The 124200-nt window shown below is 48.1% G+C and overlaps 8 protein-coding genes across 32 annotated transcripts; 4 read left to right on the top strand and 4 right to left on the bottom strand.

Moving 5' to 3' along the window:
- The first annotated feature begins 3551 nt into the window (after positions 1 to 3551).
- unc5a (unc-5 netrin receptor A) lies at positions 3552 to 33874 on the top strand. The gene is made up of 9 exons (XM_062476015.1): positions 3552 to 3741; positions 4705 to 5004; positions 7638 to 7725; positions 8134 to 8302; positions 10544 to 10777; positions 19738 to 19887; positions 22031 to 22195; positions 22311 to 22489; positions 32966 to 33874. The coding sequence occupies exons 1-9, from the start codon at positions 3591 to 3593 to the stop codon at positions 33129 to 33131; spliced, it is 1602 nt and encodes a 533-aa protein (XP_062331999.1). The 5' UTR covers positions 3552 to 3590; the 3' UTR covers positions 33132 to 33874.
- A 3042-nt stretch (positions 33875 to 36916) lies between these two features.
- Positions 36917 to 62148, bottom strand: pdlim7 (PDZ and LIM domain 7). Of its 7 annotated transcripts, none has more exons than XM_062476016.1 (12): positions 61988 to 62148; positions 59434 to 59532; positions 53599 to 53750; positions 49869 to 49896; positions 48671 to 48867; positions 43133 to 43185; positions 42717 to 42963; positions 42020 to 42200; positions 41800 to 41920; positions 40962 to 41071; positions 38154 to 38269; positions 36917 to 37821 (listed from the first exon to the last, which is right to left on the bottom strand). In XM_062476016.1, the coding sequence occupies exons 1-12, from the start codon at positions 62015 to 62017 to the stop codon at positions 37728 to 37730; spliced, it is 1428 nt and encodes a 475-aa protein (XP_062332000.1). In that variant the 5' UTR covers positions 62018 to 62148; the 3' UTR covers positions 36917 to 37727. The 7 variants fall into 7 exon arrangements, with proteins under 7 accessions (XP_062332000.1, XP_062332002.1, XP_062332003.1 ...); XM_062476018.1 differs by having other exon boundaries at positions 48671 to 48864; XM_062476019.1 differs by lacking the exon at positions 61988 to 62148 and adding an exon at positions 60571 to 60730.
- Positions 62149 to 62632: 484 nt separating this feature from the next.
- Positions 62633 to 67159, top strand: cltb (clathrin, light chain B). Of its 3 annotated transcripts, none has more exons than XM_062476031.1 (6): positions 62633 to 63113; positions 63809 to 63855; positions 64183 to 64300; positions 64538 to 64649; positions 65103 to 65123; positions 65996 to 67159. In XM_062476031.1, the coding sequence occupies exons 1-6, from the start codon at positions 62945 to 62947 to the stop codon at positions 66165 to 66167; spliced, it is 639 nt and encodes a 212-aa protein (XP_062332015.1). In that variant the 5' UTR covers positions 62633 to 62944; the 3' UTR covers positions 66168 to 67159. The 3 variants fall into 3 exon arrangements, with proteins under 3 accessions (XP_062332015.1, XP_062332014.1, XP_062332016.1); XM_062476030.1 differs by lacking the exon at positions 65103 to 65123 and adding an exon at positions 65584 to 65637 and having other exon boundaries at positions 62635 to 63113; XM_062476032.1 differs by lacking the exon at positions 65103 to 65123 and having other exon boundaries at positions 62639 to 63113.
- higd2a (HIG1 hypoxia inducible domain family, member 2A) lies at positions 66750 to 68800 on the bottom strand. Its single transcript, XM_062476033.1, has 2 exons — positions 68374 to 68800; positions 66750 to 67859 (listed from the first exon to the last, which is right to left on the bottom strand). Exons 1-2 carry the CDS (start codon positions 68549 to 68551, stop codon positions 67693 to 67695), a joined length of 345 nt encoding a protein of 114 aa, XP_062332017.1. The 5' UTR covers positions 68552 to 68800; the 3' UTR covers positions 66750 to 67692.
- A 248-nt stretch (positions 68801 to 69048) lies between these two features.
- Positions 69049 to 89851, bottom strand: LOC134032997 (ankyrin repeat and KH domain-containing protein 1-like). Of its 11 annotated transcripts, none has more exons than XM_062477094.1 (39): positions 89388 to 89851; positions 85702 to 85855; positions 83355 to 83511; positions 82747 to 82909; positions 82496 to 82643; positions 82156 to 82389; positions 81954 to 82048; positions 81425 to 81580; positions 81196 to 81277; positions 80883 to 81074; positions 80656 to 80765; positions 80401 to 80488; positions 80125 to 80252; positions 79817 to 79960; positions 79588 to 79690; positions 79142 to 79404; positions 78674 to 79024; positions 78190 to 78562; positions 77890 to 78029; positions 77665 to 77776; positions 77380 to 77525; positions 77022 to 77164; positions 76625 to 76838; positions 76280 to 76455; positions 75863 to 76025; positions 75608 to 75703; positions 75356 to 75472; positions 75021 to 75198; positions 74336 to 74532; positions 73761 to 74113; positions 73483 to 73635; positions 73162 to 73311; positions 71521 to 73048; positions 71244 to 71421; positions 70850 to 70975; positions 70483 to 70734; positions 70102 to 70286; positions 69844 to 70008; positions 69049 to 69685 (listed from the first exon to the last, which is right to left on the bottom strand). In XM_062477094.1, the coding sequence occupies exons 1-39, from the start codon at positions 89661 to 89663 to the stop codon at positions 69635 to 69637; spliced, it is 8040 nt and encodes a 2679-aa protein (XP_062333078.1). In that variant the 5' UTR covers positions 89664 to 89851; the 3' UTR covers positions 69049 to 69634. The 11 variants fall into 11 exon arrangements, with proteins under 11 accessions (XP_062333078.1, XP_062333076.1, XP_062333077.1 ...); XM_062477092.1 differs by having other exon boundaries at positions 81425 to 81588; positions 81956 to 82048; XM_062477093.1 differs by having other exon boundaries at positions 78190 to 78556; positions 81425 to 81588; positions 81956 to 82048.
- A 1258-nt stretch (positions 89852 to 91109) lies between these two features.
- On the top strand, positions 91110 to 96438 carry hnrnph1 (heterogeneous nuclear ribonucleoprotein H1). 6 transcript variants are annotated; one of them, XM_062476026.1, is made up of 11 exons: positions 91110 to 91321; positions 91771 to 91862; positions 91938 to 92093; positions 92210 to 92353; positions 93226 to 93364; positions 94190 to 94368; positions 94547 to 94659; positions 94891 to 95026; positions 95205 to 95327; positions 95425 to 95517; positions 95721 to 96438. In XM_062476026.1, exons 2-11 carry the CDS (start codon positions 91781 to 91783, stop codon positions 95822 to 95824), a joined length of 1269 nt encoding a protein of 422 aa, XP_062332010.1. In that variant the 5' UTR covers positions 91110 to 91321; positions 91771 to 91780; the 3' UTR covers positions 95825 to 96438. The 6 variants fall into 6 exon arrangements, with proteins under 6 accessions (XP_062332010.1, XP_062332012.1, XP_062332011.1 ...); XM_062476028.1 differs by having other exon boundaries at positions 91766 to 91862; positions 95717 to 96438; XM_062476027.1 differs by having other exon boundaries at positions 91111 to 91321; positions 91766 to 91862; positions 95205 to 95288.
- On the bottom strand, positions 95913 to 102117 carry rufy1 (RUN and FYVE domain containing 1). 2 transcript variants are annotated; one of them, XM_062476013.1, is made up of 17 exons: positions 101697 to 102117; positions 101050 to 101232; positions 100786 to 100903; positions 100328 to 100429; positions 99977 to 100100; positions 99815 to 99876; positions 99506 to 99641; positions 99304 to 99405; positions 99039 to 99155; positions 98743 to 98910; positions 98563 to 98660; positions 98322 to 98441; positions 98122 to 98251; positions 97912 to 98006; positions 97769 to 97817; positions 97590 to 97691; positions 95913 to 97364 (listed from the first exon to the last, which is right to left on the bottom strand). In XM_062476013.1, the coding sequence occupies exons 1-17, from the start codon at positions 102001 to 102003 to the stop codon at positions 97224 to 97226; spliced, it is 2154 nt and encodes a 717-aa protein (XP_062331997.1). In that variant the 5' UTR covers positions 102004 to 102117; the 3' UTR covers positions 95913 to 97223. The 2 variants fall into 2 exon arrangements, with proteins under 2 accessions (XP_062331997.1, XP_062331998.1); XM_062476014.1 differs by having other exon boundaries at positions 97590 to 97667.
- A 1258-nt stretch (positions 102118 to 103375) lies between these two features.
- On the top strand, positions 103376 to 106801 carry hbegfa (heparin-binding EGF-like growth factor a). The gene is made up of 6 exons (XM_062476599.1): positions 103376 to 103546; positions 104179 to 104421; positions 104592 to 104790; positions 104908 to 105063; positions 105355 to 105443; positions 105627 to 106801. The coding sequence occupies exons 1-5, from the start codon at positions 103504 to 103506 to the stop codon at positions 105425 to 105427; spliced, it is 714 nt and encodes a 237-aa protein (XP_062332583.1). The 5' UTR covers positions 103376 to 103503; the 3' UTR covers positions 105428 to 105443; positions 105627 to 106801.
- The last annotated feature ends 17399 nt before the right edge of the window (positions 106802 to 124200 follow it).

The raw sequence follows: 124200 nt of genomic DNA, 5'->3' as shown, positions 1-124200 counted from the left end.
GAGAGAGAGACGGGGAGAGAGACGGGGAGAGAGAGACGGGGAGAGAGAGACGGGGAGAGAGAGACGGGGAGAGAGAGACGGGGAGAGAGAGACGGGGAGAGAGAGACGGGGAGAGAGAGACGGGGAGAGAGAGACGGGGAGAGAGAGACAGGTTGAGAGAGACGGGGAGAGAGAGACGGGGTGAGAGAGACGGGGAGAGAGAGACGGGGTGAGAGAGACGGGGAGAGAGAGACGGGGAGAGAGAGACGGGGAGAGAGAGACGGGGAGAGAGAGACGGGGTGAGAGAGACGGGGTGAGAGAGACGGGGAGAGAGAGACAGGGATATAGTGGGGAGACGCAGGGAGAGAGATACAGTGGGAAAGACAATTATAGGTCAAGAGACACAGGGTGAGAGGCACAAAGAAAGATACCATGGTGACACAGGAAGAGAGGGAGAGAGACACAGAGAACTTACAGGGGGACAGAATGTGTTTTTTCTAATTATGTTGAGTGGAAGAGAAAGATAATTGAATGAGGCAGAGGGGCAGAAGCACATGGAGGTGGGGTAGAGATGGAGGGGGAGGGAGTAAAAGATGGATATAAAGATGTGGAGATAGAGAGAGGGAGGCAGGGAGGGAGAAAGCGTTGGAGGGGAAATAAAGGAGCCATCCAATTATAAAACTTGATTAGCTGTGTCAATTAAAGCGTGACGGACGTTCGTTCAATTGTTGGCCCTTCCGGTGTAGATCGATACGTGGGGCCCATGCGGGGCCCAGGCGATGTCTGCTCGTGGCTCAGGTTAGCATGGACGAGCACTCGTCTGACACACCTGCTGGGACTGATAAAACCAGAGGTAGCCATGCTCAGATGAGAGAGAGAGAGAGAGAGAGATGAGAGAGAGAGAGAGAGAGAGAGAGAGAGAGAGAGAGAGAGAGAGAGAGAGAGAGAGAGAGAGAGAGAGAGAGAGAGAGAGAGAGAACGCGAGAGAGAACGCGAGAGAGAACGCGAGAGAGAACGCGAGAGAGAACGCGAGAGAGAACGCGAGAGAGAACGCGAGAGAGAACGCGAGAGAGAGAGAGAGAGAACGCGAGAGAGAGAGAGAGAGAACGCGAGAGAGAGAGAGAGAGAACGCGAGAGAGAGAGAGAGAGAGAGAGAACGCGAGAGAGAGAGAGAGAGAGAGAGAACGCGAGAGAGAGAGAGAGAGAGAGAGAACGCGAGAGAGAGAGAGAGAGAGAGAGAACGCGAGAGAGAGAGAGAGAGAGAGAGAACGCGAGAGAGAGAGAGAGAGAGAGAGAGAACGCGAGAGAGAGAGAGAGAGAGAGAGAACGCGAGAGAGAGAGAGAGAGAGAGAGAACGCGAGAGAGAGAGAGAGAACGCGAGAGAGAGAGAGAGAACGCGAGAGAGAGAGAGAGAACGCGAGAGAACGCGAGAGAGAGAGAGAGAACGCGAGAGAACGCGAGAGAGAGAGAGAGAGAGAGAACGCGAGAGAGAGAGAACGCGAGAGAGAGAACGCGAGAGAGAGAACGCGAGAGAGAGACCTGCAGAGTAAGGAAGAGAGAGGGGAAGGGGGGGAGGAGACGGAGAGCGGTATTAGGTTTCTGCACTCTTAGGTCAGTGAGGTGCCTTTGGCATGCCCTTAGACGGCAAACAACATGAGACATCCAGGGCCATGTTTACCCTATCAGCAGTGTGTGTATGTGGAGGGGACACAATCTCCTTGCTATGGGTTGTTGTTGACTCTCTAGCTCACTTCACAGTAAGTCGCTGTTTTACGAGTGGACCTCTAAAACGTACACACAATACGAAGATACGCTTCATTAATCCCCTCTGGGGCGTTCTTTCAATTAGCTGAAGGGGACTAAATAGCCTCGACCACTTAGGGTACGTGCTCCAGATGAGTTTTTCCAAGCTTATACATTTGGGACTGTTCAATATCCAGTGGGGGGGGGGGGGGGGGGTGATATGGAGGGGGCCGTAAACCATACCATAAGCATGTCACTTATAAAAGGCTTTCATGACCTGATGTCAATACCGCGAGACACGTGTTTGTCTCTCCTAACTCGTTCTGAATCGACGTCTTGTCATTAAAACTCTGTGACGGTTGCTTCATGTTCCTGCTATTTAAGGTAGCACATTACTTAGATAAGACATAAGTGAGATATAGATGTTGGTGTTTCCTTTAACGGCCACTGAGAAGACTCCCATAAGATAAAAATGGCAAAGGAGGATGAGAAAAACAATGATGTGCCCTTGGAGAATGTCGTTTTTTTCCCTTTTTTCTTCAGACGTGTTGGTTTTTCTGCTAATTATATACCAACATTCTCAATCACAGATTCATCAACACCAATTAAAACTTGTCAAGCTGGTGCATTTCCAAGGTTATGAACACAGTTTCCACAGATAAAGTTAGGCTGTACACTGTAACAGAAACAAACAGCTAGTGACAGAGAGATTCATCCAAAATATGTCATGTCTAATCATGGCCACGTTTGAATTGGCCTCTAAACATTTTTACACGTGTTTCTCACTCCTGTCTCTCTCTCTCTCTCTCTCTCTCTCTCTCTCTCTCTCTCTCTCTTCTGCACTTCCTCACTCGCTTTTCTCTCTCGCACGCTCTCTTCCTCACTCTCTCCCTCTTTTTCTCACACACACACACACTGGTGCATCACTCAGAGTGATGGTGAATCTGTCCCAACATTGACTGTGAGCGTTCAATAGACAGAAATACGCCTCCGTGCTTGGCAGCGACAGTGGCGGTCCTCCAGGGCGCTGTGAGGAGAGTCTCCAGCAGCCCCTCCCTCAGCCCCGGCCCCGGAGACAGCCGTGGACAATCCCATTCCCCAGCCTCCAACTCCAGCCTCTTATTAGACGCCTAGGAATAAGTCTGCTGTTTGTGAGGGCTTAGCTTAGCACTCATCCCCACGCCGGGGCTCACAGAGAGAGAGAGGGGGGGGGAGAGATAGGGAGAGAAGGAGAGAGGGAAACAGAAAAAAGAGAGAGAGAACGAGAGCACGTCAATAAAAAAGTTTTGAAGTTCTTTGTAAGCAAATCCTGCTTTTGTCTCCTGTTCTCGTCTGGGGTGGAATGTGTAATTCTACAGTCCCACTGAGGAACTGAGCAGGAGTGCCAGGGGATGCTGGGAGTTGTCTTCAGGGCTTCTGGTGAAATGCACATGTCTGTGTGACTTACTAGGGACAGAACTGGAACACTCTTATCTATTGATGGGCCCTTGGGGGCCCCTCTACCTCGTCTGGTGTACAGTGTGACAACCAGGAAGAAACGTTCAATGGTCGAATGTCCATGTGACTGATGTAAACAATGAACGACCCAAAAACCGATATTGTTCCAGTTGTCTTCACTCGGAAATATGTGGTGGATGTCTGGAGTCTGAATTATGTAAATTGGTTATGATAAGATTTGACGCATCGAAAAGTCCTTCATCTTGCTATGACTGCTCTGCCCTCCCCCCACCCCCCAAAAAAAAAAAACGGAACGTTACCCAAATGTAACCCATCTCTCCTCTGTCTCTCCCCCTCCCGACTCCCTTACCCCCCCCAACCCCCCGCCCCCAGCAGCGAGCGGGGCCGAGGACGTGGCTCTGTACGTGGGCATGGTGGCGGTGGCCCTCTGCCTCACCCTGCTGCTCACCGTGGTGGTCCTGGTCTACCGGCGCAAGAAGGAGGGCCTGGATGCCGACGTGGCCGACTCGTCCATCCTCACCACTGGCTTCCAGCCCATGGGCATCAAGCCCAGCAAGCCAGGTGTGTGGGCGCCCCGGCCTCGCCACGGCAGGCCGCCGCCCCCCCCCTCGCAGCAGTAGGATACTGTTCTTTGTTCTACCGCTTGTTTCGTCGTCGGGTACCCTCCCTCTGTCCTCCTCGTCCGCCTCGCCCTCTGTGTGTGTGTGTGAGTGTTCTGAGGGTATGTTGTGTTGGTGTCGCGTTGTGTCGGTGTGGTGGTGTTTCGATCAGTCGGTGTGGTAGTGTTGAGTGTATCGCTGTGGTAGAGTAGGGTGTCGGAATAGGGGGTGTGTTGAGTCTGTTGGTGTGGTACAGTAATGTGTCGAGTGTGTCAGTGTGGTAGTGTGTTTTGGCATAGGGTAGGAATTGACTTTTGTGTTTTCCTCCACATTAGTGTCATTATGTTGTCAGTGTTCTGTGTGTGGGGCTTGATGCCCCTGTGAAAACTGTCTGCTTTTGTCCCCAAGTACTGTCACTACGAGCAGTGGAAAGTGGAGTCTGCAAATCACAATGAGAAAGCCTCTTTAAACTGCGACTGCTTAGCTTCCACTGACTTCTGTTTGGAATTGATTGTGGTTGCATGAGAGAGGCAAATAATTGACTGGCTTAGGATGAAATTACTGTCTGTCTGTCTTTGTCTGAGTGTATGTGTGTGTGTATGTCTGTGTGTATGTATGTATATGTGTGTGTGTGTGTGTGTGTGTATGTCTGTGTGTATGTGTGCATATGTGTGTGTGTATATATATATATGTGTTTGTGTGTGTGTGTGTGGGAGGGGGGTATATCTGTGTATGTGTGTCTGTGTTTGTGTGTGCTTCTTGGTATGTGTGTGTGTGTGTATGCATATTGCTGTGTATTTCTAATGACAGCTTCCAGTTGCTCTTCTACCCACAATGTTCTGAGTGTCTGGCCAGCGTAGGAACCACCACCACCACCATGGCTGGAGATCTTCACTTGTGCTCCTGTCTGTTTCTGTTCTAATAGAGAACTCCCATCTGCTTACCATCCAGCCTGACCTAACCACCACCACCACCAGTTACCAAGGTACCCTGCGCTCACGCCACGACAACACCGCCAAGTTCTCCATGACCAACGGGCCTCTCCTGGACCCCCTGCCCAACGGCTCCCACACGCTGCACAACGGCAAGCTGACCTCCGACCCTGCTGAGTTCATGAGCAGGCTGTCCACCCAGACCTACTTTAAAACGCTGCCGCGCGACGTCGCTAACGCCACCTACGGAACGTTCAACTTCCTGGGGGGGCGCCTGACCCTCCCCAACACAGGTGGGTGCTTCCCTGGTAGACAGGATACTGCAGAGAGCTTGTGTACTACTTCCATGCATAACAAATGGGCCTAACCGGAACATTATAATAGGATGAATCACAGGCTCTCAAGTATTACTGCCTAAAGCGTGTTGTTTTTTTACTCTCTAGGAAATGGTACCTAGATACAAGTAAAAAAAGATAAACAGTTACTAAATAAATAGCTATTTTTCCTGTAGTAATTACGAGATGGAAGAATTAAATTATGGAATTGCCTCAAAGCACGCAGTAAAATAAAGTCCTAGCCATGTTTTCATCCTCTCTGGGAAGATTTCCCTCTTAGCTCGGCCAGCCCTATGCTGGGCTGGGCCAGCGCTGTGCTGGGCCAGCGCTGTGCTGGGCCAGCGCTGTGCTGGGCCAGCGCTGTGCTGGGCCAGCGCTGTGCTGGCCAGCGCTGTGCTCTGCCAGCCCTGTGCTCTGCCAGCCCTGTGCTCTGCCAGCCCTGTGCTCTGCCAGCCCTGTGCTGGGCCAGCCCTGTGATGGGCCAGTGCTGTGCTAGGCCATCCCTGTGCTCTGCCAGCCCTGCGCTCTGCCAGCCCTGCGCTCGGCCAGCCCTGCGCTCGGCCAGCCCTGCACTCGGCCAGCCCTGCGCTCGACCAGCCCTGCGCTCGGCCAGCCCTGCGCTCTGCCAGCCCTGCGCTCTGCCAGCCCTGCGCTCGGCCAGCCCTGCGCTCGGCCAGCCCTGCGCTCGGCCAGCCCTGCGCTCGGCCAGCCCTGTGCTCGGCCCTGCTCTAGTGGTTTCACACTGATGATGGGTTCAGCTAAGACTGTTGCAACTCGATCCCGTCCCTGGGCCAAGGCAGGAGCTGATCACGCTAATTAAGTCTTTTCCTTAACTGCCTGCCTGACCGTGGGTTCATCATGATGTTGAGACTAGATCCTATCTCTGCCAGGGACACGGCGAGTGGTCCCAAAGGGCCAGAGAACAGGAGGTTGAAACGAGGGGAGAGAGAGAGAAGAGAGGGAGAGAGAAAGAGAGAGTGTGAGCGTGTATGTGAGGAAAAGAAGCTATGAAAGAGAGAGAGAGAGAACCAACGCACGTCCTATTACACCAAAGATGGACTACACAACCATTGTACCGTTTGATACATTTGAATATGATGAAATGTAAATATAAATCTGCTTGTGAATGGGCAAATGTTCCAGTACCCTAATCATCAAAATATGAGTGCACGTTAACTTCCATCACCCATTCTCTAGCAGTCCTATTATCTACTTTATACTGAACAGTGGATTATTGTAAGAAGCAGGGTACTTTTATACATGATTAGTGACATATGAACAAGAGCACTAATTGCCAGGAGAGAATCAGAGTGCTGGAGAACACAGGGTTAGGTTCCTAGAATAGACCACAGAACAAATTACCCCAATTAGACCACTTCTTTCTGTCATGGCTGGTCAGATTCATGGCCAACGCCAGGGGCATTAAGGACGAGCCTTGGTTGTCTGTTAAGAGCCCAGATTGAGCATAAGGACCTCTGCAGATAAAAGATAAATAGATAGTCTTCCGTGGTTGTCCCCGCTTTGGGGTCCTCCTCCTCCTCTTGGCTCTCTCTCTCTCTGTCTCTCTCTGTCTGTCTCTCTCTCTGTCTCTCTCTGTCTGTCTCTCTCTCTCTCTCTGTCTCTCTCTCTTTCTGTCTCTCTCTCTCTGTCTCTCTCTCTTTCTGTCTCTCTCTCTGTCTCTCTCTCTGTCTCTCTCTCTTTCTCTCTCTGTCTCTCTCTCTGTCTCTCTCTCTGTCTCTCTCTCTGTCTCTCTCTCTGTCTCTCTCTCTGTCTCTCTCTCTGTCTTACTCATCTGTCTTACTCCACATCTCTCTCTCATTTCTCATTTTCTCACCTTCTCATTTGGTGGTTATTGCATGCATGGATTACCTTAAGCCTGACTGCTCAGCTGGGCACTCATCTACTCACTTGGTCCCAGACACAGCTTGCGTATATCCAGTCACACACACACATTTTCCCAGGGTTCATTTAGACACTTAATGTCAACAGACACAGGCAGACATGTTTTATGAACACAATACATTGTTTTGAGAACACATACACTCGAAACAGCACTCCAGAGGATGTTTGCGTCACCAAACCGTGCAATGGCACTTCAGATAGTTCCCCCCCCCCCCCCCCGTCTTCCCTGTTTGATCTGAATCTTAAATGGAATTTAAAGTGGATAATTGTACGATGAGCATCCACACAAATGGCGACACTCAGCCTGCTTTTAGCCAGCTCTAGCTGCTCTCTAAGGTGTATTTCCCTTCTCTCTAGGGGGATGGCAATTTCCTCTGAGTGGTCTGTTCCTCTGTCTCAATTATCTGCTACAGTATGCGGCGGGCAGAGGACATTTAAAAGATGTCTCGATACGGCCTTTTGTTTCCACTAATTGTTAACTGTGGGGGAAGGGAGGGGGAGGGGGAGACACCGGCCTGTGTAGCTGGTGGAGGGGTTTCTCTGACCTTCAGGATGGACGTGCTGTTGTTTCCCCATCCACGCAGTTTAGGGCGTGTGGCTGGGTCCTCTTTGGCGGAATGATAAAAGCGCTGTTTCCCACAGAACAAAACGAGCCCCGCCGTCTCTCCCTCCTCTGTTATTTGCATTAGGAATCAGCCTGCTCATTCCTCCCGAGGCCATCCCCAGAGGGAAGATCTACGAGATCTACCTGACGGTCCAGAGGAAGGAGGATTTAAGGTGCGTCTCCCTGGCTCTCAGCCCCGCTGACGTGCCCTGTTCCCTGGCCCTGCGGCCGGCCGGCCCGGTGCTTCTGTTGCTGGAGCTCTGCCGTTTTCATGTTTACCTCCTCAGAGACTGTGGCCTTTTCAGAGGAAGGCATATGTAAAATGGTACTGAATAATGTCGTTTTACCGCAGCTAGGTTGAGTTATTGTTTTGAATTTACTTGATTGCTTTCTAGGGTGCATTCAGATGGTGGCAAAATTCCCTATCTCGCACTTTTATGCTCATGTTTTCTTCTTTTTGTTGCCTTCCATTTTTCTGTCTCGGCTCTCTTTTTCTCTCCTCTCATCCATCTCCCCCACCCTTCCCGTCCCGCCTACCGCCCCCTGACCTTCTGCCCTCCCGCCCCTCTGTCCACATCCAGGTTACCCTTGGCGGGCTGCCAGACCCTGCTGAGCCCCATCGTGAGCTGTGGGCCCCCAGGGGTGGTTCTGACCCGGCCCGTCATCATGACCATGGACCACTGCTCCGACGCCAGCCCTGACAACTGGGCCGTGCGCCTCAAGAAGCAGAACTATGAGGGCGTGTGGGAGGTGAGTGGGTCGGGGACTGCCCATGGAGAACACATTAACCCTGCTGCACAGCAGCTGGGGAATACACTGCAGAGAGAGAGATGGGACTGCCCTGCCCCAGCCTGGTACACAAGGGATGGACAGATGGACGGACAGATAGATGAGCGGATGGATGGACGGACGGAGGAGGAATGGGATGGGTGCATGGAAGGGTGATTAACTGAGAAAATCAAGATTTCCAAGGTGTCTCTTCTATTTAGAAGTTCTATTCATTATCACTTCTGATCCCATAGCAGCAGGCTTGCAAGTATTTGAGTTAGAATATCATTTAGCACCTACACCGCGGCACTTAGCTCCATCTGAATATCTGATAACCGTTTTTTCGTCTGAGAGCCTCGAAGCGGGGCCCCGTGTCAGTGAATCTGCCTATAATCTACACCATGGTTTATTGCTATGGCCCCTCTCCCTATCACTTAAGGGGGCTTTGTGGTTCGGGGGGGGGTCTTGGTTTGAAGTTAGGGTGGCAGATGGGGGAGGGGGCTTTCTCGTTACTGGGAAGGTGATGGAATAGCGGAACACCAAGGCAAGGTGATTGCGGTTGGTGAGGGTGGAAGGTGGGGGGGGGGGGGGGGTTGGGGGGTGTTAGAGGAGAGACAGGGGGTAGTAGGTCCTCTTTCATGTTCGATATTGTGCATAAATTATTCAGCCTCCTGCGTGGGGAGGTGGTGGGGTGTCTGTGGGATGGATTGGCCTGTCTGAGGCTGAGGTTAGACCAGCACTTTTAATCATCAGCTGGACCAAATATAGCCCGGCAGGCTGGCCCACCACCACTGGAGGGAGGTGGGGGCTTAGGGGGGGGCAGGTGGACCTGGGAACGAGAGAACAGACAGACAGAGAGAGAGGGAAAGGGAGGGGTCGGGGGAGAAGATAGAGAGAAAGAGAGAGGGACAGAAGAGACGAGAGCGAGATAGAAAATGCATGAGGGAGAGATAGAGATGGGAGGTGTATAGAGCTGGTAAAACAGGGTAGATCTCATCTCAGAAAGGAAGAAGAATTAAAGTGGTAGGTGTGGGGGGGGGGGGTAGAGGGGTGGAGAGCACTGAGTAAAGGACAGAGATAAACAGAGAAAGAGAGAGCGAGCGAGGGTGGGTGGGAGATGGGGAAATGAATTGCATGTGGATATTGAGCGGATAGGTAATTGAGCCAGTGGATCTCTCCTCACTCCAGTGCAGTCCGAGAAATATTAAGATGATGAAAAAGTCAGACTTCATTGTGGTTGCATAGGAAATGAACGGTGTCATTACTAATTCCATTGATGAGGACTAGTATTGGGTCAATCCTGCCAGAGGAAGTGATATCGTAGGAAGAGCGGGGGTGTTTAGCAGCTGCACTAGGCAGGAGGGACAGAACGACTCAGTTTACCTGGGAGGAGGACTTCTAGCGAATGTATCATCACCTTGGGCCCAATGCGTCTGTCAGGATAACAGTTACATCTTTTCTAACAGTGTCATCTTCGGACACTGTAGATCTACTGTTATTGCTCATAACTTGGTTTTTCACTTTGCCCTCAGTTTCTGTGGTAAATCAGAGAGCACATGCAGTGTAACTATGGATTGTCTGATTTGATATACAATACTTAGGATACTTTCAAGTATACGGTTATTTGAATTGTTGGTTTACATTGGTTTTACTTGTAATTCTGTGTCTTATCTTTGTATACCTCGTAAGGTTCTAGTTTTGATGACATAATCAGAAGCATGCTGTCTCACCAGTGTGCCTCTAGGTGTCCAGGGAATGGAAGGGTCGGCTATTCCTTCCTCTGCTAATTGTGTTATTTGGAGGATGAAGCAGTAAGTTCCTACCACATTTGTGAACAAATTCCTAAAGGCCGACGAAAATCCCCATAATCCAATATGTACTGTATTTTCTGTGTCTCTTTTCTTTCTTTTTTAGAGACATCTGTTCTTGCCAGGAAACTATCGGAGTCTCCTTTCATGTCAATTGAATACCTTGTTCATGAATTATTTAGTAAATTGACAGTGTTCTATAGGATCTGTAGTTCTGTGTGTGTGCGTGTGTGTGTAGGAAAGTGTGTGTGTGTGTGTAGGTGATGGTTTGGAGCTAAAAGGGATTCTGGTGTGCTCATCCATTTTGAGCACCCTAAAACGGACTCTAAATGAACACGCACAGCGGGGGGTGAACAGGAGCCTCTGACCCCCTGCTCCCCTGTGACCTGTGACCCCTACGTGTCCCCCATCCCAGGACGTGCTGCAGATGGGCGAGGAGCTGGCATCGGACCCCTACTACTGCCAGCTGGAGGCGGAGACCTGCCGGGTGTTCTCGGAGCAGCTGGGCCGCTTCGCCCTGGTGGGCGAGTCGCTCAACATGGCCGCCGCCAAGCGCCTTCGCCTGGTCCTCTTCTCCGATGCCTACTGCTCCACCCTGGAGTACAACATCAGGGTGTACTGCATGGACGACACGCAGGACGTCTTCAAGGTAAGGAGGAGAGGAGGGTCGGGGAGGAGTGGAGGTGTGGGGTGGGGTGGAAAGGAGAGGCGGGTGTGGGGAGGAGAGAGGAGAGGAGTGTGTGGGGTGGAAAGGAGAGGCGGGTGTGGGGAGGAGGGAGGAGAGGAGTGTGTGGGGAGGAGGGAGGAGAGGAGTGTGTGGGGAGGACGGACGAGAGGAGTGTGTGGGCCTAGTGATTGCTTGAGTGCTGGAAATTGTTCACGTTTTCTAGGACTCGCAGCATCTTTTGTCTATTTGTGGCATTCACCCTGGTGATGCTTGCTGGCCATTGTGTCCTACAGCACAGGCTATCTCTCAGCAGGGACAAAAGCACTCAAACACAAAGCAGCAAAACAAGCCTAGGGTAAATGCCATATATCATATGCAGTGTTCTAGTGTGTGATTGGTACAGTAGGAATGTACTGTAACAATGCATATGTCTCTCTCTCTCTCTCTCTCTCTCTCTCTCAGTTCAGTTCAGTTCAAAGGGCTTTATTGGCATGAAAACAACAATTGTTCATATTGCCAAAGCAACGGTAGAATTACAGAAATATTAATCAATGTAAATCATGGCCTTATATATACTTATATTTCACACACTCACATACAGAGACACACACGGCAGTTTAACATATACAGTGTATCTACACCACACAGGTGTACAACTTGTATCCATGTTATTATTTTTCAAGTTGGTATATTATTAATGTTGCCAAATAATCAGTATAAATAAATAAATAAGTAAATAGATACACACACACATATGTATATATACATATATATATGTATACGCATACACACATGTATACACACCCACACGTATATATACACACGCATATACCCATACATACACATACATGCGCACATACAGGTTATATAATGATAATAATAATAGTAAAAATCAAATACTAAATTTGAAATTCTGAAAAATTACAGTAAAATTTAAACAAAATATTAAAACAAAAATTAAAACATGTTATGTTTGCCATATTATAAATTGTCCTCATTGTGGTTTTCTCTAAAGCCATGACAGGCTGATACATACTTTGCTGCTCTCTCTGTCTCTCTCTCTCTCTCTGTCTCTCTCTCTGTCTCTCTCTCTCTCTCTCTCTCTCTCTCTCTCTCTCTCTCTCTCTCTCTCTCTCTCTCTCTCTCTCTCTCTCTCTCTCTCTCTCTCTCTCTCTCCTGTGTGGACAGAGTATAATCAAACACTAATGCCAGTCTACTTCCCCTGAGGCCTGCCTCTGAGCAGCCTGTTAAGATTTCATTTGCATGGTTAATTAGTAAATTAAAAGGAGAGCCTTTCGCCCAGCACCCCATGCTCCCCACCCGCCCACCCACCCTCCTCCATTTTAATACTTTTCTCTGTCCCCCCCGTCTGCCAGAAGTGGCGCCTCCCACTCCAATCCACTCCAGCCGACAGGAGTGTCTGACCCTCTCTCAGAGGGGTGGGGCAGTGCCAGGGTTTCTGGAGGGGCTGTCGAGTGGCGATTGGGGCTGCTGGGAGAGGAGGAGGAAGGGGGGTGGAAGGCAGAGGGTGGGCGCCTCAGTCTGAAATTAGGGCTCACACATTCCGAGAGCCGAGGACGAGATAAGAGCCCTGCAGAGGCTCCAGCGCGGGGTGTGAATGACTGGAACCAGCCTCCTCTCCTACACCCCTACACCTCCTCCCCTACACCCCTACACCTCCTCCCCTACACCCCTACACCTCCTCCCCTACACCCCCAGCCTCCCCCACGCTCCTCCAGTCCTCCGCCAGGCCCAGGCAGCAGCTGTGCTCTGGGAAGAGGCAGGTTGCTGAACTTCCCTTTATTCTTAAAGGAAGACGGTGACATGTTTTGGGAAATTTATTTGCCGGTGATTCAGAGCTGAGCTTTGAAGAACTATAACAACTTCAGAACTTAAACTAGCGAGGTCAACAAGCTTCTTTGCTGGTTATGAATACTGTATGATGTGATGAGGCTTGTGTAGTTGGAGGCAGCGTCTGACCCTGTGTGAGTAGGACCTCTGCTTTACCTTGAGCAGACAAAGCAGTTATATTGAACACTCATCAGCGAGGGAAGCCGACACCCACCAACAGTAAGCTTGTGGACTACATTCTCCATCTCCCCCTACCTACCACAGTACATCAGCTCCTTGTCTCTCAGTCAACCAGGTTCTGTGGTCAGCCACAGAATCTCCTGGGATTTGTAGTTTTTTTCCATGTGGTTGATTTAGGATGCAGCCCTGCTACTTAGTAATCTGGACTCCACTTTGCTCTTTCAGTGTCATTACGGAGGGAAGTAGTTCATTTAGTGGCTACATTAACCACTCAAAACACAGATTAAACTTCCCAGGAGAGGTCTGGCCTAATCACTAATCACCATCTTTAAAATGCGCTATTCATGATTAGACTGCCACTGCAGTAGCTATCATTAGCCTTAATTGTGGTGTAGCAGGGGTGTATTAGCGGATTGGTGGTAGTGGTACAGTAGTGTGGTGCTGAAGGTGTTTTACACCCCATCCTCAGGGATACTGTGTGTTCTAGCTCCAGCCCGTGTTAGTTCTGTTGCAGTTTCACATTCAGAGTGCTTCAGGGCATCCCCTATCAGACAGGATGTCAAATCAGCAATAGCCCACCCCTCCCAACTGGGATAGAGAATGAAAAAGCACCTCTCTGGGTTTTAAGGGGATGTTCTGTGTTCTCCTGCCTTGGCTGTGCTTTGGAGCCGTGTAGCGTGGTGGTGGTGCAACACTCGACACTGAACTCCTCAGCGCCATCCCTGGCTGTCAGTGTCCTCCGACGTACTCTCCTTCATCATCCAGCCCTCCAGCCAGCCCTCCAGCCAGCCATCCAGCCAGCCATCCAGCCAGCCATCCAGCCAGCCAGCCAGCCAGGCCGGCGGACACACGGCAAAGTGCAATCTCTCATCTCCCAATTAAAGCAGATTAGAACCAATGTTATTGTCTTTGATCCTAAGTGTGTGGGGACTCAGGGGAGACCGTGACATTTCCGTGTGATGCCCGCCGTATGGTCGCTGGCTCTGCCGGGACCAATTAAGTTAATATTTAATGTGTGTCCCACTTATGATTGGCCAGGCCAGGGCTGGCGCCACACAGCAGAGGCAAGTGTGGTGCCGTCCTCCCTGGGAGTGTGCGTGTGTGTGAGAGAGAGAGAGAGAGAGAGAGAGAGAGAGAGAGAGAGAGAGAGAGAGAGAGAGAAAGAGACAGAAAGAGAGAAATAAAGAGAAAGAGAGAGATTTAAGGAAGTGCTCCACTGTTGTTCAGTCTCTTTGAAAGGAGCGTAAACACCTGCAAACCCTCTTGGCAGCAGTGAGCACTGTGTTGGTCTCAGAGCCATGTCGTTAAGCCCTCTGGTATGCAGAACATACCAAGCCCCACTGGGGGAATTTGGGAAACGACTTTGGGAAACCGAATATGATATTAAGCTGTACCTGGTGACTTTATGAAGGGTACACAACATAAGTGTGGTATTCGAGTTATTGAAAGAAAGATTTTTGTTCCGATTTTCTCCAATGCACACTGAGGCTTCATCAGTTCTCATTCCACACGCAATAGTTGAACACTGAGACAGTATTAAACAAAGTTAATTAGATGACCAGAATAAGGACAGATTAAAGTAGCTCAGGTCAAAAATAGCTTGGTGACAAGTCCACCCACGTTTGTGTGCGCGCACGCGCGTGCGTGTGTGTGTGGACGTGTGTTTGCATTTGAAGAATAGGACACTGTACTGTACAGATTCTTGATCAAACCAGCCTCCCTCTGTCAGTCCTAGTTACAAAGTTTGGGGTAAAAGTCTGAAGAGCTCTTGAGGTTCCGCTGAACAGCAGAACTCCCAGGACTTGCCGAAGGGAGGGGAAAAAGCGGTGTCCGTTGAGTAATTCATCAGAAATATAAAAGTTTTTAATTCTAGTGAGTTTAAAGTGATGTTAAATGGCCATTAAATTCCCAAAGGCTCATTTGGACTGAATTGGAGGGAAAATGTTTCAATTAATTTCCTTTGTACTCTCTGCATTGTATTTCTGACTACAGAAGTCATGCTTTCATTAATATTCATGTAATGAGGGTAATTGTTTCAGCTCATTGTGGGACTCCCTGTCATAAAACATATATATCTACTATTACATGTGATTAATAGGCCGTCCTCTGTTGCCCTCTGTGTTAAACACTAAGCCCCTACACGCGCTGACACACCTCCACATCCCAAAATCCTCCTTTGTGAATTCATTTGACCAGAAAACCGCCATCATCTGAAAAAGGATATGAAAAAATGGATAGATACTGTGCCGGGGTAATATATCTAAATATGTGGGTGATTGTAGGCTAATAACTAATTACCGTGTTCTAGGAACCTTTAAGCAAGGTGCTGCTCGCAGCAGAAAATGTAAGGCCTTCTGCGGCTACGCTGCACAGCCATTGTTCCTACTGACCTTAAACTATGAATCATCCTGCATGAGAGAATAACACGGTGAGACTTCCCGTCCAATGAGGAGCTTATCTTTGCATACGGCTTTATGTGGTGTGTCGCTATTCACTGTGTTTTTTTTTCTCAAAAGAGCCACGATTTGAAGTGTTCTCTTCAATGCATCAAGGAAAGAAAACATCCCAGTTGATGGAGGGAGCGTGTAACCGCTAAAGGTGTCCCTCCATCAACAAGTGAAAGAGCAGAGGGCCCCCCAGGTGAGACAGATGCGTTGCAGCAGGTGCCACGGCACACGTCCTGGAATGGCTGCCACGGAAGTTCAACAAGGCATTTAGCTCCGTCAAAAAGCTCGGCTGAAGAAGAATTGTTTTCATAAGATGTTTCGCTTGCCCCTCAGCCCATCTTGCGTCCTCCTTCCCCCCTCCCCTCTCCTCGTCTCGTCGGTACGAGGATTTATCAAGCAGAATGTGCATCTTTCCCTCGCAAACAGTCAGCTCATTTGTATCCTGGCAGACAAGTGCCTGCTATTTGTAGTTATTAATCCGGGTTGAGTGTAGCGGGCATGGCCACTGGAGCTCAGACTGATGGAGACTGTGTGGTGTGTGTGTGTGTGTGGTGTGGGGGTGCTGTCACATCCTCCTTGACAAACACACTACCCACGACACTCTCTCCACCCACAACACTCTCTCTCTCTCTTTACATACTGGATGCATTCTTTTTCTTCAGCCCCAGAGCAACCGTGGAAACAGATGGGCGGATGTGAACGCGAGGTTAGTCTGGTGTGGACGTTTCGTAGGCAGGTGGGGCTGGGTGAGAGGGGAGTTTATGGGGTTATTAAAGTGCTGGGAAGTTGTGTTCCCATGTATCTTCTCAGCATCTTCCCCATGATTTATGTCTATTGCTAATTAGCTGATTATGCACTTAGTGGCCGTCATAGATCTCCTACAGCTACCGCAGAGGGCTTATTCATTGGAAACTCAACGCATACCGAGTATTGTGTGATGACGTTTATGACCTTCTAGTGACTCATGCAGCATAGTGCAGTGTTCAGTGTTTTGAACTGTATTGTCTATTTTTCTCAGTGCTTCTTTACAGCTAATGCCTTTAAATGGTTAGGGTGGGGTGCATGTCCCTGTCTACTGGCCTGCTGTGTGTTGTTGTATAAGAGTTTGGTGCAGTAGCTAACCTCGTTATGTCAGCCCCAGCCCAGAGAGATTAACTGTGGGACTGTTCCCTGGTTCCCCCAGCGGAGCCCAGACCTGGTCCGTCACACAGCCCCAGCTCCGAGCTGCTTCTGAGGGGCCCAGCCCGAGGACAGGAGGGGCTGGGGAGGATAGGAGGATGAGTGCAGAGCAAAGTGGGGGAGCAGTGGGAAACTGTGGCCATGGTCGCGGTAATCCTGTTATCTCTCCTTCTAAAGCTCAGCACTCTGGTGACCTGAAGAAGCAAATGTTAAAGCTGCACTCCCACCCCCCCCCCTCCCCCTCTCTCTCTCTCTCTCTCATTTTCTTGAGCAGTTCCCGCTCTCTCCCTTTTTTTAATCCCTCCCTCGCTTTCCCCGTCCTTATTGAACATCAGGGGGTGGTCTTGGCCTTGGCTGACGTGAAATTCACAGTCCTCACACACACCACAGGCTATCTTTAATTCTGTCAGAACAAAGGGGGTCTTCTCCAGCTCGACTCACACGTTTGGCCCATCTCATGCATCTTGACGATCTCCTGTTCGAGGGTCAGTCTCACCAAAAACATGCCGTCCTCGTTTTCAACGAAGGAACAATACAAAAAAAAAAGGCTAATGTGATTTCTCTCAGTTGTTGACTAATGCGTGATTTGATATTGTAATTCAAACATTGCATTGTTTTCACTGATAGAGTAAATAATAGAGGGATATTAAGCTTCTCATCTATTAGCGTCCCAACATTGTCATCTGTTAACTGGATAATGGGGCGTAAAGAGGGCCATTACTCTCTCAGCCCAGAACATATGCTGGAATCATCCCCATACACACACAGACACAAACTAACGGATACACACACACACATACACCCACACATTCACTAATGCACACATGTACAGACACACCGATACACACTTGTACACGCACTAAGCTGTTCACTACTATACTGCATTAAAGCCTTCTCAACGAGATTGTTACCACAGCACATCCCCTGATCTCTCCTGTCCCTGGTGTCTCCTGTCCCTGATCTCTCTTGTCCCTGGTGTCTCCTGTCCCTGGTGTCTCCTGCCCCTGGTGTCTCCTGCCCCTGATCTCTCTTGTCCCTGGTGTCTCCTGCCCCTGGTCTCTCCTGCCCCTGTTCTCTCCTGCCCCTGTTCTCTCCTGCCCCTAGTCTCTCCTGCCCCTGGTCTCTCCTGCCCCTGTTCTCTCCTGTTCCTGGTCCCTCCTGCCCCAGACACCTCCAGGCCTGTGGTTCTGTCATGGTCCTGGTCCCTCCTGCCCCAGACACCTCCAGGCCTGTGGTTCTGTCATGGTCCTGGTCCCTCCTGCCCCAGACACCTCCAGGCCTGTGGTTCTGTCATGGTCCTGGTCCCTCCTGCCCCAGACACCTCCAGGCCTGTGGTTCTGTCATGGTCCTGGTCCCTCCTGCCCCAGACACCTCCAGGCCTGTGGTTCTGTCATGGTCCTGGGTCTGGGGCCAGGAGTGTCATGTAGTACAGCTTGTTGTGCTCCCTGTCCTATCATGTTAAACCCCCCATCCCCCCCATGGATCAGTATTCACGCTAGTGGATGTTAATAATGGGATAATTGGCAGTGTGCTGCCTGTCTCTTATTACCAGGCTGACAGATCTGCTGATGGGTCAGAAACCCGATGAAAGTCCACCGCTGGCAATTTGCAACGTTTATCTGGGATACGTATAATTGTGCTTAAGAACAGTGTTAAACTAGCCCCCCAGTTAGCCTCCGTAAAGTAGCCTTTTGTCTCTGAATCAGACATAATAGACGGGGGGTGAATCCTGTGGAGGATGCTCTGCTCCTAGTCATTAACTCATTAGACCTCAGCACTTTGATGCTGCTCCCCTGTATGCCCCCCCCCCCCCCCCTCTCTCTCTCTCTCTGGGTAAGTGGGCCGGGGGCGGCCTCCTGGGCTCCTGCCTACTGTACATGCATCTACTATACAGTTAGGAGCTACTGGTACACCTGTGCTGTACATGCATGTACTGTACAGCAGTAGGAGTTACTGATACTCTGGATGTATGAGGGAGTTAGATGAACAGACGTGATAACAAGATGGAGTAATCGAAACGAACGTTATTAAAAAGTAGGTTGATTGAGAGGAAGTGAGTGGGCTTCTGTATGACCAGGGTGGAATGCACTAACCAAACATCCAGATTAGGTATTCATGGTGTCATAATGAACTATACTCTCCCTCACTGTGATAGAGATCTCTATACTACAGCAAGGCCCAGATTCCAAATGGATAATTACCAGCTTCCATTCCAGCGTAATTGGAATCAGTCTAGCCCAAACCGGGGAAAGAGTGCAGAAAATTGAATCTGTGGCGTGCAGATAGAAATCACCGTTGTTCCCGTCTTAATTAGAGTATTCGCTCACATCCCACCATGGGCGAACACGCCCGCGTACCACTGCATTCAACATATGGTCATTATCCATACACACATCCCCCCTCCTGGGATTGTTGTCATAGACTATACACACACACACACTCTCATTCTCACTGACAGATCTTCCTCACAGTAGCTGTTTTCCTTCTCCCGTTTGAGAGAGAAAAAAGGACAGTTTGGTGTGTCTTTCAAGGTCTCCTTAAAAACTAATTTTACCACATCTAGTATTCGGTTTAATGTTTGCCTGTGATGTACACACACACAGGGGCAGGGTTGGGGCGCCACCAGAGGTACTGATCTGAAGGGCCCCCTTGGCGCAAAGCGCCGGCATCAAAATAAATTGATCGATCAGAAGAGAATGCCGGGGATATTATCCGCCCATTCCAGATGGTCATTCGGACGGCAACAAATGGTCTGCTGAGCCAGTCCCACAGAGATTAAAATATTAAGCATGCATTTACAAATCTCTCCTGGCACGAAAACAGAAATGAAATTAAGGAGATTCGCCATGTGGGAACAATGAGCCGTTGACTAATGGCTTGTTCACTTACTTCATCACAGCACAGGTAGTAGCCCTGCTTGCCTGCCTGCCCACTGTATTTGCATGCTAATGCAATTCATGAGCGCTAGGCACGCACACACACACATATATATATATATATATATATATATATATATATATATATATATATATATATATATATATATATATATACAGAGCCAGAGAAGTAACCTTGCGGTGACATTAAAGCATTGTTGAGACAACATGGGACAACCTACTGGGGCGTCAAACTGTGGCCCTATCTCACCGTCCTAAGCGGTGCATGTACGTGTGTGTGTATGTGTGTTCAAGCATACACATATCTCTTCATGCTAAACCATGCCTATTCCCCCACCAGTGTGTGTGTGTCTGTGGGTGCTCTGATCCCTGCTGTGTGTCTCATCAGGAGGTGGTGCAGATGGAGAGCCAGCTGGGCGGGCGCCTGATTGACGAGCCTCACATCCTGCTCTTCAGAGACAGCTACCACAACCTGCGCCTGTCCATCCACGACATGCCCCTGGCCCACTGGAGGAGCAAGCTGCTGGCTGGCTACCAGGTGAGTTTGGGGGGGGGGGGGAGGGGGAGAGGGGAGGGGTGCTGTCTGGCCCTGGGGGGCTGGTGTTGGGCCTGGGGGGCTGGTGTTGGGCCTGGGGGGCTGGTGTCTGGCCCTGGGGGGCTGGTGTTGGGCCTGGGGGGCTGGTGTCTGGCCCTGGGGTGCTGGTGTCTGGCCCTGGGGGGCTGGTGTTGGGCCTGGGGGGCTGGGGTTGGGCCTGGGGGGCTGGTGTTGGGCCTGGGGTGCTGGTGTTGGGCCTGGGGTGCTGCCCCTGACGGTTGGGGGTGGGGGGGAAATGTGCTGTTACAGCATTTTATTTTCTGTAATAGAAATGCCAGATTAGATTTGTGGAGGCTGTTTATCTTTTGTTAGCAGAGTTTCCAGGTGTCGGTGCCTGTGGTAGTCTACCAGTGATGCCTCCCACATCACCGTCATGGCAGGTTTTAGGGGGAGATATCAAGGAATTATTGAAATGACATTGAGATGATGACACAAGCTGATGTCTAAGTAATGAGTGAACTATGGTCTCTTGACAGCCCAGACTGGATTTGAGCAGTTTTGATTTTTGAAGTTTAGCTTCAGTTGATCATTTTTATGATTCACTCAAATGAAGGATTTCTTTTATTTTTTTCTTCATCTGTCACTGCAGAAATGTCTGCTTAATAACCACAGAGGTCTTGGCACAATAGTCCTTGTGCGTGTGTGTGCGTGTGTGCAGCAGACCCCTGCTCCAGCCCCAGTCTGATTGATTATACTAGGAGGCCATCTTTCAAAGGGAGTTCAGATGAAATATAGAACAGTATGCTAATATGTGGAACTTCACAACCTGGCTTTGGAACCTCTCCACCTCCCCACCTTCCCTCCGTACTCCACACCAGCCTCGCCCACTGCAGCCCAGGGAGGGAGAGAGGGAGATGAAGAGAGGAGGAACAGAAAGAGAGATATAGTGTACAGTATATGTGTGTGTTGGGGAGGGGGGGGGTGTTTGTGCTGGCTGTAACTCTGAGCATTGAACACCAGGTCCCCAAAGAGAACACACACGGTCTGTGCTAGGCAGGAAGCCAGCGTGACAACAATGTGCCTAGAACAGAGGCTTATTCCTCTGGACTGTGCCTGTTCATTTGGAAGTGCTATTCCCATAGCAGCAGTGCGGTCAGAAATGGCCCTTCCTTCCCCTGAAGCTGCCTGGCTCTTCCTCACTCTCTACTGGCCTACCTGGGTCTGTGTGCCTGGGTAACAGTGCCCCCACCTGGCTACGAGGCGGCACTGCAGCTCTCTTTCTCTGCTGAAATCAAATGTTTTTTGGGGAACTTGAGGCAGAGTGAGCCGTTGTCACACCCTCGTTTTGTCAGAGTTACCTCTCGGCCTCTCATGGGATATGCAAATGAGACATGAATATGGAGCAACAGGGAGAGATGTGGAAATTGTTAACCATGAATACATTCTCAAACATTCCCTGGTAGGCGCCTTAGTCTTTTGTTAAAGAGGGAGTCTGTGCTGCGGTTTCCACTGTGATCTACTGCTCTTACATTCGCATACGGGCGGATTACATTGGAAATAAGGTGCATGGCAACTAACAGTATACATTGACTGCAGTTCATTACAGCGTCTTGCAAAAGGGAGTCAGATGGCTGAGCGGTGAGGGAGTCGGGCTTGTAATCTGAAGGTTGCCAGTTCGATTCCCAGCCGTGCCAAATGACGTTGTGACCTTAGGCAAGGCACTTCACCCTACTTGCCTCGGGGGGAATGTCCCTGTACTTACTGTAAGTCGCTCTGGATAAGAGCGTCTGCTAAATGTAATGTAAATGTAAATGATTCAAGAATGAACGCGTTTAATGCCGTGTGCTGGGAGTGCGTACAGAGGGAATAACGAGTTCCTGATTGGATGATACGTGTGACAGTAGTAGACAGAGTGCAGACATGCATCACTCACAGAGAGGCTAGGGGTCTGCATGCTCAGCTGTACAGACTCAAACACACTAACACACTGAGGATGTGTGCTTGGCTGGGGGTCATGTAATGTTGTGTTCCCGACAGGGTCTCACTGTGTGTGTGTGTATTTTCCTTTTATGTACGTGTGTGTGTATGCCTCTTTTATGTACGCGTGCGTATTTCATGTGTGTGTGTGTGTCGGCCCATTCTGCAGGAGATCCCGTTCTACCACATCTGGAACGGCTCCCAGCGGTACCTGCACTGCACGTTCTCTCTGGAGCGTCTGAGTCTGACCACCTGCCAGCTCACCTGCCAGCTGTGCGTGTGGCAGGTGGAGGGGGAGGGCCAGAGCTTCAGCCTCGACTTCAACATCGCCAAGGTAACGCCTCAGACACGCCCGCCGCTTGCGCAACCTTTCACCCCAGCTGCCAGTGGGTGTTCTGTGGAGAGTCTACCGTGTATGTGGGTGTGTAACCTCTAAACCGGCCCTGCAGGACAGCAGAGCTCTGGACTCGGAGTTCCTGATGCTGGACACCAACGCCACTGCTCTGGCAGGTCCTAGTGCCTTCCAGATCCCCTACCTCATTAGACAGAAGATCTGCAGCAGCCTGGACACGCCCTGCCCCAATGGAGCTGACTGGAGGATGCTGGCCCAGAGACTCAAACTGGACAGGTAGCCCGCTAGACACTAACTCTGCTTGGACAAAAATGTCAGGCTGTTTAAGATAACAAACTCTGGTTATGGCTTGAGAAGAATTAATTCCATCAAATTAAAATGTAGGCTGTTTAAGATAACAAACTCTGGTTATGGCTTGAGAAGAATTAATTCCATCAAATTAAAATGTAGAACTAGAGAGGGTACAATTTCTGGGGAAATTGTAGGGTGTGCTTGCTTGCGTCGGTTGCACAGGGGTCCGTTTTTGAATGACATTTTTAAAACTGATATTTCTGTATATTTTATATAAAAATGCATACTTATTATTTATAAAGATTACATAGATTTAAAAGCATTTTTTTTGCTGCTCATTTACAACTGAAAATACGAGTGAAGTGTAGAATGAAATAGATCTTCTAATTTCCCCTGCAAAAGGCATCCTCATCGTTGAATCAAAACGAATAAATTTGGCAGACCGGTGTAAAAATTGACCTAATCTCTATGACGTAAACGTCCTTTTAAGTTTTTCCCTTCTCGTGAAATGTTCATGCATTTAGCCTACTCATTGCATTCATTCATGAATAAAGAACCCCCTTTGAAGATTATTCTACGACGTTACCGGCAGTAGAAGATTGAATCGCGATTCAAACAGTACCATCTTCTAACTGAAAATATGCCGCCAAAAACGTAAATAAGCTTGACATTTATTTAGTGGAAAATCGCTTTCATGAAAAGCTCACTGGTAGCGATCATTAAGTAACAACTGTAACAACGCAAAGTGCGCTATCCCTGTGTGGAGAAGCTGCCCCGGTAAATTGTACTACTACGGTACAGTAGACTACTGCTGTGTTCGTCTTGGTAGCGATTGCGTTGGTTGAATTGGATTTAACGTTCCGTTGTACGGTTTAGGCTGAAATTAATTATTTTCATGAACAGATTGACAAAGTTTAGGCTGTGGCAATGAAGTTAAGGTTAGCAGTTAGATAGACTTTTGATTTAAGTAAGGGGAGTGCCGAACATGTTCTGTCGCCGTTTGACTTCCTACAGCGGTGTAGATGTTTTTAGTGTCTCGCGTAGGCTACAGCGTTGCAGTGAGCAACACTGGTTTGAAACCACAGGTAATGATAATTTCACCCACAAATCGTTTACTTGTAATGTAATGTCATAATAAATCCTACAACGAAAATGTATTTGTGAGGAATGTTTATTTTAAAGATTGAAAACAGATGCATCATAGACCACTGTAGTATGTGTTGCCCGGGCAACAGAGGCTAATGTCATGATGCTAATGCTTCAGTGAAATAGTAGACTACCGTTTCCAAAAGTAGATGTGGGCCTACTTCCTTAATAATATCAGCTAATATTGTACATTACATTTCATAATTGTGTTTCACATCACAAAGTAAAGTAAAATGAGTAAATAGTTATCACCCTGGCCTCTTTGCTTGTGGCGTTGCTGCAGCTGCCTTGCAGTAAAGCTATAGTTAGCCTAGCTATCCCCCAAGTTAACAGATGTGAAACGAATGTTCTGCTACAGGTTGTCACGCGTGTTTTCGTGACGTTAGTGACGTAGTGACGTTAGTAACGTCAGTGACTGTGGCTAGCAAATTAGCCACCGTTAGCTTCACTTTTCACCACAAAAACGCAATTTCTACTTAAACCATGCAACGGAACGTAAATAAAAATACAACCAACGCAATCGCTACCAAGACGAACCTTTTGACACCGCCGTTGTGTATGTAGTCCAAATATTGACTGATCCTTAGGGGGGCGAAAATAAATAATAACTAGAAACGGCTGTTCCTGCGAAACAGCAGTGAGAATGCTGAAAACCTGAATGGGGATAGCTGACCATGCTAAAAAAGCTGAAAATAGTGAAAATTTAGTAGAAAGTTATAAGCTGAAGCTTCAAAGCAACCGAAAGGTATTTTTGAAAGGGACTGGAGCAGCATTCCAACAATGATTTGAAAGGATTTACCATTACTTTTAAAGGGAGAATAATTTGCACAAAAAGCTTTATATTTTAAAAAGTATAAAAGTGAGAAATGAGAAAATACCCGCAAGCTGAAATGAATTTCAAAAATGTGTGAGTGACACAAAAGAGGCAGTGTGGAAGCTGAACTGCATCATCTGCATCATCTTAACAAAGCTAAGAGCTAAAATAGCCTACAATGTGGGAGAAGCTGAAAGCTGAACTGTTAAACAGAAGAAGTAGGCTAGCTAGTCGTAACAAGAATATTATCGTTTTAACAGATTAAATTATAGTTGGGATAGTATTAGCAGTAGCAGATGTAGCCTATGCGTTTACTCGGCTTTCTTAGTTGGATTCAATGTGTTGATGGAATGAAACATACAGCAGTAGGGCCGATACAGGAAGACACGGCGACACTTTGTTGCAGAAGGATGATGGTGCAAGTTTTGTCCGTGGAGCATACAACGATTAATAAAAAAGAATCATGTAGACGCGTTTATTGAGTAATCGCATAACTAATTACACATGTAAACGGAGTAATCGTATTATTGGCATAAACCGACAATTGCTAGTAATCGTGTTTCTCATGGTCAAGTAAACGTACCAATCACCTGTGTGAGAGACTGAGTGGTGCGTGTCTGTCGTAACAGTGCGTTCACACTGCAGCGTTTTTTAACGCTCTGCATCGCTTGCCTTCCCACAGTACACCACGCTCGGGGGCGTGTTAGACAAGTTAATACAGAGTTGTAGTTCTCTAAGGTCACTGTTGTAGTCATGGCCAAGCGTGCAGATTTGGGTTAATGTACTCACAATATCGATCAAAATACCACTTTTACACAACATTTATGTAAGTGCAAGATTTTACTAGTGCAAGATTACAGTAGAATACATGTTACGCCACCGGTCACTCAACCAGTCGTTTGTAGGCTGGGCTAGCGAGCTAGCAGTGGCACAGAACAGTCACGTAATGTGACGACTACATTTAAAAGTAGGCTATAAAAACACACTAGGAACAATGACGACATCGGCAACCATGCACCATGCATTATTAGTTGAATGTAATCTTTAAATTCAGGCTCGTCACATTAGTAACTTTGTTCTGAACAGAACTGGGTGTGCAGACACATACGAAAAGTTTCTCCTCCATCTTGAAATTGTCAAACCTAGAAATGTTTACCATGACGAACAGTTGCTACGTTACAAGAAACAAGAAACCAATCCGATTGGCCAACGCTAGCGTTTTCACGCTCCTCATTTACATAAAGTTGAGAAAATCCAACTTGCAACGCTCCGCTCCGCTCGCCTTCCCACAATGCCCTACGCGAGCGTCAACGCCTGGTTTCATTGAAAATGAATTGGAAGCCGACGCCGCGCGCCGCCCGCTCCGCTGCAGTGTGAACGCACTGTTACGGTGATGGTGCAGCTATGATTGCTAATGCGCTGAGGGCAGAGAATAAGAGAAATGTAGCTAGAATCCACACCTCAAACAAGATAACCTAGACGCAAAACTGTACGTCCAATCCAAAATATAAGGATATTTTCCGAGACCCAAGACTCTGCCGAAACCAGAGATGTCCTTTATATGTCTGTGCGGTCAGAAATACGACTCTATCGGCAGTTTCAAAATCTTGTTCCTTCTTGCTTTCTCTGACTGATTTTACTCACCTCTCCATTGAAGTTAGTGAGAGAATTTGAAAGGCTGCTCTCGCTTCAAGGCTCATAGCTGAAAATCTGTAAATGTGAGCTCTTTAGTAGTTACATTGGCTGAAAGAGGACAATTTTTCCTACATTTTAAGGTATAACTTGTTTCTGTAAGTTAAACTATATGAACGTTAGAGGAATTTGTTTGACAAATTAGTTGAATATCAGAAAAAGAGCAGCAAGCAGAGTGTGCCAATCTGCTTGCTGCTCATTCATAAAAATCAAGAAGGAGCAAACATTTTAATGTATTTCAAACTGTCATAATTCAAAATTGGCTGAACATTTGAAAAAGCTGAATCATTTGGGAATAGCTGAATGTCTTGTGAACATTTTAAAGGTTGAATGGTGTCTCTAGCTGAAAGTAAGCTGAAGTAGTTACGTTTGAAAGAGGAGGAAGCTTTTTAATGATTTGAAAGGATTTACCATTACTTTTAATGGGAGAATAATTTGCACAAAAACCTTAATGTCTTAAAAAGTATAAAAGTGAGAAATACCAAAAGTCATAGCCATCATCTCCTGAAGGAGCTGAACGTTTTGATACAAAAGTTGTAGGAATCGGTTAAAGTATGCAGAACGAGTTAAAGGCCAAAAAACGGCGGAAGAACTAAGAAGTTGAAAAACAATAGTGAGAATGCTGAACAGCATTCTCACAATAATAAAGAGAAACAGGAAAACAATAGTGAGAATGCTTAACAGCATTCTCACAATAAAGAGAAACAGGAAAACAATAGTGAGAATGCTTAACAGCATTCTCACAATAAAGAGAAACAGGAAAACAATAGTGAGAATGCTTAACAGCATTCTCACAACTAGAAACGGCTGTTCCTGCGAAACAGCAGTGAGAATGCTGAAAACCTGAATGGGGATAGCTGACCATGCTAAAAAAGCTGAAAATAGTGAAAATTTAGTAGAAAGTTATAAGCTGAAGCTTCAAAGCAACCGAAAGGTATTTTTGAAAGGGGCTGGAGCAGCATTCCAACAATGATTTGAAAGGATTTACCATTACTTTTAAAGGGAGAATAATTTGCACAAAAACCTTAATATTTTAAAAAGTATAAAAGTGAGAAATGAGAAAATACCCGCAAGCTGAAATGAATTTCAAAAATGTGTGAGTGACACAAAAGAGGCAGTGTGGAAGCTGAACTGCATCATCTGCATCATCTTAACAAAGCTAAGAGCTAAAATAGCCTACAATGCGGGAGAAGCTGAAAGCTGAACTGTTAAACAGAAGAAGTAGGCTAGCTAGTCGGAACAAGAATATTATCGTTTTAACAGCTGAAATTATAGTTGGGATAGTAATAGCAGTAGCAGATGTAGCCTACCATTGAGTGCGTTTACTCGGCTTAGTAGGATTCAATGTGTTGATGGAATGAAACATACAGCAGTAGAGCCGATACAGGAAGACACGGCGACACTTTGTTGCAGAAGGATGATGGTGCAAGTTTTGTCCGTGGAGCATACAACGATTAATAAAAAAGAATCATGTAGACGCGTTTATTGAGTAATCGCATAACTAATTACACATGTAAACGGAGTAATCGTATTATTGGCATAAACGGACAATTGCTAGTAATCGTGTTTCTCATGGTCAAGTAAACGTACCAATCACCTGTGTGAGAGACTGAGTGGTGCGTGTCTGTCGTTACGGTGATGGTGCAGCTATGATTGCTAACGCGCTGAGGGCAGAGAATAAGAGAAATGTAGCTAGAATCCACACCTCAAACAAGATAACCTAGACGCAAAACTGTACGTCCAATCCAAAATATAAGGATATTTTCCGAGACCCAAGACTCTGCCGAAACCAGAGATATTCTTTATATGTCTGTGCAGTCAGAAATACGACTCTACCTGCAGTTTCAAAAACGTGTTCCTTTTGCTTTCCTGGTGCTTGTTTGTTTGGTTGCCACGGTGATGGCGCAGCTGTGATAGCTAACGAGCTAGGCAGAGAGAAAAAACGAACATTTACCTAGCATCCACACCTCAAACAAGTTGACCTAGACGCAAAACTATACGTCCAATCCAAAATATAAGGATAATTTCCGAGACCCAAGACTCTGCCGAAACCAGAGATGTCCTTTATATGTCTGTGCGGTCAGAAATACGACTCTATCGGCAGTTTCAAAATCTTGTTCCTTCTTGCTTTCTCTGACTGATTTTACTCACCTCTCCATTGAAGTTAGTGAGAGAATTTGAAAGGCTGCTCGCGCTTCAAGGCTCATAGCTGAAAATCTGTAAATGTGAGCTCTTTAGTAGTTACATTGGCTGAAAGAGGACAATTTTTCCTACATTTTAAGGTATAACTTGTTTCTGTAAGTTAAACTATATGAACGTTAGAGGAATTTGTTTGACAAATTTGTTGAATATCAGAAAAAGAGCAGCCAGCAGAGTGTGCCACTCTGCTTGCTGCTCATTCATAAAAATCAAGAAGGAGCAAACATTTTAATGTATTTCAAAGTGTCATAATTCAAAATTGGCTGAACATTTGAAAGAGCTGAATCATTTGGGAATAGCTGAATGTCTTGTGAACATTTTAAAGGTTGAATGGTGTCTCTAGCTGAAAGTAAGCTGAAGTAGTTACGTTTGAAAGAGGAGGAAGCTTTTTAATGATTTGAAAGGATTTACCATTACTTTTAATGGGAGAATAATTTGCACAAAAACCTTAATGTCTTAAAAAGTATAAAAGTGAGAAATACCAAAAGTCATAGCCATCATCTCCTGAAGGAGCTGAACGTTTTGATACAAAAGTTGTAGGAATCGGTTAAAGTATGCAGAACGAGTTAAAGGCCAAAAAACGGCGGAAGAACTGAGAAGTTGAAAAGCAATAGTGAGAATGCTTAACAGCATTCTCACAATAATAAAGAGAAACAGGAAAACAATAATGATAATAATAAAATGAACAATAATAATAATAAAGAGAAACAGGAAAACAATAGTGAGAATGCTTAACAGCATTCTCACAACTAGAGAGGGTACAATTTCTGGGGAAATTGTAGGGTGTGCTTGCATGCGTCGGTTGCAGGTGGGTCCGTCCTCTAAGTTTTTCCCTTCTAGTGATATTTTCAAGCATTTAGCCTACTCATATTGCATATTTCATTAAGAACACCCTTTGAAACAGCTGCGAACCCCCTTGAAACAAGCTACTGTAACAACGTTGTCACTGGCAGTGTGGAATCGCAATTCAAACAGTACCGTCTGTTAACTGAAAATATGCCCCCCAAAACGTAAATAAGTTTGACATTAATGTAGGGGGAAATGGCTAATTCAAAATAAGTTTGCTAGAGGCAAGCTAGCTGCTGTTGCTCCACATTTCACTGATTGTTTGAAAGCACCGGACATGAGAAAGTTTCTTTTGACAAAGTTTAGCTGTGGCTTTGAAGACAGTACGACACACTGCCAGTGGGCGAGCAGAGTCTGACTGAGGCTAATGTCAAAACAAGCCGCGGTGTCACTCAAATTCCAAGTTTTACACAAATCACAAAAATATGCTGACCCGCTGGCTATCTTCACAATCGCCAAATCTTTAAAACACTGCCCTCCTTCTGATTTTTGATGTAGAATTGACCCTGGTACGAAATTAAGAAAATACTCATCAGAGATCGACAACAGCTGACGCAATCGTCAACGGAGGCTGACGGGGCTCTCACGTAGCAAACCAAAGTTTTTACAGCAACCTACATTAAAATGTCACCACCTGGCTGTCTCCACAATAGTCATATCGTTATGACTATTGTGTTATCGCATAACATTGCCCTCCTTCAGTTTTTTGGTGTAGAATTGACCGAACTATAAAATTACGAAAATACTAAACTACTATGACGCTTGCATGGCTGCCGCCTAGGCAGTCTCACGGGCGACGCGCACTCGCTCAAATTACAAAGACTTTCACGACCTAAATAAAAAATCAGAGATGGCAGTTCCACTCGAAATTGCTTTCTCAACAAAACCCAATGGTTGGTAATGTTGGTGGCTGGCATTTTTCACTCATAATTCAAGCTCCAATTTGCGTGCTAGAACGTCTCTATCACGTTGTATCCATGCGTTGTTGCTAACGTGTGCTGACAGTGACGTAGGCTAGCATTGGTACCCTTCGTTGACAGAAGACACTTTTTGCCACAAAACCGTTGTAACCTCCTAAACTGTGCAACAGAGTGTAAATAAAAATACAAGCAACTCAATCGCTACCAAGACGAAACTTTTGACACCTAGGTTGTCTATGTAGTCCAAATATTGACTGAGGCTTAGGGGGGCAAAAATAAATGATAATAAATATATATGTGAGAGAACAAAGGTTGTGCTCTCGCCGAAGGCTTGAGCACACCCAATAATAAATAAATAAATATATATGTGAGAGAACAAAGGTTGTGCTCTCGCTGAAGGCTTGAGCACACCCAATTATAGGTCATACTTTTTTCATACTTTCTTTTTGATTGATCATCTAACCTCGGACATGTTGTTCCTGAACTAAGTTCTCTATCAGTTCCTATGTAATACTATGTTGTAACAGCTTGATTAATTGTGGTTTTATCAGGACAATAGGCGATATGAAATCATAGAACAGTCTGTTACGCTACCGTTCTATAACAGACCATACATCCTTCTGTTCCATGTTCAGACTAGACAGCCCAACAGCCTCCCAGCAATGTGCTGAACACAAAAACCTGTCCGTCCTCCATCCTCCCTCGCTCAATGCAATGGCAGGAAGTGGACAGGTAGCTAACTGTCCATCAGGCTGACGTTAGAGGGGGCTATTTGGGTCTGTGCCCGTCTCCTTCACCAGCCTCTCTCCAAGGGTTCTCTTGCTTTATCATCCAGAGCAAACTGCCTTTACCAGGACAGAGCCAGAACATTGGGATCAATTATCCTCTAATTTAACTTCCCCCATGTAATGGAATCAAATAGGTATACTTCATTTGTCCAATAAGCTTTATTTACCCCAATTAATTACAGATTGAATTGGTGCAGTACAGGTTCAATTAGCAATGTTTTGCTCAACTTAAATCGATTTTCATTAAGTTCTTTTAAAGGAACAGCTTCAGTGGTGTTTTCAAACAACCTAACAGCAATTTATACTGTAAATGGAACAGGTCCCTTGACATTCAGACTCTGTGTGTGTGTGTGTGTGGTGGGGGGTGTGTGAGAGAGAGAATGAGAGGCAGAGTGTAAATGTAAGAACAAGTAGTCGAAGGTGAACGTGACTAATCAATATGGCTCAAAATACCACAGACCTTTACGCCAGATTTTCTCCCTCCGTGTTCACAGCACTGCTCACGCTTCCCTCAGTGACGTGAACGGCCGAGGCTGGTCTCAGCACCGTGCTGGTCTCAGCACCGTGCTGGTCTCAGCACCGTGCTGGTCTCAGCACCGTGCTGGTCTCAGCACCGTGCTGGTCTCAGCACCGTGCTGGTCTCAGCACCGTGCTGGTCTCAGCACCGTGCTGGTCTCAGCACCGTGCTGGTCTCAGCACCGTGCTGGTCTCAGCACCGTGCTGTTCATATGATAACACCGTTTACCAGAATATTCTTGCTAGAAAAAAACGGAATATTTCCGACCATCTCCTTCTTGGAAATTGGGAGGAGAGATGGATATGTGCTGTTTGTAAAGATCCCTTTTTTTCCCCTCAAATGTGATTGCATATTTAGGCTCTCCTCCCTTTTTTGGCAGTTGGACCCCTTTTTTCTAGCTAACACCTCTCTATGTTACAGTTGCTTCTGTGTTTTGGGATGAGTGTACCGAGTTAGCAATACAGCTGAGTTATCTGCTAGCAGTTCTCAAGGTGAAACTGAAGGACTGTGTGCCTTTTTGCCCTGTACGTGTCTGTCCCCCCCCCCACACACACACACACACACCTACACACCCCTCGCCAGCATGCTATAATCTTTCCCAGTGCTCTGTCACATGTGCTGTTCATAACAGCACTGAAAGCCCCAGACGTTAAGAGAACAGAAAAACGCCATTAGATCGAACAAGCCCCTTCAGGTACCTGTGGGATCGACTTGCGCTCCACATCAAATAAACAGCCTGCCAGGGCCTCTGCTTTGTTCTTATTGATTGGGTTTGATCCAAAAGGTTCAGGTCCAAAGCAGGGAGAAGGTCACTTCCTACTTAAGTGTGGGTCTTCATATGGGATTTATGTGGAATTAAGACCCTTTTTTTAACATCAATGAAAAGATTAGGGCACATGCCGCCTATTAGAAGATTGAAGTTTCAAAACTTGAATGAAAAATGGTTTGACATACCCAGTGGTATTTGATGTTGTTTTTTAGGGAATATATTGAGAAGCAGGGAGTGTTTTAGTACCTTGACGACCAATCGTTACTTTCATAGCACACTTCTTACCTAAGGGTTTAGAGGTGCTACAGCAGCAATGGACAGCAACTGCATCCTGTAAAACTAGAGGGGGGACAGTTCCTGGGGAAATTGAGATGTGTGCTTGCCACAGCTGGGGCAGTTTTATTGAACTATATCACCTCCAAACCTATTGTTTCAATTAACATCAGATGTCTTCAACGTGTGTGTGTGTGTGTGTGTGGGGGGGGGGGGGCTTATAAACTTACTTTTCCAATTAAGATGTCTCCTGGTTGTTGATCTAAGGTAGCAAAAGCAGCAAAACCATAATCAGTCTTCTCAAAAACCTCCTCTGTGTATTACAGCCAACAGCAAGCATAATGTACCATAGTAAACTTAGTCTGCATCCTCTATGTGCATAACTTAATAAACCCCACATTCTATCAATTCTGATTTGGTAGTACAACAAAAGATTATTTTGATTGCCAGTATGTGATTGTAATATATGAAGCCTCTCTCTGCTTCACCCTCTCCAGACACATGAGTTTTTTTGCGTCGAAAGCCAGCCCCACCTCTGTGATCCTGGACCTGTGGGAGACGCAGCATTTCCACAGCGGCAACCTCAACCAGCTGGCCACCATCATGGCCGACATCGGGAAACAGGAGGCCATGATATTCCTGGTGTCGGACGGGGAGTGCTAACCTCTGATTGGAACAAGGTAGTGTACCCCCCCCCCCCAACACCAGCACACGGAGAGAGCAGAGAGGAGGACATGCCCTGTCCTATCAGAGAGAGGAGAACAGGATGGAGGGACACTGCCCATCATGTTCCGTTCTCTCTCGCCTCAGTAGTGTCATGCCCAGGATAGGCTGTAATAGGCCAGGCCTCTTGAACATTGTCTAGGGTATTCCAAGTCATGCTTTTGTTGAAGAGAAACACACTATCAGTCTAGAAGTAACTGGCCTATTTAGGGGGGGTGGGGGGGGGGGTATTAAAATAATTCAAACTAAAAAACAAGATGCTCAAATGAATATGAAAAAGGTTGACATGTTTTAGCTCTTGTTCCACTCTCATGCCCTTGACAGTTGGGTGTGTGACAGTGTTTGCTGTGGTCAAATATCACACTCGATTATGCAACTGGCTGGGCCATTGTTAAGCATCCCTTGACCTAAAACACACTAATCCCCACGGTGTGGGAACTCTCACTATCCCCATTTTACCCAAAACCAATGGTGAAATATACATTAGGTGTCAAATCTGCTTGTGTCATTATATGTGCTTTTATCGAGAGAGATGAAGCAAATCATGGAACACGTTGGTTGGCAATAGATTTTATGTCTTCACTCTTGAACATCTCTTGTTTGTAACAGTCCTGTTTGAAGTGAAGCGGTTATTGCTACGCTGTGAGGTCTTTATTCTGTTAGACGCTCCAAAGCTTGAAAAATCTATATTTTCCTGTTTGGTTTGCTGAACTCTTGAAGAAAGTCAGTGAGCTCTCTAGAACCATTACCTTTCAGAAGCCATTTATTCTCAAAGGTAATACCGTTTTTCTTTTTGTATTATTTCTAATATATTACCAAATGTATCACAAGAGCACTCTGTTTTACTGAATTCCTCAGTTTATGAAGGGCCTAGGGAAAATTTCCTAGCTCATATTCAAGTGCATATGTCTCCAAAACTCATTTCTGCGACAGCATTACTGTCTGGTTGCGTTGTGGGGGCGAGGATGTTTCACATGAAGCAGCGCCCAAAGGGAGCCACTGTATAGACAAGACCCCTCTTCTCAAGTATGAATAATGCAGAGAAACTGCCTACAGAAAATATGACAACAACAAATTATCATCTGCAAATGACTGAGTGATACAGATGGTAAGGCAGGGCTTGTTTTCATAATTCATAAAGCGCTCTTGGTGCGAAGTCCTCACGGGGCGGGTGACACGGGTCACCCCTTTCTCACGCTCCATTAGGCCCACAGGCACAGACGCATATTCGCTTTGCGCGTCGTTGCGCACTCATCACTTAAAAGTCGATTCCAAAACAGCAACAACAACAGTCGGAGTCAGATCCATGACATAAGGCATTCTCTCTCCGTGACTTCTGACTGGTCTCCTGACCCTGCCCACTCTGCATAACCAGGAAGAATCAGGCCGCCAGTCTACGTAAACAGGAGACTGGGCCCCTGTGGTGTGGAAGCTTATGAGTAGGCCCCGTTTAGCCATAGTCCTCACTGCCTCAGGGTTGCATGGGGTGTTTTCACCCCCAGTTGTATAGAAAGCCCTGGATGCCATGCCCTCCAACAAACAGAAAGAAAGAATTCATGATTGTCAGATAGCTGGAATGTACACGTTTAAGATTTTGTAATAGACATTGACTTTATTTTTTTTCCCTCTCGTCTAGAACATCTCCCAAGGTCCCTCAGTGTAGGAGAACCACGGCACTCTTAGTTCTTAGTTACGGCACACCTAAGACTTAACCACAACATCAGTCAAGAGCAATTCTTTTTTAAATGTGGAATGAAAACAGGGATGTTGTCCTGTATTTCTTGTGTCGATGTTACAAGCTTTTTAACCAACATGAACACCACAGACTAAAGGCCTGCTTTTTCCATGTGAAAGTGATTCAGAATCAGATGTAATATGTAAATACTTTTCTACAGCAGCAGCGTGCTGTCACTTTACATACTGTATATCAGCAGAATTGCTAACCAAAGTTTTATGAATACCATACGAGGCCACTGCATCACACTTCATACAGTATAGTGCCCATTCACGTGTTATTTTAGCTGCTACTGTAGCTTGAGCTGCCATTTGTTTTCGCCCTCATGTCGCTTCTCTACTATCATTAAGACAGACATTATGTCTGAAACTCTCGCCATAGTCTTGTCTTCATAGACCTTGTTTTGGCAGTGATGCTAGTCGAGAGTTTATTGTATCACTTTGTAAAGAAATGTAAATTATATTTTAATATGGAGCCAAGAAAAAGAGAAAAAAAACAACTAAAAAAACTGGCGCTTTCATTTGTCAAGTCTAAAGCGTGATGTTTGCCTATAGCCATCTGTTTCACATTGATCTAGCAGTAAAGACTTTCTGTATAGTTAAAGGGTTTAGAAACTGTTTCAAGACGTTTTAATACAGTTTTTTGTTCTCACAAGTTTATGGCTATCTGATTATTTATATTCAAGCATTTAACAGACAAGGGGGAATAGTGACGAAAGCAAGCCTACTGAAACCCAGGACCTAGTGGAGTACATGTAACTATGACAGACAATCTCCTGGGTTCACATTTAGGAGGCCAACCACATCATGCCATGGGTCATCATGGCAGTTGTACAGTCAGGTGTGTTTGCGGTTGTTAAGTGTCTGTGTCAGCTAGGATAAGGAGTGTAAACATCGTCGGCTTACAAGCACTGTAAAACACCACCACCCCTCCGGAAATAAACTCACTGGTCTGCCAAATAATGACCGGCTGCAGAGACACTACAACTGATCCTATTGGCTCTAGAATGCTGCAAAGCACCAACCAGAAGGTTGCATTGCTAAATGGTGCCTGGTTTGTATTATCTAATGATCAATGATAGCTGGTCATTATTTGGCATGTCTCCACTGAAGATACCGTTGAACTCGTCGGTCTAATCTTCACAATCCGTCTTCATGGTCCAGGAACACTACTCACACTTCAGCTCCCTCTCTGGAAGCAGCAACGATCTATATCATAAGACCTTGGGTTTATTAGAGTGGTTGTGTAACTTCACCACAAGCAATTGCAAACATTTTCTTGTGCGTGTACATTTTCTTATAGGGACATTCATTGCTATTCGGTGTCTAGAATGTTTGCGCGTGTGTGAGTAAGCGTGTTTGTGTGTTTGTATCTACTTGTCACTGACTGAATTCAATTTTCCTTTGGAACTCGGAATAACAGACTACTGTACCTGTGAATGATTTTCTATTTAGTTCCTTGATTCAATGTTCCTTGCCTTTCTGCAAGTCAAAAATGCTGTATTTACTACATGCCACAGCGCTTATGCAATTGTACAATTCAGTTTAGTTTTTTTCTTTCTGTTTTCTAACCTTTTATGTTTCTTATTGTCAGCGTAAATTGTTGTCAAATCTTTTGTGGAGATGGAAAACTTCTCCGGAAGGAGATTTTCTGTAATTTTTGGACAATGATATGGATTTGTGGGTAGAATTTTGGAAATTCGTTTCTAAGTGCTTTCAAGTATTTACTTGGCCTTATGTATATATCTATCTATGAAATTTCAGAAAGGTATGTATAGTAATTCAACCTGAAATCGTTGTAAATAAATTATATATTGTTAAAACAAGGACTGAATCTTTTCCTTTGTCTGCCATGTCTTGTCATTCTCCTGATTAAATATTGAAAGATGCAGAATGTTAAATCTCGACCTTGTCTGACCTTATTAGTACATGGTCTGCTTGACAAGTTACGCTGTCAGAAACCCAGTATCAAAGTGGATAAGAGGTATGAATCTGGTTAAGAAGACCACAGAGGGTTTATTGATTAGCTACATAGTTTAAACAGTACAGCTCCTCTCTGAAAACGTATGACTTCTTTCATCTACCTCGAGCAGGTACTTGCAGGCACAGCAGGGTTGTTTTGCATTTACTGTATTGATTTTAAAGCTAAAAAAGGTGTAAAGCTTCAAAAGACACTTATTAATACACACGTTCATACAAAAGAGTAACCAAAATACGAGAAGAAACATGGTTACATTCTACTATAATCCTGTTATCGTAAGAGCAGGTTTTGACAGATCAATTACGTCAACAGCAAACAAGGAACATCTCCAGGAGGCATGCTCTTAATGCTGTGCTCAAATCTCTCAAATAGATGATTTGGTTTCAAACACGGCTTTCCCATGCCGTCAAACAAGTAGTCATGGGCGCCTCCCCCAAAAAATTAAGCGATACACTATCTATAAATATATGGACCCTTAACACAGGGAGACAATCATGCAGACTGAGGCAGTACACAGACAGAAGAGCTACCACACAGAGCATGGCTCCTCTTCAACATGGTGTCCCAGCACTGCAGCGACACAAGGCTTGGTGTGGAACAGTACACACAACTTGACACACGTGACACAGTACACAACACAGAACAGACCCCCCCCCCCCCTCCTCAGATAGGAGACAGCAGAGGGATCCAGGACAGCGTGGGTGTCAGACGCATACTTGGTTTTGGAGGCGTGCTTGTCGGGGGACTTGGGTTGGCGGGTCAGGCTTGGAGGGACAGTGGGGTCTGAGAGCCGTTCGTTTCTCTTTGTCGTCTTTCTTTCGTTACTTTTCACACGGGAGCGAAAGCATGGCCTTTACATAGAGGCTTGTCCTTCTTGGAGTAGAACGTCTTCCCCTCCAGGTTGATCTGGCAGAGCTAGAGGGATGAGAGAGAGAGAGAGAATGAATGAGGGAGCTCATCATCGCCTGTGTGACTGCAGACAAAGCTGCCTTCACTTTGGCATCTGGCTCTCATCATTTACCCAGCCTTTTATTTACCACCTGACAGAGGGAGTGGTGGGGAGAGTCCAGAGAGAGAACGAGAGTGAAAGGTAGACAGCGTCAGCAGAGAGGGGGAGAGATGGAGAGAGAGGGGGAGGAGCCACTGTCATGCGGCAGAGCTGAGGTTTAGAAAGGGACTGTGGGCTCCAGAGGGGACTATGGAATTGGGCTGGACCCCCGGAGCAAGGGCCAATCAGAATGACTCACAGCACAAACAAAGCAGGTGTCATGCCAGCTGTAGCCCAGAGCCTCCAGGAAACGGTCCCCTGCATCAATCTTGAAGTCACATCCGTGGCACTTAGTGCCAAACATCTTCTCATAGTCTGGGGAGAGAAAGAGGGAGAGAGGAACAGAGAGAGAGGAGGGGATATAGGGGGATGGAAGGGGAGGAAGAGAGAGGGGGGGGTGAGTTAACCATAAGCCTCGGTAAAACCACTTTCCAGCTTCTGTGAAGTTTGGTTTGGGAGCAGGACAATCATCAGTGAAAAGGAGAGAAAGAGGAATTCCATTAGACTGTTCCCCGCATGTAGGGGATGGATTAGGACGGGGGGAAATTGCTCCTGATACTTAACTGGATTGTCCCCGTTTTTTCATTACGGAGGGGAAAGTGGCGTGCTCTAATACTGCTACTCACAGGGAGCTACGGCACCCCTGAAAGATGCTGAGCTGGCAGAATGCTCATCATCGCTTAGGGCCTTATTGTGAAGATGAGAGCAGGGCTGAAGTTTAACTCTGATTTAAAAAGAAATCCTGTCATGAGCAGATGGAGGGATAGTGAGAGTAGACAGAGAGAGAGAGATACAGAGTGAAGAGAGAGAGAGACAGAGTCAGAGAGAGAGAGAGAGAGACAGAGACAGAGGACCTGTTAAATCATTAGGAGCACAAAGGCAGGCCCGTGCTCCATTCAGAGCACAGCAGATAAGTCAGGAGGTGGTAAGTGGATTAGGCCAGATGAAGCCATCAGCCATGTTGACTGAACTGTGTGTGGAAGAGAATCCTCTACCGCAACAGAAACAGAGTCGATTGAAAAATGGGGTCCGTCAGTCAAAAACATTTCGGTAATGGATGGTGTGTCTCAGAGTCTCTTATCACGAAGCACATTTGCCAGAGGACGTTATCTGACTGCCTCAAACCATAAGCAGGGACTACAGTCTTTTTTCAGAGGACTCAAATCAAATGTATTTGTATAGCCCTTTTTACACGCAAGCATGTCACAGAGGGCTTCACATATGCCCATAGAACTGCCCCTCAACCAACCTAAACCCTCAAGGAAGACAAGGAAAAACTCCCAAAAAAAATGGAAGAAACCTTGGGAGGAGCAATTCAGAGAGGGATCCCCTCCTCCAGAGACGGTTGGTGAGAGAGATGAGCAGAACACAGGCTAAACATAGTCATACAGTGTCGATGGGTTTTTAAAACACTAAAATCCATTGTTCAACTTTATAGATGTAGGACAGGACCGGGAGACTCGCGACCAGGTCCAGCGTTGGCTGACCGACGACCAGGCAGGTGCTGACAACTCAAACCCCCCACACCACAAGGGATGTGTGTGTGGGGGGGGACAGAGAGAGGAGAGCAGGGAATAGAGAATGCCAGGAGCAGCTAACTGTTACAGTCATAATAGAATGAGATCCCCACCGGTCAAGTGTGGACTGGTGCAGCAATTTAACAGAGCAAAAAAGGGGAATTTGATGCAACCCCACACACCAAGACAGTGACAGCCCCCCTCATTTGGAACATGAAATCTGTTCCAGGGGAAGAGAACTCTAAAATAAGTTATACTTATAGAATAAGGATGGAAACAACCCGTCCCCCATTGCCTCCAACTAGTAACATACTTACCTTTAACAGTCGTAGAATTGACTAAACAATAACGTTTTTAACCTAATTTTAAATGTTGAAACAGTATCAGACTCCTTAATTAAGACGGGTAATTTGTTCCAGAGAAAAGGTGCTCTATATGAGAACGCCCTACCTCCAGCTGTTTTTTTTCTTAATTTTGGGAACCACCAGATAGCCGGCATCTTGAGATCCAAGTGTCCTTGCGGGGCAATAGGGTGCAAGGAGACCGGAGAGGTACAGTGGTGCCAATCCATGCAGAGATTTGTAGGTTAGTAGTAGAACTTTGAAGTCAGCTCTGGCTTGGATAGGGAGCCAGTGTAGAGAGACAAGAGTAGATGTTATGTGATCAAACCTTCTTGTTCTGGTCAATAGTCTAGCAGCAGCATTTTGCACCCGCTGTAAATTTTTTAGGTGGGTAATTGGGAGGCCAGAGAACAACACATTGCAATAGTCCAATCGGGACGTAACAAATGCATGTATTAGTTTTTCGGCATCATCCTTTGAGAGAAATTTTCGTATTTTGGAAATATTACGTAGATGGAAAAATGCAGTTCTGGTAATTTGATTAATATGGTACTCAAACGAAAGGTCTGGGTCCATTGTGACTCCTAAATTTTTTACTAGCTGGCTTTGAGAGACTTTGACGCCATCTAGGTCTAAGGTCAGATTGGAAAAATTATTTCTATATTTTTTAGGACCGAAAATTTGAACCTCGGTTTTATCCGAATTTAGAAGAAGGAAATTTGCAGTCATCCAAGCTCTCAACCTAGAAACACATTTTTCCATAGCATGTGGAAATTCTCCAGACTTTATAGACATATATAGCTGAGTATCATCTGCATAACAGTGAAAATTTACCCCAGAGCTTCTAATTATGTTTCCTAAAGGCAGCATATAGAGAGAAAATAACAGAGGGCCTAGAACTGAACCCTGTGGTACTCCGTATTTTACAGTGGAGCTCCTGGATGAGCAGCCATCATAGTGGACATATTGTGATCTATCAGATAGATACGATCTAAACCACTGAAGTGACGTACTAGAAATCCCAACATAGTTCTCCATACGTTCCAAGAGAATCTCATGATCCACCGTGTCAAAAGCTGCACTTAGGTCTAGAAGAACCAGGACAGAGATAGAACCCACGTCAGAGGCTAACAGTAGATCATTGACTACCTTGGCTAATGCAGTTTCAGTGCTGTGGTGGAGACGAAATCCAGACTGGAGAGGTTCATAAAGATGATTTGAGGAGAGGTGCTCAGTGAGCTGTTGTGCCACAGCCTTCTCTAAAATTTTGGAAAGAAATGGCAAATTTGAAATTGGCCTGTAGTTGCTAAGACAACCTGGATCCAGGTTTGTTTTTTTTAAGAAGGGGTTTAATAATAGCTTGTTTGAAATCGTTGGGGACTTGGCCAATTACAATAGATTCATTAATAATACTAAGCATGGGTGGTCCAATAATAGGGAGAAGTTCCTTACAGAGTTTAGCAGGGAGGGGATCGAGAAGGCAGCTAGTAGGTTTCGAGGAGTCTATCAGCTCGATGAACGCTTCCATAGAAATAGGGTTAAAGTGAGTGAGAGCCTCAACATGCAGCATGCAGCATGCTTGGTATAGGGGAAAGTTCAGTGTTGATGGCCACTCCTCCAGGACTAGTCTGTAGTTTGTCCCTTATTGCATAGATTTTTTGGTCAAAGAAATCTAAGAAATCATTGGGAGAGAAATCTGAACTAACACAGAGTGTACTTTTCTTAGTGAGATTTGCAACAGTATCAAATAGGAACTTAGTGTTGTGTTTGTTCTTACTAATCAACCTAGAGAAATAATCTGATCTGGACCTGATGAGGACACAGGAATTCTGGGCTGAGGCTAAGTTACACATGAATGGAGATTCTCCATAGGGAGGACCTCTTAGGCTGTATAAGATACCTATATCTATCTGGCTTGATTACTGAAGCATAAGCCATCATTTCATGGAGGGCGGAGGTTGGGTGGTGACGGGGGTCCCGTCCTCACCTCTCTCGCAGTAGGGCTCCCCCTCCTCCATGTAGAAGGCCTGGTTCCTGATGGGGGTCTTACAGGCGGCGCACATGAAGCACTGAATGTGGTAGGTCATCTTCAGGGCATGCATGATCTCCTGTAGAGAGACATATAGGGTGTGAATGTTTCACCTCACACACACTCAGTCAATATTCCTCTTTGGGGGTGTTGTTGGTGGCATGAGGGCAGCACTTACCCCTGTGATCTTCTTTTTGCATTTGGCACAGTTGGGAGCGTAGCGGTTGTCATAGCACTTAGTACAGAACACAGAGCCCTTCTCCTCAAAGAAGCCTCCCTCGTCCAGAACCACCTTACACTGGGAGCATGTGAATTCTTCTGGGTGCCAGGAACGCCCCAGCGCTACCAGGTACCGACCCCTGGAACACACACACACGCAGGTTAAAGCACGTGGCACAGCAACAACAGGGTTTTCTCATTTAGTGCCTCGACAAACAAAGCTGTAATGGACATATGAGATTCCACGAAGACGTACACCATCAGCTCTGTCATTGATTTAACCTCCATGAACCTGCATGATGTGACACTACATAGATTGTATATCTAACAGAAATTCTCAAAAATTGTGTGTGAAAATATATTGTATTGCAACCTGGTTAAGTTTTTTGTGCTCAGACACACCAAAAAATAATTTTGGAATGTGTTCCGGAGGACGATTGTCCGACTTTTCATACCACACAAAAAACGTGTGAAAAACATTTACCCATGTTTCCTCTCTGCTAACACAAAAAGGCGTGATCCCTACATATATATATATATATATATATATATATATATATATATATATATATATATATATATATATATATATATATATATATGTATATATTGGGAGTACTACCGGAGTAAGAAGATAGGGGGCGGCGTGGTCCTACCTAATGACTTTGTTGCAGGCGCCACACAGAGGCGTCTTCCCGCTGTCTGCGGGGCTTTGCTGCGCCGCCTGCAGGATGGTGCTGCGGCTCTGCATGGGCGTGGGCTGGGCCGGCTGCCTGTGCTGGGTCAGGACCGTGCTGGTCTTGTCTGGGTGGTATCGGTCCGCAAAGTTCACGTCGGTCACCCATGGGGGTCGACAGGCGGGGCCTGAAGGAGGGGGGGGCTCCGCCACAGGGGTCTTGGAGGCTGGGGGCCAGAGAGAGAGAGAGGGTGCAGACAGATAGAATGGTTGAGAAAACAAAGAGTCGGGCTTCAAGGTGGTGTGAATAGACAGAAGACCTGAGTGGCAGCCCCTGAAGTGACCCTGCCCTGGGCCCTGGGCGGGCCAGCACCAGTGGGAGATGAAGAGACTTACCGTCGGGTTTGGCTGCTAGTTGGCTCTTGGCTGGCGAGGGGGTTGGATCGTGACTGGGGGGGAAAGAACATGAACACTCCTAAGAACAACAGTACCCTCCTTGTAACCATGGTGATAACTAGGAAACGTCACACGGTAGGTACTCTTAATTAGTAACTCTTGGCTGGGAGCAGGGAGCTCCGTGATGGTGTTTTTATTCATATGAATGACATGTAGATTTACTGTAGATTTTTCCCCACATCTCTGCGGCTATCCTGCAGCTAGTCCTTACAGGCAGACATGATGATGAGGAGCTGACATCTTTAATAGATGAACACACCTTTGCAATGACTGCAGATACAGTATCAAATATAAAGGCTTTGGAGAAGGAAAAAACAAGTCTTTCTGAATATTCAATTCCCATTCGCTCAGCTTCACCGTCATTCCTCAGGGCAGTGGAAGTGTGAAATCCAATCCTTAAGCAGTATCATCATCAAGGTTCCATCAAACCCTAACCCTGGGGCGGTTTAGTGTTTACATCATCTGGTGTATTCCCACCCTCCTCCCACCCATCACCACCGCCCCCCATCCACCCCAGACCAACACAGGCTTATGAAAGTAGACTCCTTTGTAGGGAAACAATTGTGAAATGCAACAGCCACTCCAGACATTCATAACCACATCCTTCACAGACATTACTTCACTAAGAATCATGAATCGCATCAATTTGGATGGTCAACCGTACACACAACATGGTGGATTTCTGGGTGTGACGTTGCACATGTATGGATCTACCAAGTCTAGAACATCAGAACAGAGAGCGGTAAAGAAGCATGTATGGATCTACCAAGTCTAGAACATCAGAACAGAGAGCGGTAAAGAAGCATGTATGGATCTACCAAGTCTAGAACATCAGAACAGAGAGCGGTAAAGAAGCATGTATGGATCTACCAAGTCTAGAACATCAGAACAGAGAAGCAGTAAAGAAGCAGAGAAAAGGACAGAGGCAGGGGGTCGTGTTTTTTCCAGACTTTTTATGTATTTGGAGAAAAAAAAGAAAAGAAAAGGTACAGATTTATCCTCCATTGTGTCTTATTGGAGGGAGAAACCTAGGAGATGAGCTCAGAAATCAAAACAGAAACATGTGCAGAGAGAGAAAGAAGATCAAAGGAGGGCCTGGACTATACACGCAGTAGGACTATACACGCAGTAGAATAAAGAACAAAACAGAACTGGAACACCCTCCCCCCCTCCCTCCTTCGACCCCCCCCACCCCCTCCAGCTTCTCCTCAGGTTTAGACAACTTCCGGTCTCAGTGTAATGGGCAACAGCACTACAGACACTTGGTGTTCAACAGGTGTAGACAAACCCCTCAACTCCATTTCTGAGGGAATCCTGACAGTTAGGCTCAGTATGCAAGGCTCCTTTAAAGGGCTTGGTAATCTAGGCAGCATGTCATACATTTTTTTCTTCTACCCCTTTTCTTTTTTTTGCAGATATTTTTTTTTTTGTTATCGTCCACCTCCCCCCCCCCCCCCCCCCACTAACTATCTGGCAGGTGAGTTTATTAACTGCCTTGGGACAGTGGGCTTTCGTCGTCGTTTTGTCATCGTCGTGTGGCGCTAGAGGGCTCTGTCCGCCCGTGCCTTTCCCCTGGCGACGTTCAGGACTTGATATTGAGCGAGCGTGCAGACCTCTCGTGGTGCCAGTCCCTCAGACGGGCGTAGCGGGGACTCTGAATCTCTGTGAGGAACTTCTCCCTAACCACATAGAAACGCACGAGGACAGGGAAGGAAGGGGAGAGATAAAAGGAAAAGAGAGAGAAAGGAAAAGAGAGGGAGCAGAAATGAGCAAGAGAGTGGGGGAGAAAGGGAAAGGAGAAGAAATTGAAAGTAGGAAAGCCGGGAGAAACGGATAAGGGAGAGAGAAAGATGAAAACAGCACGGGCAGGAAACGTCAGATGACAGCTTTCAAAAGGCAGGCCCGCATTTGGACGCACGTACACACGTCTCAAAATGTGCCATGCAATAGGAAACGGTCTAACTTTAAATAGACGAAGAACAATTAAATAAATAACACCACACGCTTAACTTAAAAACCGGCTCAACTCCAACAGGATTCAAAAGTTACTGACTAACAGCTTCAGCTATCGTGCACAGGCACATGAGCACCCCTGTTGGAGCAGAACACAAGAGGCCCTCTGGGGGGATGGGAGCACACACGCTTTACCTGGCCCTCTTCATGTTCTCATCATCTGGATCCTGCACTGGGAGATCCAGGAGAAAGACAAATCAGAGCGTTTCACGAACAAACACACACACACCCACCCACAATGTGTGTCAACAGCAACCTGAACAACCACTTCATTCTCCCTCTTTTCGCTTATCAGGTCTCTGCCACCACAACCCAGTCCCTCCCCCTCCTCCACCCCCCCTCTCTCCCCCTGGCCCACGCCTTCCTCTCCCTCCCTGACTTACTGAAGTCGGTGCCTGTGAGCTGGGCCAGGATGCGGAAGGAGCGGGACTGGGTGGTGCCCGTGCGGGGCTGCCAGTCCTGGGTGTCCTCGATCAGTCTCTTCTTGCTGCGGTCGTTGGGGATGAAGCAGGGCATGCCGTCCATCCTCAGGCCGTGCCTGCACACACACCGCCCGTTAACCCCGCCCGGCAGCTACACGCTACAGACACGCCACTCGGTAATCACACACACACACTATTGACTAGGCGATCCGCTCATGGGATCCCATCGTGAGCAGCGTGACACACACACACACTCAGACGGAAGCCAACATTTGCAGACAAACACACTCACACCAGTCATTACTCTCGGGCCCACTTGACATCACAGGAACAATCCTAGATTATAGTGACGCTACTGCTGTGATGATATCACAAGCATGCTATTAAAAAAATTCAATGCATAGAGCATGTAAAGCAAGCTTGAGAGGGAAAGGGGAGGGAGGGAGGTGAGTCGGGAAACATATGAGAAGATGGAGCACTGTGTGGCCATGCTAGAGAAGATGGAGGTCAAGATAACCGAACTCTCACACCTAACTCTGTTCTATCTAGCATGGCTAGCGGCCAGAGTGACCAGCAAAAGAGACCAGCCGCCATGCACCTGTCCCTTACTTGGCCACGGGGTATGACATCTCGTCATAGTACGCTTCACCCCTGCAGAGCACACCGGAGATACACCAATACAGGAGAGAAAGAGAGAGAACACACACACACACGACGAATGGAGATCAAACAAGAGTAGTGAGAGATTACGTTTTTAGACGGAAGAGTTACAAGAGACGAAAGGATACGGTCAGGTTACAAGTCAGATGCTGAGTAAGTCATGAAAAAGTAGTCAGAACCCTTTTAGTTGTACCTGGGCCTGCAGCCCTAGTCATTTTACATTACACCGCAGGAAAGCTAACGGGCCGTAAAGGCCCTTATGAAACTAATCGCTGAGCTGGAGAGGCAGAGGTATACTAATGTAGGTTAAATGGGAGTAGATAGGCATTTGACAGGCAAGCAGGCACATCATACTGAGGGGAGAAGTAAGGTGGAAAACTGTTTTACTGACTTGTCGAGAGCTTCCATCTGCAGAGAGAGGGAAAAAAGAGCGAGAGAAGAGAGCAGAGAGAAAAGCCAAAGGTCAGTTGGGGAGAACAAAAGAAGTAGAATGTGTCAGAAGGAAACAAGACATGCAGACAATAGTCAGGAGGCTCGATGGGTTTTCAAAAGCATGCAGGAGGTGACAGAGACAGGCTGTTATTGTTGACAGGCTCACACACACACACACGAGAAAAAGGGAGATACAGGGAAGTAAATATATTATTTTCTCTCTGTCAGTCTGACCCCAAAATGACTCAGCTGCTTCCCCCCCGTCTATCTCCTCCTCTCCAAACAAAACACGCCAAAACCTCATCACATTCCTGTCAGTATGTCACAGGGATTTGCAGAGGAAGTTCTATTTCAGGGCTGCACCAGAACCGCAAACATTTCCATTTGTATAGACTAATACCTTGTTAATAATGTTGAATGTCCCTCACATGGTAGGCCCGTCACATGGTTACTGGAGCAATTCAAATACACGCAAAACTGCTGTAAAGCAACAAGTCCAGACATGGGTCACATTCCCCAGAGATAAACTACTACACCCACAGAGTGCAGCTCAGCCTGCCCACCAGGTAGGTACCTAGTAGGGGTGGGGGGAAAAATACGCATATTGCATATGAATCGCGATTCAGTCTTCTAGCGAGTCACAAACTTCAAAAAAATCTATTTGCAATTTCTTTGTTTTGTTTTTTTTCTAAATGTCATAAGGGCACTTACACCGTCTTGTAGAAAGTAACTTTGCAGGAACTCTGTGGCTCAGTGGGTAAGCATGTGTACCATTGAGTCTACTGCCAAACACGATACCCTTGGTTTTCTCAAAATCAATAACTAATATAAATCAATAACTAACTAATATAAATCAATAACTAATATATATTTTATTTTTTATTTTTTTATGTAAGCATATATTGAATCGAAATTTGATGAATCGTGAATCGATTTTTAATCAAATCGTGACCCCCAAGAATCGATTCGAATCGTGAGGTACCAAAAGATTCCCACTGGTACCTAGGACACGTTTCACGTACAAAATGGCCACCAGACTGAGTGAGAATGGAGACGAACAGGGTGGCTGGTGGTGCAGGTCCATGTGTGGCCTCTCTGAGTGAGGCTGGAGGGTAATCCTGCACCCACGCAGTAAAAACACTTTGAGACCTCAGCAGATTTTATGGAAAGGGTCCTGAGCACAGCTAAATACAGCAGCAGACGACATCACGACCATGCCATAAGTCAGCCTGACACCCCCTCCCCCAAAGGCAGCTCAACAAGACCAGTCCCCCACCCTCCTCCTTCCAGACCACCAGACACATTGAACTAATACTTGTATACTTGTTTTTTGTTGGGTTAGCGTATGGGTAGATGTGCTTGTTTGTTTTAGAGTGTGTGTGTGTGTGGGGGGGGGGGGTTAGGTCTCACTGCATGAGAGTACAGTGCATGTCTGTGAAACAGGAACGGCAGCACAAAAACAAGCAGCCTTTAAAACCAACCGCCCTTCTGACGAGTCAACATGGAAAACTGCAGTTTGAAAAAAGAATCTTCAACCTTTCAAAGATAACAGACATAAGACACCTTTCAGGGGGGGGGGGGGGGGTTCTCATTTGTCAATAAAACAATGTTTTCAAGCATTTGGTCACTAGTACGCTTTGGACAACTACCCTTCTGTAATCACATCAATGATTTCATTCCGTATACAGAGTCTAAAAGCAGAATCATATATCCAAAATGTCAACTCCCAGAACTCTTCACAAGCATCCATTTCTAGTCCGTACATAAGAGTATGTGACAGACAACTCAAGAATTGAACATTCTAAAAAGAAAAGTGTGAACCTCAACCCAACCTACCGATACTAAACGAGTCATTTGGATTTCAAGTGAACTTCAACACAAGTCCCTCTCGTGTTTAGTGTCCAACAGTATGTGTGATATCATTCATGTGTTTATTGGTGCCTTTACCTACCCGTTGTGTGGATGTTGCATGCTGGTGGGGGCCAGTGACCGTGGTGTGTTAATCTTAGGGGCGTACGCCACCGGTTTAATGACAGGACCTGAGTTGGCACTGCCCCCGGCTGGTGTAAACGGCCGTGCCATCTTGTTAATGGCCGTGCTGGGGGCAAAGGAGTACTTAGGCTGCACAGAGGCAGCGGAACAGTCCTGCTGGGGAGGGACAGTGAGAGAGAGGGCACCACCGCAAATCAACATGCAATTAGACAAATATCACACACACACACACACACTGCAAAAGCTGATGTACAAACGCACACATGGAAAAAATATCTGCATTTTATCTGCACTTGCACAATCCCATAGGTTGAAGATGTTATCGTTTGTGGTTAACACTTATGGTTAGTGGTGCAAGACCTGGTCTCGTCAAGGCCAGATGACTCCTCTGTGCAGGCTGGGTGGTAGTCAAGCAAGGAGCATGAACACGCCCAAGAGTCTGACTCATTTATCTTGGATGACAGCCAAGAGCCATCCAATGGCACTTCAGCTACCGCTGATGGTGTCAACCTGTGAAAGTCACTTTCCTTCCTTCAATTGGGATTTCTCATTGTGTGAGAAAGACCATGCTGACAGTGTGTACTACACGGGTGATCTCTCTTACCATGAAGTACCACAGGGTACAATTCAATATTCCCAGGGCAGCCAATTAATGAGTTAATTTAGTACATTAAAGTCTGTACGAATTTGGTTATGCCTACACACTTGGAACTCTGCCCTTAATATACTCCGGAACCTGGGATTGTGCAAGACATTATTCTCCGTTGGGACTCGCAGGCAACACATTCCCATTATCGTTTCACTCAACAAACAAACCAATAGCGGGGCGACGGACTGATGCTTCCGTGATATGTGCTACGGGGCCCCAGAGAGCGCCGGCGTGATTGAATCAGAATGTCTTTAACTGGCGGATAACATTCACGGAGGAGACCAGTGGGAGAAACGCAAGATCAAGCGGGGCTTAGATTGCTACATCCATCACCACAGCGCAGTCTGGGCCCCCTGGGGACAGCTAAACACTCTCTGTACTGGAGTGTGCGAGGGCCAGGAGATGGAGGAATTCAGTTATGGACTAGCGAAACAAGGGGATGTGTTGAGTTGCATTACCTAAGCATCAGTGTGGCCCCGAGGTGTTAATCAAACGAACACGGTCTTACCTTCTGGTCTCCCCCCGCATGGAAAGCTCTGGAGAAGACACAGCAAACAGGAAGAGTTAGAAAAGGAACATTACTCAGAAAAGGTTATATCAAAGCTATAAACTTCGTAAAAACGCATTAATAAAAATGGAGAGTTGTGTTCTTTCTTCCTCATAAAACAGCTCTTCCTTGTTGAATAACAGACTGGAGCAGCAATCTGTTTCTGAGATTAAATGTTGGCTTTTGGGGACAACACAGCAAGGGAAGGAAAATGTAGTTTTAGTCTCAATTTAATTTTGCTCACATCATGTCTGCCACTTGGCTTGTTTTCAATTACAACTTGGTTTTGTACTGTTTGCTTTATTACACAAACCAAATCATTGAAATCAATCTTGTTCTACCATTTCCCAAAACACACTCCACCAGCAAAACACAAAACAAACCCCTTACTCGTGGTAAACCACAGTCCGACAACACTTGTTAGATCTTTGGATTTAATTAGACATTTTGAGATGTCCTCTTCTAGAACAAGGCAGTGGATCTACACTGGCATTTCCTCTGGCATGAACACACTTTAGGCAATACACACAGGTAATACACAGCAGCCCAGCTATCCTGGAGTCAGAGACCTCCACAAATCTCTCCCTCTGTCCGTCCTCAGAGAGCCACAGAAAGCCAGGGGGTTAATCCTGGATGAGCCAGGCCTCTGTTCACACTGTCTATTACAGCTAACGGTAAACAGAGGGGATGTGACAATGGCTGCCTGCCTGCGACAGAGCATAGCTAGCTAATACCCACTCTTCTTATCTGCTGCATGGCAGCTGATATGCATGCTCTACAGGATGACAAAGTACAACAGGGCGCTATCAGATAGGGAGAGAGGCGAAGCGAGGGAGAGAGGAGAGGGAGGGAGGACACTGATATGGTGGTGTGTGTGAGGGAGCTTGAGAAGCAGATGACAGGTTAAGCTGGTTTAACAGACAGTGAGCCTCAACAGTACTCGTGTCTCAGTATAAAGTTAGGAGACTTTTCAACAGGAAAGACCCACGTCCCTGTGGGGGACGTGGGCTACACCCTATGTAGTTAGGAAAGTGAACGTTAGAGCAGGTATAATATTTCTCTTGGCAAAACCACCAGAGCTGAAAGAGTTGGGAGGAACAGGAGAAGGAAGAGGCCAAGTAAATGCCCTTAGGAATTAATTAGCTGGCAGGATGGTCCGAGTTTGACCTGAAATTTGATACACCCCCTGTATGTGATCATTTCTTCCCACATTTCAAGAGTCAATTATTCTGGCCAATCCACACTTTGCTATCAAACTATGGTCCAGAGTCTCTGAGATCTCACAAGAATGGCTTGATTCCAGAACATTCTTCTCAAGGCTGTCCTCGGCTCATAATCACCAGGTCCAGCCCACATCCTCCAACCAGGTCACTGGTGACAGGCCACTGATGGGCCTTGTGTGTAAACAGATCCTCAAGGCCGGATTTCAGAAGTTGAGATCGTCCCCTCATCTCTCTACCCCTCGCTCTCTCCCTCCCCCCTTCTTTTAGTTCCTACACTTCCTCGAAAAAGGAGCGCGGATAAAACCCAACCCCAAAGAATAGAAAGGATACCATCTATCATATGACTTGAATGAAACTAGGCTGGATACCAAACAATGCACCATAAATCAAAACCACAAAGCTGTCCTCTGGTTGCAAAACGAAACTGTACACTTCAGCCGAGCCCTAGGAAACCAAGATCACAATAGCTGTGCTAATGCCAGCGCTAAATATTTAAGGAAAACACAACTCAACAGAAGTTGTGTCAGCCACTGAGACATGCTCTGACATGGAGAAAGAGAGGGATGAGGAAAGAAGGTTGAGGCTGCCATGGGGAGAGGAGGAGGAATGCGCTGTTTACATTAGCTCTTCACCAGAAGGAGCAGAAAGATGGGAGAGGAGCTCAGTGGGAGAGAAGTATGTCTGGTGTTAAGTAAACACGCTGACACAAAGATGTACAGTATCTCTCACACACACACCATATGAAGTGTCTAAGCCTTTATTACATGCAACACCACGTGTTTGGTGTTGCTAGGGAAACCAGTCCTGCAGGATCACCTGATAAACCAGCACACGGGAAATCAGGACACCAAGGCTGTTTGATAGGCTACGGAAACACACACGCAACCCAGCCTGCGCTCATGACTTGCTGGTTTGAACATGCACTACTAGCCCCAGAATTCAATGTTCTGCCAGGCACATCCCTTTGTAGCCAACATTCCTTAAATGGTTGTGTAAAAGGCTAGAAATAGGTCAGTCTGTTCGCTAACAGTGGGTGGCTCCAGCCAAATTAAAGACCATTTGCTTGTCTGGACTGAACCCTGTCACCCTGAATTCACTGTCTACTCCAAGCCCACTTGGGCCCACGTCCGCCCAGTGATGTCATCAACCACACTGTCTGGTGTCAGGCCAGTGATGTCATCAACCACACTGTCTGGTGTCAGGCCAGGAACAGACAGGTCCTTCCACAACAGCTCTGGAGGGAAGGAGAGAACTACACGAACACATCTTGGACTGAGACCTTAATTAACCGACCAGCCATCCATCTTTCTGAAGAGACCAGAACATGGCTCCCCACATGACTCATCTATGACTTCAACCCTACACACCCAGGCTCTGGTTCCTGCCTCCTTCCCATCCATCGCTCATCCCTGGTTTGGAAGGTGCTCTCCCTACACTCCTTATTTGGTTAGTCCAGGCCATCATCGTGTGACCTCTTTCTGTGGACAGAAAACCGTCAAGTCAGCGAGCCAGCTTGTTTGAGTCAGGCGCAAAGTGTTAGGCTGGTCCAGCGCCTGCTCCCTCTGTGGGGCTGCCAGTTTAATAAGCAGCTACTCCCATAGCATCTCCTGTCTAGACAAAGACATCGATTGTGTTTGCGTGGAGACAGCGAGGCACGGTAGAGATGGAGGGGTAGAGATGGAGAGAAACAGAGAAAGAGAAAGCTTGCTTTCCCTCCGCGGTCTTACACTTAAGTCAGCTCTTCCATAGCAGGAATCCTGTAACACAAACTAGGGTTCTACACATTAGAACTGGGCAGACAGTATTCAGTCACCATTGTTACAGAAGCCACAGTTGAAACAATTAATGACAGGGAAAGGAGTAAGCCGATCTGTCTGGTCCTACACCAGTTGGACCTGAGCCTGCCTCACCTGAGCCTGCCTCACCTGAGCCTGCCTCACCTGAGCCTGCCTCACCTGAGCCTGCCTCACCTGAGCCTGCCTCACCTGAGCCTGCCTCACCTGAGCCTGCCTCACCTGAGCCTGCCTCACCTGAGCCTGCCTCACCTGAGCCTGCCTCACCTGAGCCTGCCTCACCTGAGCCTGCCTCACCTGAGCCTGCCTCACCTGAGCCTGCCTCACCTGAGCCTGCCTCACTGCTGATGTAGTGTGTGTGTGCTGTAACAGAGCTGCTGAGGCCACACCTTGGCTTGGCCTCCAGATCATAAGACACCTCATCAACATGAGGGATGGTGGGAGGGAGGGGGGGGGGCAAGCCAGGTATGTAAACTGGGTAATGATAGCTGACCTAGTTTAGAATAGCAAAATAACATCTGCTGAGCTTCATTTAAACAGTAAAAATGTGTAAATTACATCTGATGTAAATTTCAAACCACAGCTTGACCCCCCCGATTTCTCCTAAAACATGTTTTCAAAACAGAAGAGGTTATGTGTTGGGAGTCTGGTACGGTGCCGACCCTGGACACTTACTTGCTGAGGGTGAGGGTGAGCGAGTCTGTTGCTGCTCTGATCTTGTTCTGTGCCTCCACGTGGGTCATGTCCTCTGCGTTGGTCTCGCCGATGGACACCACCCAGTCTCCCACCCCAACCCCGGCCTGGGCGGCCTTGCCCCCTGGGGTCAGCTGGAGAGAGAGGGGGGGGAAGAGAGGGGTGAGACAGGGGATAGCACTGCACACTCACATTCAACCAAAGCAACAATGTACCTATACATACAGGGAGAAGAGGCCCGATAATGCACAGAGCGTTTCTACAAACCGGCCTTAAAAACATACATTAAACGTAGCCACTTAATGTTAGTAACGCACACTTGAAAAATACGAGCATTCGTAACTGCCCATGAAATCCAACTGAAGTCCTCCGTTTCAGCTCCTCACCCTGCGGTGCAGCTGCATAAATACATAGGAAATATAATAATCCCCTGATATTTTCATAGATCGTGAGTCTGAATACTTGCTGGGATTATATGGAAAGAACATCAAATCCCCAAATAGCAGTGGTGCATATTTACATATGGTCCCATTGAAACAGTAAGTGACTGAAAACCATTATGCTCCTCATAGTAGTCAGTATACAAAATGGATACAAATGGAGACCAATTCATGAGAGAAATGAATTGAGTGAGAAAGGGAAGGAACACTGAAAATGTGCAAACAAATCAATTCAAAGTCAACAAAGATTAGCCTTATCTTTTGGTGTACTTATCACTAACTAGTTGACCCGATGCAGTATTTTCACAGCTAGGCCGGCAAAGTCTACTCAAACAAAGTCATGGTCGTTTTGGATAGTGTGTGCCAGCAATTTCAGTGATTCAATGGTTCTCAAAATGTGAGGTAAAAGGCCAACAGTTTGATCATTTACATAATTAGCAATCACATGAGTTAAATGGGTTATGGGTTAAAATGGGGCCAGGCCTGAAATGTGCTCCATTTTGAAGGGGCCTTGTGAAACACTCCAGTCTTGAGAGTGTCTCCTGATATGAAGTTGCCAATTCTCCAACCACAATGAAGACCAGGAATTAGTCGTTATCTGCCCATGACATCATCCTTTAAGATTCACTTCAGATGTGGACTAGAGCTTTGAAGCTAACTCACACCAGAGAGAGAGAGAAACCAGGTGACCAGATGTTCCTCATTTCAGCAGTCTTCCCAAGCTGTCTACAGCTCCTCCCTCTTCCCAGCCAGACAGGTAAGTCATTAGCCCGTTTGACTGACACATGAATGATGTCATTTGGATGCCTAGCTTGTGTAGATGACAGATATGACCTCAAACGTCTGGGCGGAACGACTGCAGACACCACTACCTGACAAGCTCACACGCAGGACGGCTCCTTCACTGACTTGGTTGCTGCGTCCTTCAAAACAGCGGTGACATACACACAGAGAAGATGCCAAAACATGTTTAGTAAGGGCTTAGTCAGCTTGTCCCTAAGGCTTAACGAAACTCAAGACTTGTGTCAAAGTCTCAGATAACTGGAGTACAAAGTGTTCAACATCAGATAAGTGAATGCACGCCAGAGTCGCTGGACATAGCCCAGCCCAGCCCAGCCCCCCCCCCCCCCCCCCCATCCTGAAGCTTCCCTCCCCAGAGGCGCTGCCTCATCACTGGCCTCAGTGCATCCCAGGCTGAATCAATGGGTTTCTGCCATGTTTAGCTAAGCTATCAGATTCATCCCCTTTGATTCGGCAGACTACTACACACACACACACACACACACTGTCACGTGAGCTGCAAGGTAATGTACACTTAAAACAGAGCATTTTGCAGGCTTACTACTATCAAACAGAACACTATGGCAGAGCTACAATGGAGGCCTTGTTTTCCAACAACACTCAATTACGACAATACATGAGGAGAAAACGTCAAAAGTTAAGCTGAAAATAATAGGTTCACTATGGAAGTATATAAAAAAGTGAATTTTACAGTCAAGTTCTAACATCAGTTTGATTTGCAAGTCAGAAACAACTAGCAACTTGAGGAAAAAAAGAAAAGAAACTATGCTGCTTAAATTAAATAGTGCTGCTAAAAGCTTTTCAAAAGGTCCGACCATGAAGGTTCCTTGAAAAGAACAACAACATGCGTTCTGAGAAGAGGCCGAGGTGGGCGCTGTGACAGGGGAGGAGGGGGAGGAGGGGCACTCTGCAGGGGGCATCTTCAACATCACATGAGAGACACACTTGCAAGACTAACCCACACACACACACACTACACAGAACCCACAGGAAATCAATAATGCTAAGAGCAAAGGAGGGCAAAACACAAAGGCAAAGTGACCTGTAAAGAAGGAGCAACAGTTAGACTTAACAAGAATAAATGAGTTTGAGCTCCGGTGTGTGTGTGTGTGTGTGTGTGTGTGTGTGTTGCAGCCCTGATGGACACAGACACCTGTGTTCCTGGCTCAGGTTCAGAGCACAGCTGCTCCCTCACTTGAGAAGGCGGCAGTGAAGTTGCTGTGCTCAGGCCTTTGGGTGGCAGGGTAAAGAAGGGGGGGGGGGGGGGGGGCAGAAACAGGACACCCCTTATGCAGTTTGTCAATACTGAGAAGCACAGTGGAAAACATGCCCCAGTACACAGCACCTTACAGCCAGGACTGGGCCTTGCCTGCGTGCCCTACACCCAGCAGAGTCAGAAAGATGGAACATGGCACACTACCCCTGCCGACATACACACCACCCAGCAACATTCCTGTAGAGCCATGGAAAAGATTCAGTCCTAATAATAATAATAATTATAGTGCAGCGTGTCATTCCACATCAGTGCACATTTTTCTTAAAAAAAGAAAAAAAGGCACTACGCAATCCTATGCAACGACTATCCTCCTAACCACAGGTTGTTGAAATAAGGGTTACGAAAATAAACATTAAAACATGACACATTATTGCTCCGGCCTTTCCACGGAGCAGTACATAAAGCTGAAGTCCTGTCCTCATCAGACCAGGCTCTTTGGACTCCGGCTGGCTCCAGGCCCCCTGAGCAGGAGGCTTCCCCTGGGACAGACCCTGTACCCTAGCTCCCCGACACCTTTCACTTTCTCTTTCCACCGCCATTTCAGGGCCCGGACACACATGGTCCCTCTTGCGTCACCCCTCAACATAGCTGATGCTAGGCCACAAATAACCCTGTAGGGGGTGGGGGGAAGGTAGGGAGGTTGAGAGCTCGCTCCAGCAGGAAGGACTTCTCTAGCTAACACTGACAAAACGGCGCTGGAATCCATCACGTCATAAGAGGTTTACCCAGGCGTGCTACACTACCAACCTGCGGTGATGGATCAGTTGGACCTGCATTATTGACACAGCCCCTGCCTGGCGACACAGAGTTTGCGTGTGCGTGTCTCGCTCAGAGCTGAGTGATCGGCAGGCGGTCGAACTCAAACACGCCCCCGGGTGAACGTCAGACCTGGAACAGGAAGTCGAATCGTGATAGGTCCAGCTGTGCATCCGACACTCACTCACCATTACCCAGCCATCGCCTGCTCGTGTGACATCTGTAATTTCCTCATCACGCAGACATCTCACTCCAAGGCTGGCTGTGGAAAACAGATGGTCTTTTTAGGGGCTCAAAGCTGAGCAACTCTTAACGTTTATGGGTTCCCAAAACCAGGATATTTAGTGCTGATTGAGGCTTTTCTGATGGCAGGGCTGGGGTGGGGCCGGGGGAGGGGGGGCTGGCAGTCAAGACGGTTCCACTTCCCATGATTTCACTGGAAAAGTATTCCTTTGAGACAGGAGCGGAGCCTCACAGGAGGTGTGGACAGGCTGGACACAGAGGGACACAAAGAGGGCGTGTGTTGCCAGGGCCGGGATGGATGTGTGAAATATCTGAAGAATGCCGAGAACATAGAGCAGGGAGAGAGGGGAGGAAGGAAGCAGAGCATTCTTAAGCCTGCATCCCACCACACACACACACACACGCAAATCAATAGCAGATGAACTAAATCCCGGTTTATAACATCTCCAGGATAAATGACCAAGAACCAAGTTATTAATTACCACTAGAACAACTACGACGTGACCAAACTCCCAAAACGAACCCGACACTCATAAACTTCCCTATTTATGGGGGGGGGGGGTTCAGCATTCTGATGTCTTATCTCTGTCCCATCTCCACTACCTCACAGGCTTCCTCAGAGGCTTAAGGCCTGTCAGCCAAACATGTTCTTTATTGTGCCGTCAACTCCCTTTACATACTCTCAGGGCTGAGTGGCTGCCTGGAGGGGCTCAGGACCGACAGACCACCCACACGCCCCCCCCCCACCGTGAGCCCCAGCCAGGGCCCGAGGTGGGAGGCCAGCCCGTCTTCCCGTCAGTCGCGTATAGTGTGCATCGGCATGGAAACAAGCCACTCAGGGGGCGTAAACCTTCCCATGTCTCCCTGTGATTCACGACCTGGTCATTTATGACAAACAGACGAAGACACAGTGAACCTATAGTTCAGCCTGAGTGATTATGTCAACACCCCCACCAGGCTGACAGATCATGACATCATTGTTTTGGGGGGGACAAACTGACTCTACAAAGCTGCCTATTAGTAAGTTTGAAGCATAACATTGTCCTACTGAGTGTGCTGTCTGGGAGGCGTTATAGGAAGACATGAGTCAGAGTCAATGCCAGGAAGGAAAGGCCAAGACTATAAAACATATGAAGGTGGATTGTTGGGGAACCGGTAACCTAGACTGGCAGAATATTACTCAACAGATTAAGTTTCGACACAGGATTCAGGTCATGTTAACACAGATATGAACCCACCATCTACTAAAGCTACAGCTTTGGTGTCAATACAGTCTTACCTGCCTGTCTGCACGACTGCCTCGTTCTAACCTGGTTTACACCAAACATCTCTCCCTCGATCGCTGGTTTGTTTGTCATTCCTCAGACAAAGTTTCGCAATCCGTTAGGTCTTGTTTGAGAAGAGCAAAACAAAATCTTTGTCTTGTCATGCCAAAGGAAACTCAGTTTGACTGAGAACATGCTCCGACAGGCTTCTGTACCTGCTGCCTGCAACACACCCACACACTTCCTCAACAAGTCAACATGGAGCGGGACCTTGATACCAGCAGGCAGAGTGTGTGTGTGTGTAACACTCCCAACAGACACGGATGACGTGTCATGAGGATGAGCTACATGTTGCACACTGCACGACTAAGGTCAGGAACGGAACGTTAGCCGACCTCATGCAGCTTTGTGTCGGCTTTAGGCTGTAGAATGACTTCCAGAATGTTTATTAGCATGTCAGGTCTGGCCGATCTTTGACAGCAACAGGATGGATGAATGGGTGTGAGTGCGTGCAAGTATGTCAGCGTGCGTGCGCTCGTAAGCAATACTGCACATATAAGGGTTGGAAACCGGCAATTACGCCCCTTCGATCGAGTCGTTTATGGAATATTGGAGAGAATCCATGTAGCTGTGACCCAAGAGAGAAGATGGTGTTCCAGCAGAAGGCTAAACACTCTGAAGATGTCCTTGTGAGGAGTGAGGGAGCCAGGCAGCGAAGCCACTGCGTGATAGCAGACCTCCAAGTTGCCTTGACACACCTCAGAAGAATGCGAGCGCTGAGCGAAAAGCCCAAGTTTGAGAAATACGGGTTCGATTACAATTTTGCACATTCCATACCCCCTCCTAGCCTCCCTGTCAGATCTGTTCCCTCTCCAACATGCACGAAGAGGGTGACGTTATCAACAGCAGGAGGAGGTCAGCCTGGGGTGACCGGGTTGGACTACAGTTGGAGACAAGTGCAGACAGACAAACACACACACAGTCCGCCCCCCCACACACACACACACAATCTCCCAGTGACCCGGGGCCCTCTTACCCTGGAGACGGTGAGGGGCATGCTGAAGTCCTTTCCTCCCTGCAGTCTGAAGCCCCAGGGCGCTGGGCCGTTCAGGGTTATACAGTATACATTCATGGCCTGCGAAGGAGACACACAGACGAGGATATATGAGCTGGTTGGGTTGATAGCAATTGCCTGGATATGATGTTGTTGCCTTAAAAGCAAATTCACTAAAAAAATAAAAATAAAAGAAACTCAAAACTCTTGGAAAACATTTGCTGTTATCTGTGGTTCAGGGTTTCGTGTTGCTGTAAGCCCAAGAATAAACATCCCAGTTCCTTGACATCCACAATGTCTTAACACACAATGCCTCTGCTAATAGTGTGTGAACCACAGAGTGAATAAGATGCATTTTGCATTCATAAATATTACATAATACAAAAAAGGCACATAATGCGTACATATACATGATGCGCACAGCACCTTAAAATGCAAAAGCACCCACTAAAAATGTGAAAACTTAAGCATGCCACATAATTAACCACTAAAGGTCTATCCCTAATCAGGAGCCTTTCCTAGTCAGAAGAGACCTGCAGGGGCCTGTCTGCCTGCAGCAGAACACCACCAACCTCAATACAAGGCTCAAATTCACAGTACATCTAAAGATACTCATGGGTAGACAGAAAGAATGTTTGACCTCTGGAGATCTAAGGAACAGTATACAGTACACCATACCCCGACATGAATCTAGGACCAGAATGTGAAATGGCAGAATTGAAGCCCTGCACATGCATTAAAAGAAAGTCTCTGCATATCTCCAAACCAGACCTACTGTCAACCCAAAAGCTAGTCATATGAGTAAATGTGTGGGATATGTGGGCAGCTACTGTCAAGAGCAAACTAAACAGCTTTCCAACCGAACAAATATAAAGGAGAAATGCTGCATAAATAATGCCATTCTCTGCACCAACTCATTCTGTTGGCTTTTGAGCAGAACGACAAAAAAAAAAAAACGTCATGTCATTTTAAGAACCAAGGACAACTTGAGACCTTAGCCCGTGACACTGACCTATCAGTGCAGCGCCTCCTTACTATCCCTGTCCCCTACCACCCCCTCTCACTCTCCAACGCTCTTCATGACATTCAGATACCTGTGACTCTACCATGCAAACCTACCTTGTCCGTAGGGGCTATCTGGTAACCCTAGCCTAGGGAAAGCTAGAGGAGAGCTGGTGAGCTAAGGCAGGCTGTCTCCCTCTCTGTTGGCAAACCCTACCCCCCTACTTGTGACACAGGCAAGCACTAGCCTCTCCACACTCCTCGGAGGCTATATAAGGAATGTAAAACTACACCAAACTATTTCAGCCCTACACCCACATGAGTCACAGAGAGGAGGGGGGGGGGGGAGAGAGAGGAAAAGGGAGAGAGGGAACATCAACTACCCATATATCCTGGCATTGGCTTTGCACATAAAAGAAAATAGCATTTAGAATAAGATAGGAATCACTGAGTAGCAGAGGGCCAAGAGTTTTAAAGTGAAACTTTGAAATCAAACATAGGCCTACCTCATGGAGAGCCTGATGAAGTAGGTTTTAACACAGTACAAACGAACCAAACCGGCAATTAGGCTATACCGACAAAGCTCTTAAAGAGACAGGGGTATAGGTTTGGAGGGAATTTGAACAAACAAAACTGGGACATAATAGGCTACTCTGTACTCTTTTTAGCATCCCTGTTAAGTAGGATAGAGGAGCCAAGTAAAAAACTCAAATGCTGTAGCAGGCTTCATTTCCAACACAAACCCCCCCCCCATTACCATTATCACCGAGGAAACCCGTACATTTAACCTACCCATTCCCAAGATCTATTTCGTATCAGAAAAATGTTCTCCGTTTGATTTTCAAACTTACGTATGAAAAATAAAAAAAATACCTAGGCCATACTTGACACGGATTGCCATATGTTTAACAAGTATGGAAATAAGGTTGGAGGAATACGACTGAACAAACTGCAAAACCAGCTACACGTGCATGCAATTATTGCTTAATTTCCAGGCCTGCACATGTAAATATAGCTTTCAAGTATACACACACATATGTGGGTAATGACGATGGGCTGAAGTAGGCTATAGCATATGTAAATAAATTATGAATAAGTCTTACGATTACAAAAACCAAATGGGTTTAAAATGTTTCCCTGTAAACCTTAATGACAGTGACCTTAAAAACTTCGTCTGGGGGCTTAAACATAAAATGACTACAAGAGTTCATGAACATCCAGTTGTTGTGAGATCATCCCTTGCACAGTCAACTAGAGAAGCCGGGCCACAGCATTCGGACTCCCCTTGCGATCTCAATTCATCTGCTCCGTTGCCGGTTCAAAAACAACCAAATACGCGTTTGTCTATTCAAAACGAAGAGAGAGTAGACAAGCCCCATTGTTAGTCTACGCCCGTATCATACGAGTGATTAATGCTTGGACTAAAGGCCTTCAAGCAAGTTTTAGGGACTTGGCAACATCAAGTTTCATGTTTTTTATAGATAGAAATAGTGCAGTTAAAGCAGTTTTTGACTGTATTCGTAAAAACAATTACCTCTTGTCCCTCCTTCTGTTCGCCAGACATCGCTAGTAAGTCTACTTATGTCTTAAAATGAAATAAAGTAAATCAATAAGTAAATCAGCCGAAACTTCGGACTTCCTCGACTTAGACGTCAGAGCCGCTAGTGGATCCCTTCGTGAACAGCAGTATTCATTCCCCTGTATTGCTCTTTAGTAGGACTCTACTGTAACGTCAGCACGTCACATGGGTGGGATAAGGAAAACTTTAACACTGGTCCTGGATCCGTTTAGTAGACAATTCAACGGTGCGAGAATTATTTGGAACGGACAAAGCAGGTCCTAAATATGTTTTGAACTCTACAGTCGTGTCGGAAATGTAGCTACTTTAAAGGACATAGATCAATGAAATCTGTCAGCCTTTTTTGATATAGTAATATAATATCAATAAACAAATATCAGTAAACATTATAAGGGCTTATTTGAGCTTAAAAGCCCTGTGTACATCAAATTTTAGGAAAGGTGAAAAGTCTGATTTGCAGATGTTTTTGACACTACTGTACCTAATTGTATGATAGAATTGGTCAGACTTAAATGTAGTATGAAAGGACAGCTGTGGTCGCAGAACGTCATTTTCTGTTTGACCACTAGATGGTGACATGTTCTAACAAAGTTGGCAATGGTACCATGTAGCAAGTTGAGGCAGAGAATCAAATCATGAATCAGCTCCTTCTGCCATGTACAGCTGCCTATTGTTAGCTAGCAACATTGCTACAACATTTAGTTGAGTTATTAGCTACAGTAATTCAGTTAACTACATTGATCTTCTTGACTCTCGCCGAACGGAGCTACATTGAGCTTGTGTGTTTTCTTGCTAAGGATAGACCAGTGTATTCAACTGAACTGAACTGTGCTAGCCTGCAAGCTAATTTTCTCTAAACATCGCACAGCAGCTAGAGCTAGCTAGGTCTACTACGCCGGATACTTGTAAAAGATGGCTGACAATGGAGTGCACCCTGTGGAAGAGGATCCAGCCGCAGCCTTTTTGGCCCAACAAGAGAGCGAAATTGCGGTGATTGAAAATGACGACGAAGGATTTGGAGTCCTCGAAGATACCGAGCAGCCCACCCAAGACCTGGTACAGCCTACAACTGTAGAATATGGTGAGTCTGTAGTACGATCGTCATTGTTTGTTTATTAGACTAATATTTGATTGTACTAGCTTCCTAGCTAGCTAGCTTGGTAGCTAACTGAATTTGGTATCTGGACAGCTGATTTAAGGTTGAAATAATACTGTACTTGTCTAAGTCTAGCTGGTTACTTACTCCAGCGAGTTTCGCGTGTGACGGCAGTTGGCAACCATCTGAACAAGCTAGCTGGCCTACGTCGTTAGCTGGCTGAAGTTGTTAAAATAAGTTACCTTTTTGAAACCTAGCAAGCTTGCATTTGGCTAACTGACAGGTGTCATGGCTAGACTAATTAGAGCTAGCTAACTGCCTAGCTGGCGCAGCGGTCACCACACACTGGCTTGACATTCTTCCAGGTATCTAGCTAGTTAGCAATAAAATATGTCGGTACATAGTACTCGTGTGTGACAGAGACCAAAACAACTACTAGGCATTGTAGCCACCTACACAGTGTCCACACTGTAGAGACTTTGCTAGATATTTGACAGGTCACGCAAGCACTACAAGAAACTGTGGCCAAACAGGTGTTTCAGCATTTGTGTCACCACTTGTGTAGTTACCTTGCTACATTTCTGTACAAGTTCCGTATGAAGACAAGAGTCGGATATATAAAATCCTGTCAACCAAATTGAAAAACTGTTGTTGAGTTTTTATGTTTTTGTTTCTGCTAGACGGTTTTGAAGAAGAACCTGCCACAGTCAACGGGGACATGTTTCCGGTAATACTCCAGTGATTAATATCTCATGCCTTTTCTATTGCTGCTTCAATGGTTGGTTGATAAATTGACTGAATACTGTTAAGCATAATTACGTTATTTCAGTTGTATCCTAACAGTGCCCAGGAATTAATCTAGTTGCCTCTATAAACTATTTGACTGGCCTCAAATTATAAACCTAATGTTAAGTCTGCACACAAAACAACCTTGAACTTATACTGTACTTAAGTACCGTAACTGCTCCTTAACATTGGAAACAAATATTTTTTCTTGTAAAAGGAATGGTAAAATGATCATTAGGCTAACTTTATTAATGCCTGTTCTCTTAAGGAATCCAACGGTTCTCCTGACAGCTATGCAGCCATTGCCCAGGTGGACCAGCTGAGGCAGGAGCCGGAAAGCTTGAGAAAATGGAGGGAGGAGCAGAAGACTCGCCTGGAGGAGCTAGGTGAGCAAACTCCTCTACGTCTCAGCGGGGTAGTGGCTTGGTGGAAGTCAGCTACAGTATGAGTACTTAAGGACTCTCCTACTTTTAGCTCCCAGACTCTACACTCTAACCACACCTGCTGACTGCTGTCGTGCCTCTTATCTTACAGGCTACCTCTTTGTATACAATATACTGTATGTACACAGGAATAACTGTAAAAGCATGGCTCCCTTAACCCTGTTTATGGTGCTTTGTCAGACTCGGCATCCAAGGCTGCCGAGGCTGAGTGGAAAGAGAAGGCCAAGAAGGAGCTGGAGGACTGGCATGTGCACCAGAACGAGCAGATGGAGAAGAACAAGGCCAACAACAGGTCTGTGATGCTAACTAGGAGTGAACGAAAACAGTAAACAGGACGTAGCATTGATGATTTAAAGGCTGCAGAAACGTAGCGTTTCAACAAATATCCGGTGTTCAAACTGGTAGGGGAAATTATTCCACTCACATAATTAACTGAATGTAAACTTGGAGCATTGACAGCTGACCTTTATGCCTGTAGGGCCTAAATGTTGGTTTGGCCTAAATTGTGTAACAGATGGATAAAGCTAATTATTCAGGATGATCATAAAAAACGTAAAGAATCATGCGTTGTTAGATTTCAGTGTTTCTTTGCTATTAGTACTGTGATTAAGTTGAATATCAACAACATTAGACCTATGTTATCATAGTTAAACAACTTTCTGTCATTCTTCAATCTCTTTTTATTTTATTTTTTCCCTGTTTCTTTGCTGGACTAACGTTAACCTTCTTTCATGCTTCTCAACAGACTCTGTCCAAGTTTGACACGGTATCAGTTATGCAAATGTTCTTTATTTTCTGCTTAAACCCTGAGATGACCTGGATGAGAGATTAGCCCTGTTTCCAGGCCAACCTGGCCCACACATGAGAACCAGAACAGGACTGCTACACAACTAATGATACTCTGTCCTCGAACTCTAGATAGTCTACAATCCATCTGTTGGGCAGCTATTAAGCATATCAAATCAGACTTTGTTTATTGTTAAATAAAACCAGTTTATGGAACTCAGTATTTTCCTAGCTGTTTCCCCTGTAGGTTTTGTTAGGGTAACAGTTAATTTCATAGGCTTCCAACTCCCATCCCCTTCATCTCACTAAACCGTCACCTCTCACAGGCTTATGGCGTCCTCTCGTCCTATTGACTTTTAACTTCTCTTTGCTTGTGTGACACTGACACTGTCTTCTTCTGTCTCCTTCCTGCTCTCTCGGCCTATTTGCCTGCATACTAGGATCGCTGACAAGGCTTTCTACAAGCAGCCCAACTCTGATGTGATAGGCTTGGTGTAGGTTTTAGAACTTATGTTCTTTTGTGTGTTGTATGTATGGTATGAGTAAACCGCTAGTTCCCTGTACCAGAGTGCGCATGCTCCAGCTGTTCAATGTGCGTGTAGGTAGCTAGCCTGTGCTACCAGATGGAAAAATGGTTTGTATTTCATAACATTCATACTGATACGAGTTGTGAATAGAATGCAGAGCTCACTGGTCGTATAGCAATTCACGAATGCATGAACATGGAATACTTTGTGACCAAAATAGTGATTGAGGTCTGTGTTGACTCTAAAAACTCACCATTTGAAAAGCCATGGCTTATGAACACCTTCTAGTGTGTGAGAGTGTGTCTCATCATCCATGTTCCCCCAGGGCATCTGAAGAGGCCTTCCTGGCTGAGACGGATGGAGACAGTCCAGGGACGGAGTGGGAGAGAGTGGCCCGTCTGTGCGACTTCAACCCCAAAACCAACAAGCAGGCCAAGGACGTGTCTCGAATGCGTTCAGTTCTTATTTCGCTAAAACAGACTCCTCTGGTACGTTAAGGCCCAGTATATTGTTTATATTACTGTTTAAAACGCCTTCTTTTTCTCTTGTTTTTAAACACAGTTAGCATACTTAAGGCCCACTTTGCAAAACCTTTTTATTTTAGAACCTGTACTTATTCTGTTTGTTTCCAACCTTTGAAGAATATTTGGCCTTCCCTGCTTTTCCTTACAAAGTAACTGATGGTTACTTTATTTTATCATAAAATATGACCTCTTAAAGATGAAGGACTGCTCTTTGTTTTAGGCTCAATGTAACCACTCCATTACTGAGGTAAATATTGTTAATAGTTGAACTTTCGTACTACCTCTTGAACTGCGAGGTCATTAGGTCAACACACTGCATGCCTTTGCAAATTATTTTGATGTGATGCACTTGAAATTTGTTTTAACATGAACGAAAGTCACTAACCACACTTAAACTGAACTTTTGTGGTTTGTCTCAACATGTACAGTCCAGCACTACCTAGGAATAGATTGTAACCACCTATGCCTGTTTAAAGTTAAGTTCACAGATATTTCTTTATTACGAAGTTTCTTTATTATTTAAAGGTAGCTTAAAATCTGTCCTTTTTTTTAAAATGCTATCAGGTTGTGGCCTTTGGCATATTACAACTACTGTTACTTAATGATTTTGGCAATTTAAATTAATTTCTTTCCTATCTTAACTTCTCTGTTACAAAAAGAAAGTGTCTTAATGACCAAAGAATTAATCGTATTCATTCAGAGGTTTAATTTCAGAAGAACTGGCCTTCACCATCAGGTGCTAAGTGCCATTGTTGGAAGTCATTGCATAGCCATATTTGACAACACCAATTTGTGAAAAAAGCCAACATCATTAACATACAATGGTTGTATGGGGGTTCAGATGCAGGTTTGTTCACACGTTGCCTATTGGGACATAATAAATCCTCATTAAATTTGAGAATGTTACATAGGAACTGTATAACTGTCTATTAATAATAAAATAAAAAAACAATCATGGATAGGCACTGGTTGTTGTTTTGTTATGTGTCATGCAAAGAAACTTATGTCCTTGGCACTCCACTCAATTTCTTCCAACATTTTATAAAAGGGATCTCGCTTTGAAAATGTGTCAAATAATACATTCCATGGAGTTCCTTAGACAATGATATAGTGTGGATAGTCTTAGAAAGAAAGCACATGGTGCACAAATGTGGTTTCAGTGTTCATTCAGGGAATGGGCCTCTGTATCATCCAGTAAGAGGTAGGGAAAGGCCAAAGATGGATACATGTAACCTCTAGTAAAGAATATATTAACGCACAGCACATTGTAAGTACATTAGAACTCAAGCCTGGGCATTGCTTGCTTGACACCTGGAAATGTCTCATTTTATTGATCCAAGCCAAAGCAATTTTAGGAAGTCTAGAGGGGCCTTTTAAATATCTAGGCTATTTAGCATTTGAAACAACACATTGTGTCCACCAAAGTGCCTTCCAAAAAGTTGGCTCCACATTTTACACAGCTGGTGCAAGCTGGACATATTCAGCATCTTCTTCATCCTCACGGTTTGGGTTTCAGAGCTGTTGTGAAGACACCAAATATGATGGCGACCACGGTGAAGCCTTGTGCAAAGATACGGCCCCTCATCAGCATCTGGGACTGGCGTGTCTTGCCTTGTTTGAAGGCTCTCAGGCCATACATTAGAGCTCCTGCAGTTCCCAAACAACCTGAGAAAAGAATCAAATAAGATACTGTCAGTCAGCAGTGAGTATATCGCTCATGCGTGAGGGCCATCCTGTAGCTTCAGTGACCAGAGAACAGAAAGGCCCTCCTGCCATTGAACATGGCAAACATTTGCCTTTCAGAGGATGAAGGTTAGTAAACAAAAACCTATGGACAAAACACAACCTCCATTTTTTTTTTTTACAATACAACGCTGCAACTAGAGAATATTTGCATGTAGAATATATGACAAATTACTGTACAACCATTCATGAACATAGGGTTCAGTGCAGTAGCAGAGGCATTGACCAATCACTACTTACCTACCCTACTACATTCCTCCATAAACTGGCATGCAACTCAACTAGAACATAATGTTCTCGTCTAGTCAGATTTGAAATCTCCAGCCCCTTTAAATATTCTAAGATAAAAGATGGGCATGGCTGGTCGGGTTGCTCTTATGTGCCATCACTGTGTTCACTTGTGTAACTGTCATCAGAGACAACTTATGCAACTCACCTATAGGGACGAAGGGGTTATCCTTAGTTTTTCTGATAAACTTCTCTTTGAACGTTTCGTCCTTAGGTCGCGACAAAGGTGTAAAACCGTCGATGACTGGAGGCTGAGAAAAGTCTAAGGCAAATGGGGGACTAGATTCTGGTACCAGTTTTGGTACCGATGTAGGAGCAGCAGCCATGTCTGCTTGTACTAACAGTAGCAAGGTAGCTAGGCTAGTACTGTAGACAAGTCAACCAGTTTTGGAAGCCGAGGCTCGCCTTATGAATTTGCGAGGGTGGAGTTATTAATAGGCTGGGGCGAAATATCTCGCGTCGCTAACTAATCATTCGAGTGGAAAAAGAAAGAAAAAAAAGAAAACTATATCCTGAACAAGGTCGAATGGTCTGTCCACTCCATTTGATAGTTATGCGACCAACATGAACAATACTTCCTGTCTGCTGTGACATATTTCCGGCTGGAATCTGTGTAAGGGAATGCGCGATTGTAACTCGTTGAAACCTGGTTCGGAGCACCGGGTCTTCTTTACATACAGAGATCGGGTTGAGTAGAGCCCTAGCTTCCAAAACGTTTCAAATGTTGTGTGTTGATTATTGCCTTTGAGATACTTTTATTTCTCAGAATAGGTCTTTATGAAATGAGTACACACAGCCTCAACCCAAATTCAATCTCAAAGACAACTTTTCAATCTTTTTATTGAATATTAGGTAAATATTTCACATTAATACAGGCTACATAAAGTAGAGCCACTATACGACATGAAATTTACTCTCATTTTAACCCTTTTTAGTATGTAAACAATTATACATGTATTTACCACTCTAAAAGGTTCTGATTTCTTTCTCTTTAGGTAATCATCATCATGTAGTTCTTGGCTGAGTTTAAATAGCTACGGCCCGTAAGCTTCCTGCAGCCTCAGAACGGTGTATGTGGGTTTAAGTCAAAATCGCTAAACTACACAGAGAATGGATCCTGTTGAACAGGGAATCCCACTTTGTTCGCAGACATTGGGACATTGATAACAGCCCTCGCCAAATTTAGTATTTCTTGTTTGATATAGGCACATCAAAGAATGGTATCAGGATGTCATATTCCCTCCAATTCTTCAACCTCAGCTCTGCACTCTCTGGTTCTCTACTAGGTTAACATGTTGCAATTTTCATTATTATTTTTTTTCGTCTTGTCTCGTTTTGTTTTCCTTCATCGGAATTCCGTGTCAGCGCTGTGGTTCGTGCGGTGTGCGTTTGATTGCTGTCGACGCCTTCTAGTTGACGTGGTTCAGGTGCACGTGAGGGGCCCAGGTACCCGGCCACACCTGCAGAGTACCCAGGAGACAGAGGAGTCAGGGGGGGAGCAGGGAACAGGTTCTCATTCCAATATTTTTTGGAAACAACTTCAGATTATGGGACATATCCCTTTAGGGTTATTTGGATGGTCTAGCGTGCGTGTGTGTGTTGCTTGGGGAGGGCCTACCTGCTGTGGGTCTGAACTGTCTGTGTTGTTAGGGACCACCTTGATGATGGGGCTCCAGGCAGGGTCTGGGGTGTGCAGGCCGTTGTACATGGCAGCCCCCGGCCCCTCCGCCATGGGAGGGTGGGGGGGCAGCATGGTTCCTCCATACATAGACATGGGCATACCCTAGACACACACACACACACACACGGCTGATTAGCTGCTGTTCTACGCATTACATGACTCCATTCAAGCGTGACTGAGTGAATTTGAGGCTACCTTGGGGAAGTCCATGTAGCTGTTGGGCATGTGCTGGTGTTGGTGGTAGCTGTTGGCTGGGTTGGAGATGCCCGTGTCGTCCTGCTCCATGGGCTGGTGCTGGGAGAAGGCCGTCTGCTCCGCCTGCAGCTGCGGGTGCATCATGTGACTGCTCATCAGCGGCTGGGACCAGCCGGACATGGCCTCTGTCACAGCAAGCACAGGAGGCAGGGTTACGTATCGCTCTGGGTACTTCATGCTCACAGCTCGGTGTGTGTGCGTGTGTGTCTGTGTGTGTGTGTGTGTGAGTCTGTGCTAATAGAATTGCACAATCATGACCACCTTTTTCCTCTCGGTCTCTCCCTTTCCATCATACTGTCTGTCTCTCTCTCTCTGACTCACCAGAGGCACTGCCCACACCGAAGGACCAGATGCCCCCCTGTCCCACAGGTGCCGTGTAGCTGGTGGTGAGGAGGGGGGGGTTGACAGAGCCCGTCTGCCTGATCCGGGCCAGGCGCTCCGTGCCGATGGGGGGGGGCACCTTGCGGTCCTGCTGGCTGGAGTTGCCAGGCTTGGGCTGCTGAGGAGGGGGCCCAGACGAGGAGGACAGGGACGAGGACGACACCGTGGAGGGAGGGGCCACCTGAGACTCACCTGGGAGGGAGGAACCAGAGAACATTTGGTCAGACCAGGAAGTAGTTCATCAGTACAGTGTGTGTGTGTGTGTGTGTGTGTGTGTCATTATAGGTGTGTGTGTGTGTGTGTGTACCGGAAGACGCGGCGCTCCAGGGGTGAGGGGAGAAGTGCTGTCTGCTGAAGGAGGGCGTGCCCACGGCGGCAGGGCCGTGGAGGTAGACTGGGCTGCCGGAGATACTGGTGGCATAGCTGGTGAGAGCTACAGAGAGGGCCACACACACACACTGTTACTGCAGGGTACATACACAAGCTCTCAGAATACCCCACTTCTAAATTAATACATGTCAATATAGTACATAAACGAGGACCCACTTTCCTTCGAAAATGATTGTGTGTGTGTGTGTGTGTGTAGGGAACCTTGTTTAATTCAATTAAGTCAATCAAATTGGCTGACCTTCAAACCACTATGGAAATCTTTTCTTTGGGTATGCCAGTTCCACCCGTGTCTCCCCCAGCTAGTGTCTTACCTATGGGGTTGTTGACCATCCTCTGGGAGGTGGAGCGGTAGCCTGGAGCCTTGGAGCTGTCTGGAGGCATCAGGCCCTCCATCTGGCTCATGCTCATGTAGGGCGGGGGGGCCGAGTAAGGCTGCTCAGGGGGGGAGCGGGTGGGCAGGTGGCATGCACCCCACACCTGGTTGTTTCCCTGGTAGAGGAGGAAGCATTCACACAGAGGTTATGGTCAGAGGCCAGGGCGGAGGTAGCGAAAGCTGGTTTCTAGTCAGGGAGGTGAACAGACACTCACCTGGTTGTTGTTGTCGAAGATGCTGCTGAAATGGTTGAAGAGCGCCGCGGGGCCAAAGTTGGGGGACATCTGCTGGGTCTTGCCTCCCCCGTGGACGTGCTGCATCTGGGATCCGTTCATCATGCCCAGGCTGGAGGGCACCTGGTGGGGGGGGCCCTGGGCCTGGGGAGGCAGGCTGGGTTGCTGGGGTAGGTGGGACACCTGAGCCTGGCTCTGGGGCTGCTTGGGGGGCTCCTGCTGGGCGCTGAGGGGCACAAACACCTGCTGCTGCTGCTGCTCTGACAGCGGGTAGTACGGTCCCGACGGCTGCATCCGGTGAGAGACGCGGGGGGCGGGGGCTGAGAAGTGGGGCACCGTGTTGTTGGGGTGCATGGAGCTGTGTGAGGGGGCGGGACCAGGGGGGAGGTGGGAGCTGGGCTGGGGGGCGAGCAGGGGCGGGGGGGCTTCTGTAGAGGAGGAGGAGGAGGAGGTGATGGTGGCGGCGGAGGAGGAGGGGGGAGGGGGGGGTAACTGCTGCCGGGGCTCAGGCTTGGGGGGCAAGGCCATGGCTGGCGTGGCGAAGCCTGCTGAGCTGTGGCTCTCGCTGGAAGAGGAGGTCTGGCTCTCCAGAGAGGCAGGGGGCTTCTCCTTGCCTGGGGAGGCCGAGGCGCTGGGCTCCACCTTGAGGGGCTGGAGGAGGGGCGGCGGGGCGCAGCCCGCCGGGGCCTGGGCGGAGCTGGAGGCGGAGGTAGCCGTCATGCCCGTGTGATGGTGGGCGGGAGACCCCGTGCCTCGCACTGCGTTACTGCCGCTGCTCACCGCAGCTGTGGGCGCCATGGACAAGGAGGTGACCCCGGAGGGTTTGGGGTCGGAGGTGAACAGCTGTTTCCTGACGCAGGAGGGCGTGGGGGCGCTGGGCTGGGGGTGGGAGGGCGTGGGCGGGTTGGGGGTGTGAGGAGAGGCTGCGGCCGGGGCCGTTCCGGAGGGGCTGGAGACGGACGCCGCCGGACTGACGGCGCTGCTGTGCTCGCTGTGGGGCGCGGCGCCGGGCCGGCCCGTGGCTCCTCCGTTGTGTTTCGGGGAGCTGTTGGCGCTCCCGGGGCTCACCGGCCGCACGGGGAAGGGGCCCCAGGTGCTGGCAGCAGGGGAGAACGTACCCCCGAACTGGGCCATGGGCAGACGCGGGTGTCTGATCTGGTGCATGGTCTGGGCGGCCAGGAGAGCCAGCTGGGGGTGGGCGTAGGCCAGGGGCAGGGACACCGGGAAGGGCTGCCTCACCCCGGACGACAGCCCCTTCCCCACTTTCCCCCCCACCTGGGAGGAGGAGGAGGACTGGAAGGAGACTCCCGAGGACGTGACCAGGGAGCTGAAGGCCTTGGCCCCGGCGGAGGAGCCGCTGGAGGCCCCGCTGGCGAAGGGGGCCGAGCTGGCCTTGGAGCCCGGGGCGCGGATGTGGTTCCTGGGGATCAGGTCCTCCAGCTCCTTGGCCGGGTCCTGGATCAGGGCGTTGATGAGCTGCACGGCGTGCCTTGTAGACTCCGTGCCACCTCTGGAAACAAAACACAGGGGATCAGGACAGGCTGTCCGGCCGACCGCACTCGTGCTGAACATGTCCGGGGCATGGTACCCCTGGATGTCCACCAGGGGGCCTCTCCCTCCTACCTGATGGTGATCATCCTCTCTCCGTTCTTGTCCTTCTGCTTGTCCACGTCGATGTGGGCTCCCGTCACGTCCTGGATGGCCGTGATGTTGCAGCCGCCGCGGCCCATGATGCGAGACACCACGGAGGCCGGGACAGACAGCTTCTTAGACCTGACGGACACAGCAGGGCTGTTAGCCCGGTCAGAGGTTCCATTCACACGCGTGAAGGAGGTGTTTGTTTGGTTTGTGAAGAGACTATATTAACTCAAATATAATGTGTGCATGATTTCACGTGTGTGTGTGTGTGTGTGTAGGGTTCCTCTGGTCGGTGTGGACACCCACCTCCGGACCACCTCCTTCCAGCCCTCCTCTCTCTTCTGCCCTCTCTTGGGGGAGGTGAGGCTCAGCTTGCTGTTGGGGGAGGAGATGGGCAGGGACATGGTCTTGAAGGGGGAGGGCAGGGAGCTGGGGACCAGCTCACTCATGTCAGGAACCCTGGGGAAGGAGAGGGGGGGGGGGGGGGGGAGGAGAGAAGATTAAGGGTTAAAAAGATGATCAAGGGACGGAGGGATCTTCAGTTCAATCGGATGCGCGTGTGACTGACAGACTGGTCGACTCACTTCTGCGATGGTTTGGAGATGGAGACCGTGACCTTGTTGTCCAGCTTGCTGTCGCTGTGCAGCTGAGGGCAGTGTCTCTTCTCCGGGCCGGGCAGGAGGGCGTGGGAGGGGTGCGCCCCCAGCGGGGGAGCCGAGGAGGAGGATGAGGAGGAGGAGTAGGAGGAGGCGCAGGAGGGCAGGTCGGGCAGGTAGTTGAGTTCCTGGCTCTTGCCCCCGCTGCTGCTGCCCTCGCTGGCACAGTCGGTGCTGTCCAGGGGGTCCGAGTCACTGTTGCCCCCCGCCAGGCCCCCGCCTCCGCCCCGGGGCTCGCCCTGGATCTTGTTTTTGTCAGCCTTGTGCTGCGCCAGCGCCACCTGGTGGAGAGAGGGGGGAAACAGCTGCTCATCTGGGCCGCCATAGCAATAACTCAGCCACTAGGTCAGAACCAGTTCAGCCTTTAGAGAGAGTGCTCTGTGGTTCCAGGTGCTTTACAACCATCCAAGTTCAGGTTACCCAGTACAGGAGCGACAACGACCAGGACAAAAGGAGGCTGTTGTGAGCTGGTTGTGTGGCCTGAGTCGTGCGCCCGTGCGTACCTGCGAGTCCTGCAGGATGATGGTGTCATCGGGCGAGTCCTTGGTCTTGTTCTTCTTGCTCTTGCGGTTGGTGCTGGGGGTGGTGGCCACGCCGGCGCGCTTCTTCCCAAAGGTGCAGGTGAAGGTGGTGGAGGTAGCGGAGATGCCGATGGTGGTGGTGGTGGTGGCGCTGGGGGGGTCGATGGGAACCTCCTCTTCTGTTGGGGGGGGGGGGGGGGGGGGCACAAAAACAATCGGTATGTGAAGACCCTGGGGTCCCCAAACAACGGCCCGTGGGCCAAATATGGCCCGCCCACACATTAGGACCGGCCCTCTGAACAATGCCAGACATATTTAGAACATTTAATTTTAAACAGGCCTATATGTTTTAATCATATCATATCTGTATTTGATAATGAAGGTTGGCTTTCAAACTGAAATTTCCCTTAGTTATTAAATATAATTATTAACGTAAACAAATTATTTGTTAGATTCACCCACCAACAGAATATTCAGATATTCAATATAACGTTCCATCATTCAATAATAAACTAATCTAGCATAATAAATACATTTAAAATCATAATAAAATCTCCACAATAATACTGGTAGTCACTCCGGCCCATGTAATTTTCTGTTACAGACCGACCCGGCCCCACATTATTAAAGAAAGGCCTGTTTCTAAGAGCCGGCTGTGTGCCTCTACCTTCAGCGGAGTCCTCCTTCTCCTCCTGCATGTCGCAGAACTCCTCCTTGGTCTTCTCCTCCTCCTCCTCCTCCTCCTCCTCCTGCTTCCTCTTCTGCTCCTCCTTCTTCTTCTTGCGTTTCTCCTTGCGCTTCTCCCTCTTGGCGGCCAAGGCTTGCTTCTTGCTCTCCTCTCTGGACTGGAGAGGCACACACACACACACACAGACTAAGTACCTGTCCGTCACTCAAACGACAACTGAACTCCACCCCTCTCTTGCGTTCCATATGACAGTGGCACATCCTATACTGGTAGTATGACAAGGTCTCGAGCTGTGCACTGGAGAGTGAGGGCACCTTCTCCAGGTCCAGCTCCTTCAGCAGGATGCTGGCGTTCTTGTTGGCCTCGGCTGCCTGCTGGTCCTTAGCCTTGACGATGGTCTCCATGCACTGGTGGCACTTCTTCAGCAGCTCCTGGGACAAGACAGACAGACAAGGCTGGAGTCAAGGACTGCCCCCCTCTCCCCACCCAGAGGCCCTGTCCCAGGCAGGGACCCAGGAGTGGCGTGTGTACGGCTGAGGGGTCCCGGCTGGGAGAGGGTTTCTCACCTTGTCCGCGATGGTGGCGATGTATCTCATGCACTCGATGTCGGAGGGGAACTGGTTGACCTCCTTCACCAGGTACTGCACCACCTTCACGTGACCCTGGGAACACGCGGACGCAAACGCGCACGGTCAGCATTCAGCAGCACGTCGCCAGAGGCTCCAGGAGGAGGCCAGGGGACGCTGGACTAGGGCTTACGTCTCGTCTCACTCCCTCGTGCAAGGCAGCTGTGACATTGTCTGGCGCGCGTGTGTGTGTACCTTGCGGAAGGCGGCCATGAGCGGGGTGATCTTGCGGTTGTCTGCGGCGTCCACGTCAGCGCTGGCGTGCACCAGCAGCTGCACCACGTCAAAGTGGCCGCCGTTGGCCGCCAGCCACAGCGGCGTGTTCCCCTTCTTGTTGCGCACGTCGATGTGAGCGCCCCTGGAGCGACGGAGGGAGGGAGAGGGTGGAGAGGGAGAGGGTGGAGAGGGAGAGGGTGGAGAGGGAGAGGGTGGAGAGGGAGAGGGTGGAGAGGGAGAGGGTGGAGAGGGAGAGGGTGGAGAGGGAGAGGGTGGAGAGGGAGAGGGTGGAGAGGGAGAGGGTGGAGAGGGTGAGGACCAGCAGAGCACACGGCACACACACAGAGACAGGATGCTGGGAGGGAGATCCCACCAGCAGAGGGAAAAGGGACCCACCTGTTGATGAGGAGCTCGCAGAACTTGTAGTGGCCCTTGTCGGCAGCGATGGTGAGGGCCGTGTCTCTGGACGAGGGGACCGGAGGGGCGTTGACGTCGGCGCCCTTATCCAGCAGCACCCGGCCCACCTCGGCATAGCCCCCCGACGCTGCCTCCATCAGGGGGGTCAGACCAGTCTGGGGGAGGGAGAGAGAGAGAGAGAGAGAGAGAGAGAGAGAGGTGAGAGAGAGAGCGTACTGTAAAAGCTACCGGGCATCTTAGCACTGCTAGAATTGACTCCATAAGCATAACCTCTGCATATGAGTGTCGACCCCAACCGGTGTGGTTGCGGTTGCGGTCTCTCACCTTGGCCCTGTGCTCCACGTTGGCCTTGCGGTCAAGCAGCAGGCTGACCACCTCGGCGCGGCCCTGGAAGCAGGCCAGGGTCAGCGCCGTGTTGCGGTTGGTCTCGATCTGGGCGTTGATGTCGGAGCCCATGTCCAGCAGCAGCTTGACGGCGGGGACGTGGCCGTTCATGGCCGCCAGCATGAGGGGGGAGATGCCCAGCTTACTGCCCGTCCTGGAGGGCACGGGGAGGGAGGGAGGAGAGGAGGGGAAGGGAGAGAAGTGATTTGTCATTCCTTGTGCGATTAAGTTGACGTTCAAACAGATAAGAACTTGGGAGGCTTCAGAGGACAGGAAGGAGACACGCAGAGTCAGAACAGGAAACTCCAGCCCTCCCCCCCCCCCCCCCCCCCCTCACCTGGAGTTGATCTCGGCGCCGGCGTTGAGGAGGATCTTGATGATGTTGACGTAGCCCCCGGAGGCGGCCAGGCTGAGGGGCGTGTAGTCGGACACGTTACGGTGCTCCTTATTGGCTCCCCGCAGCAGCAGCAGCTCCACCACCTGACCGATAGGAGACACTCTGTTAAACCCAGAACATTTCCACTGGCTCTGGCAGGGACATTTCATTCCTATATTCCCCATAAAAAATGTTTTTATGTTTTTTGAAAATATATTTCAATCATTAGAACAGTTTATGATATCATGTTATTCGTTATGGAAGAGGATGGAACATTCTGGAAAGAACAGTGGTCGGCAGATCAGAAGGGGGCATGTACCTCCTGGCGTCCCCCAGAGCAGGCCAGGGAGAGGGGCGTGTCTTTGGTTCTCTCTGACTGGGCCTCGATGTCGCCCCCTTTGTCCAGGAGGACCTCCACCACCCCCACATGGCCAGCGGTGGCAGCCAGGATGAGAGGGGTGAAACCTGGGGAGAGCAGAGAGACGGGAGGGAGGTCAGACTGGAGAACCAGACCGGACATCCTACTGCTGACAAACCTTTTGTCTGTATTGATCGGAAATCAATAAGAGATCCCTGTGTGTGTGTGTGTGTGTGTGTCTCCTACCCTTCTTATCGCGGTGCTCGATGTTGGCCCCTCGTGCGATGAGGACTGACACCAGCTCCTCGTGTCCTCCTGCACACGCCAGCGTCAGCGCTGTGTCGTGGTTACTCTCCGTCTGCACACACACACACAGCCTCAGTACCTGCTCCACCAGGACCAGCACTTACTGCTACAAGTGTGTGTGTGCGTGTGTGCGCGCGCGTGTGTGCGTGAGAGAGAAGCGCTTACGTGTGCGTCAATGTCCACGGAGGGGTAGAGGGGCAGAACGGAAGGGGGTGAGGCCATGTTGGCCGGGCTCTGAGAAGGGGGCTGGGATAGGGGCGTGGGCGAGGTCGTAGTGCTTAGCATGGGCACCCTGCTACTCACAGCTGGAACACAGAACAGAGGGAGGGAGAGAGACGCAGAGAGAGAGAGAGGAGAAGAGTCGGTCATTACCCTGAACAACTACCCCGGGCCGTGTAAACATGGGCCCGCCTCCCCCGGAGTGGACCGGACGCGTGAGCACAGACTCCCCCCCCCCACACACACCTGCCATGATGTCATCCAGCGTGTCTGTGAGCGTCTGCGCGGGCGTGGCCACCATGAGTCCGTCTGGGGCCTGCTGGCCCAGCATCCCCGCCCCCAGGGCCTGCTGCTGCCCCAGCAGCACCCTCTGCAGCTCCGGGGGGGTTCCGCCGGGGTAGTCGGCGGGGCTGTAGTCGGACAGGGGCTGGATGGGCACGAAGGGGGCCTGGAGGGGCGGAGCGGGGGGCTGGGCCTGGGGCGAGGGGGGGAGGTGGGGCGGCTGGCCGTCTCTGTACAGGATGGTGTCCACCTGGGGCAGCTTGGGGTAGGCCTCCACCACCTCGCCCTCCACGTCCTCGTCCGAGCCGTCCTCCTCCTCCTCGTCGTCCTCGTCGTCGTCCTGCCGTGACATTGTGCCCATTAGGAATCTGTATCAAGGACTATTCACCGAGGGAGCGTTGTCATTGGAGGCCGGTATCGGGAGCGTTAGGGTTACAGAGCGGTTTAGCCTCACCTCCTCGTCCTCCTCGTCCTCCCCGGCCTGCTCCTCCTCCTGCTCCCCCTCTCGGAGCCCCTCCTCGTCCGTGTCGGAGCCGTCCTGGGCGAGGTCCCCGGAGCAGGCGGTGAGGGCCCCGGGCGTGGAGGTGGTGGCGGTGGGCGGGGCCTCCCCCCCGGGGCCGGGCCCCGGGCCCTGGCTCTGGCCCGCCTCCTGCTCCTCCTTCAGCCCCTTGGCCTCCAGGTACTCTTTGGTGAACTGCTGCTGGGTCTTGAGCTGCAGCTGGCGCTCCACCTTCTGCAGCTCCTTGAGGATCTTCTTCTTCTTCTGCACCTGAGGGGCCACACGCAGACGCAGGCTCAACTGCAAAGCAGGGCATCGTTTTTGTCCCGTGCGACGACAACAACAACAACAACAAAAACAACCTTCAGGTTCTCGCTTGGCAGAAATGACAATCCTGCGTGCAGGAGGGTTATTCACCTGTTCCTCCCGGCTCTTCTTCAGCTCCTCGATCTTGTCTTTGGTGAGCGGCTCCCCCTGGATCAGCTCCAGGGACTGCAGCTGGGCCTTCTCGATGGCGCTGATCCTCTGGCCCAGCTCGTTCAGCTTGCCCTCCGTCTCCTCCACGATGCACTCCAGGGGCTGGCACAGGTGGAAGGGGGGCAGGGGCTCCGTCTCCGGGCCGCGGGGAGCCCCGTTGGAGGCCCCGGGCTGGAGGGCGGCCTGCCTCTGCTTGGACACGGCTGCGGGAGAACGGGACGACGGAGGGATGTGAGCGGGGGGGCAAGGAGGGAAAGGGAATCGCGTGAGCGTGCGATTGTATGTCCGTGGGGGAGGAAGTGAGGTGACTGCCTCTGCATAAAGGCCATTTTGGAGGGAACTTGATGTAGTGTGCTGAGAGAGACCGGAAGGAGACCGGGTCTCACCTTTGCTGGAGACGGGTGGGGGCGTGGCGATGTTGGAGGGGGCTCTGTCAGGCTCCTGGGGGGGCACCACCATGGCCAGGGCCTGGAAGGGGACACGTGGAACCTGTAGAAGGGGGGTAGGGGGGTCAGTACCGCCTGTAAACATCTATATCTGGAGGTACACCTAAATGGGGCATCTCTGGAGGGTAGGGGAGGTGTGTGGGAGAGAGAGAGGGTGGGGGGGGCTCACCTGAGAGGCGTCTTGCGAGGGGGGGGTGAGCTGTGCCAGGTCGGGGGCGGGGACTGACAGGATGTTGTTGGGGTAGTCCAGCAGGTAGGACACCACGTTGGTGTGGCCCCCCTTGGCTGCTTCTATCAACATGGTGGAGCCGTCCTGGAGGAACACACACACACACACACGACTGGAGAGTTAGGAGGAGGGGGGACAACCTGCTGTCACACTGACTTGCGTCTGTCTGTTTTCTATGCATGTGTGTGTGTGTGTGTAAGCATGCGTCTGTGAGCTTGTGTTTGACCTTGAGTATGAGTGTGTCTGACCTTCAGTCTGTGCGTGGGGTCGGCCCCGTGGGCCAGCAGCAGCTCCACCACAGCCAGGTGTCCCCCAGCACAGGCCAGGGACACCACCGTGTGGTCGTTGTTGGCCGTGGCCCGATTCACATTGGCACCTGCAGAGAGACAGACCGGGAGAGAGACAGAGAGAGAGACCGAGAGAGAGAGAGACGAGGGGTCAGGGCCTATTGCCGTCACACTTAGTAAACGTGGCCCGTCTCCGAACCCTGGTGTGAGGATGAGGGAACGAGAGGCAGGACTCACCCTTGCTGATGAGGAACTGCACTGTACACAGGTGTCCTGCTCTGGCTGCCTTCATCAGGGGGGTCCGCCCCCCCTCAGACTCATGCTCCTGGGGGGGGGGGGGCATGGAGAATGCACGGTAAGACATACATAGAGACAAGGCATATTCAAATGCATGGTGGAAGGTTTCCAGACATGTAGCAGGAGGCAAAGCGTGTGGTGTGTGTGTGTGTGTGTGTGTGTGTGTGTGTGTGTGTGTGTGGTGTGTGTGCGTACCAGGTTGGCGCCGGCCTGCAGCAGCACATCAGCCACATCTGTGTGTCCATTCTCACAGGCGTAGGTCAGCGCTGTGTCTCCCGTCGCCGTGGTAGCGTGGACATTCGCCCCTAGGGATCAGAGAGAGGTAGAACCCAGAAGATGAGGACTGGACCCCTTCTCCCTCCAGCTCTCCCTCCCTTCCCTCCCCATCTCCCCTCCCCCCTCCCTTCCCTCCCCCTCCTCACCTGCAGCCAGTAGGTACTTGACCAGCTCCAGGTGGCCCTCCTGTGCCGCCTCCATCAGCGGCGTGGAGCAGCCCAGCTCGATGTCGGCCCCGGCCTTGATCAGGAAGTCGGCCACCTCCAGGAAGCCCCCGCAGCAGGCCAGCGTCAGAGCCGTCTCCTGCGTCTCCTCCGTCTGGGCGTTGATGTTCGCTCCTGGGGACGGGGGGGACGGACGGCTTACAGACACACCCACACTCTGGTCCTTCACATGGGAGGCTTGGCTGCCATATTGGGTGTCCTGTGCAGTAATGTCAGGGGGTGGGGGGCAACTTACCCTGAGCCAGCAGCAGGGCCACCATCTCCTCGTGGCCCTCCCTGGCCGCCTCCATGAGGGGCGTGTAGCCTTCATCGTTCACCTGGACACACCAACAGCCAGCACCGTGTTACACTCTCTAGGATCCTCTCTCACCTGCCTCTCAGATTTACTGCAGGGGTTTCAGTGTGTGTGTGTGTGTGTGTGTGTGTGTGTGTGTGTGTGTGTGTGTGTGTGTGTGTGCATTCACCTCCTCCAGGTTGGCTCCCCTCTCTATGAGCAGTGCGGCCAGCTCCACGTGTCCCCCGCACGCCGCCAGGGTTAGCGGCGACTCGAAGGAGTCGGCCGGCATGTTGACCTGCGCCCCGCTGTCCAGGAGCAGCCGCGCCACCTCCACGTGCCCGTCCTGGGACAGAGGAGAGAGAGACACACGGGGGGGAGATAAGCACCTGAGTGGGGGGGGGGGGGGGGGGCTGACCCTTTGACTTATGACCTCTGACCCGTCCTGTATTAACGGGGACACCTACAAGGTCAGGGGGAGCATTACGAGCATTACGGCTGAGGAGCGAAAACGATCCACGGACGAACAGGCAGAGGAGGAGGAAGGGTTGAGGAAAAGCGCTTGGGTTAACAAGACAGACGGGAGGGAGGAGATGGGAGGGAGGGAGGGTGGGTTGAGATGGGAGGGTTGAGATGGGAGGGAGGGTTGAGATGGGAGGGAGGGAGGGTGGGAGGGTGGGAGCAGGATGTTAGGGGGATGTGCTGGGTCAGATGCTCACCATGCAGGCCTCCATCAGCGCTGTGTGCATCTCGTCTGTCTTGTGTTCCTGGTCGGCCCCGGCCTCTAGCAGGAACCTCACCATGTCCAGGTGACCTGGAGGGGGGGAGGGAGGGCTGGGTGTTAGAGGAGCTGGGTGGGAGAGGAAGAGGGTCTGAACGCCACCAGCACGGGGACCTGGGGGGGGGGGGGGGGGGCGTTACCTTTGTAGCAGGCCAGCGTGAGGGCGCTCTCCTTGAACTCGTTGGAGTGTGTGTTGATGCCGGCGCCGTACTCCAGCAGGACGCGGGCCACCTCCACGTGGCCGGCGCTGGCCGCCTCCATCAGGGGGGTGTGGCCGTTCTCGTTGTGGTCCTCGATGTTGGCGCCCTCCTTGAGGAGCACCTTCACCACGTCCACGAAGCCCCCCGCGCACGCGTACGTCAGAGCTGTGTTTCCTGCCGGGGCCAGGGGAGGGGAGGGGTGAGCTACTACACACACCGTGGAAGGGCCACGTAGTAGGGGTGTGTGTCCCATGTCAGTCTGAGAGCGTGTGTGTGTTACCCGTGGAGGACTGGGCGTTGACGTCGGCTCCGTGCACCAGCAGCAGCTTGACGATGTCTACGTAGCCTCCGCTGGCGGCCGCCATCAGGGGCGTGATGTCACCCTTGATGCCCCGGTCCTCCACGTTGGCGTGCATGGCCAGCAGCACCTGGGGACGGGGGGGCACGGGATCAGTACACACATACACACACTAACGCAGGGAAAGGTCTGGTTCTTGACCTCAGATGAGGCACTGATCCACACACACACACCTGTGCGAGTTCGTAGTAGCCGGCGGAGCAGGCCAGGCACAGCAGGCTCTCGCCCTCCTCCGTGTGCTCGTTGACGCTCCGCCCCTCGTCCAGCAGCTTCCTGACGGCGTTCACGTCTCCGTCCGAACACGCCTCCGCTAGACTACGGCTGAAAATAACCAGACTGCTACAATTATTGCCACTGTGACAGGAAATCACACACACACACATATATGGATACTACTGTACGGAAACGGACTTATTTAACATTCACTGTCACCGAGTAAAAAACACAGCTGGACAGAAGAACTCAAATGTGTTCATTGACAAGAAAGTAAATTACTGGACTGACTGACTTATTGATCGACGCATTAAATACTGGGAAAACAGACTGCCCGATTGAATAATTGATATTGACTATACGAAATTGCCTCTGGAACCACACCAGAGGACCTCCATTACATGTCCAGTCCCGTTCGACATGAATACCGATGACGTGGCCTTTAGACCAGGTCCCATGTGTGCTGCTAGGCTGCGTCGAACAGACAAGCCCTCCAACAGCAGGGGCAGGCTGGGTAACCCAGGCCAGGGGGAGCGGGAGGTGCAGGTGTGCTGGCGGAGATACGTACTTGTCGGCCTGGCCGGCGTTGAGGGTGTTCTCTGCCCTCATGCGGGTCAGCGCGGCCGCCGCCTCGTCCAGGGCGCAGCTCACCGACGACGTCAGCCTCCGCAGCACCTCGGGATCTGCAAACGCTTTACCATCGGCAGTGGACAGTTTACCGATGCCTGCGGGCCACCGTGGAGGGGGAGGGGGGGCACACCAAGCCAGGCAGAGCCAATCCAAATCATGGTTAGTAGTGGTACCCACAAGCCAACACACACACATACAAAATACACACACACACACAGGTGGTTAATAAAGTCCAAACCAGGCATTGTTTGCTTTTCCTGTTCATGTAAATATAGTACGTTGACATTTTGCCCACTTCACAGCAGTCAGTCTGGCTGGTGGTGTTTGGTCTTGGTCAGTGAGCAGGGAAACACATGGTACATGAGAGATGACTTCCCTGTGTGTGAACTCTGAGAGACACGGGGAGGGACCCACACCGATGGGAGACAAGCAAGAAGAAGGATGTACAAGACAATGAGTGTGTGTGTGTGTGTGTGTGTACACGTGTGTGTGTGTGTACACGCGTGTGTGTTGTGTGTACATGTGTGTGTGCACACGTGTGTATATGACAGCACAAGGGAGAAGAGAGACTCAGTGAGAGGGAAGAACAAGCAGGAGAGGGGGGGGTGGGGGGGGGGGGGGAGACTGCTTGTTCTGCTGACCTACATTGAAAGGCCTCTTTCACAAGTCCAGGGCAAGGACGGTTTCCCAGCCAGAGAGAGCGCTCAAGCAAAACAAGAGTGTGTGTGTGTACGGAAACAGTGATAAGGGATGGGGGCGCAGAAGAGGGAGGAACGGCGAAAGTAAAAACACACCACGTTCCCTCCCAGTACGGTGGTCTCTGAGCACCCCGTGCTCCCTCAGAACAGAGAGGGGCTCCGGTGGGCCCGCCCGGCCCCCGTGCTCTCAGCAGCCGGCCTGGGAGACGCTCTAAACTTAGCCCGGCTGTCAGAGCGCTGTCGCAACGCTCCCTCAGGACGCAGAGGGCCGGGAGGTCGATCATTAATGCAGAGTGTTTATCTCGCAGAGGAGAGGAAATCAGAGGGAGTACACCGTACACGCACACACACACAACCGCCTGACACACCGTCAAGACACTGTGCTCTCTTTGAAGCCAGCTATGTTCAGTTGGTCTGGGTCCAGAGGGATTCCTATGCACTGGGTCACCCTGACTCTTAAGACTGACGGCTGTGGAGGTTGGAACTGATTTGAATATCTGTAAGGCAGATACAGGCCCACTGTGGAGACAGTGGATACCCTAAAGCAGTTTTAAGAGAACTGCCACTGTCAATTGGCTCACCACAAACAGTCAGGCCTGACTGTGAAACCCAGCACACTGTGCTTGCTACACAAACAATGACCCGCCTCCCTTCCTCCCTCTCTCTAACTTAGCCAACTTCCAAAACACACAACAGCCACGTCTCTAGTATCAAACACCTGACTCTGTACACACACACACCTGGCCCCTATTAAAGCACTGCGTTCCAACACCCCCTCCCCCCCCAGACTAGAGAGGAGGTGGCGGCATGTTCGGGATTGGGGCTTAGGTGGGAAAACCTTGAGCACCTCCTATTCCGTGTGGCGGATGGAGGGGGCAGGCGCAGAGCGGGCGTTAATCTGCCCGGTCATGTTCATAAACCCAGGGCAGGTCAGGATACACAGACCTGCCTGCTGGATTAATCTGCACACTTCCCCTCTCCTTCACCCAGGGACGCCCTCGGGCTGAGACCCTGCCTAACTGGATTTCTAGGTCTCATCTCTCACACGCACACGGGTGGATGGATACGGGAGCAAACCGATATCCCCACTCTGTTTTGGGCTTTCAGAGGCAGGCCGTGAGGCGAACGAAGGTCTCCTCGGTATAGGAAACGGCTGATCTTTTATGCAGAAAACCACACATTACAACAGCGCACCAACTGCACGCCAACACAGGTGTGCAGGCGGGGAGCGTGCGAGCGGGAAGCGGGGCGAGTCGGGCCCCGAGAGGCGGCAGGAGGAGGGATCAGTTGTGGTGAGGTCGGGACTCTGAAAACCTCTTCAGGAGGATGCAGATCTATCTGAAAACACCTGGCCCATTCGGATCAAATCCCTAAGACAAAGCATCCCCTTCAGCCTGTCCTTAACGAGCAGCTGTCAGGCAGCACATGCTGTCATTGCCACTCCAAAAAAAGGGAAAGGTGGTTGGGTTTCGAGAGAATGAAAGCCGGGCCAGGGTGTAGCGAGGCTGGGGTGCAGGTCTGGGGTGCAGGTCTGGGGTGCAGGTCTGGGTCAGGTCAGGTCGTGGTGGTTGAGGTCGGGGCTCCTACCTGCAGCCTCCAGCAGAGCCTCCAGACGGGCCTGTGTCTCCGGGTCGACGGTCCGGAGGTCCACCCCGTCTGTAGCGCTGGACAGCAGCAGCTCCGACGCCGTCTTCATGATGGGGTTGTCCAGGTCCTCCTGGTCCAGTATAAACGACTCCACCTGAGAGGGGGAGAGGGGAGAGAGAGAGAGAGAGAGAGAGAGAGAGAGAGAGAGAGAGAGAGAGAGAGAGAGAGAGAGAGAGAGAGAGAGAGGGAAAGGTGACGAACAGGGGAGCAGTCGGGAGAAAAAGAAAGAGGAGGTTGTATGGAAGGGAGGGAGGGAGAAAAGGACAAAACCAGAATTAACCAAGTTCATAAACATTTTACTGAAGACAAACCTGTGGATTTACAAGTAGGAGGGCAGACTGACAGGGTGGAAGGCCAGGTGAAATATAGAACATGTTAGTGTATCCGAATATCTCCAAGCTGGGCATGTTCCTGATGTGTGTGATAAGGAAGTGTATGGAGAGGTCAGCGCTGGGAATACGTGGGCAAGACAGACAACACCCTGTTATTAGGGAGTTCACCATACGCATTGGTTTTTCCATACTCACATACACACACTAACACAGGTGTCAGGTCAGATCAGGTCAGAGTCCACTCAGGTTTCTAACCGGATAGGAAAGACCAAGTGTATGCAATTCTCACACTCCATTATTTTCCTCAGAACAATGTTTCGAGTTTAAAAGGGTGATACAGGTTTACTGGATAAGCAGACTTATGAGGAACCTGGCTGGAAAAACTAGACAAATTCCAACGAGCTGGCGCCTTGAACGATATCCTGACAAGGAAACCAAATGATCTTGCTGTGGAATGTCATCTTACAAAAGTGAAATATACAGTAATTCTACTCATATAGGTGTATACCGTGATCTTGATCTAGAGCCTAACCCCAACCAGAAGGTCTTTGGAGAAGGCTCCCACATGAAGGCCTGATGCAGACACAGATCTACAGCAACTCATCCCATTGGAAATCCAGCCCTCCCAGTGCCTGATAGGGATGGGAACATTGCAGACTGGTTTTTCCAGTCTGAAACCGTTGTTTGGTGACAGTCTCAGCACAGTGAGACACTCTAGGGGGTCTGTGCATCTACAAAAGACAAATCCCCAGAATGCACCACAAAGACCCAGAAAGTCAGAGCCCCAGGACAACATAGTGAAGCTTAATACCCTGGCCACTGCAATAGATAACAATCAAACACGATTCAAAGCCATTTCAAAAGAAAAGCATAAACACATTCGAGGCATAAACATGTGAACGGGAGTAGAGCCAGGGAACTTTGGACTGTAACCAAGAAGTGAGAAGTTACTGAACAGTATTTCTGAACAGTCCTGTGCTGTCCATCAGTCCCCCTACAGACAGGTGATTGCGGGGGGTATAGCACTCTGGGGCACATTGAGGGACTAAGGTATTGGCGCCTGTGTCTGTTGACCCACCTCTAACCCTTTGACACACAGGAAAACAGCTTGCGGCAACATTCATGGCATACATGATCGGAGGCCCCCTCATGCAGCTCTGTGCTGGAGACCGGCAGCCAGCACAAGGTCAAGGCCAAACAGTAGTGTCTTGTCCTGATTCAATACAACTGCACAGCATGTCTGGTACATGGGCTATAACATGGCCGACTTAATAAAACAAAAACACTTTGATTACAGGTTAGTTGACTATGAAACAAACCAGTAATGGCCAAAACAATATAAATAGAATGTAATAAAAAACTGTTAAAACTGTTACCCAACATAACTGTTAAATCAAGTGATTTGTCTGCTCTCAGCCATGGGCCTGTGGTAGGACCAGTGAGCCAATGCTACAGGGAGTCAGCACTCGGCAATGTGGAGGAATGTTGCTATATGGTTGGAATGCAGAGCACAGTGACCCATGGGGAATGTAGTTCTGAGAAGCCTTTTACAAACAATGGACATTAACCCTCCCAATTAATGAACTACAGTTCCCAGACACGGTGCATCCACAGAGCTGGAAAGGCCTCGAAAGGCATCTGCTTAATCCTGGAGCTCAGATTTTAGCTACTGCCCAGAGCAGTGAGCTCTCCAATGGGCTAATCTCCCACAACAAGCCCTCCCTTTTAAACACATCTTGCAGCCCCATTCAGTCGGTCAAAAAAACATGAAATTTAAGTCATACAAATGCAATCAACTTCAATCTAATTTCCAGCAACCCTTTTCCAACATATAGAATACCTACGATATTGCACTTCTGCAAAAATGACAAACTTCAACACTACTCCAACAACACAAAGATATAGTAATCTCATCCTTCTACATGTAATCTCATTGTTCACGTGTAAAAATGTGATGCTATAGTGCTTGTGCAAAACAAGACTTCACAGACAAACAGTATTCAATAACTACAGTGCATCTAAAAACACAGCTAGTTCAACAGGTAGCCTGACAAGTGCCAATCGGCATCCATCAATCTTAGATAAGTGACTTGCTTCAGCAAGTGCACCTTACCATGTACACAAGTCAGGTATGACTGCCTTATGACTTGAAACTTCAGTAAATGCAGTGTTTTTTGTTTTTTTTCCTCTCCCTCCTGTGGATACTCTACCTGGACTAATCGGAATTTACATATAATTTTAAAACTGTAAAGGTTAGATTACATGGTGCCTAACTAACCTATTCACATGACAATAACTACAGTGTGAAAGTGGTGAGTTAACATAACCAGATATATAAGAGTAAGGAATATGACATACAATGCTCCCCCAGTGTCATGGACATATGAAAGCTGTCTCTTAGGTGCAAGAATGCCTACATAAAACATCCTAAAAGATTACAGGCAATTAAGACTGGGATAACCACACTGGGTCAAGAACAACTTGGGATGTCATGTCATTAATACAGACAGCAGAATTTTGATCCACGGTTTATGTCTGCGCTCTATGAAGAACTTTGCTTATGGATGCCATCCTAAGACCTGCACGTTGTGCCAACACATTGAAAGTTGGCCACTTCTGATCTGAAAAAACGCTATCACTTGTGACAACGAAAGACAAGTTGACATGTTGCCATTCAGCTATGCCTTGTGAGGTTTAACATCTCGTTTAAAACCGTTCAAAGTTGCAAATGGTCAACTGATTTGTTGCAACACAATGATATCTATAAGTTGAAGGACAGTCAAAATAAATTTACATAATTGTGAAAGGTGACGTAATTGCACCATTATGATTGAGTGGCAGGTAGAAAAGACAGCTAGCCGACATGGCAAACTTGCCAGTCAGTGCATGCTCGCGCAGTGGGAATATTCCTTTCGATGTAGCAAGTCAACATGGGCTGCAAAGTTGTGAATGCGTGCTGTCTGCGGTCTCGCAACACTGCTAGCACTGACGATACCAAAGCTGTCCACCCGAACTAGGCCGTGGTCGCAGCCTACGCCGCATAAATAAAACATTTTTTCGGGTTATCATACAAATGTGTCCGTGTCTTGCGAAATGTGGCTCGTGTCTGACCATCCGTAAGAAACTGAAGTTGCAAGAGACATTTCTCAAATACATTAGTGGTTGTTTTTACGTAATTTCGTCAGCTTAGGAGGGGTTGGCTGCCAACAACTAGCCCGCTAGTTAGCTAGCTAGGCTAGCTAAGCAGGGAGAGGAATGTTGGCCAGCTCTGGTTAGCTTGCTTAGCTTAGCTACCTCTGAGACCTCGTCTTCGTCGCTGCCAGATCCTGGACCCGAGGATAGGACTGCTGCTGCCGCTAGTTTGAAGTCCAGTCTTTCTGTAGGAGGCCCACCGGGCTCACCGAACAAGCGTACTTTCTTTCCACCCACACCAATCCCTATGCCCCCAAGTCCGACTCCTGGTGTTGCTCCTACCCCCATCCCTACCGCTGGGGAGCGAGGAGTCACCGAGTCAATCTCGTCCTCGAAGCCGTCCGTCAGCATTGCCGTCCCGGCTACTGCATCCTGCATACTTATCTTGACAATACGTATATTAGTGAGTTTATGGTTGACCTAATCTTCCGTCCGGGTTCTTTCTTTTGAAAATTTGGCGTGTTTTTACTTCAGGGAATCATGAAACACTCCCGAAGCGAGGGTTGATGAGGATCTCTTTCCCCCAGCCATTAACTTTCTAACAACCTAACTCACTACGCACTGCTTGTCAGAAACTCCGCCTCTGAAGAAAATCCTCACATTTCTATTGGCTGTTCATGCAGAATTTCAAGTATCAATTGGTCTCTGTGGATGCTGGTCAAATGAAGGACTGCGACGTCATGTTAGGTTTACCGATATCACGAGGCTCTCAGAACGAACGTCAAGCCATGGTAGGCCAACTAGCTAAACTGATACATAAGCTACTCTACTGTATTTGAAGTGAATTAATGATGATGCTGAGAGAGTGGCGGGCAATCATAGTTGACAAACTGTGAAATCAGAAATATTTGAAATAGTGGTTTAACTTAAGTGTATAATAATAACAATTAGCATTGTGATGGACTCACAAAACAAATTGTAATGTATAGACAACAAAACGCACAGGCCTACAAATACATTTTACCAACAATATACAGAGTGGCATATGGCTGTCAACTCATCTCTCCATTGATGTTAATCACATTCATGACAATACATGTCATCATGTTTTTATTTCCTTGAACAGTGTTGGAATTTACCACTGTAATACATAAAATATAATTAGAATAGTAAGGCCAATGCCATCTTAAAGTGTCCTGGTCACTCAGAATGTGAGTTTTCTGAAATAATGGGCTTCATAACGCCAAGAGATCATTGGGCTTGCTGCCTGCAGCAACAATAATGCTGAGTTTGAGTAAGACTTGAAATATAAATATCCTCTGATGTTGTCATACAACATTGTCTGCAGACAATGCAACGGTTGTCTCTATTGCATTTGGTTGTCTATTGACCTAATAGAGACCTATTGACAGTTCTGATAAAAGTTTCTGTTAGGTAAATGCTGCGATGTGTGTTTTTTCATGTTGTTGTTCTAATTACTCTATGCTGGACCAATCTACATTTTAATTCATTACATTTAATTATATTAATCATTAGTCTAAAGGGATAAGCTGTGATCCGTAAGAGTGTAACAAGCTCCTTAAATTTAAAAGCACGCATTGCATATAAAGCAATGAAATAATATCCAAATACACAATTTTTTGACCAGACATGATGTAAGACATGATGAAGAGAAGAAGAAATAATTGCCTACATATTATCAGCGTTCACTCTACGAAGGACATTTAAATATAATTCCTAATGTACATTACATTACTGGATAAATTAGTAGAGTAGGCTATTAGCTAGCAGATCAGTGTATACGTGATGGTGTAGATGTGATTAAATGTCTGTCTATTTTCAACGTAACGTCATATATTTAGGGCGTGGATTTAGCGTTCACGCGAGGTGGCCAGTTCTAGAGCGCTAGGCTAGGTTAGCCAACTGGAAGTGTGGCACTATCTTTGGTTAGTCAAGAAGCTGTCGATTCGAAGCAGACTAGATAGCTAGGTTGTAGAGCAGGGTCTTTTTAAGCAAGCGATTAATTAAAGAAAACAATCCAGCGATTCACGTAAAAAAATACCCGTCCGGTATAATAACGTTAGGCTACTTAATAGGTAAGTTGCAAGCGATTTGTCTCTGTTTAGGAAAGATCCGTATAGGAAGGATCCCGGAAATCTATATAATGATCTAGGCTAGTCATTTTATTGCTAGGTATGTAGATTTATTTATTTTTATGTTAATTTGTACAAACTGGGGGGAACTGGAGCATTTCCCACACCGCTAGTATAGATATTAACCCCACTACTAGTCTCGTGGTGTGCCACTGTCGAGAACAATCAAACACTAGCTAACTAGTTAGCTAGAGCTAACTAGCTTTCTAGCAATACATTTGGATGGGCAACGTTAGCTTGCTAGCTAAAAATAAATGTGTAATCTGCACAAATGCTTATATTGGTATTCGCTTATTTTGCCTTATATTGTTTGTTAGTTTAGCTCGTGCTGTTGTGGGTAGTTTTGTCTGGGTGCGGCAATGTAAAATAAATGTTTTGCCCCTCTAGTGTAGATTACACACCATGGCTGACGAAGGATATGTGGTGCGTATCAGAGGTCTGCCTTGGTCCTGCTCGGTGGATGAGGTACAGCGGTTTTTCTCAGGTAAGAAAGTGCAACGTAGTGAAAGAACACAGTTGTACCCCCATATTCTATTAATGCTGAATATTTGTTTAACAGATTGCAAAATTGCGAACAATGGCACAAGTATTAATTTCACCTACACACGCGAGGGACGCCCCAGCGGAGAGGCCTTTGTGGAAATGGACTCAGAGGAGGATTTGAAGATTGCTGTTAAGAAGGACAGAGAAACCTTGGGTCACAGATATGTTGAAGGTGTGTGCAAAACTCACTGTCCATTACCGAATGGCTACATTCTTCTTATGCTCCAGTATTGTACCTAGTAGGCCTAATAGTAACTGAGATTGTCTTATGTTTGTCTGATCTTGAAGTTTTCAAGTCGAACAGTGTCGAGATGGACTGGGTGATGAAGCACACCGGTCCAAATTGCCCTGAGACTGCTGGGGATGGGCTGGTTCGTCTTAGAGGACTTCCCTTCGGCTGCAGCAAGGAGGAGATAGTCCAGTTCTTCTCAGGTACGAGTAGGCAGCTCTCACTGGTCCACCAGAGTGTCCTGTATGCTGGTACTGGAGTAGTGGCAAAGGGCTCGTGGCTAATCCGTCATGGCCTCTGATGGCAGTGGATGCAGCCACTCCTATCTTCCCCCTAAAGCACTGTGGCTATTGAAAATGACACAACATGTAGGCTATTCAAACCGCTGATTCATGAATTTACAGTGGGCTTCGAGTGACCATGGAGGAAAGGACACAGGGAGAGGAAGCCAGTTAAAATATTGGAGGCAAATGCACCAAGTGGAGTAGCCCTTAGAATATATTTTTGGTCAGACATGTTTCTGAACATCTTGACTCCTGGGTTTCATCCCCATCATTGTTCAACTTCCCCATCACCCCTCTGGCCCCACCCAGACAATTAAAATGATGTCACAAGTCAAGAACAGCGATAGATATACAATGGTTTCCATCATTCTCATGTTAATCTAGCAGTTATTTACCTGGAACCTCTTTACATTGCTTAGTGAAATCTCAGCCCACCCAGTAGGCAAACATGTTACTTCTTGGGGCCAATGTAGAATGGTTGGTGATCAAGGTAACACGTCCCATTCAGTACAATCTCTTCTCCTGGCCAGATACCCCACCCAGATGTCTCCTTCTCACCACATATTTTATTCTTTCTATTCCTCCATCCCTCCCCCCCCCCTCCCCCAATGCAAGGTCACTCAATGATGCACTCAACTAGCATGTGATGATGCATAGCTTCTATTTGTTCATGAACTATCTCTCTTCTTTTTATCTGTCAGAAAACAGCTTTTTAGAGAAAGTGATCTCTCTGTGATTGGGCATGTGATTTAATGTGTCCCCCGCTGGGGTTATCTGTCCTTGGGTTGAAGGGTTGGAAATCGTGCCAAATGGGATAACATTGCCGGTGGACATCCAGGGGAGGAGTACGGGGGAGGCCTTCGTGCAGTTTGCTTCACAGGATATAGCTGAAAAGGCTCTAAAGAAACACAAGGAAAGAATAGGGCACAGGTGGGGATGGTTGGTTGGTTGGAAAAGTTGCTTTTCTTATGGTGTATACCTACTACATCCAACCAAGAACACGCACACACAACTTGCACTCAACACTGATGATGCTTAATACAACACATACTATAATACGGACCGCTATAGAAAAATGCCAGAGCGTCAATGCAGCGCTAAATTGGAACAATAGACCTCCATTCTCTCACGGCATTCCATGGGAAGATTAGTGCTGAGGGCACCAAATTGGTTCTTGTTTTTTTTTTCATGTTTGATTGAGAGTGCAGCAGCTTCACAATGACATGCAAGGGTCCCTCAGCACTAAGTACAGGTTGACAAACTGGCAGGGTTGTACCAGGTTGGAAACCAATGAACAAGGGCACCTGAGCATGAGGAGCTGGAGCTCACTGTTCCAGGTAATGCTACGAGTGGGTTCCCCACCAGGGACTGGTTCAGGAGCCTTCACTGGCCCGCATCAGAACAGTGTTATGTCACACAGATCGTGCTATTCACAGTACACTTAAATCATGCTACAGTCCCTGTAGGTCATCCTGAGGTAACCATAAGAAAAGTGTCTGCTGTATCATTCAAGACCTTATGAATATGCCAAGTTCCTTTTCTTCCCTCGACACTAAACTGTGTTCCGTTACCCATTCAGTGAAGCATCAGCGTTTTTCGGTCCAGATTACACCCTATGGACCACACTAATGACAGCACATCAAATAGGCCCATTTCCATCATTATCTTCCAATAAAGAGCAAATATACATTCAGTCCATGCTGCTCTGGCTCTTTGTCCTGCCTGGTCCTCACAGAGACGTCTGTATGCTCCCAGGTACGTTGAGATCTTCAAGAGCAGCCCCGCGGAGGTGCGGACCAACTACGAGCCCCAGAGGAAGCCCATGGGGATGCAGCGCCCGGGGCCCTACGACCGGCCCTCGGGGGGCCGTGGAGGCTACAACGGGATGGGCCGGGGGGGGTCCTTCGACAGGATGCGGCGTGGCGGCTACGGAGGTAGGTGGGGGTTCGGGGGGGGAGGGGGAGGAGGAGGAGGTGTCCTCATCTGGCTTTGAGGAGAAGCAGTGCTTATGATGCCTTTTCATCTGTCTCAAGGCCTTGTATGCTCCACAGACATCTTTTAAAGTGTCTTCACGAGTTTGCCGTTGTTGAGCATACTCTGAACTGTGTGCAGGTGGATCGGATGGTCGCTATGGTGACGGCGGCTCCTCCTTCCAGAGTACAACGGGCCACTGTGTTCACATGCGGGGCCTCCCTTACAGGGCCACAGAGACGGACATCTACAACGTGAGTCAACGTCCACTGGACTGATGTCTTTCTCTCTCTTTACCTCCTTCATCTCCTCTGGTGTGAAGATCTGGATCAGTGAAGGCCTCCACAATGTTTATCCAACTGTCTGTGCTGTGTATGTGTTTTGTAGTATGTGTATAATGTCCTGATAATCTTTTTTCCCCCTGTTGGTCAGTACATTTAATCTCTCCTGCTCTTTGTCTATCTGTCCGTCTGTGTTTTCTGCAGTTCTTTTCCCCCCTGAACCCAGTGAGGGTTCACATTGAGATCGGGCCGGACGGCAGGGTGACCGGCGAGGCAGACGTCGAGTTCGCCACGCACGAGGACGCCGTGGCCGGCATGTCCAAGGACAAGGCCAACATGCGTGAGTCATCTGGCTGGCTTCTCTTGGATCCCAGTTAATTCAAATTCTGAATATTTCTAGAAAATTGGCACTTGACCTATTTAGTTCCCTTGCATCCCAGTTCTAAATAGCACTGTTAGTGTGAGTGAGGGGATGCCTTGTGGCAGGTGTTAACCCTCTTTGTCTGTGTGGCCTTCAGAGCACCGCTACGTGGAGCTGTTCCTCAACTCCACAGCAGGGGGCAGTAATGATGCCTATGGCAGTCCGATGATGGGCGGCATGGGTGAGTCAGCTGCAGACAGCATGGTTTCTCCTCAGCAAGGTAAACTTGAACGTGTAACATTTGAAATCGTTCTACCCAAGCGCTGATGGCTGTGGATGTTGGTTGGTGAGAGTGGTCTCTCTCTCTCCCCTCTCAGGTAACCAGTCGTCGTACGGCAGTGGTCAGCTGGGAGCAGGATACTCAGGGGGCTACAGCAGCCAGGGCAATATGGGAGGCTACAATGATTATAGTGAGTATCAGCTCCGTTACACACACACCAGACGGGGATGTTGGAACAGTTTAGCTGGTCTGGATCAACTGGATTAATAGATTTCTCACACTTGATCAATATCCTGGAAATGTCAGAGGGATTGGGACAGGGATTGTTTTTGCGTGTAACCCCCAAGCAAACTCTGCGGTCCTATAGTGTGTTTTGTCTCTCTCTCCTGTTAGGTAAGCAGGACGGAATGAGCAGCAGTTACTATGGCGGTGGAGGAGGAGGGAGTCGGAGTTCCATGAACGGCCTGAGCAGCGTGGGGACTGGATGGGGGATGTAGTTCTGTTTTAAAACTGGCAGTTTGGAAATGTAGTTCTTGCCTAGTCTTCTGAAAAGTTGGGGGTTTGAGCCATTTTGGAAATGAAGGGTAAGGGATGTATTTTTCACAATTTTATTACGTAAGGTTTAGGATAAAGGTTGGTCACTGTTTTTTCTTACCATCCTTGCATTTGAGCGTATAGACCTACACACATCTATGTTAGTTGGTTGGAATACCCACATGTATTTTCATTATCAGACAGTGTGCCGTTTCTATGTTGCCCCATACTGAAGAGATGTCGCTTATCAGTTTGTGTAGCTCCCCTTGTGTTGACTCTCTTTCACTTCAGACCCACCAACGCTCAGAAATACATTCTGTATATATCTAGATGTTTCTCCTTACATTGATTCTGCATAAATTGAAGTGCTTTCTCGAAGTATGAAATATGTGAATGTGACATTCGACATAGTTAAAACTGCATGGTTAAAGGTTTAGTTTTATAATGGTTGGGAGGGGGGTTAAGCTTGCTGATTTATACCTGGGGGAGAACTGGGGTCTGAGTTTGTGAACATTTCTACTGTTTCTTTCTTTGTATTCAATGTGCACAGAGTGAGTAAAGATGTCTCAATGATCAACTTGGTGGCTCATGTTTGTGGTGTGCAGACTACAGTCTAAGTAAAAACAAAGTATTTTTTGTTAAATTTAGTACTCTTTATCAAATATCTAGATAGAAAACATGTTGGTCAAAACATGCCCAAATTAAGAAAATCGCTTAATACTGGGTCAAAGTTGTATATACATTCTAAAATAGACATCTTAAATTCTTGATGTGTTAACATTCTGTAGTCATTTACAATTCAGATCTACATTTAATTAGATATGCCTCAAATTTAAAAAGGGAACATTACATCTTGCACCTCCCTTCTCTACAAAAGTCTTTGAACCGTACTGGAATACTTCTTATGCAAATGACAACAGTTATCATGATTTTTTCACTATTGTTAAGATGTAGGACAAAAACTGTAACAAAGTTACATTTGTTTAAACACAATAGAAACTCGTGTGAAAATCATTGATCTGGTTACTTGATTCTAAATTCCCTGTCCCTCCACAACAAAATATTTCTGTTAGTTTAATGTAGTTTGACGGTTCACACTCAGACCCAGTCATGCAGAAGGACCTTTGATAACATTCCATAGACAGTCCTAATTTCCAGGCAGATGTAGAAACCGATCTTGGAAACACATCAAATGATGTTTCCTGTTCATTTTTAATGCTAAGGATTTTATATAAAAAAGATTTTTTTTTAGGAAACATGAATGTAGAACATGAGTCTTTTGTCTAGATGACTTCAGTAACAACTGGAAAGTTAGACATGAGAGAGAATGTGTGTGAGACAGTGTGTGTGTGTGTGGTTCTGTCAGGAGACGGAGGAGCCTCTCTGCAGCAGCAGTGAGTGGCAGATGTCACACACCCGGACAGGCCGAGGGTAGGAAGGCAGGGCCAGCTCGTTCGCAGAGCAGCTGTTGCAGTAGATATCCCCACAGTTCCTACAATGGTGCTGCACATGGGCACAACATGCGCCAGAGAGGGGAGAGAGAACGAAAGAGAGACAGACAAGAGAGAGACAGACAGACAAGAGAGGGAGAGAAAGAGAGAGGGGTCAGTTGCTACTTTTCAAAGCCGAAGCAGACGTCTGTACTGAAGCGGCCCTGTAGGTCGTCACGGCAACAGAGGGGAAGGGAGGAGGTGTGGGCCGTGGGGCCCGGGCCGCTCTGCCTCTCACCTTCCTGCGAGCGATGGAGAACTCCTTCTGGCACTGCTTACACTGGGTAGCCTCGTCATCCTTGAGCCAGGCATGGCCCTGACGGGGAACAACAACACCAGGCTGAAACCTCCCCAGCTGTCAGGTGATCCGATTAGATTGTCGTTCTACGAGGTTTCTGTCCCTTTGGATAATCTTACCTTCAAGGCCTTGTTGACCTCCTTGAAGTCCTCCATTTTGAGCTTCGACCTGCCGAGAGAGAGAAAAGGCGATGATGGAGAGAGCGGCTCGGAGAAGAACGTGAGGGGTGGAGGAGGGGGAGGGGGAGAGGAACAGTACTCACTGACTCAGGTGCTGGCCCATCTCCTGTAGAGCCTGCTCCTGCTCCTCGCAGATCTGCTGGAGCTGTTTCTTCTCCTCCTTCAGGTCCTGGAGCTCCTACACACACACACAAACACACACACCAAGACACACACACACACATCAAGATGGTGAATTTGAGCACGTTTGCTGTTTAAGCTCTGTGTGTGTGTGTGTGTGTGCCGCTCCAGACCGTGTGCAGCCCCTGCAGCTGTTGCAGCTGCGTGCGCAGCTCTGTGCTGTTGTCCTGCTCCCTCTGGAGAGCTCTCTGCAGGCTCTGCCTCTCCTCCTTCTCGCTGCGCAGGTCACTCTCCAAACCCAGCCTGATCAGGGGACGGGGGGCGTCAATATGGGCACGTGGATGAGCGTGTGTGTGTGTGTGTGTGTCCGTACCTCAGTGTGTCCAGGTCACCCAGCTGTTTCTGCAGCGCATCCACCTTGCCCTCCAGCTCCGACCTCATGTCTCTGTCCGATTGGTCGCTCTGCCTCCTCTCGCGCTCCGAGTTCTGCAGCCTTAAAACACAGCGGGGGGAATTTGAGTGAGGAATTCTAGTTGAGAGAAATATCGTGTTCCGGCCCATGTAGTAACACGCACGCCTTTTATGATGACAAAATAGACATTAAAAACCCCCACCTCTGCTCCATCTCCTGCATGGCGGTCTCCATGTGCATCATCTTGTCCTCCAGCTGAGCCGCGGCCTCCTGCTTGCTCTCGGTGTCTCTCTCCGCATCCTGCAAAGGAACACGTTCTTAACAGCCTGAACCGGAATGCGCGCGCGTGTGCGTTTGCGTGCGCGTTTGCGCGCGTGCGTACCTGAGCTTTGTGGAACATCTGCAGGTTGAGGGTTTTCACCTGGTCCAGCTGGATCCGGAGGGCTGCCAGGGCGTCCTGCTTCTCGTGCGTGTCCTTCTCCAGCAGCCTCATGGCCACCTCCATCTCCTGCTTCAGGCCCACCTGCAGCTCCAACTCCCGCTCCAACTCCTGCGCGGGAAAACACGCGCGCGAGAGACGCGCGAGGTCAAACGCGGGTCTGTTTGTTAGGCTGCTCTGGAAGGCTGGGGGGGTGTGAAGGAGAGGAGGGGGGGGGGTTAGCGGTGGGTTGTTCGGACCTGCCGGATGCGTTTCTCCTCGTGGTACTGTGTCCACACCACGTTGTACATCTCATCCAGACCCTGGCGAGTCTGTCTGTACGTCTCCAATTCCACCTGACTGTCCTGCAGCGTCGCCTACACACACACAGGGTTATAGAGCAAGAGCCTGTGTGTGTGAGAGTGTGTGTGTCTGTGTGTGTGTGTGTGTGTGTGTGTGTGTGTGTGTGTGTGTGTGTGTGTGTGTGTGTGTGTGTGTGTGTGTGTGTGTGTGAGACGTCCTCACCTCCTCCTTCTTCAGGCTGCTCTGGAGGATCGACTCGTTCTCCTTCCTCAACGTCTCCTGTTCTTCGCGTAGAGAGTTAATCCTGTCTGTCGCTGCCGTGAGCTGGAGGACAAACAAACACACAATGCAGTTACGCCTCAAGGGCTGGGGGTCACAGATAGGCAACCCTGTTATCAAACACACACAGAGAGCAGAGACTGACCTCCTCAATGAGCTTGCTGTTGGTCTTCTCCAGGGAGTCCATCTTGGCCTGCAGGTCGGTGACTGTGCCGCTGAGGTTGCGGTTCAGCTCCTCAATGTAGTGCTTCTGATCCAAAATGGCCGTCATTTTGGTGTCACTGGGGGAGAGGTGGTGAAGGGGGGAAGCGACAGTGAGGACAGTGCAGTATTTAAAGACGATGTGGAGACTATCTTGGCTTGACAGAGAGAGACACGAACAAACGAGACGACAGTAAAGATAAGAGAATGAGTGGTTAGAGGACAGTGATATCAGAGTCACAGTGATACTTACTCCTTAGAGGTCTCAGTGCTTGAAGTATCTTTCAGGTACAAGGAGAAGTCGATGACCCCCACCTTAACAAGACAGAGGAGCATTAGGACAGACGAACACTTCATCAAATGAGTCTCTGCCTGCCAGTTAGGAAGTGGCAGCCAGCGATGCATCTGAGCTCACCTGAGAGTCCAGATCTTCCCCTTTGATGCAGAGGTTGGCGTCGATGACGTTCAGTCCAACCAACATGCCCCCAATCACTATCCCTTCCTCCTCCATCATTAACGCCCCAGGCTCATAGAACTCACTGAAGGGAGACAAGGAGAGTGGAGGGTAGGGGAATAGAGGGATAGGGGGGAGGTGTAGAGAGGATAAAGATAGAAGGGATGGTGGTTGACGACAGAGAAAGATAAAAGTTACTGAGGGAAGATGAGAGAGAGAGAGAGACAGAGAGCGAGAGAGAAACAAACTTTATTGGTACTTTTGAAGGACTAAAATGTTTCATAATTACAGTTGAACTTGGTCTGTACCGACCTTAACAGGTCCTTGCGGTCCAGCAAGGCTTTTATGTAGTCAGCTACTTTCTTCTGCATGAGAGCCAGGTGAAGCCAAGCCCTAGCACGGCCCAATCCAGTCCTGAGAGAGAGAGAGAGAGAGAGAGAGAGAGAGAGAGAGAGAGAGAGAGAGAGAGAGAGAGAGAGAGAGAGAGAGAGAGAGAGAGAGAGAGAGAGAGAGAGAGAGAGAGAGAGAGAGAGAGAGAGAGAGAGAGAGAGAGAGAGAGAGAGAGAGAGAGAGAGAGAGAGAGAGAGAGAGAGAGAGAGAGAGAGAGAGAGAGAGAGAGAGAGAGAGAGAGAGAGAGAGAGAGAGAGAGAGAGAGAGAGAGAGAGAGAGAGAGAGAGACTCATGTAGACACATTAATGCAAGAAGCGTGAGACAGCCTGTGACTGTAACACCTCCTCAGCCAGTGTAGATCTGACAGCGTGGATGCTCACTTTAAACCTGGCAGGTCTCTGGCGCTGGTGGCAATATCTGCCGACTCAGGACACAGCTTCTCAACCAGCTCCAGAGGACCCCAGATAGACTTGTTCTGACTGATAAAAGACTTCTTAGCTGCAGAGGGAGATGCAGAGAACTTAAAGTATGTAGGGGGAAAAACACGGCCTCTGGTTGAACAGTTTCCTGTACTCAATCTCTTTAACACACTTGTCATAGTCTTCATACCGGACAATTACACAACAGTAGTTAAACCACCTCACCTTTCAGTCCATGCTTGAGACAGTGTTCTAGAACCACAAAGAACTGCTGAAGTGGAGGGTAGTCAGAGTCTAGAGTTCTCCCCAGACTTAGAGAAGACTGAATCAACACCTTGATGCTTAACTTCATCATACTAAGAAGGTTGGATCTCTCAATAGCCATAGGATCTTTCATTGCTGGTACATCTGGGGGTTGGTGAGAGAAGGAGAGGAGAGAAGTTAAAAGAAATAGAGGATGAACATAAATACATTCTTTGTATTCTTTGGAAATGTGTTGTCACAGTCTGACACACATAGTAGAACTAACACATAACTCATGACGGGGACAGTTTGACATCCATGTAACCATGAAGAACTGGATATTCGTATCTTTCACTTGCCTAAAAGTGTAACAGAAAGTGGAAACCTGAACACGAAAATAAACCCAAGTTATAATAAGGCATTGCGAATCATCAACAGAGGTTGTTGTATGCTGCCAATAGCATGTTACACCCAATTATCCCCATAAATCATCTGTTGACAACCAAGATAATGTTAGCAGGCGATGGGGAAGTTGAACTGAGAAATAATTCTTAAAACGTTAGCTGGCAACACTAAATTAGTCGCATAATGAACTGAAAAATGTCAGTATAGTAGCAACTTTCACTTACCTGGGAACTTTGTGTTCGTACTTGTCTCGTTTTCAAAGTTTTCCTTGACAGGAGAGCTGACAGTGGATCCCGCTGTGACATTTCTCAAAGCTGCACCGTAGCTGACCCCGCTAATCGTCTCCGACGCCTTTCGTGCCAGCGACAGGATGGGTGCAGACCAATTGCTCTCTGCCACAGGCTTGGCTTTCTGGTCCTCTGTATCGCTGTTAACTCCATTGTCTGCAGGAACTTCTAAAACGTCGGCTTCAGGCTGTGTAGAGTCGCTCTCTTCGACAGCTGTGTTTGTTTCTTCTACCTCGTCAGCCATTTTTTTCTAGTGACGATAGTGCACATGACGTTCAGACCACATCAATCGCTCACCGTAACTGTGAGCTCGGACTGAGCAGGACGAATTACCGAATACAATACATGGATGTATTGGAAGTTCCGATGGATTGCTGTAAGAATGGTCATTATAAATCATATCTGGTTTTGTACATTTGTATTATATTATTTTGTCTCTTTAACAGTTTACAACATGTACCGTCCTATTTTGTGTTATCGCAAGGTCCCAAGCCCCCACCTGCTCCTCGGCTTGAAGCAAATTCCTGATGGATGTTGGTTGTATTGTATTTCCGTTTTGGCACCCGCTTGTTCCGGTGATTTTATTCTATTACTATTGTCTATTATTCTATTACAGTAACTCAAGTGTATCCAAAAGTGTGTGTGTGTGTTATAACTGTGTGTGTGTTATTAGTTTGTGTGTTCTAAGTGTGTTTGTGTGTGTTCTAAGCGTGTGTGTGTTCTACGTGCGTGTTATACATGTGTTATTATTAGTGTGTGTGTTCTAAGTGTGTGTGTTCTAAGTGTGTGTGTGTGTGTGTTATAGGTGGGTGTGTTCTAAGTGTGTTCTAAGTGTGTTCTAAGTGTGTGTGTCATCACTCATCAGTGTGTGTTGTCTGGTTCACCTTTAGGCGATAGAGAGGCTTGTCTTGCAGGGCCAGCTGGGCCAGTTTGGAGCGTGGGCGCAGCGTCCGGAGCTGGCAGGACCTGTCCCCTCCTGCCCGCTGGCTGTCCCCCTCTACTGGGCCTCCAGCACGGGCGTGTCCCCCAGCCCAGTATCACAGCTTTTCGTGATATAGTCACGTAAAATAATCAAATCAATCGTGCTGATGACACGAAATGTTAACCAATGTATTTCAATCTAGATTTATTTCAATATGTTTTACTGGTGCGTGTTCATATCACGTTGTTTTGTGAAGATCTGTCACATCCAACTGTCTTTTTCAATGGCTCTGGACATACCCATATTTACCACTTGACGGCGCTCGCATGATAGTCCCAAGGCTGTGCGTGCCTTAATTTTCAGGTGAGTTGCTCATAACCCATTTATTATTTTGGAATAATAAAATAAACCTATATTATTTCAGTCACTGTAACATTAAAATAGATGCCAATAATGTAAAATGTTTTGAGAAATCATTGATAGGCCTACATTGATTCAATATATATCATTAAATATCTCAAATTTGTTTGTATTCTGAAGTTTTTGTTCATTGTGTATATTATGCAGTTATATCGATGTATTTGAAGGTCTAATTCTATAAACATGTTGCAAGATATAAGCTTCAGAGTTTGTAGGCGTGGCAGGCTGTCTATATAAATGCTGGGCTCCGTTTACTGGCGTTCTTCGACTCTCCCCCAGGTGGAAGACTGTAGTTTATATCGACGTAGAGAAGGAACTGTCTATGGTTGAAACAGAAAAGGAACTACAACGCTTTCATTTTAATACTTTTAATACAAATCTTTTTAATTGAAGTTTGAAACCATGAGGATTTTAAGAGTGGCGTTTCTGCTCGTTCACGCCTTCGGTGAGTATCCTTCTGGTGGACTGTTTTGTAAATTATATCTACTTGTCTTCATTTTACCGAGTTTTCATTCAGTAGAGAGGGCATGGGGGTAAAGGAGAACGTAGACTATTTATTGAACTTCACATGGCATTCATGACCTTTTGAACGTCTTGTGAAATTCATGAAAGGCAACCTTTCTCTTAAGGTGTTGGGTATTCAAAAACGAACGGGGTCATCATTCTATTTAAAAACATGCTTTATGTAACTGGATATATCCTACGTTGTATTTTTAACTCATATTCTTGCATTGGTCCCATTAGCTAACTGTCTGTCTATGCACAGCCAGACTTGTTGCCCACCGTTGCAGGAATAGATTTATCTAAAGAACACTTTTCAATCAAGAACCGTATTTGCATGAGGCTGAGGCCAGCTACCTGTGGCTAGCTGCACGCCGGTTGCTGCCCCTTACGCAACATGTTTCAACTTGCCCAGCTCTACTAGGTTCTCTAGAACTTGGGATCTTGTTTTTCTCCGTTGCAATTTCGAATATGGGTTTCAGTTCGTATGGATGATAATTTATTTACGTCGTTAATAGAAAAACCTCTGTTGTTTATTAAATGTTTTGTTATAAGCAATTTCTTTCAACTTTTTAGTGCTGTCGAGATTGGTGAACGGCGCTGCGGTTGACCGGTATGACGAGAGCGCGAGGCCTCAACAACATACGTCTGTAATAAACCTGTTGGATGTGAGTAACGACAACCGGATAGAAGAGGACAACGCTGTTGTAAACAGGCCATCAGTGACCCTGGAGTACGATGAAGAAGATGATGAGGAATACTATGAAGATGAGGAGGAAGATTATTTGTCTGGGGATTATGAAAACGGATTACCCCGAGGTAGGCAAACACGGACGATTTAGATCATTATAATTTAAGTGACTTACAAAACCGAGTCATTAGCACTAATATATTATTGCATGTTATGAAAGAGTTATAATACTTGTAGTGGCACATTGTCATGTTGTGTGGAAAAATGTAATTAATCCATATCTCTCTTTCCATTGTAGTTGCATTTTCAAGCAAACCCCAAAACCCATCCACCATTCTGAATGCAGAGAGGCCTGAGGGGAAGATAAGGAGAGGAAAGGGACAGAAGAGGGGGAAAGGCAAGGGAAAGAAGAGGAATCCCTGCCTGAAGAAGTATAAGGATTACTGTATCCATGGCACCTGCCAGTACCTGAGGGATATTCGTGAACCATCTTGCATGTGAGTAACTGACTCAATCTATTGCTGATTGATTAAGGTCAGTCTGAAAGTTTATCAATTTAGTTTTATGTGAATCTATCAGGCACTTAACAACTTTGTTTCTGTCTCTCTCTGCAGATGTCATCACAGTTATTCTGGGCATCGGTGTGAGTTCTTCGCTCTGCCGGTGGGGAAGGTGGAGGGGGGCTACAACAGGACCACAGCTCTGGCGGTGGTGGCAGTGGTGCTGTCTTCCCTCTGTCTCACCATCATAGGCCTGCTGTTGGCACTAAGGTGAGCACAAGAGCCCTCCACACGACACACACCTATGGCCTGAGGGCCTTCACACTCCCACTTACTCTCATGTCTGAAAGGAGGAAAAGAAACTAGTGGCATACCACAAATATTATAGAGGGCCACACCGATTCTAGGATGGAATGTGGCACGTGAACACAAGCAATGTCTTCGTTTTTGTAGTAAGCTTGAATATGTCCTCATGAAGGGTATCGTAAACATTCATGATGTTCAGGTTGACCTCTTCACCCGAAACGTTTTGTTTGAGTTTTGTTGTTTTGTTTCGGATAGGTTTCACAAGCGAGGGGGGTACGACGTCGAGAATGAGGAGAAGGTCAAACTGGGATCGGCTCCTAACCACTGAGGGCCAGGAAAGAAGGGTGAGTTCCACATGCTGAACACACTTGCGCAGTTGCACACTGGACACACATCCACAGAAACACAAACAACATGGCAAACGTCTGGAGTAAGTTCAGTCTCAGTTCAGAGGCTGGTGCTGAAGTACTAGTTCTCTAAAGTGGATGACAGGTGGTTTGCTCACTGTCTCTATTTCTTCATTCTAGGCAAGGATACAGAAATTCTACCTCAAAATAGAAAAGAACAGAGAAGAGCGATGCCTAGAAGAACCCAGAAGGACAGTGACTGTTTGGCCAGAAGGGAACCACGGGCCTAGCACATGAGCCACCTTCCCACAAGTGACGGCCCTATCAGATCAAACATGGGTGGTTCAGGATTCCCACAGAGGATTTGTAACCTGCTAGAAAGGAGCCTGCAAAACTGGAACACTGCTTGGTGCAGAGAAAGTACTGGATACATGATGAGGATATGGACAATGAAATGGAGAGAAACATGGCTGAACTCAGTGCTGCTTCTTGGCTGTGTTTGAACTATAGGAGATCCAGACTCAAAGGATACGGCTTCCATTCTCCCCCACCAACTAGAGAGGACAACCTGTAGTATTTGTATCAGCCAGCATTTTATATTTTTCTGCACTTGTTTGTCATTTTCTAGTGTACTGTAAAACCTTCTATTTATACCCTCTATCTTTTAATTTATTTATTTAATATTTTGCTGTATTTATGTTCAACTGCTTCGTCCACACAAATGCACTGTCCGATTAAAAAAATGACGTATTTTTTATATTTAATGTTAGATCATAATATTTATTGATGAGATGTAGATATATCTGCAGCATATCAGTATGCTTATGGAGAACTGAAAAATAAATTCTAAATACAGTCCTTCTGGTTACGTAGGTTTATTTGATTACTGATTCTGGCAACCCGTATAGAGGTTTCTATACCACTGTGACTGATTGGATTATCTGTTGATGACTGTTTTTAACACCAGCAATGTTTACTATCCCAATGTAACACTGACGGGTCAATGTAAGCCATTATGACGTTGTTGCATTGGACTTGTGTTGAAAACTGTTAACTTGTTGCCCAACTGTAACTAAACCTACACGTGTGGATATTTGAAGTCGGCATGCATTCTTATTGCTCTCATGACACAGATCTTGTCTTACAATGGTTATAGAACAGAAAAGGTAGTTCCCCACTCAGTATGATACTGTGTAGACACACTGAGGTCCATGTTAAGCTGTTAATTAAATGTGAATTCAAGTGTACAGCCTTTTCAAAACGTCCTGGAACCTGCCAGTTTGAAGTGATTTAGAGTCAAAATGTGTATTTGTTTCTCAGTAAGAAATAATTAATAAATAAAAGAAATCTCTGAATTCATGATGTCACTGTTTTGTCTTCACGCATACACATATCCAGACCATTACATGGCTGTCTTAAGATTTTGGAATAAAAAAAGAGCTCACATTTGACTTGGACCAAGTAGACCCATGTATTGTGCACACAGCACGTTATATTACAGTGGCTCCTATTTGGTTCTGTGTTGTTATAATCTTTTCATTCTAATAGCCTAAGCTTCAGCTATGATAAGAAAGGTCACGCTTACTTCAGCCACCTGATCCACTTCCCTGGTCTGGACACACACAAGTGATATTTATAGATAATTATAGAAAACAATATTAGTGTTTCCTCCTTACAGTTTAGCTCCTCAGACTAAAGTTGTACAGATTCTGCTTTCACAGCTCACCAAAACCACTGTGGTGATGGCTAAGGCAATAACAATGCTAGTTAGCTGATTTCTGGCTAGCAGGCTAGCGTATTCACAGCTGTCCCACAGTAGATCTAATGCAATCCTGGAATAGGCTAGCAATGATGACATGACCACATCATCAGTCTTACTGACAGATCAATCAGATGGTGCTAAGTAGCTGGCTACTGGGACTGTCTGCCTGCCTAACTGCTTGTCTGCTTGCTTGCTTGCTTGCTTGCTTGCTTGCTTGCTTGTTTGCCTGCCTGCCTGCCTGCCTGCCTGCCTGCCTGCCTGCCTGCTCGCCTGCCTGCCTGCCCGCCCGCCCGCCTGCCTGCCTGCCTGCCCGCCTACATTAGAGAGCCTCGAGGGAACAGATGTTGAGGAGACACCTGATCTGCAACCACTACACATCATGCCTCTACACCCACACTATCACTACACAGATGGCATGTTCAAAGAGTGCTACTGTAGCATCCAAACTTTCCTCCTCCGCCAAGTCTTACGAATCCAAAAGAAACAATGCAATGATTGGTTACAGATTGGTTACAATGTCAGCTTTACTAGGTCTAAAGCAAGTCAAAGACATCCAGCTGGATTCAAAGGCTGGCTGAGACTCCACCAACCTCTGTTACTCACCTAATGAAGTCACGTCCTGCCCGGATATGTGTGTTTGTATGCATGTGTGCATGTGGGCCCACTGTGTTTTTGTGTGTGTGTGTCTGTGTGTGGCTTTAAACTATCTAACCAGCCCATTACAGTAAATACATGCTGGGTAGGACAGGTTGAAGATGTTTACCTGGAGGTCTGCTTGTTTCAGCTTCTTACAACATCCAAGCTATGGCTGTGATAACCACAATGGCTGCATATCCTGGATACACAGCACTCAGCTCAAACCCAGGGCAACATGCGGTAACTGAAGACAGATGTGCCACTGAAACATTAGGGTGTGGCACATGATGTGGTGCTCCACTCTCCCCGGCGTACCCATTTGCGGTCAGAGTCTAAACGACCACCAATGCTTGTTTTATGGTTTTAGCTGCTCCACTGCCTTCATGTCTAAGAAGAATTTCACAGTTCTGGATGTAACTGTGGACCTGTAGATCGACAGGTCTAAAATTACAAATGGTTGTGACATTGTTTGTCCGGGCCTGTCAGATACAGTAGAATAAACAGTGTTTTGTCTCCATGTATGTGTGTCATGAGCTTGTCATTTACAGTAGTGAAGCCACATAAGCTTGGCCTCTCAATGTCAAGTAGTAGAGCACACCGAAATAGTGCTGTGTAGTCATGGTCACATAGCTGCTATTCCAGGGTCTGACAGACATCCAGAGGACAGAGACAGAGAAGGGAGCACTTCTAGTTCTGGTGGTCCAAGTCTGGAGGTAACACCTTGTGACTGACCCACATCCAAGCTAGCAGAGGACGCTTCCGTAACCTTCTTCATAGGATCTTGAACATTTTGTGTAAGGCTAACTTGGCATCAACAGACTGCATCACAGTTGAGTTATTTTTAGAATTTTCTCAGAAGTTGTCAGAGCCCTGGGATTTGTATGTATTACCTGCCTAGTACCAAAAGTCATTCATTTTCTCTAGGTGAGCTATACACAGTTTGCAGATTTAGGTCGACTGATAAGGGAAAATGTGAGCTTGTGGATCGGGTGAGCCCAAACTCTTTGTTTTCTGTCCAAGACTGTCAGTGGCCCGGTGCTATAGTGAAGGAGTTTTGTGTGAAGGACTGTTTGGTGTGAGTTTGTTGGGAAAGGTGTTTCCTGCCTCAGCTAGCAGCAACAATGGGTAGTTTCCACGGCAATATGGAAGTGCGCACTTATTCAGTTGGAAATCTAATCATCCCCTTACTGGACACGATTAATGGGAAGCCACCTGGAATTAGTGAGTGTGTTTTATGTGTCTGTGTGTGTTTGAGTCCATCTTTTTCCCAGCCCCAGCTGCCTCAGCACTGAGTGACCTGCCAGTCTCCAGGTGCCAGTCAGGCCTGATGGATGGGCTGCTGACATGGCACTTGATGTCAGGACAGCGAGGAGCTGTGAGGGTCACTGTGCTGTACACAACCACCATAAGTGTTTACACAGACAGGACCGGGGGAGGGAGAGAGGGAGAGAGGGAACTAGGGAGGGAAAGATAAAAGAGGAGCGGGAGTGTGCCAAGGTGAGCGACACAGAGTCAAATGGAAGAGTGAGTGATGATACACAAAAGGTCAGAGGGAGAGAGGGAAAGAGAGAGGGATGGGGTTGGCAACCGAGGTGCTGACATGCCTTTGCAGCTGCCAGTGGATAAGAAAGATTAAACAGTTAGAGGAAAGGACTACCTGCATTCTCCCTTTTCCCTCTCTCCCTCTCCTATCTCCCACTCTCTTTTATCCCTATTTCCCCTCCTTTCCTTCCCTCATCCTGGACCCAGCTCTAAAGGCTGTGGACGTTCTCAGTGGATGTACAGTAGTCTAAATGCCTCAAGGCATAAATAGCAGTAGGAGAAAACTCAGTCCAGCCCAGCACGAACCCCCTGCCAGGACCCACTCCTCGGGGCTCTGCTCCCCCACCTCAGAGAGCAGGAGCTGGGGAGGGGGGGGGATGCCAGCAGATTCCCCTGTGCTGACTTCATCCTGCTGCTGGGACAGACACTTGTTATGTATCATGATCACACTATTAAATTTTCACTGGGATCTATTTAGATCCTGCACTGGATGGAGGCAGCATCACATTACAGCCTGGCAGAAGGAGAGGATGAGAGGGGAGGTGAGGAGGCAGGAGGCAGGAGGCAGGAGGAATGAGGAAGGAGGCAGGAGGCAGGAGGCAGGAGGCAGGAGGCAGGAGGCAGGAGGTGGAAGTGATGGATGAAGAGGAGACAGAAGGACAGGAGATGGGGGCTTTTTAAATCTCATTGTCTCAGATTTCCCTCTAGTATATAGGCGTGAATGAACACATGTGCATTCATACATGAGTGCCGAACACACACACACACACACACACACATACTGTAAGTAGACAGGATGACTCTACTGTTGGGCTGACTCATTTGTTTTCTCTTGCTTTTTCCTGCATTGACTCCTACTGCTCTCCCATATCCGCCCAGTGTATGTTTGTGTGTGTGTGTGTGTGTGTGGTTGGTTGGAGGGGATCGACCCAACACGTGCTGGCTGTGCAGATTGACTACACAAGCTAACAAAGAAGCTGGAGGTTGGAGTCTTGAGACCTGTGGTCAGAGGATGGAGCATAATGGCCTCTTGGGGTACTTTTTTACCAACCCTTGCCTGTGGCTGCATTCCAGTGAACAGTCAACAATGTTGCTTATCAAAAACTTTGAAATATTTATCAGGTTTTCCCACATTCCACTGCTACTGCCACAACTCATTATCTCCCCCGCCCCTCCCCCTTTTCCTTCCCCCTCCCACCCTCCCTCCCTCAGGATACGCTGACAGTTGACTTGTGTGTTCTTGAACGCACCCCCACAGCGCCGGACAGAGGCATTTCCATGGACAGACGAGTAAACGGAATGTTGAAAATTAGTCTCTCCATCTGCTTCTCCCTGTCTCTCTTTCTTTCTGTCTCTCCCCTTCCCTGTCTCTCTATCTCTCTTTCTGAATGGGTCTTTCAGCCTCTCTGTGTCTTTCTGTCTTTCTGTCCTTTGTCCCAGACTCCATGGTTTCTTTTTCTCAATAATTCACCCCCCCCCCCACTTTGTATGAGCTTATTTCCTTCCATCTTGCATCTCTCTCCCTCCTCTTACCCTCTCTCTCTCCTTCTTTGCTCTCCCGCTGCTTCCCTCTCCCTGTCCCTCACTCTCTTTCTCTCTTTTCCTCTCTCTCTTGAGGAGGCCTCCACCACAACCCACAGGCCATGAGTTAGGTCTGTGACCTCTGCAAGACTTTCCCCTCCGCTCTATTCTCTGTCTGCCTCCCTCCGTCATTCTCTCCCGACGCGGCAGACAGTGTGGGAGCTCTGTTCAGAGAACAGGAATGCTGGTTGAGGAGAGAGGGAGGGGAAGAGAGAGAGTGGAAAGGAGAGGACAGAAGATGAGAACAGGGCAAAGTAGAGAACAGTGGAAAGGAGAGGTGACGAGGAGAGAGGAGAGGAGAGGCGAGGCGAGGAGAGGCGAGGAGACGCGAGGAGAGGAGAGGCGAGGAGAGGAGAAAAGGGGGATTTTTCCTGGGGATGAGGTCATGGATGATGGCTTTTCTCCGAGTGAGCCAAACACGTCTCGTGGCAGACGCACCCCTGACCTCTCCCTGCCAAAACACACCCGTGTGCACACACACACACCCACAATCACCCACACACTCACACATGCACACACACATGCAGTATCATATTCTGCATTATGTCTACGCTGGCAGCAAGTACTGCACGAGGCAAGTTAGGCCCCTCTGGGCCCATTTTTGGCCTTGGACCCTCCATGTGGTAAGCCCTGTCTCGAAGCTGGCTGAGAGATGGAAGTCATTACTAACACACTCTAGTCAGCCGGCTCAGCATAGACACACACACACAACTGACTCGACAGACTCACTGCCTGAAAAGTGATCTGATATTGTATTACTGTACCAGCTTGGCTGAGAACTCCCAGTCAGTAGTAAATACATGTGAAAACGGCGGCAAAAGCGGTTGAATAGTGATTCGTCAGCCTTGTTGCTTTCTCATGGTGAGTCAGAGAGGCCGGCTCTTTGTGCTTGAGTGTGAAAGTCTCCCTCCCCGAGCCCCTTTCCCCAATGTTAGCTGTCGGGAACCCGACTCAGCAGTGAGCGGCAGACGGGGTGGGAGACAATGAGGGGCCGCTGGGAGCGTGACGCACGCTTGTGGAACCACGGCTGCTGTTGTTGAATGCCATCCGTGGGGTGGATTATCCAGAGTCCTCATCACCCAGTCACCGACCTGCCATCAGATAGGCAGACAGACAGACAGATGGACTGGCAGACAGACAGGCAGACAGATAGACAGCAGTTTGGAATGGAGTCAGCAATTTCAGTTCCAGAGATACATTTGTAAGATCAGGTTTCTGTTCCTTACAGAGGACAAAGAGATATCTGTCTACCAAGTCACTGAGCATCCAGGAGTTCCAGGGACAATCTCAGTCTCCTTTAAGGCCCTCACCCCTCAGGTAAAACATCTTGGTTTTCAAAATAGACCTGTGAAAAAGTCAGGGATTCCCAGGTCACCTTTGAAACCAGACACTGGTGTTTGTGTGTCGTTCTGTGGGTGTGTACATTTGTGTGTGTGTGTAGTTCAAGCGTCACGTGGCTTTTGACCCTCAAACATTCCACACCTCAATTTACTATTTGTGTTACCTCCATCTGGAAACACATGCACAGACTCGCACAAGCGTATGCTACATACTGCACACTCCCATCTCAATCCCCAACCCCTTATTTGAGAGTGCATTGCTCTTTGTGGAAACAGAGAAGTGATTGTTGGATCTGCAGGTGTGTGTGTGAGTGTTTCTAGAGCTGCAGGTGTGTGTGTGTGCGTGTGTGTCTCTAAAGCTGCAGGTGTGTGTGTGCGTGTGTGTCTCTAGAGCTGCAGGTGTGTGTCTCACAGTATAATTACAGGCACACCAGAGAATTGTTATTGTCTTGGAATTCCATCCCTCCCTTTATTGCTCCACTCCCCCTCTCCTCCCATCCAACCCTCTCCCATCTTTATCTCTGTCGTGCAGAGGTCAAGGAGAAACCGAGGAGCCACTAAACTCTGCTCTCCTGGTATTGTAAAACACACTACTGGCATCTCTCCTCTTCTTTTCTCCTCACCTGACTTCTCCTGTCCTTTTTACCCCCCCCCCCCCAGTTCCCCTCTCTCTCTACTCTAACCTCTCTTCATTCCGGTGGTAACTTCCCCTTCTAAAAGCCCCTCACATCAAACAGAGACGCCTGCCAGGCAGGAGATGACATCACCACATCGCTACTCATTGTCTGGGAAGGGAGAAGCTTTGTTTACATCAGATGGACACTGCTGAGCTGCTGGTCTCTGCTCAGTGCTACCAATGGCACTGGCCATTGTCCAGCATGTATATTATTCATGCAGTCTGCATGAGTGTGTCTGTGCATGTGTGTGAGTGTGTGTGTGTTAGAAACTCAAACCGGGTGGAGGGCTTCATTAAAAATCCATATATGGAGATAGGAGAAGACAGGGTAGACAGCAGAACTCGTTTTTACATCTAAGAACATGCAGGAGTGGACATGAAACTGTACAGTAGAGCTGATAGTATACGTGACAGTAGAGCTGATAGTATACTAGACAGTAGAGCTGATAGTATACGTGACAGTAGAGCTGATAGTATACTAGACAGTAGAGCTGATAGTATAATAGACAGAAGAGCTGATAGTAGACTAGACAGTAGAGCTGATAGTATACTTGACAGTAGAGCTGATAGTTTACTTGACAGTAGAGCTGATAGTATACTTGACAGAAGAGCTGATAGTAGACTAGACAGTAGAGCTGATAGTTTACTTGACAGTAGAGCTGATAGTTTACTTGACAGTAGAGCTGATAGTATACTTGACAGTAGAGCTGATAGTTTACTTGACAGTAGAGCTGATAGTTTACTTGACAGTAGAGCTGATAGTATACTTGACAGTAGAGCTGATAGTATACTTGACAGTAGAGCTGATAGTATAATTGACAGTAGAGCTGATAGTTTACTTGACAGTAGAGCTGATAGTATACTTGACAGTAGAGCTGATAGTTTACTTGACAGTAGAGCTGATAGTATAATTGACAGTGGAGCTGATAGTTTACTTGACGGTAGAGCTGATAGTATACTTGACAGTAGAGCTGATAGTTTACTTGACAGTAGAGCTGATAGTTTACTAGACAGTAGAGCTGATAGTAGACTAGACCGACACAAAGCCGAGGCCCCCAGGAATGCCTATTGAAACTGCAAGCTCTACCCTGGACAGAAACCAAACTCATAAAGAGAGTTTATGAGACATTACTGAGGTCTATAGCTCTGGAATGGTGGTTTCGAGTGTTGGGGCGGGTGGGTTTAATGGTAGGCAGATGTGAGAGGTGTTCTGCAGGTCGGACACACACACATACTGTACACACACACACACACACACATGGGAGAGAGAGGTCACAGTAGGAGTCTATGGGAGAATGTACAGATCATTCCTGATCAGGGATGGTCAGGTATCATGAGAATGTAACAAGAGGTAGTCCCTACTGAGTTGCAAAACTCTTTATAGTTCTCTCTCTTCTCCTTTTCTCTGTCAGGGGAGGCCTGAGGATACTGTCCTCCAGTGTTGTTTAGCACAGGGCCCCTCCCTAACACTCACTCAGCCCACTTCTGTGCTTGTTCCGTTATAACAGTTTTCCACTCTCTTATCAGTAGAGCTAATATGTTTGGATGAGGAGCTATTAATACAGCCCATCTGTCGAGACCATTGTCAGGTTCCACCAGATAAGAAGGTTGTAAAGTCATCGTTACTACAGATTTAGTCACTTTGGATACATTGTGTATTCTGCGACCTCACAATGCCGTTTCTCCTCCCTGTGTGTGTGTGTGTGTGTGTGTGTGTGTGTGTGTATCTCCGGCCATGGTGGCTTCATGGAGTAATTAGCAAGGAGGAAGAGCCTGTTTGAGTGCAGACAGCGAAGCTCCCCTGGCCTAGGCATCCGCTCAGTTTTGTATACACACACACACACACACACACACCTCCCCCCCACACACACATATACAGACTTACATATACACACAGAAACATACATACACACTTACACGTATGCACTCACTGATGACACATACTGACGACTCTAGAACTGAAAACCCCAGGCTTGTTTTACTTCTGTGTCTGTCACTATTTTAAGATGTTTTCTTTGTTGTGTCAGTGATGCTGAACATGATGTATAAATACACTGAGGAGGAAGAGAAAAGAAAGGGTGGGAGGATGAATAGACACACACAGACACACACACACACACACACAAATACACACTCACACATACACACACAGAAGTGCACTTATTCATTCACAACCAAAACACGGATGACACGGTCACAGCACAGAACGTCACTCAACTCTACTTCCTATTAAGAAGAATTTAGAACAGATTCATCAGAAACATCAGAGAAAACGGAAGAAAAGCACAAGTTAAAAGCCTGTTTCATCATCACTGGTATTTCCACATGGCCGTCTGTGCTGTGGTCCATGCAGCACTGCCCTCATCAGAGTCTGATAGAGACTGAGAATCTTTGGTGGTGGTTTTGCAGTCATGAAACACATTCCACTGGGAATCCTGTTGTACTACCAGATGTGGCCCCAAGTTCCCTCTCCCTCTGTTACTCACTCACTTTCTCTCGTTTTCTCTGCCTGTCTGTCACAGTGGTGCCAGTAGACACGAGTGTCTCTCCCTGTCTGTGTCTGCCGCCACATCCCTTCTGCCCATTTCCTGTACTGTCTCAGAACACCCCTGAGGACGAGGAGAGAGGGAGGGAGGGGAAAGGGGGACTGAGGGAAAGAGGGAGAGAAGAAAGAGAGAGAGAGAGAGAGAGAGAGAGAGAGGAGGGGGGAGGGGAAAGGGGGACTGAGGGAAAGAGGGAGAGAAGAGAGAGAGAGAGAGAGAGAGAGAGAGAGAGAGAGGAGGGGGGGGGGAAGCTAGCAGGGGGAAAAGCAACAGAACAGTGAAAGAGGGTCCTCATGTGATGTCACAGACCATGTGGCGTGACGGAAGGACGTCATTGAGGAGAATTTAGGAGCGTTTTGAGGTTGGTGAATTGACCCTGGCGGATGTAGACTTTGTAATGTGTTGAAGAGCTGGCAAGGATGTCCAGCAGAAAGGCTTGGAGAGGCCAGATGCATCTCCTGTGGTAAACAGAGAGAAGCTGAAACAACACAGCAGTCTTTGGACTGAGGAAATGTGGGCTTGGTGATTGTTCTGAGGTTGGAAGTGTGTGGGGGGGGGGGGGCAGGTTGTGGAGGGGGGTGGGGGGCAGGGGTTCTCTATTGTTTTTTGTGTGTTGTGTGTGTTTTTACTGTCTGAGTCTTGACCTTCAAATGAAGAAGTGAAAATCATTGGGCCCCTGCAGCACAGACTGGCACACACACACACACACCTAAACACACACACGCACACACACCTAAACACACACACACACACACCTAAACACACACACGCACACACAAATATGGCACGGCATCAGCTTGCCTTACATTTTTCCCATGATCCTCTTGGGTCTGGCATTGCAAATGTTTCCAATTTTATGTTTTGAGTATTTTTACACACACAAACACAGAGCAGTCAGAAACACACTTCCTGTATGTGATGCTTCTGTTGACAGATTCTTGTTTTAACAAAGCTGTGGTTTTCAGCATTGTGCACGGTCCTATAGAACACCCAGCTTTATGGCTTGAAGCTTTGTTTCAGTGTACTCTGACAGGACTCTAAAGGCACCACAGACCATTGTTAGCCCTTGCCAAGCCCCTGCCCTGTATAAAATATAGCAGGGAGTCGGGTGGCTGAGCGGTGAGGGAATCGACCTAGTAATCTGAAGGTTGCCAGTTCGATTCCCGGCCGTGCCAAATGACGTTGTGTCCTTGGGCAAGGCACTTCACCCTACTTGCCTCGGGGGGAATGTCCCTGTACTTACTGTAAGTCGCTCTGGATAAGAGCGTCTGCTAAATGACTAAATGTAAATGTAAATAGCAGTAGTTATGTCAGAACATCAAGGCACCAAGACTAGAGAGTGACATTGTCATGGATTTAGGGTTTGGCTTTGGTTCAAGTTTACAAACCTCCAAATTACTTTTTAAAGGTCAGGAGGGTGTTACTGGTTAGGGTTATGGTAGGTTTTCAGTTGATAGTCTGTACATAAGATGGATCTACTTCCAGTGTTATGCCTGGCACTGGTCGGACAGTTGAAGTTTCTAGAAGTTCGAGGGGTTGTGATAAGGATTGGTGTTAAGTTCCTGGTGCCTGCAGTGGAAAGTTACGACATTCTTAATGATAGTCTTGGCACACACACAAAGACACACACATACACACTTCCACTCTGACACATTGTTTCAGCTCTGTGACAGAAAGAGAGAGCAATGTCATGAAAGTCCAGAGGGAGAGAAAGAAAAGAAGGATTACCTGGCAGGAGTGATGAAGAGATCTGTAGCCCAGGGCCACCTTGTTATCGCTCAGACCTGAACAGGTGAAGCAATCAGCGAAGGGAGATATGATTTATAGCTGGTCCTGACAAGGGCAACACTTCTTCATTATACACACACACACACACACACACACACACACACACACACACACTCTTACACACACACTTGCACACACACACACACACACACACACACACACACACACACACACACACACACAAACAGAAACGGACACACGTGCACACACTGTCCACAATGGGGGTTACTCACAGAGGTGGTTGTGTTAAGACAAGTCGGAGTTTCCTCACGGGAATGTTCACCTGTCAGATACTCAGTAATCTGACCCTCTCCCTGGGGGTTAGTCTCATCTAATCTGTTTTACTTGTCAGGGCTTTGAACTCTGACTGACTAATATGTGTGTGTTTTTTGGTGCATGCGTGTGCATGCATGTGTGTGTGTGTGTGTGTAAACACTATCTGTACGATAGGTCGAGAGGGATAATCAAGGTAAAGTTTCCTTACCCAAAGTTATCGGTGAGATAGCGAAAGATACAGAGAGGAGAGAGGTGGAAAACGTTGGGGAAAGAGAGTTGATGAGGAGAGTTAAACAGAAAATGAAACAGAAAGACAGAGACTGAAGGAATAGATGAAATCGGGTCTTTGGCCCGAGGAGGAAACGTTTGCATGTTGCGGTGCACACACACACACACACACACACACACACATCTTTATCCCGCAGACTGATTCCAGAGATGCTTTACGTTGTTTCAGTGTTTGACTCGCAAATAGAGTTGAGTATGTACAGACTGCATAGCCACCATGCTAACTGTATGACCTGCTGGGATTCTTCACCTGAGAGAGAGAGAGATACAGACAGAGAGAGAGAGAGAGAGCTTAAGACAGTGTAGGGTTGGGTTGAGTGACTCAAGTGGACTGAATGCTTCCTTCCCACCCACACAGCAGGACCCCTCAGACACAGGTGAGGATGACATCCTGTCAGAGCAGCAACAGGAAGTCAGGGGGGAGGAACCTGGAACACATCCATTAGATTCCTGAGAAGTGTTCCCCCCCCCTAGAATGGAGAAACTCCACTGTCAGGGCATTCCACTGACAAACATGTCGATTACCTGGATACAGAAAGTTAATGGCTCTAAATTTAGCTCAAAATGTTATAATGTGTGTGTGTGCGCGCGTGTGTGTGTATTTGAACGTGTCCCTGAGTGTGTGTGTATTAGAATGTGTGTGTGTGTTTGTGTGTTTTGAGCTATAATCATGAACCTTGCATTCACCTTTCTGTCTCAAAGGTTGCTTCTGCATTCTACTGTGTGACAATGCCAGGAATCCAGGCGTGGACCAGAAATACTTAACACTTATCGCCGCACCTTCCCATTGATAAACTTCACTGGGTAGTTCACACTGACATGAGTCCAGGACGATTCACTGGTCTAGCCAAAAGATTCGAAAGGACACAAACACGAAACTGAGCTCAGACCAGGCGTGCCTAGACGCCACGTGGAGCAGGCTGGACTTGAGACCTTACCTGCAGATCACACAGAACCAACAGCTCTGATGATATCTCTGGGATTAGCTCATACTCTCTCTCACAAAAGATCTCCCTCTCTCTCTTTCTTCTTATTTCTGACACACAAACACACACACACACACACACCCACACGCTCGGGTCTGTCTGCACTGTAGAGTCAATACAAGAGCATTATCTCAATAATCCATGTATCTTAGACAGATGTACAGTAACTACCCTATGGTCACACACACTCAGTAGCAGCTATTTACCCAGTCTCTAGGCCCTAATCTGCAGCTCACTGCCCCGGGATTTGGTCCATTCTCTGGATCCTGCATCTCCCCCCCCCCCCCCCTGGGTTCAGTCTCTCCCCCTGTAACAAGAGTCGGTGTCTAGGCTGCTTCTCCAAGCCTGTGGAATGTCAGAGACGTATATCTGCTCTCCACACACTCTCCTGACCTTCACACAATGCTGCCTTTCAAACTCCAAATGTCTCCCTCCAGCCAGGCCTCAGTGTGTGCGTGTGGTTGTGTGTGTGTGTGTGTGTGCCCGTGTGTGGTTGTGTGTGTGTGTGTGTGTGCGCGTGTGTGGTTGTGTGTGGTCGGGTGTGTGCATCCCTCTTCGGCAGCAGGGGAATCCCTGAGACAAATGGTGCGTTTTCTCAAGCCCGGCGCTGCAACGCCGCTTCAAGTGCCAACGTAAACACACAAGCCCGCGTCTCTCCCCCGCTGCAGGAACCGTGGCCTTCAGAAATGTGTCTTCAGCTACTATATCGGGAGGTGGACGGGTGAAGCGTGCGGAAGTGTGACAAGATGACGAGAGGAGAGAAGTTCATCGCTCGTCCCGCAAGTCACGTGTCGGCGGGACGTCAAGGCGGAGGACTGCGGGAGTCCGGCCTCCCATGGTGAAGAGTGTGTTCCTGCTGCCGTCACGGCCCACCTCCACAGCCCACAGACAGGGAGAGCTCTGCTCTGTGGGCTGCAAGCAGATCAACAGAGGATGTGGCTTAGACAGACCTGTCGTGTTTGACGTGAGGGAAACTTCCCCTCAATAATAAACACCTTCCACACAGAGGGTTGGAGACCTGAGGGACTGGCCATCTGTCTGCTGTGACCCCGGTCACCTCTGGGAAGTATTAGTCTGCTTCGGGTGACTCAACCGTGTGGGTGCTGTCCTGTACTGTGCTGTGCTGTGCTGTAGTGTTTAGGTGGCTGTTTCCGGAACGTTCTCCTTTATGTCTTTATGGCTCTGTGTCAATCAAAAGTTGGTGCTGTGTCTGCCCCAGTGAGAGTCATGACTAATGTAACTTGTTGACTGCCGGTCTCCAACCTCAGACCAATCCTCCAGTCCATTGAGACAGCCCCGCTTTCACACACCTACAACAGACACTCACACACTTCCCTAACAGACGCTAACACACCCCTATAACACACACTGGCTGTACACATACCTTGAGCAATCCCATAGATAACTCCCACAATCCTTCTTCTCTTCTAAGTTACAGAACACAAGATGACACAGAGGGTGTTGTAGTAGCGGTTGTGGTTTTGTGCATAAGAAGAAGAGGTTCAATTGAAGCTGAAGAGGAGATGGAGATGACCTGACCTGGGCGCAGGTGACTAACGATTCCCCTGTCGTAGAGACAGCGGTACACAGCGTTCTGTTCTGGTTGGTGGTAACACAGGACATGTTGACATCCAGGTGGTTTGCCTGGACTTGTCTATGTGTGTGTGTTTGAATGCATGAGTCTGTGTGCGTGTGTGTGTGCGCCTGTGTGGGCCTGCCTTTGTGTGCATGTGTGTGTGTGGGTCTGTGTGGGTGTCGGAAGAGCCTTTGAACCCACCAGGGAGTGATGTCGCCTGTCAGAGCTGAGGAATGCAGAACAGGGAGTCAAGACCCAACCTGCTTCTTACTGCCGTTTAGAAAAAAATCCTACTTCCCTGTTAAAGTGACGGTGTGTTTTTTTTATTGCCCCTTTAATGTATTCCTTGGACATAATGATGTTTATCCAGTCAATAGACACTCCCTTTGGTAACCATGTCGCTGACACAGTGCCCCTTATAGATATAAGGGGCATACACACACACATCACAAACTCATTGACTGGCTGTGAGTCAGGTTTAGTGGTTCCTGTTTGGTTTTGATTACATTTAGTCATTTAGCAGACGCTCTTATCCAGAGCGACCAGAGTGATTAAACAAACATGACCTTTTCCCCACAGTGTCGCCACCTGATAAGGCAAGGGATTCACAAGCTGAGCTGATTTCCAGCAGTGCTGCTCTTACAGGGAACCTGTATGTGGATGCAACTGTACGCTTCACGACCTGGGCTGTACCCAGGGCCCCCCACGACCTGGGCTGTACCCCCCCTCCCCCCACGACTTGGGCTGTACACAGGGCCCCTCCTGCCCCCCCCCCCCACCACACCCTGTACAGTCAGGGTACATAGCCAGCATTCCCCCCAGCTCTGTATATAGCAGACCCCCCCTGGCCCAAACACAACCATCGTGACCCCCACCCTCCTGTGGTGAGGATCTACAGATCATCATGACCTCATCATTCAGGGGGCTCGTGCTCTCACATGGTTTGGGGGAGAGTGGCTGTAGGGGGTGTTAATTTACGAGGTAACATGATGTCATTTCATTTCACACATACCTGTTTACACACACACACACACACACACACACACACACACTCTCACACATGACAGTAGGCTCGCACACATACACACACACACTCAGATTTGCACACACATACATATGTCTATGCTTGCACACCTACAAACGTACACACACACATACATGCACACACACATGCAAAAGCCTGCATTTACACACCCTCACACCTTTTCATCCATAGGGTCCTGACCTGGAACCCAAATCACTGTGAAGCACCCTAACGGATATTGGGGAAAGGCAGAGCAGGGTGTGTGTGTGAGAGTGTGTGTGTGAGAGTGTGTGTGTGTGAGAGTGTGTGTGTGAGAGAGTGTGTGAGAGTGTGTGTGTGAGAGTGTGTGTGTGAGAGAGTGTGTGAGAGTGTGTGTGTGAGAGAGAGTGTGTGTGTGAGAGTGTGTGTGTGAGAGCGTGTGTGTGTGAGAGTGTGTGTGTGTATGTGTCAAGAGTACTAGAGGTGATGACATCTCTTTTCAGCACCTGTCAAACCACCCAGACCCCAGTCATTGTTTATCATTGGGACAGTTATGTGTGTGTGTGTGTGTTTGTGTGTGTTATTAATACTTCAGAGAGGGGGGGGGTTGGGGGGATTTGAGAGGCTTCTTTGGTTTCAGGGCTTCTTAGCTCACAGAAAAATGTCCCTATATGGAGGGCTCATTCTCCAATGTGCACTTCTCCTGGTGCACAGGGTGACACACACACACAGTCACACGCATGGTCTCACACACACACACGCACACACACACACACACACACACACACACACACACACACACACACACACACACACACACACACACTGCTGAACTGCTGTTTCAACCTCTGCAAGGCTCACTCCTGCAGGCCTGCACATATGCATGTACAGTCTGATCTGCCTGCCTGCCTGCCTGCCTGCCTGCCTGTCTGTCTGTCTGTCTGTCTGTCTGTCTGTCTGTCTGTCTGTCTGTCTGCATGGCTGCCTGTCTGTCTGCATGTCTGCCTGTCTGTCTGTCTGCATGTCTGCATGGCTGTCTAGCACAGAATGTGTTATTCGCTGGTGTCTGTCTGTCTATCTATAAGAGAATGTGTTGTTCAGTCTGGGGTGTCTGTCTGTCAGTAAGTCTGGGTGATGTCACCCCAGTGTGGTGTGCCAGCGAGGGCGTTGGGGGCAGAGGTGGCGGGGGGTAGGGAGGGGCAGAGGGCGGCAGGGGCGGGGGTGGGTGCAGAACTGGGGCAGAGTGGGGCAGAGGTTTTGGCGGCAGGACAGGGGCTCTGTGGTGTCACCACAAACTTCCTCCCTTTCGACCCTTTCTTTTGTTACAACTCCCACTCCTGGTGGTGTACACACACACTCTCAAACACACACACACACACACAGACATGCACACACACACAATCACAGCTACTTAGCACACTAAATGTTGCATGCTCAACATGCAACATTGACACAGGCATGCTCATATGCATGCAGACACCCTCAAACACCTTTCACACCTGCTTCACACTCGTGCACAGTCTGGATGCATGATTCTATTGTAACAAAATCAGTGTGCTCCCCTGCAGGGGTATGATCAAGAGGACCTCTCCCAAGCCTGGCCTGCTGAGGCAGGGAGGTGTTTTAAATAGGCGAGCCCTGGGATAAGGCCCTGATGACTGATGGGCCACACTTTCCCTTCCTCGTCTCCTGTCCCAGCCTCTGCCCCAGCCTCTGCCCCAGTTTCTGCCGCATCACTGCCCAAGCCCCAGCCTCCGCCCCTGCCAAAGCATCTGTCCCAGTCCCAGTCCAAGCCCCAGCTTCAGCCTCTGCCCCAACCTCTGACCCAGCTTCTAACCTAGACTCTGCCCCAGTCCCAGCTCCAGCCTCTGCCCCAGCCTTTGACCCAGCCTTTGCCCCAGCCTCAGTCCCAGCCCCAGCATTAGCTCTAGTGCTGCGATGATGGATGCCCATCCCTCTATATATATATAGCCCTGCCCCGGCTAGTTAGCATGGCTGGCATGGCCCAGGCTAGCGGTCATGCGCTAAATATACCTCCAAAATAAATACTTCCAGATTCAACTCTCAACTGTTGTTTGGAGAAACCTTCCTTGAATTCGGACAGAAAAATATGTTTGAAAACCATTTGAGGTCACTGTTAAAGAGTCCAAGGAAAACATTCTCTGGGGGATCTTTTTGGGCATTGAAGTGCGTCGGTTGGCTTCTGAATCTCTTGTGGTGGCAACTGTGGTGACGAGTCATTGCCATGGTTTCTGCCCCAGAACAAGATTTCTGTTGAAGCCCAAGAATGGGTGCTACGGGGGTGGTGTGGTAAGGCAGTCACCACAGGAAGTTATGCAAATTGGACGGACATGACACTCACCCTGGTGGGGGTTGCAATACAGGTTGGTGTCATAAGGAGGGTAGGAGACAGGAAGAAAACAGTAATACCTTTTACCGTCAATGCCAGCTGTTGCTGACGACAATAATGCAACCACACTTCGTCCATGCAACCACAGCAGTCCCACAGCAGTAAGGTCAACATGAAGACCTTATCAGATGTGGGTTGAGACCTGCCCCAGCCTGCTTGCGTCTGAAACCTGCCAGTGAATGGGTCATTGATAGATGCTGATGTCTTCAAACGTCTTGATGTGTCAGAGCTTCACAACAGACTCTTTCACAGTGGTTCGGGACCAAGCTTATCGGGACCTGTTATCCCACGGTTGCCATGGCGGCATTAGGAGGATGGAATCTGGCTGTGTGAGAGGTTCCATTCTC

Source organism: Osmerus eperlanus, chromosome 13 (assembly GCF_963692335.1).
Source record: "Osmerus eperlanus chromosome 13, fOsmEpe2.1, whole genome shotgun sequence".
NCBI lineage: Eukaryota > Metazoa > Chordata > Actinopteri > Osmeriformes > Osmeridae > Osmerus > Osmerus eperlanus.
Note: the sequence above shows the minus strand (reverse complement) of the source record. Positions and strands in the feature narration are given on the sequence as shown.

What these genes read in the sequence shown, in the direction of transcription:
- unc5a (XM_062476015.1), top strand. Translation starts at nt 3,591, where the DNA reads ATGGTGGCGGTGGCCCTCTGCCTCACCCTGCTGCTCACCGTGGTGGTC. An exon ending in CCTGACCCTCCCCAACACAG is followed by an intron (nt 5,005 to 7,637) that starts GTGGGTGCTTCC and finishes TATTTGCATTAG; the next exon opens with GAATCAGCCTGCTCATTCCT. An exon ending in CAGAGACTCAAACTGGACAG is followed by an intron (nt 22,490 to 32,965) that starts GTAGCCCGCTAG and finishes CACCCTCTCCAG; the next exon opens with ACACATGAGTTTTTTTGCGT.
- pdlim7 (XM_062476016.1), bottom strand. Translation starts at nt 62,017, where the DNA reads ATGTCTGGCGAACAGAAGGAGGGACAAGAG. An exon ending in TGCCCCTCACCGTCTCCAGG is followed by an intron (nt 53,751 to 59,433) that starts GTAAGAGGGCCC and finishes CTCTCTCTCCAG; the next exon opens with CTGACCCCAGGGGGCAAGGC. An exon ending in CTCACCCTCACCCTCAGCAA is followed by an intron (nt 49,897 to 53,598) that starts GTAAGTGTCCAG and finishes TGTCTTCTCCAG; the next exon opens with AGCTTTCCATGCGGGGGGAG.
- cltb (XM_062476030.1), top strand. Translation starts at nt 62,945, where the DNA reads ATGGCTGACAATGGAGTGCACCCTGTGGAAGAGGATCCAGCCGCAGCC. An exon ending in TCAACGGGGACATGTTTCCG is followed by an intron (nt 63,856 to 64,182) that starts GTAATACTCCAG and finishes TGTTCTCTTAAG; the next exon opens with GAATCCAACGGTTCTCCTGA. An exon ending in AAGAACAAGGCCAACAACAG is followed by an intron (nt 64,650 to 65,583) that starts GTCTGTGATGCT and finishes CCTGCATACTAG; the next exon opens with GATCGCTGACAAGGCTTTCT.
- higd2a (XM_062476033.1), bottom strand. Translation starts at nt 68,551, where the DNA reads ATGGCTGCTGCTCCTACATCGGTACCAAAACTGGTACCAGAATCTAGT. An exon ending in TAACCCCTTCGTCCCTATAG is followed by an intron (nt 67,860 to 68,373) that starts GTGAGTTGCATA and finishes TTCTTTTCTCAG; the next exon opens with GTTGTTTGGGAACTGCAGGA.
- LOC134032997 (XM_062477092.1), bottom strand. Translation starts at nt 89,663, where the DNA reads ATGCAGGATGCAGTAGCCGGGACGGCAATGCTGACGGACGGCTTCGAG. An exon ending in GCTGGATGACATCATGGCAG is followed by an intron (nt 78,030 to 78,189) that starts GTGTGTGTGGGG and finishes TCTGTGTTCCAG; the next exon opens with CTGTGAGTAGCAGGGTGCCC. An exon ending in GAAGGAGGACTCCGCTGAAG is followed by an intron (nt 74,533 to 75,020) that starts GTAGAGGCACAC and finishes CCCCCCCAACAG; the next exon opens with AAGAGGAGGTTCCCATCGAC.
- hnrnph1 (XM_062476026.1), top strand. Translation starts at nt 91,781, where the DNA reads ATGGCTGACGAAGGATATGTGGTGCGTATCAGAGGTCTGCCTTGGTCC. An exon ending in AAGGAAAGAATAGGGCACAG is followed by an intron (nt 93,365 to 94,189) that starts GTGGGGATGGTT and finishes GTATGCTCCCAG; the next exon opens with GTACGTTGAGATCTTCAAGA. An exon ending in GCGGCGTGGCGGCTACGGAG is followed by an intron (nt 94,369 to 94,546) that starts GTAGGTGGGGGT and finishes AACTGTGTGCAG; the next exon opens with GTGGATCGGATGGTCGCTAT.
- rufy1 (XM_062476013.1), bottom strand. Translation starts at nt 102,003, where the DNA reads ATGGCTGACGAGGTAGAAGAAACAAACACAGCTGTCGAAGAGAGCGAC. An exon ending in GACCGCAAGGACCTGTTAAG is followed by an intron (nt 100,101 to 100,327) that starts GTCGGTACAGAC and finishes GTCTCCCTTCAG; the next exon opens with TGAGTTCTATGAGCCTGGGG. An exon ending in GGGAAGATCTGGACTCTCAG is followed by an intron (nt 99,877 to 99,976) that starts GTGAGCTCAGAT and finishes TGTCTTGTTAAG; the next exon opens with GTGGGGGTCATCGACTTCTC.
- hbegfa (XM_062476599.1), top strand. Translation starts at nt 103,504, where the DNA reads ATGAGGATTTTAAGAGTGGCGTTTCTGCTCGTTCACGCCTTCG. An exon ending in TCTGCTCGTTCACGCCTTCG is followed by an intron (nt 103,547 to 104,178) that starts GTGAGTATCCTT and finishes TCAACTTTTTAG; the next exon opens with TGCTGTCGAGATTGGTGAAC. An exon ending in TGAAAACGGATTACCCCGAG is followed by an intron (nt 104,422 to 104,591) that starts GTAGGCAAACAC and finishes TTTCCATTGTAG; the next exon opens with TTGCATTTTCAAGCAAACCC.